This window comes from Lissotriton vulgaris, chromosome 11 (assembly GCF_964263255.1).
Source record: "Lissotriton vulgaris chromosome 11, aLisVul1.2, whole genome shotgun sequence".
Classification (NCBI taxonomy): Eukaryota; Metazoa; Chordata; class Amphibia; order Caudata; family Salamandridae; genus Lissotriton; species Lissotriton vulgaris.
In genome coordinates, this window is record NC_141699.1 from 1,075,575,543 (window position 1) to 1,075,719,721 (window position 144,179).

Below are 144,179 nucleotides of genomic sequence, written 5' to 3' on the forward strand. Positions count from 1 at the left end.
TCTACCCGAGTGTCCTGGCGCTGTAGACCGCTGGGGAACCCGTCCTGGTTTTCCCTGTGAGATGGTCCTTTTCTGGGTATCTCCAGGGTGAAACCAGGCATCCCCGGCGAATGTGGGGGGCAGTTGTAGAGATGAGGCAAGCTTAATGCCCAGAGTTGCCGAGTGTGTTCCCTGGTTAGAGTAGGCACTGAGGCGAGAATTATCGAGTCCGTTGACCCCTGGTCCAAGACCCTGCCGCGTCAGGAATTGAACCCTGGTCCCAGGCCATTCTCTGCTTACAGGTCTGCCGCCTCTAACCAGTGAGCCACACCTCTCAGCCTAAGTGCCTCGGCTCTAGAAGTGAGCCTCAGGGAAGAGATAGTGATCATTCATTCTTAGCAAAGAAATGGTACAGCAGCCTTGCCCCGCAAGAGCGGCTGGTGTCCTATAATTTTAGCCACCATACATTTGAGGAGTAGGTTTAGTAGTTTTGTATGTTAGTGCTAATGAATATCAAATCGAAGGAGGGGCCGTAATCACTCTCCAGTGGCGTGCGGGGGCCCGCAAGAGGCATACACCACCTATTCGGACTCTTACATCAACACCTAATTGAATAGACAATGTAAGTTAGAAGACTGATTAAAGTATGAAGCATTGAGTTTTAAATGAATGGTTATTGAAAGCTGCCAATGGGGTTGCCCAATCTAAATGACGTCTGAACCATACTTTAGTATGTAGAAACATTTAGACCAGGTTATGCAACAGCCCACCTCGAAATAATAACAGACTTGCCACTTATAAGGGCCAAGAGATCCCTCTGGATTTCGGAAGGTATAAAAATGGAGTCAACTAATAAGCAAAGACAACACAATACACCTACCCAGCCAAATAGTGAAGGGCCCAATTCACAGAACTAACTTAAGACAAAATCCTAAACTTGCTACCATTTTGGTATTCACAGAAGGCCCTTACTCAAGCCACTTACTCATTTTGGTATTCACAGAAGCCACTTACTCATTTTGGAATTCACAGAAGTTAGGAGTCCTAATGTTAGGCCTCCTAAATGCCTCTGTGATTACCGAAAGTCTTAAAGTTAGGATTTTTCTCAGTTTCTTTTTTTTAAATACAAGGAGCCTTATTTAGAAACCCCTTGTGCTGCCAGTATGCTATTTCTTCCCATTTAAAATACAAAAAATCTTAAAAGGGGCTTAGAGCCTGCCCATTACGTTTGCGCTGTGCAGGCAAAACCTAACAAGCCCTTGCAGTGCAATAGGCCTCGCATTTGAAAGAGTGAGAGCTATTGGCATTGTAAAGGTATACACCTGTTACAACGCATTTGTTACAACGCACTACTGTTACAACGCGACTTTTACAACGCATACCATTACAACGCATTGCGCTGGGGGGCGCTCTAGGATAGGGAATAAGTATAATTTACTATCCAACACCTTCCCTAGGGTCCACGGGGACTGGAGTTAGAATAGTAAATTATACTTACCACTATCCAGCACCTCAAAGCGCTATGCGTTGTAATGGTATGCGTTGTAATGGTCGCGTTGTAACAGTAGGTAGTTGTAATAGTATGCGTTGTAACATGGTACATCCGATCAATGGCTAAAGTGGAGGCAGGCAGTTAGAAAAAGAGCAAGTTCCCAATTACAACATCATATCATAGGGAGGTATGCAGTGACAGACAGATATGTGTAAGTAATATATGGTGGGTACGAAGTATGCAGGCATAACTGTTTGTTGGCAGACAGCAGGCAGAGTCTTTGAGGGGACAAGGAAAGCAGGTACTGTGTCATGCACTATTGCCATTTCTGAAATTAATAGAGGGGCCACAGGCAGGGCCGGCCTTAGGCATGTGTGAGCTGTGCACCTGCACAGGGCCACCAAATCCCAGGGGCCACCACGTCAATATATATCCTTAATATAATAATCCTTTGAGGATGGATACATATTTGTGTGGTGGCTCCGGCAGGGATTTGGTGGCCTCTGGCTCTGTTCCACTTCCAAACACCCTGACCCGCCCCCCCTCTTCGCCGGCCTCTGTGCTCCGCCCCGCCCGGACCCCCTCTTCCGGGGCCCCCTACCTACACTCCCTGCCCTAGAGCCGCCCCTGCCACAGGACTTCAACCGACTAGAGAACGAAACAGTGGAAGTTTGAACCTCTTGAGGGGGGACAGCTTTTTTAAAAAATATGGCCAAATAATGCATTATGTAAATATACTCTGAAATACTAACGAGCCCATTTTGGAAAATAAGTCATGGGGAAAATTAAAGGATCGATTATATTTCCAGAATAAATATCTTCCACGGTATGAAGCACTCATTCTGCTTTGCCCGGCAGGCCCCTGTTTAAGCAGACTAAGAATGAGTGTTTTAATAAGACTGACTCTGTGTAGCCAGCTGTACACCTGGGGAGGCAGGCCTGTCTCTCCGGGAAGATTATCATCAGACAGGAATGACTGCTTACATTGGGGGGGGGGGGGGGGGTGGAAGGAGGGGGCTCCAAAAGTGCGGAGGCAGAAACTGGTATGAAGAGGAGAGGTACGCAAAGAAGGCGAGCCCAGGAGCAGCCAGAAGTGAATCAGTTTGTGGTTTTTGCACTACTGAATCCCACACTATTGCACACATCTGAAAATCTATGGTGTATACATAAAAAGTACACAGGGCAATTATAAGTGAGATCCAATCTGGAGCCTTTCCCTTGGATGGGCCCTCGGACGGCCTTCAACAATGTTTTGGGGACTTTCCTTCTATCCATTATAGCAGGAGTCTCCAAATTACGGACCGTGGGCCACACCTGGCCCTCTGCAAGATTTCATCCGTCCCACAGCAACTTTAGCATCAATAGGCTAAAATGTAATTTCTCAGAGAAATATCAATGCAATTTCTTTGGCAGCCGGTAGGGGGCAGCAGAGCCTCTTGAATATTCTCTATTACTGGATTAAACAATGAATACCATGCTTTTCTTAGCTACAGTTAAGTAATTGGATATTTTGTCAGAGCATTTGCTAATGTTTGACATTTTTTACTCATTATATATCATTTCTCAGTGTAAGCACGGCACTGTTCCTTCTCTTACTCTCTGAGTCATATCATGCTGATTACAAACAAGACCCAAGTAAACATTATGCATTCATTTAAATTGTATTCATTAATTCATAAAACAGTTGTTTTTCGGGCCGCATTAAAACAAAATATCTGATGTGGCCCTTGTACTGAAAAGTTTAGCGTACCCTCCGTTGTAGCATTGGATGTTTGGCAAACGATGTCAATCCAACGTTGATGAAGATCCTTTAACCCCTCCTCTGCTGATGACGGAACCGCACCGTCATCAGCTACGGTTGGGCTCTGCTGATGACGGAGCGGTTCCGTCATGGCCGGCCGCTGCGCCTGCGCGGCGCTGATTTCGCGCCTGTGCGGCAGTTGTATTGAGCGGGGCGGGTCATGACGGAACCGCTCCGTCACCAGCACAGCTCAACCGCGGCTGGTGACGGAGCGGTTCTGTCACCAGCATGCGGCCGCCGCGCGGCCGCCCCGCCCCGTTAGCGCTGCGGCGGAATAGCCACCGCAGAGAAAGGGTTAACTGCTTGTCTGGTATGTTATTCAGGGTCCCACAAGACTTTAGAAGGCTAACACCATGTGCACCACATGCTGGCCAAAGAGATCAGGTAAGAGCCTACCAGATAGAATACCCTTTATTCAATCATTTTTTCCACCACCTCTTGAGAGCGGGTATATAAATCTGCCATGGATGTCCTCCAATTTTTCAGTAGTTTTAAATCAGAGCACCAGATCCATGACTTATGGCCATATGTATCAATGTTGGGATTTTGCGATTCTCAAATAGCGAATTTTTGAGAATCACTATTTGAGAATCGCAAAACGAGATGTATGTTGGATTTTTTTTTTTAAATGCGAATCCTACATATTCCTTAATTGCGAATCGCAAATTGCGATTCGCAATTAATTGAACCATCTCCATTCATTCCCATGGGCCAAGAGGCCCAAGGAATGAATGGGAAGGCATTCTCAATTTGCGATTAGCAATTAGAGAATCTCAAATTGACAATGCAATTTCAAGGGTGTTAGTGTGTCAAAAGGACACCCTGTTGCACCCCTGAAATAAGCATGGGTGCACATGAGGCGCACATACATGGCCTAAGGGCATGTATGTGCTCCACATTGCACTTTGAAAAATGCAAAAAGGTGCATTTTTCAAAGAAATCGCAAATTACCACCAACTTGATGTTGGTGGTAACTAGCGATTCCTTAAGGCCAAATTGCACTTTTTTGGTGCTTCTTACTAAGGAGTCACAATTTGAGATTCCTTGAATGCAATCGCAAAATAGGCAATCGCAAATTTTGCGATTCCTTATTTTGAAAGGCAGTTTTGCATTAATACATACCTCACTGCTGATGAATGCTAGACTCCAAGAAGCTCACAGTTAATTTAGGAGTAATGCTGACTTAAGGCTTCCATAAACCATAACATGGGCTTCCTTTTTTGTTGTTCAGTGACTTCTTTTAATGGATTAATACATAACAGGTAACAAAGAAATGCCCTGTGTGCCCCTTCTACTTAAATCAAACATTTTTTGGGAGCGAAAATATATCTGAAAGAGAGTCCCTTTGTCCTTGCTTCTACAGACAAAGTTCATTTATTCGATTGTCCAATAAGTGATAAGTGACACAATTCCACTTTTTTGATAATGTTCAAATGACCTTTGGAGAGAAATTGTGTAGGTAAATGAAGTAAGTCAAATTGTGTAACCATATTATGAATAAGCCCTGAAGAAGATATTGTGTATTACGAAACATGTCGGCAGGCTGTGATTTTTAATTTGAGATTTAAATATGACTGAAGGACTGGGCTATTCTAAGGCCCAGCGGTGCCAGGGGACAACACCTGAAACCTTCGTGGGTTACCTGTTCCGGCGTACAAATCACAGAGACACGGGACACTTCCTTCGGCGTCAAAGATCAGCGTTTATTTACTGCAGGGATACAGAAATCGCAAGAAGTACACAAAGTGTAGGTTCTGAGAGACTGCTTCAAATTGCAAAAGTGGATCGCTCCTTTTATACACATTTTCGTCATTGCACAACATGGCGAACAAAAGGTTACAACTCAGTTCCCGCAGTAAACTTCAAAAGGGTTGTATTCATGTTTTCAGGAGCCCGGAACATAATTACAGTAGCATCGCCGGTTCCCAACTGTAAAAGCACGTTATCCCACCATTAGGCACATTCCATTCTGACTGTAAACGAGATTAAAAAAAGAGACAGAAACAGGTGCAAGGAAGGAAAAGACAGACAACAGATTGGAAAAGAGTGTAGGGGGGCAATATCGGAAGCATGATTGCATGATTGCAGGATCAAAGGATTTGTGCCTATGCATGCACGACTGAAACAATAGACCGGCACGGCAAGATGAGCCTCGAGCGGAGCCATCTGCCTTTGCCGTGTCATCCCCCTAGTCATAAAGACACACTCAAAGGAACATGTGTCTTCCGCAAGAGCTTGGGAATCCCAGGGTCACGAAGCGGACATTGTCCGTTCGCCGGCTACGTGAGGGCAAGAAACAAAATGGATGTCGTATCTAAAATGGATCCCGTGGGTTCAGATGGAGAAACCCACGAATAGGACGAAAGGTGCAAAGTAGAGTAGCGAAAACGCGTACACCCACTAAACTCGTCATTTGTGGTTCATAGATACCAAACTCGTCCATATTCGAACAAGTCAAAAACGTCATTACGATTCTCACAGAACCTCAATACCATGGTATGAGAATTATCAAAAATGTTCAGGAAATCTGCGATTTAGGCTCTATTAATCGATATTCACCAATCTCATTTGATTGTAATGAGAGCCAAATCTCAGGGCTTTTGACTTGACATGCACCTCTGTATGCTCTCCTTTTACAATGTTATTGTTTTGTCTCCTCCTTGAGGCTGCAAATACCTTTTTGGCAACTTTTTTTCAGAATTGTGGCTGCTGCCAACATAGTGACTTATTGGCTGTGAAGTTTTCAGATGGAGAAGCATCGAAATGATGGGTGACTGCCAGCACTTTGAAATACTTGTTCAGGGTCAACCTCCTCCCGATTCAGTGCTTCTTCTTACTTGTCATCTAAAGCCTGAATCTAGTCCCACAACTGTCTATGTCTTCCAATCTAAGACGATATTGGGATATGTTCTAGGAGAGTTCGGGTGTTTTGTCTGATAAAACCTGCAGGACTACAATCATATTTTCTAATGATTCCAAGAATTCTATCAAGGCACAGAAATTTCTACTAAAATAGTGTTACAGTTCATGATATATATGTAGGTATGAAATCCTTACTGGCTTACCAGGGATTGTGTCCTAAACTACACTTTCTATATTTTGAGGACTGCCATTAGGATACCCCAGCTACTCTCCCAGACTGCTATCCCACTTTCCCAAAGCTTCCTTCACAGTTGAAAGACTAAATATAGATGGGGTCAGAGGCACTCCAAACTTGCTTAGCTCCTGAACCAGGCTGCTAGCACATCTGCTGGCTTTTTTGGCGGTAACTGTTTTATCTCCTTTCTCCATCCCACTTGATCTGTTCAGTAACATGGCGATACATTTCTGTAGTCATCCATTTGGGTGGCCATTTTTCCAATTTTGCGCATGACTGTATAAAATATATTCTGCTCTTGGTTAAAAAACTCTGAAAGGGCCCATATTTCTCGTATAAAGAACACAACGCAGAACCAGCTTTAGAGAACTACCAGGCCACATCTTGTACCATTGAAACAAGCCTAATGGCAGGTACATGAGCTCGGTACAGGGGAAGGAAGGATATGCCAAGCTGGGTTTGAGCAGAGAGGGGCAGTGTGGCATTATATGCACTAAAACACACAGGAAGTGCTGCACAGGTGGGTAGGCTCACCTCTGTAAACATTTACTCCATTGTTTAGGGAGTGGCCTGGAGTTTACCCACTCACAGGCTGGCACTGGGCATACATGTGGGACTCACAGTACCCTCCTCAGATCATTTGTGGACCTGTGGAAAAATAGAAGAGGACTGGACCTGCTGTGTGTGACCTGAGAATAGCCTTGAAGACTGGACTTGCCCTTCCTCTTGTACCTAGGAGAAAGAAGTAGACTCCAAGGGTAATAAGGTTGATCTATTTGGGCTACAGGGACACAAGAAGCTTCAATAGGCCTTTTTTCTGCATTTTGGGGTGACCATTTCCAACTGTATCGGACCTGGACGCTACTGCTGCTGGTGTCTGCTGGAGGGATTCTTGACCCCCATAGTGCTGTCCCCAAGGTCTCAAAGTGTACTCCTCTTAGCCAATCGTAAAACCTGGGACTTAGAAGCTTTTTGCCAATGTTTTATTTTGAGAAATGACGGGGGCTTCGGACCAGCCTGCCAAGTCTATCGGATGAAAGTGCTTTGTTGCTGGGTCAAACATTCAGGTTGCTCTCACTATGTTGTTTTCTACAGTAGCAAATCTGATTGTGTGGGACTTTACGCAGAAAATATCCAGCCTCTTGGATCCTTCTTTGGCTACGGCCTGTAGCCTTGCCACACTGGAGGAATCCAAACCACAAAAAAGTGACTATGTCTGAAGGTAGAAATCTTTGCTGTTGAAAGACACAAAAAGTATCTGGTCAGGGAGGGTCCTTTACAGGGTGTGAAATTTAAAATTCTCCTGCTCGGAGCTTTCCTGCCAAAAGTCAATGGATTCACCCAGACCTAAGCAGCTCTCCGATGACATGGAGCCCTTTTCAGGCACAGCCTGCCGCCTTTCCCAGCTAAGTCCAAAGGTAAAGCTTTTCACCGGGATGAACCTAGTTGATGTTTCCAAGCTCTGGTCCATCCCGGTCAGCCTTAAACTGTACCCTTCTCATACCAGGGGGTTGAGCTCAGACTCATTTAGTTACTTTAGGATTCACCCGGCCAAGGATTTCCATGTCCATTTCAAGCCGGGTATGAGTCGCAGATGGCCTTTAATGTATGCATATTTACAACAAGGGGTGGTGAGGGACAAAGTCTCTGAATTAAGCAGAAAACTCTCACCCAGTCAAGAGATCAGGGCTAGATCCAACACCGTTTTTTAGCTCACTGCACCATCCCAGTTTCAGAACCTGGCTGTATGCAAATTAGTCTGTTCCTGTCCCAGTGCATGATGGGAACAGGGCAAACCAAACTACAAAAGCCAATTCTTACACTGGGAAGGAAACAAGCTCCCGGGGACCGGTTTCTGGCATTACAGCCGTCTTCTGAGCTGGGATAGGGCAGTGAGATAAATAACAGTGATGGATCAAGCCCTGATCTTTGGACTGGGTGAGAGTGGTCTGCTCAATTCAGACACTCTGTTCATCACCACCCCCTTTTGTAAATCGATTTTGGCCACTATAGGTGTGGCAGGGTATACTCAGACATGAGTCCCTTTCTCACTGCTCCATCAGGATTCAAGCAAGCCGGGCCGAAGACGGCTGAAATGCCAGAAACCGGTCCCCGGTAGCTTGTCTCATTTCTGGTAAAGAATTGGCTTGGTAGTTTAGTCTGCCCTGTTCCCATGATGCACTGGGCCAGGGACAGACTGATTTGCATATAGCCAGGTTCTGAGCAGGGATGGGGCAGTGAGATAAATAACGGTGATGGATCAAGCCCTGATCTTTGGACTGGGTAAGAGTGGTCTGCTCAATTCAGACACTCTGTTCATCACCACCCCTTTTGTAAATCGATTTTGGCCACTATAGGTGTGGCAGGGTATACTCAGACATGAGTCTCTTTCTCACTGCTCCATCAGGATTCAAGCAAGCCTGGCCGAAGACGGCTGAAATGCCAGAAACCGGTCCCCGGTAGCTTGTCTCCTTTCTGGTAAAGAATTGGCTTGGTAGTTTAGTCTGCCCTGTTCCCATGATGCACTGGGCCAGGGACAGACTGATTTGCATATAGCCAGGTTCTGAGCTGGGATGGGGCAGTGAGATAAATAACGGTGATGGATCAAGCCCTGATCTTTGGACTGGGTAAGAGTGGTCTGCTCAATTCAGACACTCTGTTCATCACCACCCCCTTTTGTAAATCGATTTTGGCCACTATAGGTGTGGCAGGGTATACTCAGACATGAGTCCCTTTCTCACTGCTCCATCAGGATTCAAGCAAGCCGGGCCGAAGACGGCTGAAATGCCAGAAACCGGTCCCCGGTAGCTTGTCTCCTTTCTGGTAAAGAATTGGCTTGGTAGTTTAGTCTGCCCTGTTCCCATGATGCACTGGGCCAGGGACAGACTGATTTGCATATAGCCAGGTTCTGAGCTGGGATGGGGCAGTGAGATAAATAACGGTGATGGCTCAAGCCCTGATCTTTGGACTGGGTAAGAGTGGTCTGCTCAATTCAGACACTCTGTTCATCACCACCCCCTTTTGTAAATCGATTTTGGCCACTATAGGTGTGGCAGGGTATACTCAGACATGAGTCCCTTTCTCACTGCTCCATCAGGATTCAAGCAAGCCGGGCCGAAGACGGCTGAAATGCCAGAAACCGGTCCCCGGTAGCTTGTCTCCTTTCTGGTAAAGAATTGGCTTGGTAGTTTAGTCTGCCCTGTTCCCATGATGCACTGGGCCAGGGACAGACTGATTTGCATATAGCCAGGTTCTGAGCTGGGATGGGGCAGTGAGATAAATAACGGTGATGGATCAAGCCCTGATCTTTGGACTGGGTAAGAGTGGTATGCACAATTCAGACACTCTGTTCATCACCACCCCCTTTTGTAAATCTTTAATGTATGCAGCAGATCATTAAATTTTAAATGTAAATGTTTGTGGGAGGTCATCAGTGTCAGGGCCGTGCTGCAAGAGGTGTTCAGGATGCACAGTTCTGCTGTGGCAAGAGCGTAAGCTAGCAAACATCCTCAGCATTTTTTATGTGTGAGTGTATAATTTGCTGCTGTGGTGGACAAATCCAGCTTGGAGTAGAATGTAATGGGTAGGATGTTTGCCTTGGGGTTCAAGGTTCTAGGTTCAAGGTGTCTAGGGAAGGAGTCAAGATTAAACTGAGATGAGAGGTTGGGGAGATGACTGAAGACCTAAGATAATGTGTGGGGGAAAGAAGTTGGATTTTGTCGTGTCTCTGGGTTCCTCTGAGTGTTAAGAGTGGGCTTGTTAACTGCCTTTAAATAAAGGCTGCAGTGCCACACTGGTGTTGTTAGATCTCATCGCAGTTTTTCACACCCTCACCCACACATCTTGATACAGAGATTGCATTCTGCGGACGTTGAGGGGAAATCTTTAGTAAGACTTAGAGGGTCATTAGGTTAGCGGGCGGATCACCACAGCCCGTATGGCGGTGGCGATCTTCCCGCTAAAAACCACCACCTGCCCTGCATTTTCGCCCCGCCACATTCCCATGGCGGGGGGGGGCCCCGGCAGACGGAAAGACCATCCGCTGGTTTTCCGCCCAGTCGGTGGCAGTGTCTGGGAGACACCGCCATCCATATTAGCATTAGTGCAGGGTTGTGCCTTTGCCGTCATGGAAAGGCATGCAGTATTTGCCATTGGGGGCCAGTAACAGGCCCCCAGGGATTCTGGAGGGTGGGGAGTGCACATGGGGGGTACCTATGGTACCCCCCTGCAGTTCCATGCACACCATGGCAGGCACTGCGTGGTGCCTGCCACGTTGTGCATGGAAGTGCACGACATGCCTTCCTGGCATTGCGGCAGGCGGTGCTGAGAGCACCGCCCGCCGCAATGTCAGGAATGCAGGATGCGCTCGCCAGTGTGGCGAACGCAGCCTAATGCCTGCAACGGGACCCCGCACCAATGGCGGGCAGTCACAATCCCCGAAAGGATGGCGGGCGACTTTGTCCACCGCCATCCTAATGACCCCCTTATTTCCGTTCTCTCTAACAGGGCTCAAGCTGTCAATCCATCCTCCTCATTGAAAAGAAAGATGGTACCTTATTGGTCCCTCAGGGCTCGACCATGATCCCCACATTATGTTATATAAATATCCCGTTTGACCTTTAGTTAATATCGTATGTAAATTACACAAAAATGATGGTCACTGTGGTTGATGAACCCACAATAGTTTCCATCTGACATGCTTGGTTGATTTTAGTCGCTGATTGGATGCGTAGGAATACAGTAAATTTAATTGGGTATGAAATTAAACCTCCTACTTTTAGCCCTATGTCAATTACACATACACAGAAATGGTAGCCCATGGAGTGCATTTTAATGACAAATCTTTACAACACAAACCCGCAGACATATAAAGTAGCATTGTCAAAATGTTGTGCTTTCCCTATAGGTAAGGGTGGTATTTAGACCTTGACAGACAGGGTACACTGCTGCAAACATAACAGAGTACCCTGCCCACCAAACTCACAGTCCGCAAGCTGTAGTTAGAGTGTGATGAACACTCATGTTTCTGCTGGTAGTAGCCCTGCTAGCTCAGCCGCTGGAGGAAACCTTACACTGACGGCCGGACAGACTTAGGGCCATTGGTGTAAGTATCATGGACCGTCCACCCAAAATAGGATGGATGGTCTGAGGAACTTCTTTTCCAGTTTGAAACTGCCAGGAAAGGCCTGGTTGCTCTGGACTAAAAACAAATAATGACTCCCACATCCTGGGAAAAATGTGCAAGTAATCATGTTCATTATAAATACATATATTTATTATTTTCAGCGTGTGCCTTAATAATACAAACAATAAATATATTAAAATTAAAATAAAACACAGGTTCTAAATGTGAATACATTTACGTAGTGCAATTCAAAAACATTGTAAAGATACAATTGGTCTGTTCCACAACAGTAAACAGGCTACAGGCAGCATGACAGGTAAGTAACAGATCATGTACAAATCATCCAATTTGAAGAAATTAAATAGTTGAAAAAGGAAAATAATTACTTTTTGCCAAATCTATATGACTATAAAACTGCACATCATATTGTCTAACGTAATGCTCTGTAAATTAAAGTGCTGTTAGTATAAGCCAGGTCTGTAGCAATACCAACACATACATAAAAATTAGTTTGGCTTTTTAGTTATTCTAGATCTTGCCAGTTATTGTCCAATTAGTCCAGATATAATCGGAGGCTGCATTGTAGATCACAGAGTGGTTTGTCCTATACATTAGATTGAAGGTATCTGTATATTTCAATATATTATGTGCATCAAATAGGGAACTAGTCATTTCATGCTGGCAGCTGTCGTTTTAGGACAAAACAATATAGCCTGCATGATACTTCCACTGACTGTCATATTGTTCATTGCAGGTGATGTTATTTTTCCATTTGACAGTATAGGTTTTTCGATAAAGTCTGACAACACAAAACTTAATGTACAGCATATGTTGTGCTTCAATATGTATTTCATATAAATAGGTCTCCAAACCAATGTGATCTTTATATAAGCAAAATCTGTACACCAAGGAATTGCTCTTGGCATTGTTATAAACATCTGTAACTTTATATTGGGAATTTGTTTTTGAAAAACTGAAAAAATACACAGAAGTTGCATTAAATATGGCTGTCTCCCTGCACATTTTTGGTGCCTATAGAGGAGCCACGGTGGCTCCTCTGAGGACATCAGGAAAGCAGAGATCTTTAAATATGGTGGGCTGTGGGCTCCCAAGGCAGTGGAGTACATACCTTTCTTCATTACTTTCTTTATTGGTGAATTTTTATATAGTGCCTATATAAGGCTGTTTTGAAGTGCTTGTAATACGTGAATCTGTAATCAGCATTAGACAGTCCATCAAATCAGTCAGATAGTTTTACCTTTGTGATTTAAGTTTTTTTAATTCCTCACAAATAAACTTAACAAAATATTTATCTATGTCAATTCCTTTCAAAAACTCCAATAACAAAAGGGTAGGGATACATTATAGTCATAGTACGGAAGAGTTTCAAAAGATCACCCTTTTGTACGAATACATAGGGCCAGAATTTGACTTTGGTGGACAGAATGTACTCCATCTGGACCAGCTGACATCTTTTGCATTGGCAGGAGGGGTCATGGCGGTTCCTGTCAATGCATTGAAAGTTTGAAAGAATGCACAGTCAACACGACTGAGCCGTGCACCAAAAATGAAGATGGCTTTTTCATTTCCAAAAACAAAATTCCAAAGCAAGATTTAGTTTTTGAAAATAAAAAAAGAAATTACTCCTCACCATGGGGGTTTCTCAGACTTAAGGGTCGAGTTGTAGTTTTTACTGCTATTTACCATCAGGTTTTACCTGGCGGTGATAGGGAAAAGTTGCCATTTGGTTGTCCACTCTAAATAGGGCAGGCATACAAATGGCGAAACCTCCATTTGGTCCTTACTCCGTCAGCCCAGTTGATGTGTATGTCCCGTTCAGATCAGAAGCCACCGAAGTCATCTGCAGCGTTCCTCAAGGCTCCTCGCTCAGCCCAACCCTCTTCAACATCTACATGAGCCCCCTCGCAGCCATCGCACGCCAGCACAACCTCAACATCATCTCCTACGCCGACGGCACCCAGCTGATCCTCTCCCTCACCAACGACCCCGCCACCGCCAGAGCCAACCTACACGAAGGGATGAAAGAGGTAGCCGAATGGATGAAGAACAGCCGCCTGAAACTGAACTCGGACAAGACGGAAGTCCTCATCCTGGGATCTTCACCCTCCGCCTGGGACGACTCCTGGTGGCCCCCCACCCTAGGCAGCGCACCCAAACCAACAGACCACGCACGCAACCTGGGCGTCATCCTGGACTCCTCCCTCTCCATGACCAGACAAGTCAACGCCGTCTCCTCGTCGTGCTTCAACATCCTGCGCATGCTATGAAAGATCTTCCGGTGGATCCCCACCGAGACCAGGAAGACGGTCACCCAGGCCCTGGTCACCAGCCGTCTGGACTACGGCAACTCCCTCTACGCCGGAACCACCGCCAAACTCCAGAAGAGGCTCCAGCGGATCCAGAACGCCTCAGCACGACTCATCCGGGACATCCCCCGTCCCAACCACATCTCCGGACACCTGAGAGACCTGCACTGGCTCCGGGTCAACAAGAGAATCACCTTCCGTCTCCTCACCCACGCACACAAAGCCCTACACAACCAAGGTCCAGGATACCTCAACAGCCGCCTCAACTTCTACGCGCCCAAACGCCAGCTTCGATCGACCGGCCACGCCCTCGCCGCCGTCCCCCGCATCCAAAGAGCCACCACAGGGGGAAGGTCCTTCTCCTACCTCGCCGCCAAGACTTGGAACTCCCTCCCGACCCACCTCCGCCTGACCCAGGACCACCTCGCCTTCAGGAAGAAGCTCAAGACCTGGCTGTTCGAGCAGTAGTGGACCCCCCTCCCCTAGCGCCTTGAGACCCTCCGGGTGAGTAGTGCGCTATATAAATGCCTTGATTGATTGATTGATTGGTCGGTGGCAGAGATGGAGTAGTCTCCGTCATTGACATACTGAAGGTCCACCCGACTCGCTGTTGAGACGGAGTACCCTCGCCGCCTGACTCTGAAACTGGTCCATAGTCTTTCATTGGCAGATGAGAAGATCAACATTAGGCCAAAGGGAGAATGTAAATGAAAAATACATCAGCATAGAACATCAAAAGACCTCATTGTTATACATAATGTTTGCTTGGCGTAGTTTTGTTTCAATGGGAAGTTCCCAATAACAGTTAGAAAATGATCTGGGCGCATGTCTCGGAAGGGCATCACGTCCGCACTTCCTTTTGTATTGGGGACTTCTCTGCAGAGCGGTGCACAGCACAGATCTGATATGGGTGTGGATGCAGTGTGGGTGCATTAACGTAGTCCATGTTGACATTTTTCACCCCCTTTGGGAGCCGAAAGGTGAAGGCCCGGAGGAGGTTGGCGAAGAAGATAAAGAGCTCAATCCTGGCCAGCTGTTCCCCTAAACACACACGGTGTCCTGCAAGACAGAGAAGAAAAGAACTGGGAGTCACCTAATTTAAAAGTAATCTCTTCAAATATACAATCATCTAGATATGGTGGTAGTAATGATACCAATCATTAGAGGTAAGGGGGGCTTGTAATGTAAAGATTTTGTGTGATAAGGGCACGCCATCGATCTCAATGCAGCATGGCTACAGGCATTCAGCTTAGGAAAATGTTTGGCGTAATCAGTTATCGTTCTTTTCCAACATCTCTGAACATTTTGATAACAAGACTGTATTCAGAAAAATGCCCCCCTAAAGTATTTCTTTTGCTAGTTTGTTATTGGCTTTTTGAGACTTTTTAAAATCTAATCATGTAAGTTGTTGACATATAAGTTTTCTATTTTTTCTCCTATAAAACTGTGGCTTTTGGAATTTATTAAAAACGTACAAAAGCCAAAAAATGGATCATTAGAGCCTAATAGTTGTGCCTCTGGAATGTGGAGCACTGATAAAGAGACTAAACATACCCCCTCCATCTATGTCCTTTTGTGATGTAGGGGTAGTTTATTTAAGAATCCCTGTCCTTGGGCAAGACAATGTGTAGAGGTCTGGAATGCCCCCATTGGTATTTTTGCTAAACACCACATGACCTGGAATACTTTATATTTAATTATCTACGATGTCCTGAATATTGGGAGACACTTTAAAAAAATACAGCCCATCAATCAAAGGGCGACAATAATAAAATTGTTGTTCGTCATGGAACATAGTGTGTCTTTGCTCTGAACTTCTTGAGTGTGATTGGGTGAATTTAATTAAAGAGCATCAAGTTATTGTATTACAAGAAACCTGGGCTGTATCTGTCCTCATTTGTCAGGATACTCCACTTTTTTGGTTCTTACTACACCATCACTTTCACCAAGATCCAATGGACACAAAAGTCATATGGGTGTCCTTTGATTTTTGCTCACTGATTAGGATTTTTGTCTAACTTTGGTATTTCTAGTAGTCTTTCAGTGGTTTTCAACAGTTTTAGCCTGAAAGGCCAAAGCGGAAGATGGTGAAAACGTTGGTATCTTCGCCAATAATAATATGCACTTGGTAGAAGTTATTTTTAGTCATTAAATAGATTTCTAACCTACTGCAGGAATCATACATATGATCATAACTATGCATGTGGAAGACGGCCTACCTAAGAATACCTATACAAAGACAGTTCAAATAACTTCTTGTTTGAATGCAAGTTGCTAGCTTTTATTGAATTGGTCTAAGACAGGGATTTCAGGTATGCTTCGCCATCTCTCTTTTCCATACAAGAGAGCTTGGCTCTGATCCCACAACAGAGGAAAGGAGACAGAAAAGTATGCAATATTTTGGTCTGTGAGCTGTCATATGTGAACTAGATTGGTGTGTTGATTTTGTGCTATTAAACAGAGCAATAATGCAACTTTCTAAAATCAGGCCCTTTTGCAAGGTAGTATTGCCATGACAGTATTACTGTAAAAATATCCATTAGTAGACATTACTGACCACTTATTTGATTGTAATTAAATACACTTGAATTAAACCTCACCCATTCATTTAATGTAAGTACCTTGCTGTTTTATTAAATTATACAAATGTACCTAAATTGATATAGTAATAGTTTCTTTATTGCTGTCCCAATGAGATAGTGGAATTAAATAAAGGGGCTCACACTGAGTTTAATACATTTATATTCAAAGACTGCTGTTTTACATGTCATGATTCACTACCTCTTTTGTTAATGCCCCAACCACGTTAGCACAACAAGAGATCCCTCTCTTCATACCTTTAGCCATCCACATTGTATTCATTTTACATACACAACTCATAATAGTCCTCTATTTTTATATACACACTTATGGTCAAAAGGTTCAGAAAACTTATTAAGACTAATCTCTACTAAAAAGAAAAAAACATAATTATAAGAAGTTACGTGGACCTGTTCCTGGTACCAGATAAGATAATGTTTTATTTTGCTTGATTAATTAAAATCTTTGCAAATACCAGTCAAAAACAACCAAGCAAAAACTCCACTCCTTAGTGTGGTGATGTGCTCTTATTAGCGCTGCAGCTTGTCCCATGGTTTCAGATGTCACTCACACCTTTATGAGTTCAATAACTTATGAATTATGATTAGGTCAGAAGAGCTGTGTCATGACAAGAGCGAATGTCAAATACCACTGTTTATTTAACATTGGTGTCCGCCATAGGAACAGGAGAAATTGTTTGATTGCAATATTTTCAGGAAATACATGTGACATAATTTGACAGATCTTGAATTTGAAAGAAGCTTATTTAGATTATGGTTAAACTGAAAATTTGTCATGCATCTGACCCTACTGGATGTCCATTAGCATGAATGATTTAACTCAAAAAGACTTATTGTGTTCATAGACCAATGTACAATTTGGTATAACGTTTGTCACAGGTGTGCACCAACTATAAAACTTGAACAATTGACAAAGAAAAGGTAAGGAGAAAAGGAAATTTGTCACATTTCTATCTTAGTTTCCGTTCTAAACATTGCTTACCTGCAGAGAAGGGTAAAAAGGCATTGCTGGTCACAAAATTTCCATCCTTGTCCAAGAAATGGTCTGGATTGAATTGTCGGGGTGTCTTCCAGTGTGCAGGATCATACAGTGAAGAGGACAGATTAGCTATCAAATTGGTGCCCTGAAAGCAATAAACCTGCTATTAGTAAAATCATTATCAACGCATTTAAGTATGTGGTCTTACTGGGAATGAAAGAAAAATTCTGTTCTACTCTCAAATTGAGGCCGAACTACTGCCAATATATATGTCTGTATTTCAGTCAGAATACTTGATGGTACCAGACTCAGCATTATAAATAGGGCTCCAGGTTCTATGGTATACATTTTTCTGTATTTATCCATATTTATTTTGTGTTTTGGTATAAATGTAGTTGTAAAACTGTACATTTCGGTATTTATTTAAATAATAAACGTGCACTTGTACTTTGATGTCTGTCATGTTTTAGCTATTTAAGTTGCCAGATATTACATGACAGTACATCCACTGGCAAATATTAGCATTATGCTACAAATGTATATTGAGACATGCAGTTATTTACAGAAATGTTATCCTGTTTTTTAATTTCCTATGCTATCCATCTGATCAGCTGTTGGGCTATAATTCATTAAAGACAGCATGAAGAGTCACTTAAAAGAAGCACGTTTTCTGTATTTATCCACTTTAAAAAATATATCCAGACAAAAAACACATTGTCTGTCTGTCTCAAAACCCTGCACTTAGATTTGGGCTGAATATACACACGATTGACATGGTCTTTCACCAGCACACCGCACTATCTTCACAGAACACCGAGTATGCTTTAGAATTGTGAAACAATGTTGCCCAATATGCATGGTCTTTGAAAAGATGTCTTCATGACGGTTTCCATTTTGCCAATCACATATCTTAGTCTATTAGTGTTTCCCTTTATTCCGGGTGATGAAGAAGAACTATTATTGTACTTGCAGTGTCCCACCCATGTAAGACACAAAACATGCAAGTTTTTCTTTTTTGTAACGTATTATGACACAAGCCATCTTAGGTTCAATTCCAGCCCTGAAGAAGTCTAGGGTTATACACCCAATGATGAAACACGTGTTGGCTGGCATGTGAAGTTACACACCATTAAATCTACACTTGTAGACAGAAGACTTTGTCATCATTTGTTAACAATGCTCACCTTTATGTTTTAATTAAGTATATGCGTGTGCACTGGACTTGTTGTCATCAGGATCAGAGAGGAGTTTGGGAATTCCCCAAATTCCAAGGCAAACCAGGCCATGAAATGGCCACTTTGCATAACTTGAGAAAATAATGGTAGTAAATGCATTTAAACCCATCAGGTAGCCCTTTTTGGATTTAAGGAAGGTATCAAGATGATGATTTCAGCTTTAAATTTACATGTACAAAGGAATAGGGTACTGGATTTTCCCATGCTTTGCCCAATGTCCAAAGTAGGTCTTTAAAGCAAAGCTAGATTGACAACCAGTTTGACAGTGCCTACTATGGCAGTATAAGATACAATCAGATCCATTTTGCAGATGTTGCCCATCTGATGTTGGTATTGCTGTCTTTTTGCATAATTTGTTGTCATACTTGTTAGTCATCTTCACTTAAATCTCTCCACCAAACCTAAAGGCTATAGGTCCAATTCACAGAACTAACTTAAGACAAAATCCTAAACTTACTACTTTTGGTATTCACAGAAGTTAGGATTTTGTCTTAAGTTTGTCCTAAGACAAACTTAAGACAAACTTAAGACAGACTTAAGTTAGGATTTTGTCTTAAGTCTGTCTTAAGACAAAATCCTAACTTCTGTGAATACCAAAAGTAGTAAGTTTAGGATTTTGTCTTAAGTTAGTTCTGTGAATCGGCCCCTATTTTTTTATTTCTGTTTTCATAAAATCGAGATTAACATCAACATATGTCAATTAAATGTGATATTAAATATGATGTAGAGTGGAAGTGTGGAGATTGGATTGATGATTTAACACATCATAGTATATTATAAAGCTCTAAGTGTACATTTTCGGGAAGTCTTTCCATACATTTTCAAACTTGTTTATCTGGTCTTTGTACTTGTAAAGCATATTTTTCTTAGCAGCTTATTGCGTCATTTCTTGTGTTCACCCGGATATTTTCAGTCTAATTTTTCCGGTTTTGTGAAATGAATCTCTTGATCATCAATGCCTTAGTGATCCAAGACATTTGCCTTGATGGAAGTCCTCCACATCTAGGATATTGTTAAACAAGATAATCCCAATATTAATAGCAACATCAGATATGTGAGCCATATTTATTCTCTCAATTACATCCTTCCATAGGCAATTTGCAAAGGGGTAAGAAACTAAAATATGAATGAATCCTCATTCATCCAAGCCACATCTCAAGCAAATATCTTACTCTGTTTCTTATAACTTTTCAAAGTTTCTTAGGGATCCAATACAATCTCCTAAGGATATTTTGTTGGAGTAGCCTCAATTTGACTTATCTGAACAATATAGGGGACAATTCTAAATAATAGTACACTGTTTGTGACAAATAGCACTTCTAGTGATTGCCACTAATATCCTGAATAGTTGGCCCTATAAATGTGATGATGGAATCTGCCCAATGCATAAGCCAGATATAGAAATAGATACTACACCAATTGCTTGAAAGACATAAACAAGACTGAAATCAGGAGATTTATAATGAGATTTTACATGATTAATGGTCTAAAAACAGAACTTATCTTTGTGATGTAGGTTCAAAAGGCTAATACAAAAGCTATACTTTCATTTACATCTTCCTTACGGCATTTCAAATAAAGTTTTTAAACGTTTGTCCAATGTACACAAACAAAATACATATGTTCAGGCACATTTGACACATAAAACATTAATTAGACAAAAACAAACAATCATCTACTTCTAACCCATTTGTTGGCCCAAAAGCAGACCTTAGAAAGGGGAGCGGCAAAGAAAGGATCACAGTGTATAACAATAGAAAACAGCGGAAAATCATTAAAGAGAATGCAACATTACTACTGTATTTGTCAATAAGCTTGATGTTCACAAATGATGAAACATCTTTCATCATAGAATATCGACTACAGAATATCGGGAGGCTGAAACATTGTGACAAAAATATAGAGAACCAGAAAAACATGAAGGTAAATTTATATAGGTAAGCATAGGTTTCCTTTAGGTACCTCCAAATGTTGGTACCATAACAATATTTTTACATTCAAGTTATGTTGTAGACTTAAGAACAGTATAGCTATACTTACCTTTATGGCCTTACATTTTTATATTTTGGTTCTTGATTTTATGGTATTTTGGTCACGTACTATTTTTGACTTTGATATGTCATACAATCATGCAGCACATCACTAGAGCCATCACAACTAAGAGTACAAGAGTAACAATATTTCTTGCACTTTGTTTGTACTGCAATTATATCAAAGGACATACCTACAAAGAATGATTTACTAAAAGTGTTTCTAAAGTAAATTCACCCAATTCCAAATTTTTAACACACTGGCTCTTAATCGATATACACTGCTGTTGAAGTGACTCATCTGGCTCACTTTTCTCAGTAAGGTGTTCTCTGTACACTGAAATTTGCTGCAGCCATATTTCGTAAGGCATACTGTTGCCATAGAATATTTGGAGATGCCTTATCATTGCGGTCATGACATGCAAAAGTTTAACTGGAGCAACGCAGATGCTGCAGACTTTGTGTTAGGTCATGCTGACTAAGCAGAAAAGCTCGAGCAGTATGCCCAAGAGCTAATAGTTTATGCATGACCGTTGAAAATAGTGTGTGTACGAAGAGCCAATCACTTAATGCAATGCGTGGTACTTGGCAGGGCTTTATACTCAATTTTCGTAATAAACTTTTGTTTTAACATTTAATATTCAACTTTTCAGTTTAGTATTTTAAAGATTTTTGTCCTTTTACAATAAAAAATTTTTGTAGATGCAGTAGGGGTAATAGTATCCGGCATGGCCCTTGGACATTATACAGCCTTGGTTTTACCTCTTGTATTATATTGATTATTCATTTTAAACTACACCTGAAAAGTAAGTGGTGTGGGATATTCTGACCAGGCTTGAAACTCTGATACCTACGGTTGCCATTAACATAAAAAAGATTTGTTTATGAAGGATATATAGATTGATCATGGATATTTAATCCACATTTAGGCATTGATATTACTCTCTTGATTAGTAATTCTTAGTAATATCAGGAGATCTCGTTTGATTTAAAGCCAGGTATTACAAACATGGCTGTTTGCAAAGCATTGAACTGGATACTATTTGACACTATGAATTATGTTTCACAACTAAAATTGATTTTAAACTAAACATGTCAGGGTAAACTTTGCTAATTCGTGTTAATGCAGGTTGTGACAGAGTAGTGAGTAAAGTACATGGGAATTGGTAAGATACCCTTCTAGAAGCTATATTGGGTTAGTATCCTATAGAAGGCACAATAGAGATGTATGCTAAGGATGGTATTTCTGTAATGGATATACGGGTGACATTCTACAGTTTTAAAAAAAATGTATATGTGGTTACACAAAAAGATTGGAAAGTTTGATGGCATTCACAACTGGATATGCCAGTTAGCGTATGTGGGATGCAAACAACTGAAATACACACTGTGTTTTTTTGGCATGGTGTGAGTTTCGTATTGTAAAACTATTGATTGTATTCATGCTATTTATGTTATCAGCATGGTGCTCATTGAACTGTATTTGTAGATATCAAATAATATTCCTCTGAAGAAGGGAGTAATTAGATCCCGAAGTACGGTGGGTTGGAATATATCTATATTATGATTTATAACAAACTAGCAGCCCGTCCCGACCTTGTCCGGGAGCAACAGGCAGCTTCCCCGCCCCCCGCCCGCCCTACATTGTCAATTATGCCGGTCCCCCGCCATGCCCATCCCCCGCCTTCCCCACCCCGAACCACTTCTCAATGGACTTGGGGTCCCATTACCTCCGCCCCTCCATCTAAAACCCTTGTGGCTACACGTCACTTTTTCCTCTTTTTCCTCCTGTAATGCACCGTTTGTCTTTTCGCGGCCCGCCCGTCCCGTCCCCCGGCCCGCCTGCCCCGACCCCCGCCAGCCCCTGCATGAGTGCCCTTACCTCCGCCGGCGCTGCTCCCGCCTGTCCGCTCGCACCACCGCTCCTCCCATGCGCCATGTCCGCCGCTCGTCCTCCGCCGCCGGTCCTCCGCCGCCGGTCCTCTGCTCCTGACGTCACCGCTCCTCCCCCGCGCCATGTCCGCTGCTTCTCGGACGCCGCTCCTCCCCGTGCTCCTAACGCAGTGGTTCCCAAACTTTTTTGACCCGTGGCTCCCTTGACCTAATTGGCAGTTGGCCGTGGCTCCCCACTATTTCTTTTACCAGTGCGCGGGAGGGGGGGGGGGGGGGGGATTTAAGCACGACCTCGGGAGTACTTACCGTCGGCTTCCTAAAGTAATTGGGATGCAATGAAGGTATTATAATCATATTTGTAACAATGTTCACATCAATAATTGAGAACAAAGCCATTGAATCTGAAGAGAGGCACATGAAGTATCTATTGCAGTACTTTCACAGTGTGCCAAGCAAGAAAGATTTATCAATTTGATCTAATGTTGAGGATTCACTCTCGCCACAAACACAAACCATTGTGGCAAAATGATACAATTCACAGTTCCGTTTTCTGACAAATCAATAAAATGTCCATAGGAACTTCAGTCACTTCAGAAAATCTGGACCATGCACTTTAAAATGGACCATCTATCTAAAAAAAATCAATATAACATCCTGCTTCACTTCTACGGTCCTCTTGCTTTGACTGTCCCCCCTAATGTGTGCACGAGTTTCCCCACAGAAATAAGGGTCGTTTGGAACAAAAAAAGCTGAAACGTTAAAATACATGTAAATTTTACAGTAAAAATAATGCTGCTGTTACGGGTGTAAATAGGAGGTTGGGTCGAAGACCAGCATGGTATTTGATTAATAATTTTACTGTGCAAAGGTGGGCTCCACGGAGCAAGTATAAGTTTACTTTACACACAAAAAGCGCAAATCTTACTTTTGAAGAAGAGGGATAATTAGTAAACAATTTCTGCAAATGCCAGCATATATTTATTAAACCCAGTTACCTCCCCAGCAACTTGTGGCTGCGCACTCCGAATAATCCAGTTCTTCGTTCAGGCACACATGGGTTTGGACTGGGTTGGGGAGTTTAACTTGTGGCCACAGTGAACTACATTTATAAGGCACATTACAGAGGATCAGAAATAACTGAAGTTTAGTGAACAACTGCCCAGTACAGCCCTCAGTGGCATCCTCCCCGAAACAAATGGCAGTATTGGAAATCCCAACCAACACTAAATGTGCCCATATGTCCAGCGAGCACGAGTGAAAAGTTTAACTCACTCCGTGTTGTAGGCCGCCTTTGCACTGTAAAATTATTAATCAAGTACCATGCTGATTTTCGGCCCAACCTTCGTATTTACAAACTGAGAGCGACCGTGCATCCGGCCTCGTGCTGAAGACCAGAGCGCAGAGTGACAGGAAGAGAATAGGCTGGAGCTGGTTTTGCTGCAGTAGGTAGCCGCCGTAGTTAGCTTCATGTCATCCAAAAATAAAACGCAGTGACCAAAATTGCATGCGTGGCCTCCACCAATGTATGCAGGCACGGATTTCCAAAAATAAAATGCAGTGACCAAAATTGCATGCGTGGCCTCCACCAATGTATGCAGGCACGCATTTCCAAAAATAAAATGCAGTGACCAAAATTGCATGCGTGGCCTCCACCAATGTATGCAGGCACGCATTTCCAAAAATAAAACGCAGTGACCAAAATTGCATGCGTGGCCTCCACCAATGTATGCAGGCACGGACTTCCAAAAATAAAATGCAGTGACCAAAATTGCATGCGTGGCCTCCACCAATGTATGCAGGCACGCACTTCCAAAAATAAAATGCAGTGACCAAAATTGCATGCGTGGCCTCCACCAATGTATGCAGGCACGCATTTCCAAAAATAAAATGCAGTGACCAAAATTGCATGCGTGGCCTCCACCAATGTATGCAGGCATGGATTTCGCAATCTCTGAACGAGAGTGTCCCCTGCTCAGCAGCGCTGTATACATCTAAACGTGAACCTTTGATGGTCAGTGCGTGCCCCCGAAGCTGGAAACCAGTTAAAAGCATATGGCTGGGAGCAATTTTAACAGGATTCTTTCCCTGGAATCTAGTTGCCATAACCCTCGCCCTTTCCAGTCTGACCTGAAGTAAGAAGTTGGACATTCATAAATAAAAGGTAAGATCAAAGGCCGTTTCAAAATCCCTCTTAAGTCATAATGAAAGGTATATATATGCTGAGGAGTTGTAAAGACCAGAAAACAGACGCTGTGTCTGGGCCATAAAGACTCCCGTGCACTTCTTGCCTTTTCCACTTTCACAAACGGAATGCTGTTCGTTTTTTATCTGAAGCCCCGAGACTCATGGTGAGGAGTTGTAAAGACTTTACTAATTGTCCCAGTCTACTTCAAAAGTACGATTTGCGCTTTTTGTGTGCAAACTTCGACTCGGTCCGTGGAGCCCGCCTTTGCACAGTAAAATAATAACCATGCTGATTTTCGGCCAAACCTCCGTTTTACACTCGTATCACCAGCATTATTTTACAGTAAAAATAATGCTGGTGATACGAGTGTAAAACGGGCCGAAGATCAGCCTGGTACTTGATTAATAATTTTACTGTGCAAAGCGGGCTCCAGGGACCGAGTCAAAGTCACAGTCAAAAACAAAACGGAGCACAACTAACTGTAACTAACCTTATGAAGGAGAGGCTCCCACGAGGCACGGCGGACAGCAACAACGCACCTGAAACGATCAGAGCTGCGCACACTTTGGGAACCACGGTCCTAACGTGACCACGCACGACGCGGCCGGCGCTACTTTTGAGGGACTATTTTTTTTGTTTATCTAAAATTTTAAATAACGTTTATTTTTTTAATTTATATAGCCTACTAGCAGCCCGTCCCGACGTTGTCCGGGTATGAATTGCTGCCGGCCAGTAGTATATTGTTTTGTAGGATTTCGTTTTGATAGCATTTCTTATCTGTGACAGGCCTGTGAAACGCTCCGATTCACAGTGCACTGCTGATGCACTTAAGAGTGCGTGTTCAGTAGTGTGTGAACTCGAGTTTCCCTACTTCATTTTTCCTTGCAATATTATATAGCGCGAACTCGACAACATGGCATGAGCACAATTTACATTAATTTGTGGTAGGCACAGGGAGACAAAGCGATTTGCCTGGAATCACAGGATGTTGATCTGATGCCGAGATTCAAACGTAGATCCCCAGCTCTAAAGTTCGCAATTCTAGAACTTGTGGCGGGAGGTGTGTCTAAAAGTGTATGTTGGTACTGGCCATCAATGAGAGAGACCTGTGCATTTTTCAAATTGGTGGTGAAAAAATATGAGTATGTTGCTGGAGATGTGGGCCGCCATGCCACCAATGTACTTACCGGGGGAGGGTAAACACCCATTATTCCGCAACTTTCTTTCCGCAGACCATCACTCCACATACTTTCATTATGAAAGTACCATGAATCCGCAATGCCATTATAACGCATGGCATTACATTTAATATGCTTTTACCACGCATACATTTACAACGAAATTCGTTGTAAATGCATGAATGGTAAAAGCACGTTTTTTTTATAATGTTTGGATAAGGTAAGTATGGGTATAGGGGTATATGTTTTGGGGTACTGAGGTATATGTTTTGGGGTCAAAAAACACAATTGGGGGGAGGGTCAAAGGGAATATTTATAGACCTGTCAACTCATTCCCTTACTCAAGTACGAAACAACAACAAGAGCAGACCAGGTCTTGGGGTGTTTGGGTATTTTAAGGGTTCAGATATAGTTTTGGGTTATGGGGTACAAGGGTAGTTTTAGCGTTTAGGGATAGGTATGGGTTTTGGGGTACAGGCGTATTTGTAGGGTTCAGGGCTAGGTTTGGGTTTTAAGATACAGGGGTATTTTTAGGGTTCAGGGCTACGTTTGGGTTTTGGGGTACAGGGGTATTTTTAGGGTTCAGGGCTAGGTTTGGGTTTTGGGGTACAGGGGTATTTTTAGGGTTCAGGGCTAGGTTTGGGTTTTGGGGTACAGGGTTTTTTACGGTTCAGGGGTAGGTTTGGTTTTTGGGGTACAGGGGTATTTTTAGGATTTAGGTATAGGTTTGGGTTTTGAGGTACAGTGTATATTTATATGGTTAGGATGGGTTAGTGTTTAAGGGTGTTGGGGTATTTTAAGGAGTAAGGGTGGGTTTTGATTATGGGGTACAGGGGTATTTAAAGGGAGCAGGGTGGACACCCGGAGCTGGAATGTACAGAACCTGGGAAGAAATATCAATGAAATATTTGACACACCGCGCACACCCCCCAGCACACGATATGGAAGAGCGTAATGTAAAAACAACAGCTGATGGACAGAATGAAGAACAATGTCATACATTCACCCCAATACAGAGATCTGGGCCTATATCCATCTTTTTTTTTAGCACTCTACACCACATCAGCCTTGACCCTGTGCCTCATGAGAACATTCCAGGCCAAACTTCCAGGCCATGTCTTTGCTGGTCCTGACTCAAGCATCCTATGATCAATTTCTGGCTATCAGCTATCTTCAGACAGGATCGCTTGACTCCAGTGGTGTGGAGAACATGGGACTCACGTCTGAGCATACCCATCCCACTCGGGGTGACAAATGCAAAACAACAGTTGATGGACAGAATGCAGAACAATGTCATACATTTACCCCAGTACAGAGATCTGGGCCTAAATCCATTGTTATTTTGCACTCCACACCACCCCAGTTCAGACATGGTATTATGCAAATCAGCCTTGACCCTGTGCCTCATGGGAACAGTCCAGCCCGAAGGGCGGAACGTACCACACGCCCCCAGCATTTGTCACGCCCCCCCAGCACAAGCCCACAGCACAACGCAGACACGCCTACAAGGGACTACTTTGCTGGCACGGTTCTTTTACTTTTTCAAATGTATATGGTGGGCGTCTGTATAGCCTATGTCCTTCTGCTGCAACTGCCCTTTCCAACGCTGTATTGGGTGTTGTGATTGGTGCTGTGGTTCCTGAGATTACCCGCCTCAAAGGTTTGGGCTCTCTCTTTATTATATTAGTATGGATAACCATCTACACACCCTGCCGATTTCAACGGTGTATCAGGTGTGTAGATTGGCGCAGTGGTTCCCGAGTTTACCCGCCTCAAAGCCTGAAAGTTTCTGCTTTATTATAGTAGTATAGATTGATTTCAATGAAAAATGAAGAAGAAAACAAATTCGTTTTTGGGAAATGTATTAACGCTGGTATAGTAAATTAAATGAATTGTGTGATTGTGTGTGATCTAGTCAGGAAGACTCCTGTTTATGGTCACAATTTGTAGCGTAGAACATGATCTATGCACCCAAAAGATTATAAAATCAGGCAAAGTAGTCTGTGAGTACACAATAAATGCATTGAATTATCTCTTCCCCAGTCACACAAGCAAAATAATTAGCCTATCTACTAGAGTCAAAGCTATACTTGGGCAATCACATCAAAACCTGTGTAAATCAGCCCATGACCATCTCCTCTTTACCACTTAAAACACTGCAATATACATACCCTACGGTGGACTCTGCAATGTGTTTCAATGAGGACTGCAATTGATAGGCCAAGGTAATACCTTTATGATGATTCATCTTAAATATGCATTGGTCCTCTGAAGGGAGTGCCTTGAGCAGTCTATTGGATGACCAATGCATAGCCATTAGACAAATGTTTCCATAATCTTTGATACTGTACCTGGGCAGCAGGACATGATTGGTCATTGTTTCCCATTCCCTTAGGCTGTGGGCTAGAGGGAATGCTTACCATAACTAAACCATGCACGCCTAAACCCCGGTCTATTTGTCGATTTTTGCACGGTGGGGCTCATTTGACCTGTTTTTTGCCAGGGCTGATATTGATATCCAGCCTGGCACTGCCGCACTGTCCCTGAAAGCCACATCTGTTTGAAAGTAACCTCATGTGCAGCAGTATCATCTTCAGTAACCCTATAGATCTTGTTAAACCCTGACTCACTTTCTTAAGAAAAAATATCCTAGGTACATTGATAGACTCCACGCCTTAAGAAATCTAAAGTTCATTGGGTCTCTGGATGTGCCTTGAGTATTTGTAGTGACTATAATGGTAATGGTATGTATGCATCTTCAGAATTCTATAACGGAATAGACCTGAAGTGAGAAATGAAACACAACATCTCAAAACAGAAGTGTGCCTTTGTGTGCAAGAACACCACTCTGCCATAGGTAAACCACCACCACATTTATGTTAATACCTTGTGGATAATAATCCTTTCAGCATATGCTTGCTTTGCAAACAATTTGCAACACTCATGAGTGTAAGCATTGTTGAATAAAAAGCACTACAGTTCATGCCATTTTGTCTTTTAAAGTGATATTGTTGCTTCACCTTCCCACCTACCCCGTTACAAAGTTCTGGTGTTTCTGTACCTTCTCAATGTTGAATCCTTGCAGTGAGGTCTTCTTCACAACCTGCCTCACAAACCCAAAGGATGTGACATTGCTGTAGCGTTGAATCTCGTGAATCACAGCATTGGTGTATGGAAGTCTCAACCGATCCTCATACTGAATGATCTCAGAGTCTTCTAAGACAGTGTCCAACTCCTTCTGCACTTTCTCTGTGAAGAGACATTTAGAGCTTATGACAGGAAAAGTACAAACCCGTTTTTATGACAGTCCTATGAAATTCTAGATACACATACACTAAGCAAACAGACACTCTAGGCTGTTTGATGCCTCTAATACATGGAAATGATACTATTGTTCTTAGGTCCCATCCCAAAGTCACCTTTTTGTGGTACCCTGCACTAATCCAGCTGGCTCCGGTGTTCCTCTTTAAGAATTTAAATGTTGGTTTTCTAAAACACAAGCCACTTTGGGAGATGGAGGTTCATATTTGTTCTGCCTCTTATAAGACAGAGTTGCCCAGTAAAACCCCTTCCGCCTTTTGAGTGTGACATGATCTTTAGTCAACGTTCACCTTTTCAATAATACCTGAGAATTAACACAGGGATGAAGAGCTTTCTGTGCATCAACTGTGAGAGCAATTTAATCTCTATGAGGATCTTCAGTGTCACCTATGAGGCTCAAAGGAGCCTGTGCCTTTACAATGCCACCTTTCAAATGAGTGAGGTGGACAGATGCAGGACTTAGAGTTTACTAACTTACTCAGTTTTCCTGAAATACTTTCTTGGTATGCCACAGGAAAGATCCCATGGCAGGACACTCTACTTAGAGCTGCAGATGTCACCTCCGGCAATTTTGAGGGAGATTGGGATAATGAGTGGACAATAGAGCTCTACAGTTTTTATTATTGGTTCCAAGTGTAACATAGCTGCTACAAGCAAGGATAATGATGTGCCTCTGTTTTTGTTGGACATGAGGGGTACTCATTCTTCTTAGCCTTTGGATGTTTACCCTAGCAAGCGAAGAAAGTCAGCATGTCAGTGGTGTATGAGGGTAGAGGATGTTGAAGGAAATTTATGAAGGTAGCGGGTAGCTGGAGGACTTCCTATGGTCCGGCATGGGAGGAAAATTCATCATTAGGCAACAGTGGATCCACAGATTGATTGTCACTGACTAAACAAGGCGCGAGGGGTAGTGAACTCTGCTCAGAGGGGGGATCCCAAAATGTCTAAGGATTAAAAGGGGAGGTCATCTTCAAGTTGTGCTCTGAGAGGGATAACTAGGCTACTCAAAATGTGTGATACAAATGTAGACCTGATGTAATAAGTATAACATGCATGATGCTATGTTATGTTACGTTATGTCACTTCACATCATGTCACATGTTATACGTTGTACAGATTTGTAGAGTGCAATATTAACCAGGACAGTTTCCTGGCACATATTGGAAAATGAATAAACATGGTTAAATAAAAGAAAGTAAGGATTCATGGGAAGGAGCCACAGGGGGTCTCTATTTCCTTACATGGCAGTAGATCAAGTAAAATGTTTGGAAAGAATATGTCATTATGATATCTCTGATCTCTTACACTCTTCATTGCACAGGTAAAGAAGACATCAGCAAGAGATTTGGACATACACTTATACATTTTGGAACACGCCATCGAGAGGCTTTCTTAAATTGAAAATCTTTTGGTTAACACCAGTGGAAGTGCTTTTTGACATTGTAAAACTTGTTATCATAATACCAGCAGGCGGCACAGATTCCCTTCACCTTGCAAGAATGGGCTGAAGTTGATATGGAGATGATGTATAAGTGCAAACTCCATTCTGCCTGTGTCAGTTCGGGTGTACTGTTTACTAATGTGTTGGCCGTCAGTAATGTGTGGTGACATCAAATATCATTGAAGCAGATGCCATGAGCAAGAGGCCAACGCCGGGTTAAAGTTAATTTTGAGGTCCAATATGTGCATGTCAAGTACAGTACAGTCCCTGAACAGTGATTTCTAGGCTCACATGACTGCTGTCCAGGAGGTTTGGATTGTACAGCCCTTTATACTGTGATGGAGGAATTGGCTGAGCTATTAGGCATCTGCTACAGGTCATCAGCAGCTGTGGCTTCAAGACTGGGAAGCTGAAGCCGCAAGGAGGAATAATACGCTGAAGTCATCAACCAACCATCAGGAGCTGTTTAGGATATATCTGGAAAACTGTTGTATCTTGAATCTTCCTGCTGCTCAGCTAGAATGCGCTGTGATGTGAAATGTTGGATGAATGGAATGTTAGTGGTTTGTGAATGTCAGTTGGGTGAGGGCTGAGCAGCAGGACAGCTGCTCCTGATGGGTTTATCGTTTTTATCTTCTAACTTAACATCTTAACTTAATAAAGTAACTTGAATAATCTATCTTGAAGTACCGACATCTTTTTGATTACATCAAAAACCTGCAACATACTATTGAGGGTATGAAGCAAATGCTTTTTTTCTCAGTCTAAGCATAGATTGGTGACCAAGTATAAGCCTCTGCAGCAACACGTAAGGTCTCCTTTCCTACAAGAAAAGCTATCTGCTTCCAAGTGTCTTTGAATGTATGTCTTTAACCAGACACTGGCAGCTGTAGCAAAGCAGCTGATCTAATCCCACATTAGGTTAATTACTGATGTTGTGCGTCCTGGTGATGTTTCACCTGGACTTCATACCTAAGTACTCACCCTCTGCCAATCAGGTCCTTTGGTCATGATGGAACCTAACATTGAAATAAGAGAACTGTGTTGCAGCCACCAAGCTTCCAAGGGCTTCAGAAGACAGGCAGCGGCCCAATAGAGGAACAGGGTTTAAATTCTTCCCCCCTTAGCCTTATATGTGTCAAGATTGGAGCATGGTCTTGGACCTCAAACAGTTGACAGGTTCCTTGGTACTTCTTTGTTCAAGATAGAGACCTTGCAGAGGACACCCCTATACACTCTACTTGGCAATTTTCTTTATTGTGCAGATTGGCCTGATACCTACTTGCACATTTCAATATATTCATCCAACCTGATTTCTTGTTGTTTGCTATCCGTAGCATCATTATCAATTCAAAAGGCTTCCATTTGCACATAAGAAAAAATAACCCATCCTAGACATTCTTCGAGAGCAAAATGTGTCATTCACTTACTGGAAGATATAAAGGTGTCAGCATGCTTGTTGAATCAAATATCAAGTGGAATGTATCTGCTAGGCCCTTCAAAATCTATTCCAGGACTTTGTCAAGACTTATCTGAGAAGGGTCCAAGATCTTGTTTTGTTGGTGCCAGTTTAACAACACACAATGATCTAGTGTGTCAAAGTCAAAGTCAAATTCAGCTTTATTCGGTGCAAGTAAAAACCACCATAAAAGCAGATTATACAAGGAAAACACTCCTACAATGCATCATGGTTAAATTATTGAAAATGACAAAATGCAATTATAAAAACTAAGAAATAACAAAGACAAGGTAGTAACACATATAAAATACATATAAAATACATAAGATATGCAATGATGTTATAAAGCAGCCCTAGGGAGTTGAAGGCAAAAAGGATAATTTATTCTAATTTAAAGTGCTGGTGCTTATTTGAGCATAGAGAATACTTAAAGTGCATGGTGCCACATCTTATCTATAATCATCATTCATTTAAATAAGGGAAATTGAAAACTTGTCAGCGAGTTATACAGAGAATAAAACGTCCACGTATAAAGTGCTAATGGTTACAGGTTCATAAAGTTACACAAAGTGCAAAGTGTGTCTTCTTGAGGTGAAAGCTGTTGAGCTCATCACTAGGAGCTGCACCTCTGGGGATCCACAGCTGCATGCAGATGCTATCCTAGAGAAACCTGATGGCCTTCCAGGGAGTGGCTCTGAGGGCAAACCTTCATTTGTGGCTGATGGGGTTTTTGTTCTGTGACATTGGGTTCTCAACATGGGGCATTAACTAATGATGATGTGATTTTGGTTTCCTCTCCAGCAAGACAGTGAATTGAGGACGGGCGCTGAAAGAGCACTTGGCCCTTTCCTAATGTCCATATTGTTCTGGGGCTTCCTCAGCACAAATGTTGCTTTCATGTCCAACAAATAGTAATCTACCAATGGTTTCCTCCTGCAGCAATATTAGACGTTCCCTATCACATCACATATTGTTGGTATCAATAGGGATGCTATCCCAACTCACTCTCATGCGCGTCCTTAGCTATTTACTTGGGAATATACTATCCCCATTATTCACGATACCACTTTTCGGAAGCCTTGCTCATGCATGCTGTGTGTTTGTGGGCTATGTGATCACAGATATTTCTTCTGCAAATAAACATTAACTAGTCAAGTAAAGTCAAGTGTTTCCAATGACCTCCTGACTGAACACTCACTGGCCTATTTATGAGCCGGTTTGCATCTCTGTTGCACCACTCAACATGGTGCAAGAGCGACGCAAACTTCACATGTGATTTATAAAGCCACAAAAGGCCACTTTGCATGATCCTGAGTGGCTCTATTACCTAGTCAAGTAAAAGGTGCATCCAATGACCTCCTAATTGAACACCCAGGAGCCTCTTTATGAGCCGGTTTGCATTGCTATTGCACCACACAACATGGTGCAAGAGAGACCCAAACCTCACATGTGACATGTAAAGCCACAAATGGCCACTTTGCATGATCCTGAGTGGCTCCATAAATCTCTTCATTGCCTTACCCTGCCCTGGGAAGGCATTCCATGGGTGTTGCATGGGTGTTCCCAAGAAACTCCCATGGTTTTTGACTCATTCCCATGTTTACCAGAACTGGAAAACTTGGGACTGCTCCAAACAGATACGCCTTCTCAGGTGAGGCGTAGCGAGTAGAAATATCTTTATGGAGTGGTGTGGCTCACTGGTTAGAGGTGGCAGACCCGGAAGCAGAGAACGGCCCGGGACCAGGGTTCAACTCCCGACGTGGCAGGGTCGTGGACCAGGGTCAGCGGACTCGATAATTCTCGCCTCAGTGCCCACTCTAACCAGGGATCACACCCTGCAACTCTGGGCATTATCTTGCCTCATCTCTACAACGGCCCCCCACATTCGCCGGGGATGCCTGGTTTCACCTTGGAGATACCCAGTAGGGACCATCTCACAGGGATAGCCATGACGGGTTCCCCAGCGGTCTACAGCACCACGACGCCTCAGGGCAGCAGTGCGCTTTACAAGACACATACATTTACACATTTATTTCTCCTTGTTACTTCCTATTTCAATGTCTGCTGAATTCTACAGCACACATAGAAATAAAAATATGTCTCTCAGGATTGTTTTTGTGCAGGAAGTTATCCCTTCCTGCACATTTGTGCTGGAAGGTGTCCCTTCCTGCACAAAAAATTGTCATCACTATATTTTATTTGTTTTTCAACGCCAGAAATATTCCAAGAGCAGATTTTGAGAAAAGAGTTGGAGAGTGTAAAGTTCAAAATCACTACATCAGGAATCTACAGCAGAACATGAAGAAAAGGAGCTATTGATGGTGAATTAAAACCCATTGACTAATGTAGGATCATTATTTAAACGCACATGATTGGATGATTTGATTGATTGCCTTGTACATATTACCCACTATATGATCAGCACCATTTGAGAAATAAACAACTGAACAATTAAAGTTTATAGTTACCCCATTAACTTTTGCGTAGATATATTGTTCATGAGAGGAACTTGATAATGTTTGTTTATTAAGTTTTAATATTAAGAAATAGTTCATTTTCCCCACTCTTCAGGCTAGAATTCCCTTAGCTAGGAGAACTGAGCATTTCTTTTATACTTTGTTGACACAAAACTGAGACTGAAACTCCGGTTGTGTTGTAGTTGATGAGTGACTTGTTATAAAATGAATCCTCAATAGATCAGTTGATCTTACATTTAGAAAATCAGGATTAGAGGACAGCAGTTCAAAGCATTAGATCTATTTAAAACTGCATGTGATCCTTCAGAAGAGTGCAAAGGCGTGAAGTCAGTTTGAGAGCTGATCAATCTTCAGACTCACTCACAATGAAAAACAAGGCGTTAGGAATACAGGGACTGTGGTTGGTGTATCAGTCAAACAGGTACATACTAGAGTCAAGATTGGACTCGAGAACAGTTAATTTTGATTGCTTGCCGGGTCTTTCAGGTAGTTGATTGGTATTTAAGTCACCTGAAATTATAAAACAATCCGAAGACTTGTTGAGCTGCAACTGTTTTTTGAAAAGATCATTTATGCCTGATAGCATTTTTGTAATCAAGTTATCTTATTGGATATATTCATGCCAGCATGGAACACAGGTTTCAGAGCAATTACCATTAAAACTAGCAAACAAAATAAATGTAGGTTTATCATCAGTTTATTTCATTTCTGTTTGTTGGGGTGTTGAGATGGACCGAGATGGATACAATTATTGTTGGCAGGTTGTCATTAGGCAGAATTTTAGGTGATAAACTTGATGTCTCAGTCACTGAGGTGGCAGCAGATTACACATTATTCCACCTAATTGGTTGAAGATTGGATAAGGTTTAAGAATAGGGATGAATCTGAAATGTTCTGAGAAGGATCAACCATTGCTTTTGGTTTCATAATTTTCTTAGTTAATTTCCTCAGCCTTTTTGCTGTTAGACCTTTAGCAAGTCCTACTGCATGACTTTATCAGAACTATCCTGATCCGCAGTGGGATTTAAAAAATGTATTTGAGTCGGTACTTGAAGATCAGGTTCAGGATACAATTTATGTGTAAAGGTTAGATCAGTAACTTTGGACGATAAGTGTTGGTTAGAGGAATTGGTTGTCTCCATAGATTTTACATTAATTGATAACTCATTAGTTAAAGTGGGTTTTAAAGCTGAATAACTGGTCCTGGTTAAATAGTTGTCTGAGTTGTTTAGCACAAACTAATTGTATTTGCCAGGAGCTGTACTTGGTCAACCAAATGGTCAATATGAAAAATACCAATGTTTTCTCTGTGTAACTTATGGAAATTTACTTTCAGTGATTCTGCAGTGTTACTTGACTTGAGACTCTGTTAATTGTTTCTGTACTCGAGGCGTTGGCCTTTAACAAAATCACTTTGGGCAAGATGTAGGTAATCCAAATTTACCGATTCTAAAATACCGAATGTTACCGATTCAGTATTCTAGAATCGGTAAATGCTATGTAGAAAAAAAATCGGTAAGTATTACCGAATCGATACGATTCGGTATTTACCGAATCAGCATTTACCGATTCGGTAATTCCCATTCATTCCTATGGGCCCGGAGGCCCATAGGAATGATATGAATTACCGAACCGGTAAATACTGATTCAGTAAAATAGGGAAACATTCAAGGGTGGCAGGGTGTCACATTGACACCCTGTTGCACCCCTGAATAGTGCTTGTGTGCACATATGATCCGAATACCGAATCGGTAAATAATGATTCGGTAAATACAGAATCGTCCCCTACATCTGAAATGGCTCCATACCGGTCGGTAAGCCTGAAATTTACTGAATTTCGGGTTTACCAACCGGTAATGGGCCACCTACATCGGGCCCTTGGTCATTTGCCAGTTTGGTGTTGTGTAGTAGGGTGTCACCCATTGTCCTAAGAAAACAGAAATTGGAGGAGTATTGAGATGAGTATGATGATCCGACACAGGAGAAAGGTAAGGTTGGGTTCATTGGGGTGGTAACTCTTTCATTAAACAGCAATATTATGTTCAGTAACATTGTTGGGATTACTTGGCTAAGAAAGGGTTCATCTACATTTCCCAGAGTTGTTTAGTTTTCAAAACATTTATGTCAAAAGAGGGGTGTTGGAATTAATAAATGATGCTTCATTGGGCCCACCGTTTTAAAAATCATCCTGACCATAAATGAACTCAGTATAAAATAGTTGGGAGTGATGTGTCAAGGGACTGTTTGTGATTTTAAAGAGTTGATCTTTTCCCTAATCACTACTCAACAACTGAGCTATGTTCTGAAATCTGAGATATTATCTATCAATTATTCCCAAGTTGTTGCTCTCACTGCTATGTTTCCAAGAAAGACTCTTGACTATGAATATAAAAAAATATTTAAAATAATTACCATCCCCCAGGATGGATACAGCATAGTAATAAATGGTTGGCCATATCAGCCAGGGCAAAATGCTCAATTCTTTCAAGACTTTTTGACTCACATAACTAGTGTAGAGGTGGGTACATGTTTAATACAAATGAAAAATGACATTATATAGAGAAACCATTGCAGTGCTTGAGAACTAACAGGTAATAATTATTTCTCTAAGTGTAAATGTTAACATGCATAAATCAGTACTCAACTTCAGATATTGCTAAAATGCTGTACAGCAGTTTAATACAATCTTAGGGGCTGATTTATAAGTAAGAGGTAAGGATACCCCGCTGCAACTGTGATGGAGTATCTTTACAGCCAACATAATGATTTCCCTGTCTGATTTAAATGCGAGCAAATCCTAGGTGTAACCACTGCAGAGAAACTTGTCTCAACAAGGTTCTTGTGAAAGGGGCATGAGGAGTATCTCAGATTTCGTACTACACAAGCCCTCAGGGCAAATTAACAGTGATGGCTTCCCAATATTTGAGGTCATAAACCATACAGTGTTAGATAACTATTGTGATCTTTTGGAGATTATAGGGATATTTAGATTCATAAGAACTTGCCTGAAGAAAACCTAAAGTTGTGGTGTGTTTAGAGTTTTATATCCAAATTGCAGGTCTGACTTGGATCCTAGTCAAATATTCCTAAAAAGGGGGACAGGGGATTCTATTAGTGCATTTTCATTGGGATCCCATGTCCTATGTCCCCTTAAGGACGTGGTTTATTAAATAAGTGGTATATTCAAATGCAAATTTGTACCCCAGTTTTGGACCTTGAGCAGGGTGAGGTGCTTTGTTAATGAATGGGAAACACCAAAAAAGTTCCTCAGAGGATTCACGTAATCTTTTTTAGCAGATGTGTAATTAGAACCAACAGCATTAAGTAATAGGAAGTGATTTAACACCCAGGTGAACTAAGACTTTAAAGAGCTCTCTGATTATATTTAGCACTGAGATGAGAGTATTGAAGACCCAGCAAGATGGTTCCTTACAGTGCATGATGCGATGGTGGTTTTAGAAAAGTGGATACCGGGTCCACTAGTAATTAGCAGAAGAGCATCTGCCCTTTTTATAAAGACCACCAACATGCATCTAGACAGTATCAAGTTGAGGACTCAAATGTCCTTTGGGATGTCAAGATCGAGTTGTGCACGCCCATATTCAAGTTGTATTGAAGGTAGAAAACAGCAGTCAATTTCTGTAAAGTCCTCAGATTGCAAGATGTTTACCAATTACGTCCTATGCTAACAACGGAACATCAAATGTACTGTTGGCGTCACACAAACAACTGGATTTAGGATCCACCTTTAAAGAGGAAGTACATTGATTCTTGCTTAGGCTAATACTCAACTAATTTTTCAATACCTCTAAAAATATAGCTGTGGAAACTTTCACACTGCCCAGATACGACCAGTGGCGGCCACCAAGAATAAAAGGTGGTTGGTGGAGGGAGCACAGGGGCTGGGGTCACGTGGGGGAGGGTGTTAGAAATTTTAAAATGAATGATTTTAAAAAAACCTTACCTTTTGCAGCTAGCCACCTCCAGCATTGCGTCGCACCGACTCTTCTCTTCCTGGGTCCCAGCAGCCCCTGGGACAGACTCCCATCCAATCCCCACACATGGATTGGCCTGAGCGGGCTAGAAAGATGCTCTGCTTAGGCCAGGGAGTCTGTGGGGTTTCTCCAGCCTGGCTGCTCAATGCAGTGGGCTGCAGAAACCTAGGTGCGCATGTATGTTTTGGTCGGCCTGAGACGGCTGGCCAAACACACATGAGCATTTAGGGAGTGTAGTGCATATAGCACTCCTCCTCCTCCCTCCCATGCCTCGACCCTGCCACTCCCTACAGCACTGACTAAGAGCCAGAAAATGCAAAATTAAACGATGCTAGAACATCATTTTGTTTTACATTTGCTGGCTCTGAGCCAGGCAGTGGGTCGATGCTCCTCCGCCATTGCGGGGCAGCCACTACTGGATCCAACTCCTGGGTATCAAGCAAAGGTATGATAAGACTGAGCCATGCAAACTCAAGGGCTTTTAACATACACATTCCTTTTGTACCAGTTTAGTAGCCAGGACCATTTACCCATCTTTGAGACATTAGACCCATGTGCCATGCATTATGAAATGATTATAGCTCCCACCTGTAGACACTACAAAACCATCCTTAGGCAGAGGTCCTCGTGCCTTGAAAACCTCCAGAATACTTCTTGGCTTAAATGTAAGAATTTTCCCAAAACATTAATGTATAAACTAAAGAGGTATACTTTATCCTGTCCTCATTCAGAGTCTTACCTTGTATTTCAGGTTGATTCACCATGTGGAGGAGCGCCCAGAGTAATGTGTTGTTGGTTGTTTCCATACCAGCTACGAACAATTCAACCAAAAGGTGGACCAAGTTGTCTTCATCATATGGAGTAGTTGAATCATCAGAGGCCTGGGTAAAATAAGAGGCTGGGTGAGCAGTTTCAAGATATCCAAATCAGTATTGTAAACAGAGGTAAACTATATGTCTTTTTATGTGTGGAGACTCCACACTCATAAAGATACTACACATAATTCCTTTTGAGAATAGCAAACAATCGTAAACTTACTCAAAAGTGCCAGTTTCACTTTTGTGAATCAGGCCCTAAATGCTGAAAAAAAATCAACTTTACTGTTCATAATACCAGATGGGATATTACACAGGTTATTAGGGCCAATTATGTATTAGAGTTTGTTCAGTAACCAGTGAGTAGATCTTTTTTCATTGTTTATGGAAAAATCTTCAAGACAAGAGTTTCTTTCTTTTATTTATCTAATTTCAGTAATTCATCCAGAATGTTTTAGCTTAATTGTGTAGCTTAGTTTGTTTAGGTCATTTTCTGAGCTTTCCAAGGCATACACTTTCCGCAAAGTGCCTGATATGCACACTGAAGGAAAGCGGGCCTTTTTTACCCTTGTTCTGCAAGGTAATGAGAGAAGAGTAAACAGAATGGAACCAAGAAATGGTTCATTCATCCTGCCAACTTGGCTGGGTGCGCTGTCTAGTTGACTGTCCCCCAACAACCCCGAGCAACTGAGTCACACGTGCCAAACACTCGGGGCCCGATTCACAGAACTAATTTAAGACAAAATCCTAAACTTACTACTTTTGGTATTCACAGAAGTTAGGATTTTGTCTTAAGATTGTCTTAAGACAAACTTAAGACAGACTTAAGTTCAGATTTTATCTTAAGTCTGTCTTAAGTCTGTCTTAAGACAAACTTAAGACAAAATCCTAACTTCTGTGAATACCAAAAGTAGTAAGTTTAGGATTTTGTCTTAAGTTAGTTCTGTGAATCAGGCCCTCACAGTCTAACACAAGACAGATAAAAGCCTGATATGCGGGTTCCCACAGGTAATGTTCAGGCACCGCTGACCTGATCGCAGGCTACTAAACCAGACAAGACTTGATGCAGTGAATACAGCATTGCTGAAGTGATCCTTCAAAAAAGGATCACACGTCTTATTCACAACAACTGATTTACCTCTATTTTTACATGCAGGGTGTGACAAAAGGCTTCTCTTGCCACTGGAGGACATATGAAACAATAGTATTGCTTTATACAGGTATGTAATGTCATTTTTATTTATTGCGCTGTCTAGTATGTCTGTTTTACTTTGAGTGCTTGATCCCAGTGGTTTATCATTGATTATTATAGATGTGTCCACCAAAACACAGCATTAAGAATGCTTTCTTTCCAGATGCATTTCCAATACCCACATTAGGGTGTATTTTAATGCATGGTGATCTCTATTTGCTCTACTGTTGAGGAACGGATAGTTCCCCATAAAGTGCCAATCACCACGGCAAGCTAACTGTCTTTTTCTATGTGTCAGTCAAATAGAGAAAGTAACACCAAGTAGGCGTATGGTTTATTTGAATTGGCATGCAGAGTGTGTGAATGCATGCCACTTTGCGTTTTCATTGCTTTTTAACTAGGAGTGTTCTTAGGGAGAATAGTTCCTTGGGGCTGATGAAAGCCTTGGAAACAGTGGCTTGAAACGTGTAGACTGATCAGAAAGTAGGATCATTAAATCTGAGCATACTTTCTACTGTTCTTCCCTTTTAAATCATACCGCCTGGAAAACAGAATAAAATGCAGGTTTTCCTACCAGACAATTATTTTTAACTCTAAAAAAACCTCCAACTCCTTTTGCCCATCATTTTGTGTATGCCATACAGTGCTTGTGTGTAACACACAGGGAACAGCATGCCCCATTCTGCAGCAGACCGGGAAGAACCCAATAATGAAGCATGCCAAGTAGAGGTAATCGTAGAGGGTTAGGGTTATGCAACAAAATGCTTTTTTGCCTCACGCTCTTCTACATCTACATGGCCCCCCTCGCCGCCATCGTCAGACAGAATGGACTCAGCCTAGTAACCCATGCTGATGAAACCCAGCTCATCCTCTCCCTCACAAAGAATCCCGAAATCACCAGACTCAGCATCCAGGAAGGAATGAAAGACGTTGCAGCCTGGATGAGCAACAGCTGCCTGAAGCTCAACTCAGAGAAAACTGAGGTCCTCGTCCATTGACCCTCCCCCACCGCTTGGGACAACACCTGGTGGCCCCCCGCCCTTGGAAACACACCCATCCCGACAGACCACGCCCGTGACCTCAGCACCATTCTAGACTCCTCCCTCACCATGACTTGCCAGATCAACACCGTCGCCTCCGCCTCGTTCAACTCCCTCCGGATTCTCCACAAGACCTTCAAGTGGATCCCCCGCGAAGCCAGAAAGACCATCACCCACACACTTAAAACGAGCAGACTGGATTACGGCAACGCCCTCTACACTGGAATCAACAAATACCTGCTGCACAAACTCCAGAACACCGCAGCCAGACTCGTCTTCAGCACCCCCAGGACAGTTTAGGATGGATGGATATTGCGAGAAAAAGAGATTGATTGCCAGAAAATATTCCGAAAGGTCAGTGTGTATTTATTTTGATTCTAAGAAAGGGACCAGGGTAGGTGGAGAGATTCGTGGAAGGTGATTGGGTGAAGGTCAGGAAGGTGGGCAAGGTTCCAAAAGCTGAAAGTGTGTATTCAGAACCATTGAGAGTTGTGAAATGTTTGAATAACTCTGTGTTAAGTGATAACCTGGTGTGGCATGAGTCGATTGGCAAAATGCAGAGACAAAATATATGGAGAGGGGCAATGAGAAAAAGGGGTCTCTTGAGTACAACTGGTTCTGAGGAGAAGAAGTGATTATGGAACATGAAGGTTGGAGTGGAAGCCTCTGAAAAAAAAGAAGACGTACGGGGGAGATGGTGTTGATATGGAAAGAACTGGGAAATTGGGTAGGATTACTCAAACTCCACCTGGATTATGAGTCTAGCGGTCCGAGGACTGCCAGACTCATAGTGGCATGGTGGTCTAGCCTCTGCCGCACCGGAGGTCCCACCACCCCATTACGAGTTGAGTGGTCATACTGCCCTGGCATCGCAGCCACTGCCAGGGAACCGCCATTCCCTGGTGGTGAGGCAGCAGTCTTGAGGACACAATATGCTTGGCGGGACCGCTGCGGTTCTGCAAAGCATTTTAAGAGTTTCATCTTCACCCTGGTTTTCATGGCAGTTCCACCTTCATGAAAACCATGGTGAAGAGGAAACAAAGGGGTCCTACAGGGCCCCCCTAGTGCCTCATGCCATGGGTGCACAACATATGCCCTCCAGTATGCATGCACACCAGTTCCTGCATGGCATGGACTTTATAGTCCATGTTGTGGAGGAACTGTTTTTGGCTTTCCCATGCGGTGGCCATTTCTCAAGGCTCCGCTGTGGGAATGCCATGTGACAGCCTGCCAGACAGAAGGAAATGCCTGATCTGACGAGCGGCCCGACCACAGCTTTGGTGCAGTGGGAGCGTGGCTGTGGCATACCGCCTGATCTCGCTGCACCAAAGGTCATAATCAGGCCAATAGTGTCAAAATACTATGGCCGGCATTGTGATTTGTTTTTACTATCAATAAGTCTTAGAACTTATGCTTAGCATTTAGTATCGTTCTGCCATGGTATTTTGTTATCATTATTCCACACTTGTGGTTTCAAGAGGCTATTTTATATTTTACGTTGTGATACTTATCTATGTTGGTATTGATTTATTGTTATGCATTGATGTGTATAAAGAGGAAGGATGTCTGGTGTTGCTGCTTGAAAGCAGTTGAATGTGCGAGGTAAGCTTTCTGTGGGATAAGCCAAGGCTTTGTGGAGGGTGGCTGGGACTAGGATTTTGGATGAGAAAGGTGCCGCTTCCTTGCTGTTTCCAGCGACTGCAGAGTTGAGAATAAAGGATAATTTCTACACCAAGTTGAAACATTCATCTTTACTACAATGGGTTCTTGCAACGTTCCGCAACCATGATTTAAGGTACTTTCTTCAGGGGACGTAAGTTGGTCCATGTATCTGGTATGTGGTCCATTACAGTCAGCCTGAGCGTGTGCATTTGTCCCGGTTTGGCGTGACAAGATAACCATAGTTGGCGCTTTTTACTTTTAAGCACTATTTCTTCCTGAATCTTTAAAATTGCATAGCTCGCGGTGGACTGATTGGATTTGTGTCCTTTAGGTCTCAAATAATTTTCGAAATGTTACTCTATTTGTCTAAATTGGTGTGGGATGTTTTCACTTAATTACTGTTTGAAGTGCTGCATTAATACTTTACACATCGACTCTAGCTTAAGGCCCACTGCTTTGTGCCAAGCTGCAAGAGGGTTAAGCACAGGTTAAATTGTGGTTTGTTTGTTTTTCACCCTGACAAGCAATGTGGTTGCTGCTTGAGTAGAGTTCCCTCCCTCAACCAGTAATCCAAGTTCTTCAAGTAGAATAGATAACCCAATTTGAGAAGGGTAAGTTTTGAGAGCGATCATTAGAGGTACGAATGATGTAAGGAATGGAAGAGAAGGACTCATGTCTATTGGGATAAGGGTTAATTTAGAGACTTGGCCTACAGAGGAATGGATGAGCTCATGGTATCAATGAGAATGAAGGGTGAATGCTGGTAGTTACAAACAGAGATAGAGAAGTAAAGGAAGTATAAGACTGTGTTGATGGATGAGGTCATATAAGACAGAGATAGCAGATATCACATCCTCAAAAAATGGTGAGATGAAATTTGTGCAGTTTTAAGGACTTAGAAAACATTAGGATCTAGTAACCCTTTATTTATTCTGTTTCTTTTCACACATTCAGGGAAATACAGTAGGCCCTCATCACATTATATTATCAATTACTGCAAAGTTCTTCCTAATCTTCCACAATTGTTTGAAAATACCTGTTTGTTTTTCAAGTGTAACTAACACCTCCTTAAACCAGAATCAACCAAATTTAAGGGCTCATTATGATTGCGGATTTTCCGCATCCTCCGGGCCGGCGGAAGCCACCGCCGGCCCGGAGGATGCAGAAAATCCGCAGTGGACCCACCAAAGACCCAGCGCCACATTAGGATGGCTGGTGGGTCCTGGTTTCCGTCCGCAGCTTTTCCTCCGCGGTTGGCTTACAACGGCGGAGGAAAAGCACTAATCTGGTGACGGTGTCTCTCAGACACCATCCGCCAGATTAGTATGTGCCTGCAAACATGCTTTTCCGCAGCGGCTTTTCCGCCTTGGAAAAGCATGTGTAACTTCACTGCGGGGGCCCGTTGCGGGCCCCCTAGGTGAAGGGGGGGGTGGGGGGTGCACATGGGGGGTACCTATGGTACCCCCCTGCATTTGTATGCAGAAAGCGGCAGGCACCGCACGGTGCCTGCCTCTTTCTGCATGCAAATGCAATGCGTGCATTTTTAACATTGCCGCAGGTGCAGCTTGAAGCCGCACCCGCCGCAGTGTTAAAAATAGAGGATGTGACCGCCACCCTGGCGGTCACATCCTAATCGCACAGAAGGGGACTCCGCAGCCCATGCGGACGTCCCCTCCTCCTCAATGATCGCGGACGGACGCAAGTCCGTCCGCGATCATAATCGGCCCCTTAATACTTACTTTTGATATTTGTGCCAGGTAGTAGTCTACAAAGTCTTCAGGCTGCTCTGGCACTCCGTTCTCTTTATGCCTTGTAATTTCCTTCTTCACAAATGTCTCCATAAAGGTTTGACACTTAAAGATCTTCTGATGAGGTGCTGGAAGATGGCGCATCAGCCAAGGGAAAGCATCAAAGAGCTACAGAAGTAAACAGTAACAGGTTTGAAGAGTGTTTTGTGTTCTGCAACAAACACTAGTGCATCACAGTCAAATTATTACAAGTTTTCAGACTGCCCTCTGGTGTCCTCTTTCAGAATTTCATAACCTTGATTACTGGTGTACTTTAACCCAGTCTGTTCTAATAATTTTGGTGTCAAATGAAATAGAGGATTTGGGGGTCTGTAAGAAACTGTTCTGAGAGCCATGAAAAACATACATGGCCTCCATAAAACCCAGTGCAGAACTGTGGGACATAATTCTGGATGGGGACGTGAATTTTGGAACAGAGCAACTCAATCTCAGATCAATAAATTGGAAACCACTAACCTGCTGCTAGCATGGATTAGGGGAGAACACAAACTACAAGAATTCCTCAGGGTTGATGAAGATACAAAATGTTCATAGCTTATATTAATTACATCCATGTTGTCAACGAGATGGCACTTTTGCATTGGTAGGAAGGTAATCTGAATACATATCACTAATAGTTGTATTACTTGATTAGCACTCCAGGGGTGTAGCTTAGCAGGTGCAGTGGCATTGGAGCCCAGAACCCAAGGGGCCTAATGGATCATTATTACTGTATTTCCCAGTACAAACATTGGCCCGGGGAGGCATTTCTTTTCTTGCACTAGGGCCAATGACACACTGGTTATGTCACGGTTAACTTCATACAATGTTTTTATCACTCGTCTGTTCAACCTATCAGCTTTAACGGGTTGTCTTCCCCCAAAAGTGGGCCTACTTACCTCTATTTGTGGTGCTGAAATTAGTTTTTGCTGGCCATAGGACTCTGTGCCCTTTACCACTGCCAACCAGTGCTAAAGTGCTTTTGCTTACTCCCTTAAACATGGTTTAATTGGCTTACACTTGATTGATGTATTTAATTTACTTATAAGTCCCTTGCAGAGTGGTATACCATACATCCAGGATCTTGTAAATTAAATGCTACCAGTGGGCCAGCAGCACGTATTGTGTCACCCACTTAAGTGTCACCTTAACATGTCCCAGGCCTGCCACTGAAGCCTGAATGCAGTTTTAAACTGCCATGTCTAAACCCCCTTTCCAAGCCTTAATCTCTTTCTTTATTACATATGTCACCCCTAAGGTAGGCCCTAGGTGGCAGAAAGGACAGGGTGCTGTCTAATTAAAACGTTGGACATTTACTTTTAAGTTTTACCCGTCCTGGTAGTTAAAAACTCCTAAATTTGTTTTTCACTAAGTTGCATGTTGCACACACAGATGTCCTTTGGATATGTGTGTGCGCAACACCTGTTCCAATTTGCATTTAAGGGGTGCTACAGGGTGTCCTCTGGACACCCCTGGCACCCTTTAAATCGCTATTTTATTTGTGATTAGCTAATTGCTAATCGCAAATAAGGAATACTCCCCATTCATTCCTATGGCCCTTTTGGCCCATAGGAATGAATGGGGAGTTATTCCTTATTTGCGATTAGCAATTTGCTAATCGCAAATAAGGATTGCGTAGGAATCGCAAATCTTTTTGCGATTCCTACATGAATCCCGTTTTGCGAGTCTGTAATAGCGATTCCTTATGAATCGCTATTATAGTCTCGCAAAACGGGTCTATGATGAATCAGGCTGATAGCGTTTTATAACTAGATTGACCTACCTTTACATACTTCCCTAAATAGTCTCAAGTTTTCCTATGCTATTATTGCACAATAGTACAATATATATCAATTTAAAACCCACAACACAGACGTAGTGTGGGCTAAACACCATGGCTGCGTTTTTATTTTTGTAAAAGCAGTCATTACCTAATCATACACTGCCTTGTCATTTGGCATGTACCGTGGTATACTTTTTAATCACTGCGGCCCAATATATCACAAATTTTTAACGCCTTATACCTCTAAAACTACTTCACCAAATACATTCTAGTTCCAAAAAGGATCCTGTCTACCTGAAAATCTATACTTTTGACAATTTTTATCAAAATCTGACTGCCCATTTCGGCAGCACGGCTCAGTAAAAAGGCTATAAAAAAAGCATTGGTTAAAAAACGTGTTTTGAGACCTCCCTTTTTACTTTGCACCCGCTTAAGAAATCACTGCAAAACTTTACACCATCTGCAAATGCTGAAAAAACAGTAGGCCTGCAAAGTTTTGTAAGATTAGTCAGACAGTGACAATGTTATAAGCACACAAAATCCAACAAATTTCTATCTCTGGGAATCCTTAACTATAACTAGTGAGTGGATATCGCTACTCTGTAACATATGTGCCACATTCACTTACTGATTAAGAATCTCATTTCTTATTTTCATTTTTTTTTGCTGTATTTTTGTATGTATTTTGTATTGTTACATTTTTTTCTTCACAGTTTAAAAACCACAACAAAACTGATAAAAAAAGTTGACATGCATTAATGAAGAACTTTAACATGTTTCTTATGATTCATGAATTATGTTAAAACTCAAGACTGTTTTTACACTCACTCACCCAAGCCCAGAATATGTCTGTGAAGTTCGCAAAGAATTCAGAGGCTTCCATGAGCTGAAGGAAATCTTTATCCTCGCTGGAGAAGCGGTGACCAAACACCACAGCGGCAATGACATTTGTGACAGAATTTAGCAGGGCCGGCGAGGGGTTCACAGTATCCCCTGTGGGTAAAGTAGGCTGCAATTATTGGAGTAAAGAGACCATCAGGCTATAACTGGAAATAAGTAAGAGATTTCAAGTATGTGCTGCATCACCGAGCAGCTTTTTCCTGAACAATGAGCCAGTGGCGGCTCATGCAGATAAGTACTGTAGGGCGGAACCGGGTGGGGGTGAAAGTGAAAAACGACGCGAATGTAAAATAAATAAACTCACTGACCTTGCGCTCGCTGCATTGCTGACTCATGGTAAGTGGTTTTATTTATTTATTTTACATTCCATATCCTGTCGTTTTTCACTTTCACTCACCCCAACCCCGCCCGCCGCGCTTACATACACCAGCCGCCACTGCAATGCACTACCATCTTCTCACTTCTTCCAAATGTCCTATTGTCTTCTGATCAGCACCTTACCTCCCTACGGGACCAATTTTAAGGGTTTAGGGCCACATGTACAAAGCTTAGTGTTTGCGATGGTCAAATTCGCTATTTGGTAATCACAAACACAAATGTACAAAAGTGTGTGTCACACTTTCTACGATTCCAAGTGGGTCGCAAATAGACCTACCTCATGGATATTAAGGAGGTAGGTATCAGTTTGCATCCCATTGAGAATCGCAGAAATGACAGGGTTGGTGGCCTTCTAAGTCAGAAAATATGTCTGCAATTGTTTTTAAATAAAGCAATCTGTTCTTTCTTAAACGCAGTCCTTTGAAAAAAAAGATAAATGGAATGCATTTAAAAAAAAAAAACGAAACCTTTAAGTATCATTTTTTAAGAGTAGACAGTGGTCTCTGGGGCCACTGCATGCCCTAAAATATATATCTGTTTCCATCTGCAAAGGGGAAGGAGTCCCAAGGGACCTCATCCTTTTTGCGAATGGCTTACCAACTTTGTTGGTGGTAAAGTATGAATGTTTTGCAACCACATTTCAGACGCAAAACATTTGTGCATACCAATGCAAATTGGTTTTTCGAAGGGACTCTCTAAACACGCCCCTGCCAAATACCGATTCGCAAACCCAAATTGCTATTCAGTAATAGGTTACCGAATCACAATTAGGGCTTCGCACATTTGAAAATGCCTATTTGTGTTCGCAAACAGGACGATTCGGGTAATCGACCTGTTTGTACCACAACATTATTTGTACATATGGCACTACATTTCTAAGGAAAAGCAGTCTTTCCGCATTAAAGAATCCTGATCCCCCAAAAACTCAACTGTACACAAAGGGCCTGATGACCAAAGCCATTTTGCGTTCCCGTACCATGCACAACACAGAATTACAGTAATTGTGAACGCAAAAGGGATCTTTGTAAAGCACAAAAGCCATTTTTTGAGTTGTAAAATTATTTCTGATTTGTGAAAGGGCTTTTGCAATCCTTTAAACATCAGGCATAGGAGGGGTGTGAATGTTGCGCTCACTCCTATTTGCGATTTGGAGAGGAAAACATCAGTGACTATAGGGACAATTTCACTTGGAAACCATTGATAAGTTACTGACCCCTGAGTTGGGGTGGTACCTGGTTCACAAGGTATAAGGTGTCTTTGTGAGACACCTTTCCCCTAGAGTATGGAATTAATTCCTGGGGCCAGATGTAAGACCCTTTTTATTGGTCGCAAACGGAAAAAAGTCCCGTTTGAGACTGCTAAATAGGTCTCTGGCATGCACAAACCCTATTTTGCAAGTCAGTAATCTGTTACAGACTCACAAAATAGGGTTTGTGGCTCGCTATTAGGAAGGGACGTGACAAGAGTGTCCCTTGCTGATAGCGACTGGCAGTGCCATGTACAAATGTTTTGCGACCAAAAGGCAGTCACAAAACATTTGCATTTTACCGCCAATGGAAACTTGGTGGTAGAACAGTTGCAAATTGAATGTTGTCACCAAGGGACCCCTTCCCCTTTGTGAATGTGGGTGCAAATATTTTTAAGCGCTCTTAAAAAATGAAACTGAAATGTTTCATTTTTCTATTTGAAACTCATCTTCATTTCCTTTAAGGAATCCCTGTGATTTTAGCGATTTCCAATGGGTCGCAAACCGAGACCTACGTTATGAATATTAATGAGGTAGGTCTATTTGTGACCCACTGGGAATCGCAAAATGTGTCAAAGACACATCAGAACATGGGTGTTTTCGATTACCAAATAGCAAATCGCGAAAATCTTCTATTTGGTAATTGCAAAACCAAACCTATGTAAATTTGGCCCTAATCTGCTAACCTCAAATTACTGTTTTTCCAGCAGAGTTTTTAAGCAGTGGATTGTCACAGTGATATCCACACGGAGATACCAACAAAAAGCTGTAACATTATGCCGGCCGGAAATACTCAAAAGTTTTTCTCATTTCTCATCTGTACAACATGGATAGCACTAACTAATACTTTTCTTAAAAACTTTGCTGCAAAAACTACAAAGAGCATTGTCACTTTTCTAGTTTAGAGTGGAAAGCACTGTGCTAATCCAGTACTTCAAATTCTGCAAAGAGGATCTTTCTTCTTTAGCCTAATGTCCATTCCTGGCTCTCCATTTAAAGAACAACATGGGGATGTGCCCTGTCCCAATGCTTTCCCCGGCACACAAAACCTCTCCGAAGTTAATATGTGAATTCACATTCTGTGGTGGTTTGGGGTGTAGGGGACAGAGATGCTGCACCATACTAAAATGAGTGGAAACCGATCTAATGGGCAGAAGAACATATTGACTGTGCCAGAAACCATTTAATTGGGAACAGGATCACTGCTCTGGGGTCTTTTAGCCACATAATCACCAAAGACATTATTAGGCGACGACAATAAGGAAATAATTCTGAGCAAGGTCTGTCATTATCCCTTGATATAAATATTGTGCATATAAATGATTGAATTCAATTAGTTTACAGTTTTTCCAGAAGGGCTTTTAGCATTGACATACAGCAGAGTAGGCCAACTCCTTTAAAGCTGTGCAACACACGAAAAACCAACATGGAACTGCTCCAAATATGTCTCAAGGAATCCAAAAATGCTTTAACAGTTAGCACCAAGAAGTGGCACTACTGAGCTTCATCTACCACCCATCCCAACCAGAACACTCCACGATATGGTTAGGGTGAACTGTAGGTAACCATTGCATCAGGATTTCATGGTTGCTACCAGCCTATGTGTTGCAACATTTACCCGGTCAAAAGCGTATTGGAAACTTTTTCACTTCAGGTTCATCTTCAGTTCACCACAGGAAATCTAGGACTACACATGGGTGGTCGCTGAACACATCATCTGGGAGGGCATCCGCTATGAGGACAATATACACCTGTCGGAAGAACATCTCCTTTGGTAATGTCCAGCGCACCTAAATGCACTAACGTACTATTCTGTAGCGAAGCATCGCACAGCAACTGCAAATTGCTTTAATTATTTTGTTTTCTGATGATATTTTTAGGATTATATTGTGCAGTGTCTGTGCTTGTTGCCTGTAGCTTTTAAGAAGGTAAACACTCTTTTCTTCTTCTTAACAATGACTGTCATGGTGAGCAAACCATGTCAGCAGAGCCATTTAAAGAGGGAGCTTCATGGGGGAAAGGTTCATGGTCCTACTCAACTTATGAGTACTGTGTGTATTTTACTATATTAGAAATGGCACTTGGTCTTTACCTTTCTTCATTGCAAAAAATTCCACCAATTTCTGGGCCTCCTCTTGGATCCTCTGTTCTAGAATTTTCTTTCCAAGTCCCAGGTTCCGCAGGGTCATCAGTGCAAACCGTCTCTGCTGCTTCCATCTGTCTCCAGATATGAAGGCAACACCTGTAAAAATGATGAAACCTGTTACTGTTCTTTTAGAATCACTTCTGCTTAATAAAACTAGCTCTACTTCCACCCTAAACTGTTCTAACCTCAGCTTGTAGGTGTGATTGCATGGTGCAAAAATAGAAGGCCCGCGATACAATAAGGGAAGGAGATTGGCTAGGGATAAATCCACCAGATCGCTTGAAGACTCTTGACGGCCAAATACTGATGACAAAAATGAGGTGGCCGAGTCCGATAAACAGGCGTTTTTAGTGGTAGATCGATGTTCCACGCCATGTTCCAGAGGAAGATGGAGGGGCTAATGAAGAGGTACTCTGAGTCGAGAAATGTAATCTCATGTTCATGGTTAAATTAGTCTACTTGTCAACACACAATAGGTAAACCTCTCATGCTGGCTTTTCTACTGACAGGTTAACAATTTACAAACTGTGAAGTGTTAAACTTCTGCAATATTCTTATCTGACCTGCAAAGTCCTTTCACAGGGGATTTAAGTTCACTTTTCCTTTTCCAGAAAGATCTAAAACCTCATCACTGTAAGGACCACTTTGTATCTTCATAGCCCTTTGCTGCCACTCTCTCCCAAATACAGTCCTCAGTTTCCCACTCTACCATCCTATTCTATGAGAATTAAAGTAACTATCTACAGTACATTTCCAGTCATTAATAGATACAGGCTTCCTCCCAATGCATTGTTCTTCAAAGGGATGTGTCTTTAGCAATTTACTAAATTTAGGAGGGGTGGCAGACGGTCTTCTTTGAAACAGGCATGTGATCACAGTTCCTATTATGGATATGGAAAGCGTCGGCTGCCTAGTATTCTCTTTCACACACTTCTTCGTCTCCATTTAGATGGTATCCTGGCTGTTCGCGAACGTGTCAGCCAGACAGGCAGGTGTGTGATTGAGAAAAGATGTTTTTGTTGATTTCTTTTATTTAATTGGATTGATATCTTTGGGGATATGGTGACATCCTTGGAGGTAAGTCACTAAAGTGGAAATATATAATTTTAAATAATGCTACAACCTTTATAGAATGCCTGACATTTTAAGAATGTGGAATTACAGCGGAGGGAGATATGCAAGTGCAAACTTGCACTAATCCAGTCCCCATGAGGCCAGGGCACTAGCTACCAGGAAATAAATAAAATGAACAACAAGTTCGGTATTCTATTTGATGAATGCTGTTCATGGCCCACCTTCTCCATACAGTATAAGAACATTGATTGTATCATGAGGAATTTCAAATCTATTTCATATACAAAATGTGAAACATTCCTCCATCAATAAAAAGTTAGAAATATTGTGGTCCAAGAAGTAATAGGAGCACCTGCCACACAGAGGCGGTAATTAAATATTTAAAACAAACACAAAATGTTTCTCTTTTGCCATCAACTTAGACTTATTATGAGTTTGACAGTCTGTGAAACGCCGTACCTGTGGTCACTGGACTGCTGACATATTGGCGGTCCGACCACCGTATTACGAGATGGGCGGACTGCATTTGGAAAGACAGCAGCTAAACAGCCGGCACCGCCAGCACACAGCAGACTGCCTTGGTCGTAATATGGGAAAAGCTGTTGCCATAGGGTGGTACAGGTGAGTTTCTCCGCTGTCCGTATTATGAGTTGGCTTTTCGATGAGCTGACTGAGGCGATGGGACCACTGGCTTCAAGTCCGCGGAAACTAAGGAATTGGGGTGCGTACTTACCCCTTTCCTATTATTTCAGGCGGAGTTGGATGTGGACCCTTTTCTTCAGGCCCCCCCTTCACAGCAGCATCTTTACCCCAAAGATTACGACTCTGTTTCCGGCAATATACAGGTGAGTCCTTTTTGTACCATATGCCCATTGCCTGAACTATCCACATATGGGACAGACTCCGGCAATGTGTAGGTGGTATTTTGCCACATATATCATGAATATGTGTGCATCCGACACATATGCAGTTGAAATGCTCAGAAAGGCATTAATACATATGGAAAAGTAATCACCATCGCAAGATCCCCTCAGACGCACCGCTGGCACCGCGATAAACTCGTAATATGGCAGTTGGAAGACCGCTGGTGCAGTGGTCTTTTAAGAGACTGCAGCTGTGGTGTTTGGGCGGTCAAACCACCAAACTAGTTATCAAGCCCTCAGTATTATAGCACCTTGCATATTCTCTTGTTTAGATAAAATCAGACAATTAAATATTTGCCAGATTGAAATGAAATATCATATAAAGAAAAGCATCTTTCTTTCAAATGGATTACTGGACCAACGACTTGATATTACTTCTTCTATTACTACTGTTACCAGTAATACTAATGATAGTACTAATGAAATGAAATGAAATTTAATTTGTAAAGCGCATGGCTGCCCTTGAGCGTCCCAGCGCTAACCCAACAGAGAACAGAAACAGACTGAGAAGGGAACCATTACTTAGAGGATCTTGGGAAAAAGAAAAGTTTTAAGAGACTTTCGGAATTTAAGATAGCAGGGTTCTGTCCGAATCTGTCTAATGATGATGCTGATGATGTTTTTAAAGCACTTGATACCGGATTTGATATTGTTACTGTTATCCAGCGCATTTACTTCAGTAATCAGTCCAAGGTGCATCAAACTCTGCTCCAAAACGAAAGCAGAGTTAAACGATTCACAAAAGTGAAAAGAATAATACAAGTCCAACTCATTGCCATTGAAATTAAGCGTCAGAGTCTGGAAATATAAAAATAATTATTTTATTTGAAGTGCCAATAACGGACCCACTGGTGACAGCAAACACGTCCTTCTGACAGGAAGTCCAACTGATTAATCCGAAACTCAACTAACATTCCCTATGACATAGTGCACATTCTACAGGTGACGAGTAATTGTAATTGTAATTTATATTTATATAGCGCCTTATCACCAACGGTCTCTAAGCGCTTGAGCGAGTAGATGACATATAAACATTCTGAAACCATGGAAACAATAGCCATACCACAGTGGACTTCTGTGGGAAGGGTGGAGGTGTGGCCTAAATAGACCACCGCCTGGGGTCTAAGTAAATATCTGGGTTTTTCGCCAGACATTTCTATTTGAACATTTAACTGGAAATGCAGATTTGAATAAGAGTCAAGAAAAAACACTTTAAGTGAGAGCAGGTTTGAGGAAGAACACAATGCTGAGAATTCAAGTCCTGTCTAAACCTTGAAAACAATCAGGCAACACATTTATGGAAATAATCATATCTAAGATGTGCAGCTAAAGATTTAGATTAGTGTAGGTGTCAAGATAGGTTTGAAATTGTATTGTTGGTGGGCATAAACAGCTATGTTTTAAATGGACTGCTTTTTAAATTTGGTGTCCCCTGAAATCATGGCTTTCATAATTATATGAAATTGTTAGAATTTGATTTTTGAAGAGTAGGAGTTGTAAAATATCAGTAAAATATATTCTGAAATCCTATATATCAATATTTAGGAATAAATGGCGTTTGGAGAATTTTAAGTAAATTTATGTTTATAGTTAATTTACCTATATGTTAGCGTTTGGGAAAAAGGACAAAAAAATTGATATGAATGAAAATACGGTAATAGAAATCCTTTACCTAAAACTCCAAGTGTTGAAGAAAAACAGCATTATCAGAATGAAGGCAAAGACAAATCCAAACACATTACTTACCCTTGCCCTTTGAGATTTCCTCAAAAAGAGGAGTGATGGGGCGTCCAGAGAGCTCCTCTGAGTGGGAGAGTAGACCATCTCTTATAGTCTGGCATCCATTCAGCACAACCACTGGCTTTTGCCCCAGCCACACAGTGAAAATGTTCCCATAGGTCTCTGCAAGCTGGGGACAGAAGGTGAAAGTGCACATCAATAAAGAAGTCCACAATATACAGGCAATCTGATAACCCCAATAATGGAATATTCACTGTATCAACATCAGACAGTGTGCAGGCCTATGGTGATGCAGAAAGGTGTATTTACTTTGTATCTTCAGGCAGTTCTGTGTCTGGGGTGCTTTGTGCCTCCTATGCTATTCCCTTTCAGACATATTTGTCTCTGGAACGTCTGAGGCATAATGGTAGAAAAAAACATTCAGAGGTTGGGGGTGCCGGGACAGCACAAGTCAAGTATTGGAAAGGGCACACAACTGGAAAATTGATCACATGCTGTGTGATGTATGCAAGGCAAGGCCACCACTGCAGATTACATGATGTTTGCACTTAAGAGTGAGATATGATTCCATTCAAGTAGGACAAGGAAGCTGGTTGCCTCAGCATGCAGCATGCACAAGCATGAAGGATAGTTTGTCTGCCTTATTACAAGGGCATTATATTCTATGGCACTTGTTATAAGGGGGGCAGGGTATCTGTCACGTAGGTGACCAAGTACCTGAATGAATGTTGGATTTATAGAGTGCGTGGTTACCCGGAGGCGTCCCAGCGCTGTACCACTGGGGAACCCGTCCTGGCTTTCCGTGTGAGATGGTCCCTTTACTGGGCATCCCCGGCGGTGATGGGGCCGGAGTGGAGAGTAAGCATGCTATTGCCCAGAGATGCAGCGTGGGACCCCATGGTTAGAGTGGCACCAAGGTGAGATTTATCGGGCCCGCTGACATTGGTCCTGCACCCAGCTGCGTCTGAAATTGAACCCTGGTCCCTGGCCGACCTCTGCCTCTGTGTCTGCCGCCTCTAACCGTTGAGCCACACTTCTTTGGCAAACTCTGAATCCTGCCCATAGTGTTTATAATTGACTGCTAAAGAAGGCTCCACTGAAGCAAAATTTGTATATAAAAACTATAAACAATTATGCTCCACTTCTAAGGACATGCCCTTAAGCTCATTGTTTTCGCATGGGGCATCAGTCCTCCAATCTGGTCTTTTGACTGTATTTGATCCAAGTACAAACATTTTTCACCATGTAAGAAGAAAGTGAACAGAAAAATCTTGCCCTGGTTAGAATGGGCAGGTGGACCTTTGTCTACATCAACACTTTATCATGCAGTATGTGCAGCAGAGTTTGGCTGAGGTGAGTGTCATTCTCTTGATCAAGTCCCTCTACTAAAAAATATTGTTGCTTATTTTGAAACACAATAGCCTGTGCCCCGGTAAATCAGTGTGGGTGATTTGCGGTGGGAGATGGGTTAATGCATGTTGATAAACAAAGATTAAAGTGCAGGTATGGTTACAAAGTAAGACAGGAAAACCACAGAAATTCACAAGTTATGGTTAGGAGCTTAATATGTAATTTATACAACAGGCATGCAGATTATGATATATATATATATATATACATAGAAACATGTTTTTCATGACATTGCTGCTCCTTTAATGGAACCATAGAATATAGGCTAAATCACTCAATTATAGCCACTGTACTAATACTGATGTGTATATAGTACCACTAGTCAGGATGTAAATCAAACATTTCTCTTTAGAAACAGTGCCCTCGTGTGAATTGTTTAAACCATTTAAATAAAAAGGAAAAATGTACTAAAGTTGCAAAATTTAAATAGGCTAACATTGCTTTAACTCAGTAAATGCATTTTCAAGACGAAAAAGTAAAGCTGAAAAGAGGTTGGGTGCAATTAGAAATTCATGCTTCTGATACTGAAAAAGCAGATGGGTATGCATATAGGTTCATAAGAAACTTGGGGTCTGATTTACTATGAGAAAGGTTGCAAATACTTGTGGCAAGTTGAATGTCAACTTATTACTTATGCATTAGCAGGTTGTGTCTCAAAATCTCAATTTGTAGGTGTTGGACTTGGTGCAATCTGCAGGATCACTCTCAAACATTCTGTCCTGCACCATTCTGTTATTCTAAATTCATTTTTGTTGGCCTTAGGACTGTGTGCACTTTACCCATTGAATGTGGTAAATTGGTTTACACCTGATTGACATAATTAGTTAACTTACAAGTCCCTTGTAGAGTGGTATATCATATACACAGGGACTCTGGGACTGCCAAGGCCCTCGCTGTATTATCTCACTCGCCCATAGTCATCATAGTCGAAAAACTCAGTCTCTCACTTTGCTTCTTTCTTTCCTTTGTTTTTTTTCCTTTTTTCCTTCCCCTTTTCTTTTTATCTTCTTGCCTCTTTCTTTTCTTCTTTCTTAATGTTCTTAGTTCTTTCTTCCCTTCTTTCTTTCTTCCCTTTTGCTTCATTCCTTCTTTCTTCCCTTCTTTCTTTCTTCCCTTTTGCTTCATTCCTTCTTTCTTTCCTCTTTCTTTCTCCCCTTCTAACTTTGTTTCTTTCATTCTTTCTTTTTTCTTTAATCTTTCTATCTTTTACCCGTTCCTCTTTCTTTCTTCTGTCTTCCTTTTTGCCTTCTTCTTTCTTTCTTGCTTTTCTTTCTTTATTTCCTTCTTTCCCAAAGGCAAGAGGCTGGCAGCCAATACTAAGCCTACTGGTTTTTTAAAGTCTTGGTTAGCCAGGTCTTTGCTTTATTTTAATAAAAGTATACGTATAGCATAGTTACCTATAGGGGTTTCCACCAGACTTCGTCCATTAATATGTGGTTCTGTCATTCTCATCTTCTTCCACCCCCTCCAGCATGCATGAATGGGCAATATGGCATTCAGCTTCGACCATTGGCTGCCTTCATTATATGTATTACACCTTGCTGCCCTTTTCCAAGGAGCACATCAACACACAAACTAGCTCCATACAGTGACAGACAGTACTATGGCAATGTGTGCTTGTTTTAGACCAAAAGCAATATTTTTACATATAGCCAATGTTTTTGTCTAGATTGATGAGGGCCTGGCAGCTTCTGAACAATAACATCTTGCAAAAACCATTAGGAAACAAAAAAGTAATTGCCAACATGCTGGCGGCCAAAGTCTGACTTATTAGCTTTGCCAATGTTTGTTGTTCCTTGTGGTTTGGTTTAAAGTAGTATTGATGAGCTTTTTTCCTGATAAAACACTACTTTTTGTTCTGACCCATTCACACCTCCCACTCTGCTGACCCTGGATCTCAGCTGTATGGACCAACTGGCACTAAGCTGAGTGGGCAGCAAGGTGGGATTGGAGGAACCGCGTGCCACAAACCTCCTTCCACTGCTTTGAAACCACATCAGATGCGTAAACTGGAAATGTCCTTAAAATGAAATATAACTAAGCATAATTTTACATCCTAAAATAATGCTAGGTGTGTAAGGAAATTCCTCTTTTTGCATTATCACCCCCAAAGTTTTGGACTAATGCTGCTGTTTTTTCAACTGTGAGAGTTGAAAAACTCTCCCTTTGACCCTCCATCTTGTTGTGTGTTCCCTGGCCCGCCCCTCCCCCCTGCTACCGCCTCCCAGCTGCTGCCCCTCCCACGCTCCGCCCCATCCCCTCTCCATTTATGGACAGATGCACCCACGCGCAGCGTCCACGCGCTACGGCCACGCCGAAGGTGCGCCAAAGGTAAGCCCGTCTTCGCCCGTCCGCGCCTGGACCGCGCCCAGCGCCAGTCCCCCTGCCCCTCGCGCTGCCCAGCGCTCCCACATTACCTACGATGCCGCCACCCTCCTAGCCCTTAACCCCGGTCGCGCCCCCAACTGCGCCCAAGCCGCTCCTGGACACACCCATGGACCTTTCTCTTGCTACTCCTGCAGATTCATCGGCACCGACAACATCTCCGCTACGACCGCACCACAGATTCCCGACCCTAACCGCCTACAATGCATCCTTCTCAACACCCGATCGGCCCACAGGCACGCCATTGACCTATGGAATCTACTAGACACCATCTCTCCAGACGTCGCCTTCCTAACAGAAACATGGATGAACGCTTCCTCCGCCCCAGACATCACCATTGCCATCCCTGAAGATTATAAGATCACACGCAAGGACCGTACCGGCCACACAGGAGGAGGAATCGCTATCGTCCATAAAAAATCAATCCGCATCTCAACCAGCTCTGACGCCAACCTCGCCAACTCCGAACACCTTCACTTCCAGATCCACATCGACCCCAAGTCCACACTCAGAGGCACCCTCCTCTACAGACCACCAGGACCCCGCGCAAAATTCAGTGAAGACATCACGGACTTCATCACTCCACACGCGCTCCCCTCCAAAGACTACATCCTTCTGGGAGACCTCAACTTTCACCTTGAAAAGATCAACGACCGCAACACCACCACCCTCTTGGACAACCTCGCCAACCTCGGACTTAAACAACTGGTCACTGCCCCCACCCACATCGCAGGTCACACACTCGACCCCATCTTCACCTCCAGCAATCATGTCTCCTTCAGCCACACTACAGATCTCCTCTGGACTGACCACAGCTGCGTTCACTTCACCTACAACAAGCCGAAACCCACCAACCACCTCCAACCAACTCTGCAAAGAAACTGGAACAAAATCACCATCGACCAGATCTCCTCATCGCTCCTTCTAAACACCCCAGCCCAGTCTTCTAACCCAAACCAAGCCGCCGCCAACTTCACCCTATGGTTATCCAACACCGCCGACACCTTAGCACCACTGAAAAAACGTCAAAGCAAACCTGGCAGCAAGAAGGCCTCATGGTTCAACGATGATCTTAAGAAGTCCAAGAAACTCTGCCGCTCCCTTGAAAAGGCCTGGAAAAAAGACCCAACCACTAGCACCAAGGACGCCTTCAAAAACGCCACCCGCTCACACCACCAACTAATCCGAAAGGCCAAGAAAACAGCATTCAAGGATCGACTTGACAACAACGCCCACAACAGCAAGGAACTTTTCAACATCGTCAAGGAATTTACCAATCCCTCGGCCAACTCCAACGACATCACCCCCTCTCAAGCCCTCTGCGACTCCCTAGCCTCATTCTTCCACAACAAAATCGCAGACATCCACAACAGCTTCGACAACCAACCCGAAGACCAACCCACCCAACCATATGCTGAACATTCTCCCCCCTTGAACACCCTTAACGACTGGAACCCAATCTCCACTGAGGACACCATCCGCCTGATGAACTCCATCCACTCAGGATCCCCCACAGACCCATGTCCTCACCACATCTTCAACAAAGCAGACTCCGTCATAGCACCGCACCTCCGAGACGTCATCAACTGCTCCTTCAACTCCGCCACCTTCCCGGAAAGCTGGAAACACGCTGAACTCACCGCCCTTCTGAAAAAACCCACAGCGGACCCCACCGAACTCAAAAATTACCGCCCCATTTCGCTCCTTCCATTCCCGGCCAAAGTAATCGAAAAAGCTGTCAACAACCAGCTCGCCGCTTTCCTCGAAGCCAACAAATCCCTAGACTCCTCACAATCTGGCTTCCGAGCAAAACACAGCACTGAGACCGCCCTCATCGCAGCAACAGACGACATTCGAACTCTACTGGACAATGGAGACACAGTCGCCCTCATCCTCCTCGACCTCTCTGCAGCCTTCGACACAGTCTGCCACAGCACCCTTTTACAACGCCTCAGAAACATCGGAATACAAGGAAAAGCTCTTGAATGGATCACCTCGTTCCTCACCGGAAGAACCCAGAGAGTCCGCCTTCCACCATTCAAGTCCGAGGCCACTGAAGTCATCTGTGGCGTACCACAAGGATCCTCACTCAGTCCCACCCTCTTCAACGTATACATGAGCCCCCTCGCGACCATCGCCCGCCAACACAACCTCAACATCATCTCTTACGCGGATGACACTCAACTGATCCTTTCCCTCACCAATGACCCCAGCACCGCCAAAACTATCCTACACGAAGGAATGAAAGAAGTTGCCGAATGGATGAAACACAGCCGTCTGAAACTGAACTCAGATAAAACAGAAGTCCTCATCCTAGGTACTTCCCCCTCTGCATGAGACGACTCTTGGTGGCCGGAAGCCCTTGGAAAAGCACCCATCCCGATAGACCACGCACGGAACCTAGGCGTTATCCTGGATTCTTCACTCTCAATGAACAGACAAGTCAGCGCCGTATCCTCATCCTGCTTCAACATTCTTAGCATGCTCAAAAAAAATTTCGCTGGATCCCCACCGAAACCAGAAAAACAGTCACCCATGCTCTGGTCACGAGCCGACTGGACTACGGAAACACCCTCTACGCAGGCACTACCGCTAAACTCCAGAAGAAACTCCAACGAATCCAAAACGCCTCAGCCAGGATCGTATTAGACATCCCGCGCAACGAACACATCTCTGGTCACCTGAAAGACCTCCACTGGCTACCCGTCAATAAGAGGATCACTTTCCGACTGCTAACCCACGCACACAAATCACTCTACGACATCGGACCAGAATGCCTCAACTCACGACTGTCTTTCTACACCCCCTCCCGCCAACTACGTTCTTCCAGCCAAGCCCTCGCCACTGTACCTCGCATCAACAAGACCACCATGGGAGGCAGATCCTTCTCATACCTGGCTGCTAAAACATGGAACTCACTCCCCACTTACCTTCGCCTTACCCAGAACCACCTAGCATTCAGAAAGCAACTTAAAACGTGGATATTTGACAAGTAATCCTCCCCCCCTCCCTAAGCACCTTGAGACCCCCTGGGTATGTAGTGCGCTATATAAATTCTTTGACTTGACTTGACTTGACTGAGGCCTCCTAACCTGTCCCCCAATGCCAGTGCTCTGACCCTTAAAAGGGAATGCTTCATTGGTTTAGACCCAATTGGTATAACTTTACTTACTTATAAGTCCCTAGTTTAAGGTACCAGGGGTACACAGAGCCTGTAAATAAAAGTGTCCTACCAGGGCTACAGCACTTATTGTGTCACCCTGGATGTGACAATGTGAAAACCGGTCTTCCAGTCATCTGCCACTGCAGACTGGCAAACCAGTATTAAACTAATGGCAAAGCCAAAACCTCCTTTATAACATACTAGCAGCCCGTCCCGACCTTGTCCAGGAGCAATCAGGCTTCCCGGACCCCCGCCCGCCCTAACATTGTGCATCAGCAGCCCGGCCGCCCGCCCCGACATTGTCAAGCAGCCCGGGCCCCCGCCCGCCCCATCCCGTCCCCCGCCAGCCCTGTCCCCCGCCTGCCCCGACATTGTCAAGCAGCCTGGGCCCCCGCCCGCCCCCCGCCTGCCCCGACCCACGCCTGCCCCGACCCCCGCCTGCCCGGAGCCTTACCTCAGCCGCCGCTGCTCCCCCGCGCTCCTCATTTCACTGCTTCGCCGCTTACCGCTCCTCCTGCCTGTCCGCCGGTCCTCACCGCCATTCCGCCGTTCGTCACCGCTCCCCCCCCCGCGCCATGTCCGCCGCTCCTCCTCGCGTTCCTGGACGCCGCTCCTCCCCGCGCTCCTGATGTCAGCACGCAGGTCACGGCCGGTGCTACTTCGAAGGGACTACTTTTTTTTTTAATGTTAATTTTTTAAATAACACATATTTTTATACTTTATATAGCCTATGTCCATCTGCACACCCTGACAATTACAATGATGTATCGGGTGTGTGGCTTGGCGCTGTGGTTCCCGAGTTTACCCGCCTCAAAGGTGCAAAGTTCTTCCTTTATAATAGTAGTATAGATATAGATATAGAAATAGATTTTATACAATAAAGATGTATTCATTCAACACCTCCTGTGCTGTGTTGAGGCCGGGTGTGGTAGACGGTCAGGTTCTGTGCTATTTGATGGTGAGCCAGGATCCAGAGGGTAAAGTTGTCAGGCTGCACACTGCATCCCCACAAGGTCTGGCTGGTTTTATCCTCCCTGTAACTACCTCCTTATGTGCACACGCCGTGCATTACATCTTTTTACCACGACAGGGCGCACGAGTCCTGCAGACACCTTTCAATGTGGTTGTCTTCCAGGTTTGTCTCCTTGCTGTTCCTGTGTTACAAAGCACTTCACTTCACCCTCTTGTGTGGGAGTATAAAGTGCCGTGCCGTCCTGTACGTCTACACCATGGATTAAAACATTCCTCTGCGTTCCTCAGTCACCAGTGTGCTAAAGCATTATTTCTTGTTCTTCTACCTGTGGTATTTTAAAGCAGTGTCCGAAGGCAGGGCCGGGGGTGCGACTTCTTGAGAGACTGGGCGCCCGGGGAGCAGCAGCACCCCAAACTCGCTCAAGAGGAGTCCGGGAGGCGCTGTCTGCTGTGAGGGGTTGTGTGTGTGCAGGGGGCACTACACAACGGCACCCCCCAGCAGCCCCCGACCTCTCCTGTTCCTGGAATTAAGTTGGCATCATGCCCCTTACGACCCCTGGCCTGCCCTCTGCGGCCCCCAGACTCCGAGATTGCAAGGGCAGACGCAAGAACAGAAGGGAACAGAAGGGAGACGGGGCTCAGATGAACACTGTTTGCTTTGTTTTGCTTGGCCTGGACTGGAACATTGGTGCATGCATCACACACAAAGGGTTTATTTTGCAGGTAGATGCAGTGCATTCAAATGTCTCTTTCTGATGATGGATTACGAACAAACTGGGTTCATTTAGCAGCAGATTTTTTCACTCCCTCTTCTGCTGCTGAAAGTCCGATTCACCCATCCAGCGCCCGCTCTCTCCCCTCCGCCCGCTCTCTCCCCTGCGCCCGCTCTCTCCCCTCCGCCCGCCCTGGAAAGCAGAGACGAAACCAAACTCGGGCGAACAGCAGGCCGTGAACTGCTTGGCTTGCCTGGGACCGGGCACGGAGCGCAAACCTGCCAACAGTCTTTGGGCATTTCCCGTTTTAAAACCACTAATTCACAGAAAAGAAACCACATAACTTTAACCCAAGATGAACTTACTGAAAATCGGCCTATACGACATGAAGCCCTAATCAATAACCGCCCGGTCCGCTGCTCCTCACCGGCCGCTCGTCACCTCTCCTCCCCCGCACCATGTCCTGACGTGAGCACGCAGGTCACGGCCGGCACAACTTCTCAGGGACTATTTTTTTTTATGTAATTTTTTTTTAAATATAACGTATTTTTTGACTTTATATAGCCTATGTCCATCTGCACACCCTGAGGATTACAAAGATGTATCGGGTGTGTGGATTGGCGCTGTGGTTCCCGAGTTTACCCGCCTCAAAGGTGCAAAGTTCTTCCTTTATAATAGTAGTATAGATATAGGTCACCCAGGTTTCTGTATATTAAGAAGTTGGACATGTATTTTTATATGTCCTAACAGAAAAAAGTCACAATTTAAATTTTCACTGCAGAAGGGCTAGTAGTCCCATTGGCGAGTACAGGGTTACATGCTCACAACTCGCCTGTGCTAACTCCTGAGTGGGACTACTAAAGTTGGTACTTCAATGTAAAAAAATAATCGCTACATAATACCTTACTTGATGCCCAAGTTGAATTTGATGTACTTTTTAAAGAAATGCAACTTTTAGAAAGTTACCACTCTGTTGCTCAAGTTTCCTAGTGGCTAGCCGCAGATGTTGGCCACCAGACAGCCATCTGCCCACCTGGGGAGAGGTGTGAATGACTCCAGGTGTGGGATCAATAATGGCCTGCCAATGAAAGAGGTCTTACCTCTCCCTGTCAGGAAGCCCCTCAGGGTTGAGCCTAGCAGGCAAGCTTCAATTGGAAAGAGAGCTTTGAAGGGCAAATAGTGAACACAGAAAAGAGGGGCTGCTATTTTGTTCAGGTAGACAAATTGGCAACGTGGACAGAGAGGGGAAATCACTTGCTAAACCATTTTTTTCTTGGGCGTGTAGCTCTCAGGTAGCCACGCATATTGGGTGGGCAACCAAGCGCCACACTCTGAGAGAAGGATTAAGCCATTCGTGGGAGTGGGTAGAATAGTGCACTTTGGGATAACAAGATACCACACATTGCAAGAAGTCATCATTAGGTGTGATGGGACCTGGTAGACCATTGGCTAGTAACCAAAACATTCTCGGGGGGCACTTTTTGGGTAGGAAAATAGCACCACTGGCACCCAGACCTCAGATTACATCTGGACTGGAGCCAGGCTAAAGAATGACTACCCTGTTGTTCCCTGGCCCTGGAAAGAGAGGCTGCACCAACCGCTGGACGGCACCTGCTGATCCTTGGGCTAGCAAAGAGAGGACTGAGCCTGTGGGTGCCCTGCTCAAGAAAAGTTGTTCCTGATCCCCAGACAAAAGAGGTGAACTGCAAGAGTCAGTTGGCTGACTTCCAATCACAGTACCAGGGCCACAAAAGCTGAAGAATCCTGCCCTGGCAAGTCAGTAGCCACAATTGCTTGATCGCCACTGATGACCTAGTTGTGATGGTCAAAAGTTGCTTTGAAGTCTGCTGGAGCTGGGAGAGTCATCAGAGTGCAGTCACCCATGACGGACATTAGCCTTCCCTAAAGGGAACAACTGGTTTCACTGTGAATCGAGACCAGTATGGCAGTGGCAACAGGACTTTTGCTGGAGCCAGAGGACTTAAACGGACATCGACCCCTGTGGCCAAAGTCTCCCCACCAGATGGTGGACTGAGGAGTAGCCCCAAGAAGCCCCTCCCTATCGACCACACAGCTATACTAGCATCATACATTATATTCAGCAACCTGTATCCCTTGTATCATAACCCCTCCATTGAAATCAATGGTGGAACTGGACTCAAGACTATTTCAGTGATAAGGTAACTGTCCTAAAACCCCCTTGAACACCTCTCTGCCAGAATTGGTCATCCAAAGTGGGCTGGAATTTCAGAACAAAACTTTATAAAAGTTATACAAAGTTTCCGCTAACTGCAGTAGTATCAATGCTTGTTGGAAGTTTGAGTGAAAAGCGGTGATTTACATTTTACTTAAAAATGTATATTTCCCAAACCCTCTGTGGACGTATATTTGTTTTAATGTCTAAAAATTCATAAAAAATAAGACCTATTTTTGGAAATTGGTGTCAGTTGTGTGGCTTTCTTATTTCGTTTGTTTTGTACTTCTAAATGCTTCACACTTGCTCCTTCATTAAAGCATTGGTGCTCAAAGTCACAGCTACCCAGGGTTGAGCTAAAGGTTTTACAAACGAGCCTGATTGGACCCAAGACGTTAATGTGAGTGTATTGCACGGTAGGTCTCACAACCACACCATACAATGCACCACTTTCTTCACAAGGTGGTGGTAGTGTTGATTGTCCCCTATTAATCGCTACATATGGTATTTTCTGTAGAAACAAGGCAGCTTCAGAACTCTCACCAAGTGCCATTTGTTGTGAGAGACATCAATTTATGAGGTATTAATGATCTAGTTAAATGAATACACTGACAGGACACCCAGGCGGGCTGCAAAAAAATACAATTCAAAAGACCTTCATTGACATGAGACATTGTGTTCCCAAAGATATTGTGCAACAAGGTGTGAAGGTAGTGTAGCTACTTTTCTGTGTTTGTACTTGCTGTGGGGTTGGCAGTGTTTTGTGCTCACACCTGATGTCTAATCTGATGAAGGACGTAAAATGACAGCCACCTCTATGTGTTTCCAGGATGACGCCTAGTTGTATTCAGTTTTTCTTGTGAAATATGTTCTCTACAGCTGTAGGTTGCGAGAGAGGTGATGAGGTATTTAGTCAAGCTGGACGGGGTGGAGAACCAAACCGCTGGCAGCTGGGCGTGACGTGGTTGACTCATTTCGTAATGTGTGTCAGAACACTTTGCCGCAGGCTGTCCAGACACAAGTTTACACTTTAGGGCCCCATGCACTACTAGTGGATTAAGCAACTATCTGTGAACGCTCAGATAATGTTCACCTCGAGGTGCCCCGCGAGGCGACCAATGACAGCCACAGTGGAGGGGCGTCCTACCCTGTTGTAACAGCTGGAGTTCCTCTTACCACAGCAGCAGTTCAGTACCTTTCCCCCTCTCTCTACCCCACAACCTCTGATCTTACATGTCGCATGTCCTCACTCTTCCCACGGAGGGTTGGTGGAGACTTTTTTTAAAAGTTATTTTGTTTTGCAGATTTATATAGGGCCAACTTGACCCAAAGGTATTGGAGCGCTTTACATGAGCACCCGTCACCTTTAAGGATGCATTCATTTTTGGGGAGAATACGTGATTTGCTCAGAGTCACAGGATACTAAGCCACGCTGAGACTCGAACCTGGTTCCCCAGCTCCAAAGTCGGCAGTAGTGGTCATAAGGCACCCCCTTTAAGCGAATGCCAATAAAGCACATTGCTCAAGCCAGAAAAAATCAAGTATGAGTGCACTCCTCCCCTTAACAACAAACATTCTTTATTGTTAAGGGGAGAAGTGCACTCACACTTGATTTTTTCTTGCTTGAGCATTTGATCGCCTCAACGTGTCTGCACCCCATTGATGAAAGTTTGAGGAATTGGAATACTAATGAACGAGTTTATCACCTCAGAGACAGAAGAGACATGGATTTGAGTTTATGTAGCATCACTGGGCATTTCAAGTTGATTAATTAAATCGTTTCAAGCACAATTCATGTTTGTTTTTTATGAATATGCAATGTATTCAAATTATTTAAATGATGACATTTGTTGTCTAACAATTGAAATGGCTATGAAGTTTAGTATGTTATGGATATACTTTTCAAATTTTTTCGACTTTTATCATTTTGATCACTTTGTTTGCGATGTTCAGTTTGTGAGTAATGAATAGATTAGTAAAGCCGGAGACACGAGGGAATGGTTTTGGTTTAGTAGGGAGGGGCAGTTATGTTGATTGAGGGTTATGGATGCTTTTGGTTGAGTAGGGCGGGGTCAGTAAAGGTGCATCACGGTAGGTGTAGTTTTGGTTTGGGCTCAGTGGGCGCTTAATACACAGGTAGCGTGGGAGGTAGTCACAGGGTATTGGCGTGTCATAGGGTTAGAGCTGTGGTTCCCAAACTGTGCGCCGCGGCACCCCAGTGCGCCGTAGTGAGGTGCCAGGGGCGCCACGCACAGTAGGGTGACCAACCGTCCGTAAATTCCACGGACCGTCCCTGCCTTTTATCTGTAATTGTAGCCATCACAGGAAGCAGCGCTGCTCCCCTGTGAGAGGCCTCACCCCCGCTGATGGAGCCGCCTCGCACTCATCCTAGAGCCCAAGAGCAGCCCCTCCTGCCCATTGTCATTCTGTCTGCGGCTAATTGCCACACACAGAATAACAATGGGGCAGTCAGGGGTGTTCAAGTATGTGGTGGCGGCCTCCTGCCTCAGTGTACAGAAGAGCCTTCTGTTACATAAAAGGTAAAATGCCCATGCTGCAACGTTAGAAAACACTTCTTAAAGGCTTAAAGAAGCCTGTGAAATAAGTTTAAAAGAACAGGTTATCGTTTTTTCACTGTCTCATCATATTTGAACTGAAGTATTTTCAATATTAAAGCCATGGTTGCTGCTTTTTTATTTTAAGGAACTAGCAACCATTGACAAAGCCAATAGTTCTGGCTTATTGTTGGTGCAATGATGCTTGCTGTATTATATATCTGGATGCAATGACATAAACAACATAATACCAGTCGGGCGCAACACTATGCTAAGCGCAGATTTCTAGCCTAGGTGTTTTAAACTGCGCTCTTAATTACATCCAACACTCCCTTTGAAGAGATCCCCCAGTTTTGTTACACCGCTTAAAGCCCTGGAAACAACACCATGTTACAGTGACCTCAGATCCTGGCACTGTGTATCATGTGTGACTCATGTCTTCTACGTTTTCAGCCTGCCTATGTGCAGGGGCATAGTGAACTCTCCACCACCCCACCCTTTGCTATAGTTTGTTCTTGATAGGCCTCTCCTGCCTGCAACTCTGCAGACAAAGGCTCATCTCATAATGTGGAAAGGTGGGTGAGTAAATAAGTAAAGGAATGTCTGAATGGCTGGATGGAATACTGAAAGGATGATTACATGAATGAAAGGGGGAATGGATAGATAATGAAAGAAAGGATGGATGGATGAGTGAATGAGTGGAAGTATGGATGAGAGGAAAGGTAAATAGATGGATGTATGGGTGGAAAGGTAGATGGATGGGAAAAAGTGTGGATGGGTGTGTGAAAGGATGGATGGATGAGTGAAAGGGCAGCTGATGGGTGAGTGAATTGGTGGATGGGTGTGTGAAAGGATGGATGGATGGATGAATGAAAGGGTAGATGATGGGCAAGTGAATGGGTGGATGGATGAATTGATAAGTAAAATGGTGAATGGATGGATGAGTGAAAGGATGGATGTAAGGATTAATGAGTTAGTGAAAGGGGGTAGATGGACAAAAGCATGGATAGATTAGTGAAGTGAAAGAGTGGATGGATGAGAGAACGGATGGCTGGATGAGTGAACGGATGGTTGGATGAGTGAAATAATGTGTCCCAATTACTTTAAGGAAGATAACAGGAGGTACATACCACCCACCCACTGGTAAAAAAAATGGTGGGGAGCCACGGCCAACTGCCGATTAGGTCAAGGGAGCCACAGGTCAAAAAAGTTTGGGAACCACTGGGTTAGAGGAAAGACAAAACTGGAGGTATGGGTGGAGTTATAAAATGATAGTGAACAGCAGGAGCCACTCATGGCGGCATTCAGGAAGTAACGGTTATATTCACAGGTAAGAGACTTGGAGTGAAAGGGTGAATGAGGTAGTTGTTATGAACAGCAGAGTGTAATCTTGGGAGTTTAGGAATTGAAGGGATGATTAGTTATGGGCTTTTGGACGAGCGTTTGATATTAGAGGTGAGGTTGGATTGGAAGCTTTTTCTGTTTGGGTGCAAGAGGGTGAGGATTTGAATACAACATTCACATAGTAGTGTTTCTTGATCACGGTAAGGGCAGATGGGATACTGTTTTGTGTTAATAAGGGACACATTGCTGATTTTATATGTGTTAATTTAGATTATATTTGCATGGATTGGTCATTTGAACTGTCTTTTTATTTTGTCATAGAAACCCCTGACGAAGAGCCGCATGGCTCGAAATGCATTGGGTCTGTATACAGCGAACTGTCCATTGTATCGATTTCATAATTGATTCATCTGTATTAAATGCGCCGGTGTACAAAGCCGCTACAGGCATACAGCTGGAGGATGTAAAGTTTAATAAAATATACAGATACAATTACACCGTCTCCGTAGTGATGAAATGAACAAGTTTAAGTTAAAAAAAGAATTTGGTTAATGAACTGAGCAATTGGTTTATCAAAGAATACTGGATAAATTGGTGAAATTGAGGAATGAATTCCGCCTTTGCAGTGCGATAGAATGAGCACGAGAAGTGTGCCCTGCATTGTTGTATAATAAAGCACATTGCCACATGAGACCAACATTTTTGTTGCCCATACAATAAGATTACAAAAACAAAACATACAACCTAAAATATTGTAACTCTCTTCATAAGTAATCATTGTGTAAAATCAGGCAGACATTACCTTTATTATCCCTGAAACTATTGTAATTCGTGGTCCATATAGAGACGCTTCTCAAATGTTTTAATTTCAAAATCCAGATCGCTTCAGTTCTCCGTAGGGTCAAATCTTTGTTCGTAGACCTGGGGTAAATTGTAGTATGCTGTATGCTATGTAATTTATTTTGACATTCAGGGGCAAATGTACAAGGAGTCAAAGCCACCAGAATGCCACTCTTTCAGACGTTCTGGTAGCGTTAAGTCAGTCGTCTTATTTACAGGGTGGTATAAAACCAATTAACGTGGCTAAACGCTGCCTTGTAAATAAGGCCCCTATTCACCCAGCACTTAGCATGAAAGGGGCGTGCAACAGGTGTTGCAGTGGGTGTACCATTGCAACACCCATTGCTTTTTGAGGCTGCCCCATATTTACAAGGTGTGGGGTAGCACCAAAAATTTCACCAGGAAATACCTGCTCTTAAGCAGGTGATTCGCCTCGAAATGTTTCATTCCGCCTCGCAATTTGCCCTTTCCATTTGTGCTGCATTTTGCAGCACACAAAGAAACAGCCAATCACCTGCAAAGAGTGTTTATGTGCAGGAAGGTGTCCCTTCCTGCACATAAACAATCACCCCTGCAGCACAGGCACCCTAGCAACATGGCACAAGGGTGCCTGCACTGGCACTAGGCAGCTTCTTTAGCGCCATCGCTAGGGGAAACGCAGGGGTGCGCCACATTCCTGTAAATACGATGCATCCCTACGTTTTGAAACTGACAATGTGCAGCGTTACTGATTTTGGCATAACGCCCTGCTCCACCGGTTTCTTTCAAATATGCCCCTTACTCGGGTATAATAGACAGACAATATTCCAACAGGTATCAATGTATAGACAATTAGACATGTATGCCAAAAGCATTACTTTGAAGGAAAAAAGGAGACTTAATTAGTTTTAGAACGTGCTCATCGCATCGTATATTTTAGCATAGAAAATTAATACAGTTAAAGCAGCACTGTATTAAAGTAAATTAATAAAACAACCCGAATTGCACTTGGTGCTCGGTATGTGCATGTGACATAGATGGCGACACAAGTGACAACTGTGGACAGCGCAAGGTGTGCAAGTGAAGCAATATATATAGTGTGCTTGGTGAAAACAGCGGCTCCAAAATGTATTGTAACCCAATTTAGTACCGTTTTACAGGTAGTAATTCAGGTAAGCCACTGAGGGAGCTGCGCCATTTAATGTGCTGTGTTGTCGACGACGTTTAGATCCGCGTATCTCAGGATCGTCTTCAGGACCGGGTGTTGATGGAGGCCGAGCGGGGGAGGAGAGGAGCTGGCGTGGTCACAGTTCCGAAGGGGGTGCAGCGTACAGTTCTGAGCTGTCAGACTGGTAACGAGCGCCTCATTAGGGATTCGGAAGCCCTTAAATCCCGAGGGTAGTGAGTGTAAGGATTTGGCCACGGGATGTGTATCCGTGAACAGATCCAGGAGGGGACTTCAATTATAGCGCGTCGGACAGTCCGGCGCACGGAAGGGTCAATCGAGGGGTTCCGCTCTGAGTCAATCGGCGGTGGTTAATCCAGGCGTGGGTCCGCTGGCTGTGTTAGTTGGGTAGGCACCACAGTGTACAGCTGAATGTATGACTTATTTATTTATTTATTTATTGAGTTTGTAAGGTGCTCAGCTACCCAAAAAGGGTTTCCCGGCACCAGGACGGACATAGGCAGAGCTTGCGGATCCAGCAGCTAACGTTACTGATCAAACAGCCAGGTCTTCAGATTTCTGCGACAGCGGATGTAATCTGTTTCTTTGCGTATGAAGGTGGGAAGAGTATTCCAATTGGAGGGACCCAGATAGGAGAAGGATCTCCCTCCCATTCTGGAGAGCTTGATCCTGGGCACAAAAAAGTTGCCTAAGGTTTCAGATCTTAAGTGGCGGGAAGGTACATAAGAGCGTACTAATGCTTGTAGGTATTGAGGAGCTGTGCCTGCTTTAATTTTGAACATGTAGCTCAGGGCTTTGAACTTAATACGGTTCTCCACCCTGAGCCAATGTAAGTCACGTAGATAACCAGAAATGTTAGAGGTTTTAGGAATTCTGCAAAGCAACCTGGCAGCTGAATTCTGAATTAGCTGCAGTCTGCGGATCACGGCCTTATTTGACCCCAGGTAGAGAAAGTTGCAGTAGTCAAGTCTTGATGTAATGAGCGCGTGAACTACGGTCTTTTGGGTGGGGACTGGCAACATCCATAGGATTTTCCTGAGCCATTTCAGAATGGTGAAGCAGAGTGCAGTCACTTTGACGGTTTGTTGATGCATGGATAGTGTATCATCAACAATGACGCCCAGGTTCCGAACGTGGCTAGTTGGTTTGGGGAGGTTTTCCATTTGAATAGGCCAGTGAGAAAGCTTCCAAAGGTCTTTCTGTTTACCCAGGATCAAGACCTCGCTCTTCTCACCTTTTTTTTTCAGATGGTTTTTGGTCATCCAGTTGGAAATGTTACTGAGGCCTTGTTTAAGACATGATGGTGCCGAGGGGTTAGGATTAGAGAGGGAAAAGATAATTTGAGATTCGTCTGCATAGGTAAAAAGAGTTAGTCCCTCTTGGTCTGCTATGTCCGCCAAAGGTCTGACGTAAAGGTTAAATAGCAGTGGACTGAGGATCGAGCCCTGTGGTACTCCATGCGGCGCGGTGTAAGTTTTGGAGCAGGCTGTGGTTGACATGATTTGAAAAGTACGATTGTCCAATCTAGAGCCGGGCCGCAAATGCCCGAGTTTTTAAGCATGTGTATTAGCAGTTTGTGCGAAATGGTATCAAAGGCCGCACTAAGGTCTAATAGGATAAGTGCGACTGTCTGGCCTTCATCTAGAAGTTGACGGAGCTTTTCCGTAACTCCTAGTAATGCTGTCTCAGTGGAGTAGCCGGCTCGAAAGCTGGATTGAGAGGAATGGAGAGAGTTATTATCTTCTCTGAATTGTGAGAGTAGTGAGTGGACGTGTCTTTCCAGTATTTTAGAAAATGTTGGTAGGAGAGAAATGGGTCTGTAATTTGCAAGAACCTCAGGGTCAGCCATAGGTTTTTTCAAGAGGGGGGTCACAATTGCATGTTTCCAAGGAGCAGGAACAACAGATTGTACTAGTGAGGCATTGAGAGTGTTAAGAATCACCTGCAGATGAGGGGTATCTAGTTGTTTTATGATGGTAATCGGGAGGGGATCATTAGGTGATGCTTACATTTACAACACATGCTTTTACAATCAGTTTTTACATCGCAACATCCTTTATAACGCATACATTTACATCGCATACCACTACAACGAAGTTTTTAAAACTGCATTTACAACGCATTCCATTACATCGCATTATACCTTTACAACGCATACCATTACAACACATACCAGTACATTGCATTTAAGATAAGTGTTGCATAGTGTAGGCCTAAAAATTACTATTCTAACTCCTGGGGGTGCAACAGTAGGGTAAGTGTTGGATAGTGTGGGGGTACTATGCATTATAATGATATGCGTTGTAATGACATGCAATGTAATGCCTGCGTTGTAGTGACATGTATTGTAGTGTCATGCGTTGTAATGACATGCAATGTAATGGATGCGTTGTAGTGACATGCATTGTAAAGGATGTTGTGATGTAATGACTGCATTGTAAATGTAGTGCGATGTAATGACTGCGTCGTAAAGGTTGTTTCCCTGTACAGCTATATGATATCTAACAATAATTTATTTTATAGCTCTCAAGTGTTTAAATACTCGCTCTAGTGAGGGTCTAAAAGTACTACCTACATAGAGAACCCCACAACCACAAACAATCACATAAACCCCATACTTGGCAGAACATGTGATCCTGGTGTTTAGTTGATGTATAGTCCATGTGTTGTATTGGAAATATTGTTTCTTATCATCTGCAAGTCTCCAAGCACCGTAACACCCACATTGATAGAAACCCTATTTTATGTTGTGTCATCCAGCTGGCTGTTTTGATAGTGGAAAGGGGGACTCAGCTAACTATATTTCTCAGGATAATTCCCCATCTGAATGTAATACTAGCCTTCCTTGTGATACATTTTGCTGTCACTAAGTCATTGGTCAAGAGAATCCAGGGCCCGATTCACAGAACTAACTTAAGATAAAATCCTAAACGTACTACTTTTGGTAGTCACAGAAGGCATTTAGTAGTAGTAAAGTTAGGATTTTGTTTTAAGTCTGTCTTAAGTCTGTCTTAAGTATGTCCTAAGTTTGACTGAAGTCTGTCTTAAGTCAAGCTTAAGACAAATTCCTAATTTTACTACTACTAAATACCTTCCGTGAATACCAAAAGTAGTAGGACAGACTTAAGACAGACTTAAGACAGACTTAAGACAAACTTAGGACAGACTTAAGACAGACTTAAGACAAACTTAAGACAGACTTAAGACAGACTTAAGACAGACTTAAGACACACTTAAGACACACTTAAGACACACTTAAGACACACTTAAGACACACTTAAGACACACTTAGGGCAGACTTAAGACAGACTTAAGACAAACTTAGGACAGACTTAAGACAGACTTAAGACACGCTTAAGACAGACTTAAGACAGACTTAAGACACACTTAAGACACACTTAAGACACACTTAGGACAGATTTAAGACAGACTTAAGACAAAATCCTAACTTTACTACTACTAAATGCCTTCTGTGAATACCAAAAGTAGTAAGTTTAGGATTTTGTCTTAAGTTAGTTCTGTGAATCGGGTCCCCAGTGTCTATTTAAAACTACTATGAGTATCCATGCCTCAACCATTTCACGTTATGAGTTTAATTCTATCTTTTTTGTATGTTTTTCTGTTCTTATCTTGGAGAGTGTTCCCTCTCCTTAGCTACAGGCTCTATCTTTTGCTGTTTTCATAATCCCCTTTTCTTAGCCCATTTTAAAAACGTTAAAGAACAACTGTTCCTCTCTGCAGCTGTGCCTGGCTCTCACCATTTCCTCATATGGTATGGCACCTAATTGGGCTCTAGGGTGCCTAGAAGAGCAGAATACAAGAGGTCTCTTTTCTATGCAATTTGCTCCCAATCTTACTTCCTTGATAAAGATTTTCACATCTAAGATACAACTACTTTCAATACTGTGTTCTATATTAAGACGAAAATTGTATTGGTTGTCGTTTAAAGATGCCATGAAACATTCCAATTGCTCAACAGAACCCTTCCATAGCATCAATGTGTTGTCACTAAATCTCCCCCAATATAGTATATTATGACCAGACCAGTCTTCACTGCCAGGGCACCAGACATGCCTCCACTTGTACCATGCTATAGACAGATGTATGAGGGCACAAATCGAGAACCCATAGTAGTGCCACATTCCTGTTTGTATCAATCATTGTTAAATAAAAACACTTTCGAAGTCACTATCTACAGTAATATTCATATATTCATAATAATTACCCAACAGTTTTTCTAAGAAAATACTCCATTGCCTCCAACCTCCGCTCTGCCGACCTCGCCCTGGCAGAGGTCTCCCGCATCCGCAGAAATAGAACCGGCGGGAGAGCTTTCTCCTATATCGCAGCCAAGACCTGGAACGAGCTCCCTGTGAACGTCAGATGCTCCCCGACCCTGCACACGCTCAGGAAGGACCACAAGACCTGGCTCTATGACTGATCCGGAGCCGCTTCACCCCCCCCCCCCAGCGCCTTGATACCCTCACAGGTGAGTAGTGTGCTTTCAGACCCCTGATTGCTTGATTGATCTTCATTTGCGCTCAATGCTGGGGTGGTCAGAAATCACATCAAAGCTTACAAGCATCATCCCTGGTTCCAATCAGACACACTTAAAATTTTAAGACCATGTTTAGTGTCCCTAATATGAGATGGGAGAATCCGAACAGTGGGTCTCAAAAAGATATCTACGGGGGGAGGAGCCAAGCAGGCATTCGAAATGGCCGCATAGTCGCTCGGCTCCGTGAGCCCTTTCGCCCCACACGTCTATCCTGGCGTCTATCCTGAGCTGAGAAGGCATACTCTGATAGGAGAAGGAACACGAACACCTACCGTGTGTTCCCGGAGCCCCGGTGTGCAGCGGATCCTGTGAATTGTCCCCGTCTGCTCCGCGGCCTAAGCGGTGACCAGACCGGGGCGTTGACACGGCGGGGCCTCCGGCCGCAGCTGTAGCGTCAACGGCCGTTGATGGCGATGAGGAGCCTGCCGTTGGGTGCCGTTGACGTGAAAGACCGCTTCTGGTGGTGAAGACCCGGTCCGCTTGTTGGCGACCCTTGAGGAGCAGTGGGGAGACATTGGACCGGAGGGGGCGCTTGACTCGTGCCCCCCCCTCCCCAAATTTTGTTGCCCGGGCATAACCAAGGTCTGCCCCCGATATAGGCGGGCGGCTCCCGGCCGGTACTTTAGCCTTTTGGTGGCTCTCCTTTCTGGGGCCTGTCCCACAGTTTGTTTGCCCTGGAGACGCGTTCCGTGGCGCCCTCGTGGTGAGGCCTAGTCCCTGAGTGTGGTGAAGAGGGACGGGCCGGCTGGATCAAGATGGCGGCTGGTGCACTCTCCATGACCCGAGTCCAGATCGGATGGCGTTGTTGGTTGTGAGCTTTGGGAGTCTTCCGGGACCGGCGTTGATATTATCTGTTCTTGGCTGTTTACACTTTGATGGGCATGGATTATTGTACTCTTCCATGGTTGCGTCCCAGCCGGACCCACTTGTACTGTTTGGACCCTCAGGATTGTGCTCTAAATTGATCAACGAGAGGACTTCTGGCGGTGCCACTGCCAGACAGGGTCAGGGATGATGTGGGTCATGTCTATTGGTGCTATTATTGTTAGACGGTGCAGTGGGTATGTTCGATCGATATTATATCGTGTCTATACTCTGGGTTTGTTATTCTCCAGTACAGTATTGCTTCCATTCTGGGATTTCCGTGGTGTAGGGGTGAAGGGCGGGGCCGGGCGACACGATGAGGGCCCTCCTCCGCTTACTTTCTTCGCTTTCCTCTTCTATCTTTCTATTTTTCGGGTCTCTAGTAGGGCGACAGGCACGCTGCTGGGGGGGGGGGTAGGCCATGGCCTTCTGCGGGTGTGCAGGGTGGGGTTGTGGGATGGGTGTTTGCTTGATATTTGTTTCTATGGCCCTTTAGTCTTTGTTTCCTTTTTAGTGTCGTCGTCGCTCATGCTCTTTGCGGTATGTTTGGTATTGAGGGGCGGGGGTTAGGCTTGCTACCCGATGGGGCTGTGCCCACCTTTCTCCTGCTTTGTATATCTTGCCCCCCCCGATGACTCCTTCGTATCACTATTGTTTGCTGATATCCTGATTTGCACATTACTGCGGGACTGTGTACGATTGTGCGACACTTTCTTAGTTTCTTATTTGAAAAATGAACCTCTCGACTCCTGATTTTCAGCTGTTATCTTTTCCCCCGGGGGCCGAACTACTTTAACTACGCATAATGCTTGCTTTACTTCAATTCGGTTTAGCGGCCGGCCGGGATGGTTGTAGGCCCATACCTGTAACTACATGCACTATAAATAAAGGTTAAAAAAAAAAAAAAGATATCTACATACTCCGACAACCTCTCATTTGGAGAATCAATACCAGAAACTATAGCTCTGCTTGGTGCACATGGGCGCCACTTGTGTATTTTGTAATAAAGTGTATAGGCACAGGTACCTGAGCTTATTAACTTTCAGGTAAATATACTCATCCTCTTTGAGAAGTAGGCTCTCAATCTTCAATTTGGCAATAATTCTCCTCGTAATCTCTTGAATCAGATTGTTTGTTAATTTACTATATGTCTCCACTGCTTCCAGTTGTTTCTTGATTTCCTCAGAGTAATTGGACTGGTTCATGATAAGTACATTCCCTCCTTTATCTGCTTCCCTTGTAGTAATGCCTTGACTATTCTTCAACAGTGACAAGGCTGATTTTCAGAAGTTGTCAGATTGACATAACCATATGATCAAATTCTTCCTTCAAAACCCTCCCTACATTTATCAAGGTCATTTAATACCATCTGATGAAACAAATCAATATTATATCCACTGGGCAACTGTAGCAAAATCTTAGATTTGCTCTTAAGTCAACTGTCTTTAGTCAGTTTACATTGAATATCTAGTTCTTGTAAGAGATCTATAATCGAATTTGGGTTTCTATCAACCTCGCTAATACTCAAAATAGTATTTCTATCTTATATGTCCTGTACTTACCACAGGTTGGACAAGCTTAGGTTCATTCTTACACTTTTTCAATTTCGACTTCCTCACAAACTTGTAAGGATCAATTTTAATTGTATTGATATCGCAATCAAAACTATGGCAAAATCCTAAACCCTCCTTCAGGATTTACACCATATCTTCAGTCAACACCAAGTTAGACATGTTAAAGGGAAATGGCCTTTGCAACGCAGGCTGAGCCACGCATGCCGTTTCCCCGCAAGCGGAACCACACTTGCCTTAACCACACATATGCGGTGTTAAGGCAGTGCGCAGTGTAGATGTGCAGATAGGCGGGCACTGGAAAAGGAAGAATTGGGAAACATGGATGTCGTCTGGTAAGTTTATTTTTTAGGGTTATGGGGGTTGGGGTAGTTTTTACATGTGGGGTAGTTTTGAGGTCACAGGGGTTGGGGTTGTTTTTAGGGATCAGGGGATCAGGGTTGTTTTTATGGGTTCGGATTGTTTTTAGGGATAGGGGGTTGTTTTTAAAGCTTGGAGGGGGTCGGGTTGATTTTAGGACTGAGGGGTCAGGGGTTACTTTTAGGGCTCACAAGGGTTTTAAAGTTGTTTTTAGGTCGGGTCAGGGTTCTTTTTAGGACTCAGGGATGGTCGGAGTTGTGTTTAAGGATCGAGGGTGTCGGGTTGTTTATATGGCTTTGGGGTTGTTTTTAGGGCTCAGGGCGGGGGGCTGGGGTGTGATCTTTACCTCACATATCCCTTGACGAGTCATGCCTTTACGACAAAATTGAGTGGTAAAGGCATGCATGGTAAAGGAATGTGTTGTTAAGACGCATCTGTTGTTCAGGCAGCATTGTAGAGGCATACATGGTTTAGCCATGATTGCCTCTGTTATAGGGCCATGTTAATCACTGATATATCCTAAGATGTCTCATCTCTTGTTTGAACTTGCCATCACTCTGTACTCATTTCCTGTTGGTCCAAGATCTTGCTTGCACCTCCATTCTTTCCTTCGTTAATCTACCTCCCCGTGTTTCTCTCCTTCTTTTCTTGTGACCATAAAGCCTCCTTTTTCCGATTGTCCATTCTCTTTATTTCCCCTAAAAAAATTATAGTATTTGATGGACCCTCGCCAGGGTCTGATAATTCCTTCCTTTCGCATGCTAGAAACCGAGTCATTAGCTAATTCTAAGTCTTTGAGGTATTTCATGGGGTATCTTCCTTTCTCTGGATTAAATGTCTTGCCAAAGGTAAAAATCCCACCTGATTTGTTATCATTTTTGGCCCTAAGTAACTTAAGGGCAGTGGCGTAGCAAGGGGGGGCAGAGGGACTCCTCCCACTCTTACCTGCCATCTTGGGGGCGGCAATCGCCCCCCACTCCCTCTACAGTGCGGCCATCGCGGGCAGCATTCACCCCCAAATCTCGCCAGCACCCCCCCACACACACAGTTTTCAAGCGGCCGCCAAAGGGTGGCAAACGCAGGGACCCCCACGGGCAGCCATAGGGCTAGCTATGCCACTGCTTACGGCCTTCCACTGTCTCATGTGACCTGATATGTTGTCATGACATCTTTTAAAGTGCACTCTTTCTTAGTAGGTTCTCTCATATTTATAGCACTTATTTCTTTCTCCAAATTTAAAATCTCAGTTTTCAATTTAGCTGCCTTCCTGTCTGAATTCTCTATCAGGAACTGCATAATATTTCTAAATTAATTATGAAGGTATACAGCGCCAGGAAACCTATGGTGTCAGTGCGCTCTAGAAAATTCTCTTAAGATAAGATAAGATAAGGTCCTTCGGTGTGCATTTAAAGATAATGGACAACGTATATAATAATGTGCATTTGTTACGCAAAACGTTTGGGAGTTTCAGAGTGTACGAAACTGAAGTGTGTCTTTATATTTTAATGGATGTAAAGGTAATTATTGGTAATGAATAACAAGTACATTTAGGCAGCTATATACTCACAATAGGTGTATGGGTTGTTCTTGTTGTTAATCACTTTTTAAGGTGTAGGACTGGCACATCTATCTATCTAACTATCTGTCTATCTGTCTATCTATCTATCTATCTATCTATCTATCTATCTATCTATCTATCTATCTGTCTGTCTGTCTGTCTGTCTGTCTGTCTGTCTGTCTGTCTGTCTGTCTGTCTGTCTGTCTGTCTGTCTGTCTGTCTGTCTGTCTGTCTGTCTACCTACCTATCTATCTATCTATCTATCTATCTATCTATCTATCTATCTATCTATCTATCTATCTATCTATCTGTCTGTCTGTCTGTCTGTCTGTCTATATATCTATCTATCTATCTATCTATCTATCTATCTATCCATCCATCTAATTTATATAGTTATATATATATATATATTGTATTGTATTGTAATTGCATTCATATAGTGATTACTACCACTCACCAGGCTTCAAAGTGGTTTTTCAGCGAGTGGCATGCTACTTCAGAACCCATGGAGGATTAGTGGTTAATTAATATAGTGAAAAAAAGAAAGTAATTTGAGTGGTGGATGTGTTAGTCAGTTATTTGGATTGAGAAGGATAGTGGAGGGATAGAGAAGGGTAAAAGGTTTGCATTTATATAGTGCTTTCTACCCTTGATGGGGTGTTGAAGCGCTTTTTTGGCGAATAGCACGCTACTTTGGAACCCAGAAAGGATTAGTGGTGAATTAGTATAGCGAAAATATGGAAGTAATTTGAGTGGTGGATATGTTAGTCAGTTCCATCAATTTCTCTTTATTCGGATATTGAGCATAAATATCCATAAAAGCACAATTTAAAATTACAGTCAGTTATTTGGATTGAGAAGGATAGTGGAGGGATAGAAGAGGGAGGAAAAGTTTTGCATTTATATAGCGCTTGCTACCCTTGATGGGTGGTTGAAGCACTTATTCGGCATGTAGCACTCTTCATATACACGCCATGTGTTTTGGTAATTTCACACATTTATTTTAAAACTTTTGCGACATTTCTGAATTCCACTGTGCTGTAAAATGTTGGTGCATGAACATGGTAACAATGCAAACTGGCAGAACGCGAGGGGTTGGCGTTCACGGCACTTGTGATTTTGATGGCGGGGTTTTGGCATGAAATGCGATCAATGTATTTCACGCTAAATAGTTAATAGCAAAAACTGTTATTTACAGCACTTAAAAACAGCAGAAAAATGAAATGACTGAGGCAATACACAAAATCTACAATAAACATTACGTAGCAATGTCATGATGTGACATTTCTTTTGGCTCGGGTATCATCTAAATAATAGTGCATCTTGTTAACATCGGTCCGACAAGACCAGATTATTAAAAGAAAACACACAAAAAAAAAGAATTCACTCTATGTTTCTGCTGCCAGATCACCCTCTCTTGCTTATAGAGTGACGGGCGCTTGCATTTCGTTGGCGATGAAGGCCTTTCAGCCCAGAAGGCACTGCGCAGCTGGCATGGGGCTACCATACGAAGCAAAGGTTCCACGACTGTGATGATTTATAAAAATATTGTGTACCTGAAGATGACCTGAAATTATGCGCCCAAATTTATGGCCAATAAAAGGGCCGTCGCGAAAAGAGGAAAGTGCAGTTCTTTCTTTACCCTGTCTTGCGTCACCAACCACAGGCATTCTAGAATGTTCCATTGTTTGATGACGTCTGATTGGGTTTTGACACCTACTGTGACGTCATTCATTGAATGGACCATTTTAATCACAGAATGGCAACTACCTTTAGCTAAAAATGCAGCCAATCAGAGGCATCGGACACGGCAGCTATGACAAACTGCCACAATATTTCAGTGTGAATGGAGAGGGTGTAATGTCTATTTTAGTAGGTGGGGTGGGTGAAAACAAGTATGCATTTTGTATACGGCAGAAAACCTTTTGCAAGAGCTGCAGGCTCGCAAAATGTAAACATATTGAATTAACCCTTACATTTTTGCAATGGGGTTGTTTATTTGCTATGAAAAATGTGCCCAAGATCACACTAAATACTTAAGTGGGTATGTCGGGATTTAAACCCAGGTGTCTTGGTTTCTACTGCGACAATTTAGTTAAAATACTCTCCTGTGTCCATGGCTATAATTGCCATGCACATTGGAACATGATTTATTCACATATAACAATGTAATTAACTACTGTAAATCATTATTAAGCATGGAAATGAAGCGCTGTCACTAACGTGGCTACCGTACCTGCATGAGGGTCTCATGGCGAATCTCAAATTTCAGGGTCCACAGGTTGCCGATGATGGGGAGCGGGGTCGGTCCGGGGGGGTATCGCCTCCTCGACCACTGGAGCTTGAGGTACTGTGCTGTGAGGACAGTCACCAACAGAGACAGTAAGAGCTCAGTGAGAGCCAGCATGGTGCACGCCTGCCTCAAAACCCTGCAATTCTGTGCACCAAGAGAGCTGAGCTTAACCTTCTAATGTCCCGTGCTCTCTCGGAGTCTCTTCCTGCCCCATGTTCCGCATTTATTTAGTTCCATACGGAACAGGGCACGTGTGTGCAGGTGCGGCAAGCTCCTCTGATGATGCAGAAACAGTGGTGATTAAACACACTTTCCGGACCGGAGGCAGTTCCATCATTTCACTTCTGAGTCATGATGTGTCAGTCTGCTGACTGGACACACTCCAGCAGTCTCAGGTTTTACCACATCAGGCTTTTCTTACATTCCTGTCGTCCAGGCTCGGCTCCTCAATCTGGGCGAAGGAACGTCGCCCCACTGCATTCTCGGAGTGCGAAAAGCAAAAACATGAATTTATATTATAAACACCATTTTATGTTTCTGCCTATCGCACTGTGAGAAAGCAGAAGGGTTTGGTTGGGGGGGGGGGGGGCAGGTGGGAGGTCCTGTTCTAGGACAGGGGAGAGGCTCGCCCACTCTGAGGGTGCTGACTGTTTGGTCGGCCCCAGGGTCAACTAATCCAGTCATACGCACTCAGCCTTTTCTCCAGCCTATATGAGGAGGAGAGGGAGGCTGCCTGCTTCCTGTGAGGGGCAGAGAAGCAGAACAATGCGGGGCCGGACCAGGCCGGCAAAGGTAAGTGAACTTTTTCTTATCCGTTGCGTTTGTGACAGAGTAACCCGCCCACCGAACTCCAAATGAGGCTCTCAATTTTAAAATCTTGATCCAAGCCTGTGGTGAGGCCCCCACGTGTGTGTTTCACTCAGTACTGGACAGAAGACACCTCAACGATCGCCTGACCTTCTACACTCCCACTCGCCAACTTCGATCGACCAGCCACGCCCTCGCCGCCGTTCCCCGCATCCGACGAACCACAGCGGGAGGAAGATCCTTCTCCTACCAGGCTGCCAAGACGTGGAACTCCCTCCCCATCCACCTCCGCCTGACCCAAGACCACCTCTCCTTCAGGAAGCAACTCAAGACCTGGCTGTTCGAGCAGTAGAGGACCCCCCTCCCCCAAGCGCCTTGAGACCCTCCGGGTGAGTAGCGCGCCATATAAATGCTTTGATTGATTGATTGAAGTAATCTTGCCTAATGGCTAGGGCGGTCAACCTCGAATCTGGGGAACTGGGTTTGAGTCTCGGCAATGACGCTGAACACCCTGTGATTCTGGGGAAATCACTTAATCACCCTGTACCTAACAAAAATGAATGTGTCTTTGTGTAATGCAACTGGTGCTATGTAAAGCGCTCTGATACCTGATTCGGGCAAAGTTTGCGCTATATAAAACTCTGTAAAAAAAATCGAATCTTTCTATTTTCAAACCTTTCACTGCACTTAAGTGATGTTTTGCGCACATGTAGACATGCCAGTCCATAAATGAAGTAAGGGTCTGATTTAGAGTTTGCGGATGACTTACTCCGTCACAAACATGGCGGATATCCCGTCTGCTGTATTATGAGTTCCATTATATCCAAAGGAACATAATAGAACTCGTAATACGGAGGTGGGAATATCCATCACGTTTGTGATGGAGTAATCCATCTGTCGAACTCGTAAACAGGCCCTAAGGTAGCTATTAAGAGTCTGGCGTTCCACTCGTGGTGGCGGTCTTGCGACTGCCCCATTACAACCCTAGTAGTCGTGCAGCCTTGAGACCGCGACTCTGCTAGGGAACCGCCATTCCCTGGCAGTGGTGCGGCGCTCCAGAAGCAACTACATACTTGGCGGGACCGCCACAGTCCCACCAAGTTTGTTACAACTTTGAACAGAAGTTCCAGCATGGCATGGACTTTTCAGCATCTGTGCTAGTCACACCTCCGGCTGGACCAGGATTTCTGCCTTATTTAATTTCCACCGGATGGAGACACTGTTGGCTATTCATTATTCAACAATTTTTGCCCATTTAGAATAATCAGCTATCAATCAACGGTTGTATTCTGGTCCATAGTACTTTGTGGCTGTTTTTTATCAAGTATATATTTTGAGAAACAAGGGAACCCCAGTGTTACAACCAGGGGTTGAGACGTGTATAGGAAAACAACGGTCAGGGGAAGGCAACTCGGGTCCTCATAAAGCCGAGGCTACTGAACTGTTAAACAGCCTTTAGTCAGGTAAAGGAAAGTAATGTAGTCCAGGTGGGACCAGTTATGCAATGTATGCTGGGACACAAGGATTGGTATGACATCACATTTATTAACAGCATAAACGGAGTATCATAGTGTATTTTTTAGTAATAGTTCTGGTGCTCACACATACAGTGAAAATGCATGAAGTGCGGGGTGTTCGTGACATTAAAATTTACATCGCATTGACACATTATTCAAAACTCCAAGTGAATTAGTTTTAATAATTGAGTTTTGGTTGTGAAGGTCGACGGCGCTTCGATCTCATGAATCATCAGGGCGAGAGAAGTGTGAGCAGGTAGAATTTATGCAGATGTATCCACTGTGCCTGAGCTCGATGCATTGGTCACGAACCACGAAGACCCATCGCTTCTCGCCAGCAGGTCACCAAGATTTATTCCCCTGCTTACGACAGCCCAACTGCAAGCCCAAACATTTACCGGCTTCTCCATTAGCTGTGGCCCGCGCGGCCTTGAAAAGTGCACTACCCTGCTAGCTGCAATCCGACCTCACGCCCGAACTATCACGGGGTTTCCTTTGGCTGTGGACCTCACGGCCCTGAAACATTATCCCTCTGCTCGCAAATTCTCTGGCACAGTGGATACATCTGCATAAATTCTACCTGCTAACGGCACGGGGGTGGCTGGGTGCAGAGTTCAGTATCTACCCCGCGGTGGTCGATACCCGCAATTATGTTCTCTTCATTTCTGTCTGCACCAAAACACGCAGCCTGCAATGGCAAGGCGTGGGATCCCTGAGGATAGCACATTACATGCTGCAGCCCTCAGAGGCCCTCTCTGGTCACAAGGCCCTTGGTACTGGGGGAACCTTTAAAAGGGACCTAGAGGTGGCCCAGAGGCATGCGAATGGTGGAAACAAAGGTATAGTTTAGAAAAGAACACAGGTGCTGGGGCCTGGAAGCCGGGTAACAGCACACAGTAAAGTTTGCATCATGTATCTGGCAAAATGTTAGGGGGTAACCATGCAGAAAGAGGCACTTTCCTACACCGGATTATCAACAAAAGCACTAATCACTACAGAAAGACCCCATGACTCTGATTGTTTACTGCACTGCCACACAATGATAAACTGTTAGCGCCAACTAGGAGTGTGGATTAGCTTTAAAACGATCCAATTATTGTAATAATTATTAATAATAATATCTACACTATTCTCAGTCTTCCTTTAAACACTGGACAGTCTGCAATGTTGCAAAGGCAAAGCAGTGCTAGATGTGGGTAATGTAGATCAGAACACAACATTTATGAGGGTGGAGGTTACGAGGCTGGGATCCCATTCATCCAACATCTGGGTACATACCAGAGAGTGTGTATTGTGGGGCCAGTGAATGGTTAAATAGAAGATATATATTGTACGGTCACGCCTGTGGTGGGCAAGTACTGGACATTTTGCTAGATTTTGCACTGGTTGGCCTGTGTACTGTAGTATTCAGCTGGAGTTTGGGTTAAAATAAAAAATTCTGTTCTATTTCGCCTGCAGTTGGGTAAATAGATGGTGTTTGGGAAAATAACAGCGAACCAGTCCAATATAGCTAGTATTTGGTAAATATCAGAAATCCTGCACAATTTAGCTGGTGTTTCAGCAAATCACAGTGAATCTGTACTATGTAGCCAGTGTTTCAGTAAATAACAATACATATGTACTATTTAGCAGGGGTTTGGGAGTACCTATGATAAAGTACTAGTTTTACAAATGATGGACCTGATTCACAAAGGTAAACTTACCCTTCTACGATAGGAGAGTCTTATGTTTTTGTGTTTGGAGACTCAGCAGTCGTAAAGATTCTCATAGTAAAATAGCTTTGTAAATAGAAAACAATAGTAAAGATACACAGAAGTGTTAGTTTACCTTTGTGAATCCGTCCCATTGTATTTTACTCATGTGTCTCCCTCTAATGTTATTTCTAAAGTCATGCTTGACCCCTTAAGTGCTGCTGTCAGCCGTTGGACGTCGCGAGCACTACCTTCGTAGTGCTGCGCACGTCCAAAGGCCAACGCGGCCCCGCCCGTTTTTGAGGAAGTGCCGCACTGCTGCGAAATTGCGGCCGCGGCCAATGGGTTAATGTCCATTTTCTATGGATGTCTTCTAAAGTATCACTAGATTTTAGCGCACACTTTTATTTATTCATCCAAGACCAGAGGGAGAGATTCTGTTGTTCTTGGGAAAACTAACTTCAGAAGTCATAGTAACATTACTAGATGGTACCAGAATAATATAAGAATATTCTCTGATATAAATTTTGGGCCTGATTCACAACGGGCTCCGCACTCCTGGCGGAGGCCCCCGCAGCCATGGGGGAGTCTCCACACTGGTGGAAGAGGCCGCTTTGTCGTGCGGGAGTTTCCACGCTCTGGCGGAATCTCTGCAATGAGAATTCTCATTGTGGCGATTCCGCCCTGTGTGGCGGAAACTCCCCCATGACTGCGGGCCTCCGTTACGAGTGTGAAGGCCCTTTGTGAATCAGGACTTCTGTGTCCGAAATATCGTCCATGTGAATATTCCACCATATATTGAAATATACACCCAATGCAACAGTGGGCCTGAGATACAGTTTGGTGGAAGGGACACGCCATTGTAAACATGGCGGCTAGTCCATCCGCTGTATTACAAGTGTGTTATATTCTATGACACTTGTGATGCGGAGGATGGGCTATCCATCACGTTTATTATAAAGAATTCCTCCTGCCAAACTCTAAGTCAGGGCCAATACATTGGTCAACAATATGTAGGACAGATTGTTTATATGAGGCAATATTTTTCTGTAAGATTTTCTGACCTACAACCCATTGTGCAACTGTATTTGCAAAATGCATCATTGACAATTGGATGGGGTGCAAAGGCAATTTTAAACGTGGTTAGAGCGTTATAGCAAAGTTTATAAGCTATTCGTCATTACTTTTTGCAACCTGTCTTCCTTAACTGCCTCCTTTTCTCTGCCCTGCTTTTGCTTTCCAGGATTCCCATCAATCTGATATTGTTCCTTCTGGGTCGGCTTTGTGAATTCCCAACTTTTTCCTACACTAGTTTAGTGACCACACATGGGGCCTCTAATGCAAACTCACTTGTTACTTGCATCTTTCAATTTAAAGACACATTCGCCTACCGTCATAACTCTCAGTAGTGATTGAGAGATCTCAAAGTACAAGCAGGGATGTGGCCGACGCCCAGGACATATTGTTTGGGGTCAAGGGCAACAAGTTTTCATGTGCATTTTGTCCTTGGGACAAGTAGACCCCACTCCCCTGCAGACCAAACCCTTTGGCTGCCAGTTTGCAGCACCACATTATGGATCAGGGATGGGCACTGTCAGTTTGCAGCACCACATTATGGATCAGGGAAGGGCACTGTCAGCAGTTAAGGTAATATTTTTGCCCATATGTTAATGCTGTTCAAACTTGTATTTATGGTTCATTAATTGAAAGCCTTTATTATTAGGGTGCGCGCTCTAAGTAAATGTTGTAAGTTCAGACTGCACTACTGACAGTGGGCCCAGTATAAAAATGTATACACACGTTTTCAAAGTTTAGCAATATGAGGCTATGTATAATGCTCCCAGAATGCTCTCTGATTTAATGTAAATATTAGTAGCAGCTTGAAAGCAAGATTGATGATTCTTTGCTTTCAAAATAAAATGTTGATAAAAAAAGGAAAGCATGAAAATAAACATTTTGCTAAACTACTGTAAAATTGCAGGTACCATTTCTTTGCAGCATCATTTAGTAACAAGTGTTGATGCATGCTAGTATTTCCCAAAATATTCATAATAGACAATCAGTGTAACCAGTTTCAATAAGATTATGGGAAACAAAAATAAACAAGTATTGGCAAAGTCCGTAGGTCTGAAATTGGTGGTCAGCCTTTTAGTTTTGTCAATGTGCAATTTGTTTTGGCATGGTGTTTTTTAAAGCCTTACTTGTGAGGGAGCTGCAGGGCCCTAACCATTATAACAAACATTGGCAAAAGCAAAAATTGTTTCTGGTCTCCAAAAACCACACACTGCCACAATAGTTACTGGAACTGAACAAAACTACTTTGTGTGCCAATATGCTCCTTGTGAACGAGCAGAATGCTGTCTACTCACAATGAAGCCAGCCAATAGAGAGACAGAATTTTAATAAACGCAAAAAGTCATGGTCATCGCCAGACAAAATTAGGGGCCCAATTATTAAAGAAAGTCTCAAAAGTGCACCCATGGTATATGTCCTTGCATTTAAGTGCAGCTATATGGCTTTCGTGAATTCCCAAGAATTTACAGAAGTTGGACAAGAAATAGTACTCCTAGAAAATATTTGTGAACTGCATTTTAGCATGAGCAAACATGCATATGTAGATTTGCTCATGCAAAAATCTGAGTGTTTGCAAGTTCAATTTCCCTCCAACCACTGTTTTCCCCAACTCTGGAAGAAGGTTTTTGTTTTCCATTGTCAGGAGTAAATTTCCAACATCTCAGTATGGGAAAAGATTAGAGAAGAGTTGTTGAAAACCCTTAAAAAATGCAAGTTAATAGGTTTGCACAGACTCAAAGGGCATTCTAACCCTGGAACTATTGCTTACCACTACCTTCAGTCCCAGTATGTAGATCTGCGGAAACGTGGGAACATAACGTATGCTATGGTATGAGCCCCGGCATAATCAAAGAGGCTATATCAGAACTCTTATATAATGAGACTGCTGCCATAATTTGTTGCCGCACTACATGGCACCAAAGGGACAAGAGGATTCTGTTACAGGACAAGTAGATTTATGAAGCAACCTGCCCCATGGACAAGTAGATATTTTATTAAATTCCACACCCTTGACAAGTGCTGTGCCTACTTTTATTTTGCCAATTTTTCCTTTTAGATATGTTCCAGAGTTGCTGATGGGTTTCACCATGATATTATTAGAGTATGACATGTTGTTGTGTGATTAATCAATCTCAGAGTTTGTTTCTAGAGTCAGGCAAGGTCTAGAACACCCACTTTCTTCGGCTGTCTTATTATCTCTCCTGGGTACGTTATAGCATCCCTACTTTCCACCCATTTAGTTTCAAGAAACCAGTTTTACCATCTATCTCTCTAGGAGCACTGCTACATTAACATGACAGTCTGTTTTCAGCCTCCCATCCTTTTACATTGCACTAAGGGCCCGATTATGGGTCTGGCTCTCCTAGGGCCACCAGACTCATGGTGGAGCAGTGGTGGCGGTCTTGCGACATTCTGACCCTAGTGGTCGTGCCACCCTGGGACTGTTGTTCCCTTGCCGTGGCGTGATGGTCCAGAGGTATCTCTATGTTTTCCATGACCCCCGTGGTCCCCCCAAGCATATAACAACTTTTGTCTCCAACACTGATTTCATGGAGGTTTTCCTTTGACGTTCCCATTGCAGTGCCTATTTCATTGGCACCGCATTCAGAATGGTAAAGGAAATGCCCACCAAGTACTAAAAAAGGTAGTTTTGTTTTGTTTCCATAACTCTATTCGATCTAATTTGAAAGCATAGATCATCAAAGTATACATATTAAAAAGATAAAACAGCGTAATACTTCTCAGTGCGATACAGGTCAATGCATATGAGTTATTAAAAAATAACACTTTAAATAGCAAGAATCAATGTACAAGTTAAAACCCCAAAACAATGGGGATATAGGGTTGAGCTGTGCAAATTACTAAATTTAATGGCTATTATTTGTGCAGTGAACATAATAAAAAGAGTAGATGCTGAACTGCAGACTCCTGGTTACTACATAAATACATAGGTTTTAAAAACAGATACATTTAAATAAAAAAGATACCGCCATTCTAAGTTATAAAAACCCTTTAAAATTTTTACATGTGTTACGGAGATCTTTTACCTCTGCGAGACTGTTGTGAGGAGATTAAGTAGCATGTTCCAGGGGACAAATACGTTTAAGGCTAGGGGTTAGCATAGCTCTCCAATTCTAGTAAATGTCTCCTACGCTTACAAGCCCAATGGAATGAGGCTACACAGAGACATACAAAAGGACCATGAAGCTTCTTCAGACAGAATAGGGTGACGCAGCACTGCTTAAAATTGTGCCCCTTTAAAAGAGGTTTAATGTATCTGGCTTTCTGCTCCTTATAAAAATCACAAAAGAAGAACAAGTGGAGGTCAGACTGGGCTGATAAGTTATTGCATGGGCAAGGTCTCAAGTCACTATGAACGTGCTGTTTCGAAGGGAAACCCTGCATTACGGGAATTAAGATTAAGTGGAACCTTAAAAGAATAAACCTATGTTGCAGGTTCCATACCGTGTCCAGATAAAAGTATTCCCCAACTGTCACTGGTGGAATCGAGTGATAGATCTTTATATTTATTTTTAACTTCTGGGATTCCTCCCTTTCAAAGGCTAAAAAAGTCATTATAGGGCAGGCGGTCCTCACGCCCGCTTCGGCACAGCCGCGCCGGCGCCAAGTGCAACAAAGTTGTATTAAAGCCCTTAGTGAATGGCACATGGTGCCAGGAGTGATAGGGATGCTTCATAGCCTCAGAGCATCCACAATTGTTCTGCTTTTGCTTTCAAGACGCATAGTAGGCACAGCAAGACAAAGGGGCCGATTACGATGTGGGTTGGAAGTGTCTCTGCGGTCCTGTGGTGGCGGCCGGATCGGCCGATCTCGCTTCAGAGGCGGTCACTCAAACAGCAGTATTTTGATGCACAAAAACCCATTGCTTACCGGTCAATGTGGTTTCTCAGACTCCGACTGGAAATTTTGCTCAAATAGAGCCGATCAGAGCAAGTTCCGACCCCGGATCCGCCCAATTACGATGCGTATTTACGACACGCCATCTCTGTCAGTCCAACCACCCCGTCACAGCAGGCGGAAGGGGAGTCTTTTCAGTCAGAAAATCGGCACAACACACTTCCTACGAAATCTGCTGTGCAGCTATGGAGCACATCGCACATGTCATCCCTCTCCTATCCGTCATTGATGAATTTGAGAATCCAAACCAATGTGGATGTCACCGCCATTAAGTGATACACCTACCCCTACACATTAATGTAACTATCAAGTGAAAGTCAATAGAGTTTAAAGTGTCCTGTAGCATGTTGAGCATGGCAAATGAAGGAATGTCATGATCAGGTATCCACAGTCTGACCAGGAAATACTGGGATAAACACAAATTTAAGGTTTGATCAGAATTGGCTATAGCTACATATATGTATGTATACCTAAATGTATGGATGAGTACACCACAGCGCAAATAGCAACATTTCATGGCAACAGAACATCAATGCACACACTAAAGTATGTCCACTGAAACATATGTACTGGCACCAGGGTCACTCCTAGAATCATAAGTTCCCCGGGCAGAACCAGAATATATGAACCACCTATAAGTTTCATAAGATGTTGTGTTATAGGAAGTCACATCACAGGAAGTGACTTCAAGTTACCATAGTTTCCATGCCATTGTTGCACCAGCTTTGTAACAAGCACTTAATCTGGTGCGGATATCTGTAAATAGGCCAACAACACATATATAAACACCACATTTAATTATGATGTCAAAAGATAGGGCAGATCTGTCCAGTGCCCATACAAAACATCCACCTAATTGAATGGAAAAGCTAGGCCTAGGTTGTGTCTAATCTAAGAACGTTCTTAATCTAATGCACTAGTTGTTGACAGATCAATACATGAATCGAAACCCTACACTGACTAATATAGTCCAGCCTGGCCTGCCACTACCACATCAGCCTAACCGCACGGTCCCGCATCCTGTGTCCAGATGAGTTCAGCAGTGTGGGAGCAGGCGTCCACCAGAGCCTCCGCTCGCCATGATCCCAGCCTAACTGCAGGGCAGGTAGCCAGGTCACTTAGCTGGAATGTTGCTGGGATTGCGAGGAAGTTGGCTGTTCCGGAATGGAACATCTTAGTGGAGGGTTTCTCCATCTGTATCTTCCAAGAAACTTGGAGTACGGAACCATGCCACAAGGTAGGATACTCATCCTTCTTTCTGCCAGCAGTCCCTTCCCCCTCTGGGAAAGGCCGCCCCTCTGGAGGTCTTCTTATATGGGTCGCTATTTCGCTTGGTTGTCAGGTCACCCAGCGCGTGACTGACTCACTCGACCTTTTGAGTATATCGCTCACAGGACCCAAGAGAGGGCCAGCCCTAGACATTTTCAACATCTATGTTATGGGATCAAAGGGAGGCTTACTGTCCCCCATTGTGTCTGAGTTAGAATCCCGGTTAAGAGGGGGCCCGATAGTTCCCATGTTCTAGTCGCAGGCGACTTTAACTGTACGTTTGAGCCTCTTGGGCTGGAGGATTCCCTAGGGACTGTTGAGGATGATAATAGGAGAGGTATACCAGCTCTGACCTTACCTCCTATCAGAAGGTGGTCCCAAGTGGCAGTCCAAATCTATTCCCTAACCTTGGAATTCGACCTTAGGGCAGTGAATGGTAGGACGTCTCTGGATCCCTCTGGAGCGCATACCTATAATAGGGTGAATCATACGTCTAGAATAGACTATATCCTTCTTGATGTTAATTCCTGGGTCCACTTGTTGGATATGGAGGTACTCCCTTCAGTAGAGAGTGACCATAATCTGCTCTCCCTTGCTCTACGCCCCTTCTGGACGCAGTATTCGGGTGTAGATGCGTCCTCCTTAGCGCTAGCTCACCAGGAGCTTTACCCTTCTAATTGTGGTAGGCGTTTAAAATGGGGTAATATTGTCATGGACAAAGAGAAAATCCTATCCATTTCAACACTTTTGACCTCTGCCCAGTCCAGGTTAGCCGAATCCTCATTACATCCAGAGGAAGTAACGTCTCTCTTTTGTGCTACCACTAAGGCTCTGAGTGAACTCTTCTATCTTCCTAATACAGCTTCTTGTGCTGGAAAGCCCAAACCTAGGCACAATCCCTATGCCTGGTATACCAAAAAATGTAGGGAGATGAAAAGTTCCTTGATTTGCGCTGTGAAGAGCAAGTCATTGGACGACATACGTTTGGCAAGGAAAAACTACTCACTGACTGTGATCGCAGCAAAGAGGGAATGGGAGGACTGCTTCTGGGAGGATCTGAGGAAAGCAAGTCTGGATAGGGATGCTAGAGGCTTCTGGAACCTTTTAAGATCCAGGGACAGGCCAGACAGCACATTAATGATGTGCAACATCCCCCCCCAGAGCTGGTTTAACCCCTTTTCATCCCTCTATGTTGTAAGCGACCCACCTACCAATAACGCACCCCCCACAGGAAATTTCATAACGGGATTAGAGATTGTTCCTTTTACCGCTAGAGAGGTGATGGACGTAATTAAAACCCTGGTTCAGCTGAAAGCAGCGGGGCCCGATGGGTTACCAGGTGATATAATACGGGCAAGCCCTAAGTAGTGGGGGATTCTCATATCCTCACTGTTAAATGCCATCAATGAGGGCGCGCCCATACCTGAATCCTGGAAGGGGGCAGAGGTTGTCCCGATATTCAAGAAGGGGTGTCGGGATAACCCTGCCAACTACAGGCCAATAAGTCTAATTGATTCCACCCAAAAACTGGCGGGGAAGGTGATATTGCGAAGGATGCTCGAATGGATGGACGACAACAACATTCTGTCGGACCTCCAAGCTGGGTTCCGTTCTGGTACCGGGACCATCGAGCAGGCCTTCAGATTAACTCTTCTCCACTGGAAGGTGGTGGTGATGGGAGGGGGCAGTCTATACCTGGCCTTTATAGACTTAAAAACCGCTTTCGACCTGGTTCCCAGGGAGAAACTATGGAAGGTCCTGATGGACTTAGGGTTGCCCTCTTACATTCTCTCCCTGCTGTTAAAACTTCACAATGGCAACTTTGCACAGGTGCGTTGGGGCACGAAGGGCGAAAAAACAGAAAGAATTCCTGTAGGAAGGGGAGTCCGACAAGGATGTGTTTTAGCGCCCACTCTGTTTTCGCTCTATGTAAACGGAGTGGTTGAACATCTGCTTGTCACTCCCTCGGACGCTCCCTCCTTCGCGGGCAAACGGATCCCTACTCTGCTTTTTGCGGACGACACTCTCCTTATTTCAAAGTCCCCTATGGGTCTGCAGAGCCTTTTAAATAGCTTTCAGGAGTTTTGTCTATCGAGAGGCCTAGTAATCAACACAGACAAAACCAAATTTCTGGTCATGAACCCCCCCAGGAAACTTGGCAGACTTCCGACCCTGAACTCAGAGCCACTAGAGAGAGTTTCCGAATTCGACTATTTGGGTATCCGCCTCAACGACTCCCTTTCCTGGAATCCTCATATCTATAAAATGCTACTGGGCCACAAAAGGGTAGGAGGAGCACTTCTTAAGAAACAACGCTCCTCATCTTGCAAACCCATTGCCCCAGTAGTGGATATATATAAAGCGAGAGGGGTCAGTGCCGCTTTATATGGGGCAGAGTTGTGGGGTACCTGCAACCTGGATCCAATAGTCAAATCAGAGAACAAGTTCCTGAAAGACCTGATGGCTTTGCCACGAAGCACTCCAACTGTGCCAGTGCTATTGGATCTAGGCTGTAGACCTATTGGGGATCAAGCGCAACTTCGCCCACTGCTTCTTTGGGCAAGGTTGTGGCGGGTGCCCGAATTGGCCTCCTACGCGGAGGCTCTGTCTGAGGTTATGGACATGGCAGGGTGGTCTAGGATCAAATGGTTGAGGGACGTCAAAAGACTACTAATGGAGATAGGGTTACCTGATGCTTGGTCCACAAAATCTGCCCCACCTAAGGCTACTATTAAAAAGTTGTATTGGAACTGGGTCTCTGTGAAATTACACCTAGACTCACGCCATTGCAACACAACAGTAGCTTTCGTGAGAATCAAGGATGTGGTGGCATATGAACCCTATCTAGACACTATCACCATCCCGTTTGACCGCACTCTGTATTTCAAGTTTCGTGTAGGGACCTTACCAGTAGGGGAGGTAGTCGCCCGCTGGAAGGGGCCTCAGCAACTTTCACCCTTCTGCGCATCCTGTCCTACTCGTGTAGAGTCAGTCGTCCACATTTTCTTTGAATGCCCGGACTATCGTGTCCCGCAAATCCGTTGGCTTAAACCACTTTGTAGATTGCTGGGCATCTGTCAGTGTATAGTGGCAATGCGCATTTTAATGACTGACACATCCCCTGTGATAGTATGTGCTGTGTCAAAATTCTTGAAATGGGCTTGGTTGATTCGCAATAGAAGGCTTTCTGTGTAAATTTAATCCTTGTTTTAACTCGTTTAATCAATTATTGTATCTGCTTTTATCAACTGTGTATAAATAGATTGTATGACAATTTTATAAATTGTATTTTTGTACTGCTTTTACCGAAACTAGAAAAACGGTCACCCACGCTCTGGTCACGAGCCGACTGGACTACGGAAACACCCTTTACGCCGGTACCACCGCAAAACTCCAGAAAAAACTCCAACGCATCCAGAACGCTTCAGCCAGGCTCGTATTAGACATCCCGCGTAAAGAACACATCTCTGGTCACCTGAAAAACCTCCACTGGCTCCCCGTCAATAAGAGGATTACTTTCCGGCTCCTAACCCACGCACACAAAGCACTCTACGAAACTGGACCCGAATGCCTCAACTCACGACTGTCCTTCTACACCCCCCCCCCGCCAGCTACGATCCTCCAACCAAGCCCTTGCCACTGTACCCCGCATCAACAAAACCACCATGGGAGGTAGATCCTTCTCCTACCTGGCAGCTAAAACCTGGAATTCACTTCCCACTCACCTTCGCCTTACTCAGAACCACCTAGCATTCAGAAAACAACTTAAAACGTGGATATTCGACAAGTAATTCCCCACCCGTCTTCAAGCGCCTTGAGACCCTCTGGGTATGTAGCGCGCTATACAATTTTTTTGGGACTTTTGACTTTGACTTTGACTATTTGTATACCGAAATAAAGCCTACCAATCAATCAATCACTATAGGGAGTCACAACCAGCATGGTATGTGGCATGTGTCAGTAATAAAAACATTTGAAGGATCCAGCACATATCCAAAGCAGGTCTCAGACATATGAATCCCTTCCATACAATCCCAATCATGCACACAGGTCTGCTTGCACGCACACCTCACACCAATACATTGGGCCACAACTATCTGGGGCCTAGTATGCTTTGTCATGTCCCTGGAGCACCTGAGGCCATGCCCCACCACTGTTAACTGAGGCCAGCCAGCAGGGCATGAGCTAGGATCCCTAATTTTCCAGTCAGGACATGGTCTCAAAATATTCCACTTGGAGCTACATGTCTCAAAAATGTCTAGAGTAAGAAGAGTCCACACAGAGCACCCTCAAATTCTGCAGGCACTTAAAGGATGGTTCATGACCATAACCTTGGGGTAGAAAGACACACATCTCAAAAATCAGACAATTTCACACATACGAGATAAAGAGACAGAGAACAGTGTTTCTTGGCAAATGGGTCAATGTATGTAGCTGCACAAAAGTTACAAGACATTTCAGCATCAAAATCAATTTCGTACTCTCATCTCATGGTTGAGTTTTGTGAACAAATTGGCATGGATGTAAATCACCTTTCATTAAGCAGGCAATGCAGATCCGGTCGGCTGTACATAGCAAACATTAATCGCTGAGTCAAGCATACCACAACAGGAGCATATGGCTCTATATTGAAGTACTAAAACACGATAATCATAATAGGATAGTCAAGCACAGAGGGATCCTGGCCATTCAGAAGCTCAGCATCTCACATACCTCACAGTCCAGACATGTGGGTGAGATAGTGGCCTCTGGTACAGGCACCCAGTCTGTCTCACATGACAGAGCAGCTACCTCATCTAGCCATGTCAGGACCACCTCTGATCCATGTGTCCGTGAACCTGGCACTTCAAAGGTCTTCACCCACTCCTGTGTTTTCTGTAAGTCCTGTAACAAGTTGTCCTACAGGTTAGCTATTGAAATCCTGTGGAGGGACACAACTTCATCCCTGCGCAGCCCAGTTCACTCAGCCCTACTCCATTAGAGAGTGGTGCGCCCAAGTGTTACAGTGTTGGGAGTGCAGTGGCCTTCCAAGGCATGCAAATGGCTTGGCCTGCTATGAGCATTTACAAATCTAGCCTTTCATTGGATATCTTTTGAGCACTCATCTGCCTGAATATCCCTAGCAGCGTCCCCTCCAAATTGAAGGAGGTTGACCCAGCCTGTCACTGTGTCAAGTACATCTTTGACTATGGACCACAGATTCGCTGCATCCAGCCATGACCAGAACATATAAATCAAATCCTAAATAGGTGTATGACATTAGGGGCACAAAGGAGAGGACACTAACATTTGGGGTAGGACAGCTGGGGAGAGGCATGCCCTGTGCTGGATGATAAATTGAATGTACTAGAGCTTGGCATTACAAGATACTGTACATCGGTAGTGCCTAGTGCATTCAACCCCATTGCCATGAGAGCTTGTCCCATATCGGTGTACCATAGCATGAGAACGGTTAACAGAGGGTCAGTCATTGTGTGCCGGAGCCATTCACAAACAAGCTCACCAGTCTCCGACCTCCACCTAGACGTGCAGGGTGTGGGTTAGTGGGTGATGCTCTGGTTCAGTATCTGTGACTCTCCACATGTCCCATCTCAGCTATCAATGTGCCGTGTGCCAAGGAATCGCCCACCGGAATGTCATGATCTTCCTGCAACTGGCAAAAGGTAATGAGCTCCCGGACCCTGAATAGGTCCCCCACTGAGGTCAATCCTGTGCCTCTCCATGCCATCAGTCCTTCAGTGGTAGGAAGTGCAGACTAACGGACGGAGAGTACAGGATCATGTCCATCAGCAGCCTCAGGCACTTAGCATAGCTCCAATACACCACTTTCACCAGGCTATCAGCTCCACAGGGGAGCAGTGCTCCAGGGAGCTACATCGATCCTGCCATTTTCTGTGCCCTGCATGTTGGGAACCTGCCCACTTCGTACAACTGCCTCCCAGCCAAACATCATGCCGGCATTTGCAGTGGTATATACAAAAACAATGGTTCTGTTGGGAATACACAAATCTCTTTGTCAGAATCAATTATTCATATACAGCCCTTTGTATGTATATCATTCTTGGAAATATTTTTAAAAAAATTTTAGGAAGGGAAAAACCACATAACCTTTTTGGAAAAAAACATACACACCAAAGTTTTGATTTTCGCAAAAAAGTTTTCTTTTTCGAAAATCAGGTATGAAATAATCATAAACAAAACTAAACAAGGGTTGTCCAAAACATCAATGACATAGGAATCCCAATTACAATAAAGTGCTCAAGTGAGTGATAGTGACAAGTGATGACGGTGTAGTGAAACAGTAACATATGCAACTATACATATATATCAGTCCATAATTTGAAATCAATTGTTCCAACGGCCACGTGTATTATTGCTTATTGGTTGAAACTTAGTATGGACAGATAGGTTTAACACAACGTTGACGTTTCGACCCTAGTAAATGGTGCAGACTTTCTGGCAACCGTATCGGGTCTTCATCAGGACCGACAACAGGAGACAACCTGGGGACGAATAAAGGTTTGTTTTAGGTCTAGGTGTGTGGGAGGGATTCTAAAAACGTGAGCCAGTACCAAATCTGGCGTAGCTCACCTGAGAGTTTGAAGGTTTTCCTGCTTTTTGACAATTGTCTGGGCAGAGAGGGCGTCAGCCGACACCCTCAGCAGTGAATCCGTCAAGGCGGAATCTGTGGGTAATGTTGAGAATCAATACCCAGCTAATCATAGGTATTTTAAGAAGGTAAACGTTCCTATCCGTACATACCTTCTGCAGTAAATGCCGTGAATTTCTACACCAGCCGGTGAAGAAATTTGAAGGTAGAGGTTATATCAATCACCTGGGGGGGAAAATGGAGACCTGGGGTAAATATAGGTCTCATATAAACATTGGTGATAAACCACAATTGAAATAATGGTGGACCTGCCCAGGTTAGTGCTGTCTTCAGAAGCATTTATAAAGTGTCCCACCCTCATTCAGAACGCTGTAATTATCGCGTTTAAAACGATATGTGCATTCATTGACTAGCCAGTTTATTATTTTTTTTTTTTTAAACGCGGGTGGGTTATGCACCATCTCGCGGAAACAACATTAATCTCACATGGTCCTCAAGAGGTTAATGATAGGAGGCCCAAGGTGTGGTGCAATACATTCATGGTAGTGTTTAAAAAAGCGGGAGATTTTTAAAAAACAGGAACAAACCCTTCCCATATTCATGTCGGAAAATGAACAGGGGAGGAGAACTGCTCAATGCGTCCAAAATACATTTGACCCAGCTGTTTTTATAGTTGTAGTTGAATTTAGATGGTGTAATTCTACATTCATCAACAGGGGCACAGGCGAAGCGCACTTACTTAGGAAAAGAGCAGCATACGTCTGTCTTTTCTCTTCATGCAGTGAGTCGTGAGTATGAGGCAGCGGGTCACGTATTGTTTTAAATCATTATAGCGCGACGTGCGTGGTGTCAAACACGTGATCGCCTTTGTGATCGACGAAGGGTAAAAACCGGAGAGCCTCTCGTAGTCATCGCCTATGGAATAGGCGAAAAGTAAAGCCCGGGTATGGTTTAAAAGAATCTCCTCTCGTGGTACGATTAAAGTGCACTCGGATAATGTAATCTAAACAAAACAACTACCACGAGTCTCGTAATAATCGCCTATGTGATAGGTGAAAGGTAAAACCCAGGGAGGGGTAGGAGCAATCTCCTGTCATGGTTTAGTCAATGTGCACCTTGGCTAATATAATGTCAAAACAATTACCGCGGGTACCACGATTAATCAATTGATTATGGGCATGGTTACAAAAACAAAAGCAGATCATGAGAGTTTAGCAGCACATACATAATCCTGGTGTATTATGAATTGATTGCACGTCATATCAACATATATAATCCATTGCAACATGGCACATGATTTTTCTTGATCTGAACATGTTACATACAGATGAAACCTGTCCTGTCGTGGTATAGTTAATGTGCACTTTGGCTAATGTAATGTCAAAACAATTACCGCAGGTACCACGGCTAATCAATTGATTATGGGTATGGTTGCAAAAACAAAGCAGATCATGACAGTTTAGCAGCACATATATAATCCTGGAGCAATATGAATTGATTGTACGTCATATCAATATGGCACATGATTTTTCTTGATCTGAACATGTTACATACAGATGAAACAACATTAGATTTCTTAACACACAATAGGTAGTTATAAGCATATCTGAGAAGGAGATGCTTAGTCTATGTGTGGTTCTAATCTTATATCTATAGGTGAATAATTGCCCCATGGTTAGAACTGAAAGGTGTACACAGAGTCATTAGAGTACCATAGGGATCACAGTTTGCTCATTGGTAAGTATGTTTCTTCATGTTCGTTTAACCCATGTACTACTGAATCGAGGATATGGATCCAACGGCATTCCTTGTAATTGAGGACGGATGCCATATTACCTCCTCTTTGGTGCAACTCAGCTTTTTCAATCACCCACCATTCTAATTCCTCATGTGTGTGGCCATGGATGTTGTAATGTTCGACAAGGGGGGCCCCTTGTACTTTGCAACAGATTCTGCTTTGATGTTGCATAATCCTATTTTTGACGCGTTTAGTGGTCTGCCCTACGTACAGCTTTTGGCATGGGCATTTGATGGCATACACCACATTCTGGCTGTTACAGTTGGTAAATTTTGTAAGGGCATGTTGTTTTGTCCTATATACAAAAGAGTTTCCTGTTTTAGTGTATTTGCACACTTTACAATTACCACATCTTTGGTGGCCTATGATTGGCGGAAGGCCTAATTGAGTTCTTATATCATTGGTCTTAGGTGTTTCAAGGAAGGAAGATACTACATAGTCTTTGATGTTTTTTGCTCTTTTGAATGAACACATGGGGGGCTCTGGTAATCCGATTTCAGGTCCAACTAGGTTCCAGTATTTTTTCACAATTTTGTTGATTTCATGGCTCCTTGTATTAAATGTTGTGACGCAGATTAATTTATCGAATCCTTCAGGTTTTTCTTGTGCTTCAAGTAGTTTCTCTCGAGGTCGGTACCATGCTCGTTTACGTGCCCTGTTCAGAAGACCATTGGGGTAACCTCTTTCTCGTAGTTTCGTGATGAGAAGGTCCGTTTCTTTGAAGTAGCCCGGTCATCTGGTGAAATTTCTGTGTAGGCGCAAAAACTGCCCATAGGGCAGGTTGTCTCTCAGATTTCTGGGATGGTGTGAGTTATACTGGAGTAATGTGTTGCGATCAGTCGTTTTTTTGTATAGGTTCATTATTATTTTTTCCTCTTCCACTTCAAGGGTCAAATCCAAGAAGGGAAATGAATCCCTGCTATACGCCATGGTAAACTGGATGTCGGTTGAACAGTTGTTTAGCCAGGGCAAGAAGTTTTTCAAATTTTCTTCTGATCCCGTCCAGATCATCACGACATCATCTATATATCTGTTCCATTTCGTTATGCAGTCTTTATGGGGGTTTTGGTTAGAGTAGATGTATTTTACCTCAAAGTCGTCCATGAATAGATTCGCTAAACTGGGAGCAAACCCAGCTCCCATCGCCACTCCTTTGCATTGTAGGAAAAAGTCATTCTGGAACATAAAATAGTTTCTTGACATGGTCATTTCCAGCAGTTGCACCAGAAATTCCGTAGGTACCCAATGTGGTGACGGACGAGGCATTTGCAGTGGTGCTGCCACATAACATTTTCCAAAAACGGCACACCTAGGACACCATTTCCCACCGGCAGCTGCAGCCTCCACCGAGCCACACTTCTCCTGCTCCTATTCCAGATTAACCCTTTGCAGCATGGTGTCCTACTCCCTGGAGGTGCCACGAGGCACAGCCACCACTAGGTGACTGAAAAAATACAAGATGCGGGGGAGCATTACCTTCCTGGAAAGTGATATACATCCTTGGACTGTAATTGGGAGAGTGCTCCAAAAAAACATCTGTTAACGTAAGGAGGATGTGGTCCTGGTGAGATTTACACTATGATATTGTTAACATCATGACAGTTATAGATCCCTAAATACAAAAACACCCAAAGCTCCCACATCACCCTCTGCTCACCCTCCATTACCTCTCATGGAGGATAGTTTACATAGAGGGGAAAAAACACGATTTGGCTTAGGTAACCTCCAAACTCGACACTCCGTGGAAATCTGATAGTCTCTCAAAAACATCTGGAATTTCCCTGCAGACATACTGAATAAACAGCAGCATGTTGTCTGCATTAATGGATACTACATGTACCTCATTGCCTGGTGGAACTCACCATGCTTACCACCCCTGACAAAGCTGCTGGGCTAGCGGCTACATTGGCAGAGCAGAGAGCAGTGGGGAAAGGGGACACATCTGATGAGTCCCCTTGCCCAAAATAAAAGTGGGTGACAAGTCCTTTCAAAAGCTGACTTGGGCAGTCGGCTCAGTAGGAAATAGACATGTGTTGTGGAAGTTGCCATGCAATGCCCAGTTTTGACAGATTGGTAAACAGGTATTCCCAATCAACGTTATGGAATGCCTCAACTAAGTCCAGCATGAGGCAGGCTACATAGGGCCACTTCCCCCAGTCCAGCTCCAGCACTCTATTTATCTCCGAATATTAAGCTTCCTGGATCGATCAGAGATAAAAAAAACTTTTGGACCCTATGCACTAGATGCAGCATGTATACCAGCAGGTGGGGCGCCACTACTGTACTAAGGTATTTAAGGTATTTATAATCCATAGCTAACATGGACAATGGATGATAGGAAGTCAGATCTGTTGGGTTTAACCAGCGATCCCAACAAGGACTTCTGCATGGATTGCATTTGCCTCCAATCACTCAATAATAATAATAATAATAATAATAATAATAATAATAAAGGAATTTGTAAAGCGCATGGTTACGCCATCTCGGCGTGTCCCCGCGCTAGGTGAGAAAGGAGGAAGCAACCCGGGCTACGTTTACAAGGCAACTGTGGGATTAATTTAAAAACAGATAGGTTTTGAGCGCCTTTCTGAATTTAACTTCAGAGGTCTCCATCCGGAGATTAAGAGGGAGTTTATTCCAGTTCTGTGCTGCCAAGAACCGGAAGGATGTGCCTCCCATCCTGGCCTTCTTCACCTTCGGTATTATCAACAAACCAGTTCCGCTCGATCTCAGGGACCTTCCCGGGAAAACATAGCTGGTGACAGGATACCTCAGATAAGAGGGACCAGTTCCCTTGGTGAGTGATACAATGACACGTACAGAGTGCCTTAAACGTTACTCTTTTCCTTACTGGGAGCCAATGTAAAGTATCCAGGGCTCTTTTGGAGGCAGCGCTCCTCGGCTGCATAAGAACCAGCCGTGCGGCGGCATTCTGCATAACCTGCAATCTACCAAGACATTTAGCAGTGGCACCGAGATAGAGTATATTGCCATAGTCAAGGCGAGACGTTATAAGGGTGTGGACCAATGTCTTTCTTGCCTCTATCGGAAGGAGATCCATCATTTTGCGTAGGTTTTTTAGAACTCCAAAACATTTCCCCACTACACGTCTGGTGTGCACTTCATAGGAAAGAGTGGGGTCCAACCATACCCCAAGGTTTTTCGCCTGGGTGCATGGTATAGGAGTCGGGACCAGGCTCGGAGGCCACCAAGCCGACGTCCTGCCTGCCGGATCGCCCCCTACCACAAGCACCTCTGTCTTGTTGCCATTGAGTTTCAGGCAGTTCTTATCCATCCAGGAGGCAAGCTCCTGCATGCATGCCCTGAAATTAGAGGCTGCCACGTCCGGTGCCTGAGACAGGGAGATTACCAGCTGGGTATCGTCGGCAAAAGAGACAACCCCCACACCAAAGCCCTGCGCTATCTCCGCTAACGGAGTTACGTACAGGTTGAACAGGGCGGGGCTCAAGGCAGAGCCCTGAGGCACACCCTGCTCCAGTTTAAAGTCCCTGGAGTAGTGCGCTCCCTGTCTAACCTGAAAACTACGCTCGACCAGGAAGGACTTCAGCCATTTCAGGGCCGGGCCCGAGACACCGCCCAGGCACTGTAGCAAGGTGTAGTGAGCTACAGTGTCGAAGGCGGCACTCAGGTCCAGCATTATCAGGGCCATAGTTTGTCCAGCATCGGCCCCCTTCCTGGTGGATTCCGTGGCAAGCAGTAGTCCGGTCTCCGTAGAATGACAAGCCCGGAAGCCCGATTGAGACGGATGTAGGAGGCAGGAGTCTTCAATATAAGTCATGAGCTGTTGGTTTGCCACCTTCTCTGCTACCTTCGCCAGGTATGGCAAAAGCGAGATAGGTCTAAGGTTTTCCAACATGTTCTGACTAATATTTGGCTTCTTCTGGAGTGGTAGAACAACTGCTCTTTTCCAGCTCCCAGGCACCGTATGCGATTTAAACGAGACCTCCAACACATATCTAATGTAGGGTTCAAGAGTCTCCATACTCTCGGCCAGCAACTTAGGTGAGGTGGGGTCTCTCGGTGACCCAGATTTAATGCTGAGACAGATTTTACTGAGCAGCTCCGGGGGAGGAATAGTAAAATTGCTCAGTCTCCGACCTGCCTCAGCTTCGCCAGCTATTTCCTCAAATTCCATACCCCTCCTTACTATCCCAGGAAAGGAGGAGTAGATTTTCTACACCTTTTCCGAGAAATAGTTCGCAACCCGGTTGCATGACTCAGCCGTGCCAACTATTGGGGTAGCCATAGCTGCAAGGGAGGAGATCACCAAGCCGACGTCCTGCCTGCCGGATCGCCCCCTACCACAAGCACCTCTGTCTTGTTGCCATTGAGTTTCAGGCAGTTCTTATCCATCCAGGAGGCAAGCTCCTGCATGCATGCCCAGAAATTAGAGGCTGCCACGTCCGGTGCCTGAGACAGGGAGATTACCAGCTGGGTATCGTCGGCGAAAGAGACAACCCCCACACCAAAGCCCTGCGCTATCTCCGCTAACGGAGTTACGTACAGGTTGAACAGGGCGGGGCTCAAGGCAGAGCCCTGAGGCACACCCTGCTCCAGTTTAAAGTCCCTGGAGTAGTGCGCTCCCTGTCTAACCTGAAAACTACGCTCGACCAGGAAGGACTTCAGCCATTTCAGGGCCGGGCCCGAGACACCGCCCAGGCACTGTAGCAAGGTGTAGTGAGCTACAGTGTCGAAGGCGGCACTCAGGTCCAGCATTATCAGGGCCATAGTTTGTCCAGCATTGGCCCCCTTCCTGGTGGATTCCGTGGCAAGCAGTAGTCCGGTCTCCGTAGAATGACAAGCCCGGAAGCCCGATTGAGACGGATGTAGGAGGCAGGAGTCTTCAATATAAGTCATGAGCTGTTGGTTTGCCACCTTCTCTGCTACCTTCGCCAGGTATGGCAAAAGCGAGATAGGTCTAAGGTTTTCCAACATGTTCTGACTAATATTTGGCTTCTTCTGGAGTGGTAGAACAACTGCTCTTTTCCAGCTCCCAGGCACCGTATGCGATTTAAACGAGACCTCCAACACATATCTAATGTAGGGTTCAAGAGTCTCCATACTCTCGGCCAGCAACTTAGGTGAGGTGGGGTCTCTCGGTGACCCAGATTTAATGCTGAGACAGATTTTACTGAGCAGCTCCGGGGGAGGAATAGTAAAATTGCTCAGTCTCCGACCTGCCTCAGCTTCGCCAGCTATTTCCTCAAATTCCATACCCCTCCTTACTATCCCAGGAAAGGAGGAGTAGATTTTCTACACCTTTTCCGAGAAATAGTTCGCAACCCGGTTGCATGACTCAGCCGTGCCAACTATTGGGGTAGCCATAGCTGCAAGGGAGGAGATCTCCTTATAGACTTGGAAGAGCTCTTTAGTCTAGTTTTCCTCTGTCCCAATTCTCGCCTGATAGTAGGTGGTTTTAGCCCGCCTAATGAGACCGTAGTATTTTTTCTGTTCCACCTTATACTTTGATCTATCTTGGCATAACAATCCTTTCCTCCACTGCCTCTCCAAGCGTTTACATTCAGCTTTTGCATTATGCAAGGCTGTGGTAAACCAGGGTGCAGATTTATGTGCCCTCTCCCTCAGTTTATTGGGGAGCAGTGGGGCCACCTTATTAAGAGCTTTAACTATCCGCCTTTCCAGATTCAGGCAGGCAGTTTCGCTATCTGTGCCACCTGGGGGCCCCTCCTGAATAAGTGCCCTGTTGAAGTCATCCCGCACATAATTTTTCCATTTCCTGCGTAGATGCTTGCAGGTAACTTTTCCCTGCACTCCCGTCTCAGGTATCCTCACTACAAAGGGGACCAGAAAATGATCCGATCAGGGAACAGGGATGGGGGTAGTAACTTCTACATTCTCCCAGCTGGCAAACACAGGATCCAATAAGTGCCCATGCTGATGTGTAGGGGCAACTGATTTCAGGCTCAGTTGATGCGCCATAAGATCCTGGCGTAGATCAGAGGCCTCAAGGCGGCCTGATCGAGCTACAATCACCCGGGGGAAAGTAAAAGCTCACAGGCCTTGTCGAGCTTGGATGGGAGGCTGTCCACCCCCTGAGTTGTCAATGTGGCAGCGTGCTCAATCAATCTGCGTATCTCCGGTTCCAGCCAACGGGGTTTTAATCACCGCACATGCTGCAGGATCAAGTACGGGCAGATTCAATCCAGTCAGGATGATGGCAATATCTACCTGTCGTTCAGGATATGGGGGATTGTATAGGCCACAAAAATACACCCTGAAGGATTCATGGATGCCGCCTGACTAGTGCGCATCTGGTGCGTCATGTGCTGGGTTGGTGTTATGCCGCAGGGGAGGAAGGCCAGGAGTTGACCTGATTTATCTTTCTCTGCATGCATCTCAGCTTGTCATGTTTCAAAGTAAAAGCAATGCCGTTGCTCAATGAGATGGGTGTGGTGTGTTTGAGCATGTGTCAGCATGGCTAACATGCCAGGTTGCAACTGGAGTGCAATCTCCTGCTGACCTAGTTATGCCTCGTTTTTGCATCAGAGCCCTGTGAATATTTGCCCTAGCCACCACCAAAGCCACAAGCACCCAGTACTGCTTTCAGTGCTCCCCACTCCAACAACCTAGAAGTGGCTGTGTCCCAGTTGTCAGTGAAATAATTGTAAATGGATTCCCTCAGTAATACTCAAAATGCATCAGGAACAAAAAAGTAGGCTGCAGTTACCATGTGTGGACTGGGGGTCATTGGTCCTAGGTCGCCAGATGTAGGATCCACCAACAGGGTTGGAGGGACCAGTTCACAGCTCATTGTGTAAGGTACGCCGCCAACACTGGAGAGGATGGCAAGGAAGTGAGAACGGCCAAGCCCTGGCTCTTTGACACAATTGAAATTGCCATCCACAACCCAAGGGGTATTGGCCCACCTTGTGAGGATGAGTGATAGGTACAAAATGAAGTCCGCTTGAGCCACATTTGGTACAGAAACACTGCCCAATTATTTGGGCAATCATCAAGTTGCCCTCCTACAAATATATATTGCTCTTCAGGGTCTATGGCAGTCTAATGGGCTAAATGGGACACCTGTCCGGACCCACACAACGGCACACCTGGCCAAACAAGAGTAGACGGTACAAAAAGAATGACTCTGCAAGCCCTTCTGGAACAGGCTTTCTTGGGCCTGTGTCACGTGAGTCTCTTGTAACAGTGTTATGTCTTTTCCTTGCACGTCCTGATATATTGTTATAATCTGTGTCTGTTCCTTGTCGTCCCCTTCCCTGTGACATCCAAAGCCGTAATTCCAAGAGTACCCATGTGTGTGTAGTATACTGGGAAGTGTGGGGAGGGGTTTCAGGAGTTGTCTGCCCCAAAGTGGGCCTGCAACACACATCCTGGAGTCTTTCCTTGGGGGGCTAGGTACCCTAATGGATGGCCCACTGGTCAATGGATCTGTATCAGGAACGAAAACATGAACTCTCAATACCTTCATCCCAGGGAAGTATCCAAGAGAAAGACTGAGCAATCAGTAACAACATCAACCTACAAATTGATACGTAGCAGTTATTCCCACACACAACTCTGCCAAGGCATGCAGGGAGGGACTGGCCCTGTGATGCTAATAGGTATTGCATATGCTAGAGGTCTCATAGCGGACATTTCTACAATCTGAAATTAACAATTAGTGGCAGACATTAAGCAGCAGCGACCCCCAAACTACATCTCTTACCTTCATCTGGCAACAAATTTTGCATACTTAAATCTACCCATCCTCTTTGTGTGTACCTTTCCGCATTACCTCTTGGCCTGCCTATTCCCTACTTTTGCAGGTTTTACTCCTCTTACATCCACCTCAAAGTACATGCTCATCTCTCAACCTCTCCTTCACTTTCAAGGTCCTTACAATCACCCTCTGGTACTGCCATTCTCAAATCCATCTCTTGCCTCTGAGCTCTACACCTGAACTCCTACTTTTCCACCCAGACTCTCACCTTCTCATTCTGGTGCTGCCTCTCTCACATCCACACCTATATTCCCTGCACTAATTTTCACCTCTATGTACACAACCCTCCATGCGGTACTCACAATGTACTGTACATATCACCTCCTCAGCAGACGATAATTGTATCATGTCAAAGGTACCCCTCACATCCCCATCTCTCCTCTTTTCACCGGCTTTGGGACACTCATATTTGCCAGGCTGCACCATTATATCCACCTATTACATTCACTCGTAACACCTCACCACATCTCTCCTCCTGACCCTTACTTTGCTCACTGAATCTGGCCTTACTCATTAGCCTCACTCCATTCGCACTCACTCTACTCTGCTTCAGGCCTACTAAGAGTAAGTAGACAAACTAGAACATCCGTATACCTTAACACACCATCCATCTACTGGCCAACACCTCACATCTTTCCATCCAGCATCCTAACTTCCACAGCTGTTTTATCCCCTTGACATTCACCTATCCGCTTGGTTTCCCAAAAAACTGTCACCTTTTCTTACTGTGGCGCTCTCACATTCACATCTCAGTTCCATGCTCCATACTTCCATTATCTTTTGCATATTAACAGCTACCTTTCTCACTGAATCTTCCTCTATCACAGCCACCTTTCACTGTAGGGCTACATACTTCTGCTCTCATCTCTTGCTAGCCTCTAACCTTGTCTAGCTGCTTCTACCTCTTCCACATCTATTTCTAGCATGCCTCGCCCATGCTTTAATCCAAGGTCCTACACTCTCATATCCACACCCCAGCATTTCCTCAAATCCCCACTGTGATAATGAGGAGACTGTACGTATCCTATCCCAGCACTGCCTTTGACCTTAATTCCTTCCTTTTCACTCTCATCTAATTTTTTACTTGTTCTGCCCCTATTACGTCTGGGTCACCTCTCCATGCACAAACTTGTCATTACAACTCTCTCTCACCTCTATACTTGTTTAGCTAGTTCAGTCCCTCAAAATACTTCTCCAATAACATGTGCACACCCACATCTTCACTTGCCTGTCAATTGGGTGCATGGGTGTAACACAGGCCCCTGCATAGCAGATGGGCTCACACCACTTCTGGGGACTCACAGTCCACTAGGCTGACCATATGTAGCACAGGGCAATCCCCTAGCCTTAACAACCCTTCAAGTTAATCTATGTTTGATCAGGGCCAGCATCAAGCACTTATCAAACCTCCTTTATTATTTTCAATACACAAATAACTAGATACGCAGCTATCATATAATGAGCTCCAAATGATGTATGTGTAAAATAGTATAGTCCTAGCTACAAACGAAAGATTTGTCAGTGAAAAAGTTTAAACAAAACGCAAATCTCATCCATTCTTCACTTTTCTCCCTTTGCCGCCATACCTTGTGAGCAGTGCCCATTGTGACATGATGGTAGAATGGACGTCAGAATTACGTTTTTTCTGTGTCCCATAGGATTCCCTGATTTTCAATAAGGCAAGGAAATTGCGGGTCTCATCTATAGCACCCTCAAGTGCAGTGGCTAACAGCTGTCATTATGCCCATGCATTGTTTAATCAGAGTGAGGGCTGACAGCAAAGCAAGTCTGTCCGAAAAAGAAATTCAAATTAAACAAACTCATTACAATTTGTAGATTGAAAGGCTGTTTGTGACAAACAATTTACCAGTTCAGCCCATTCCTAAGGGACCCACGTGAGGGGGTGTTTTGCGTTAATTGTGCGTCACATTGCTGCACCGTGGCTGCAAAACCCAAAGGAGGGGGCTGACCACCTGTAGCTCGTAACACTGACGGCCTCCTAAAGGCAGTGCTCTGTTGCCTGGCCCTGAGGCCATGGGCAGCTGACCACGGGTAGCACCAGCCCAGACTGGCACACAGCATACACCCTGAACTAAATATACACTACAAAACTCCTGTTACCAACAACTGAGGTTCAATCTGCCTGCATAAACTGAGCCAAGAAGGAGTTTGTTGCCGTGCTTTGTCATGCTGAAAATGTATACCTTCAGCTGTATCACATGAGGGGGCTAGAAGGGGCATTGGATGACCAAGCACAGACAAATGTTGTTCACTTATAATATACTAAGAGGACTTGACATAGCCGAGCATTACCAACATGTCAATTTGATATACAAAAAATACCCTTTGAAATTAATAGAGTTCAGCTAAATGTCTGAAACATAAATAACACACTTAGCCCATGCAGCACCAACCAGTCACACCCCTAGACAAAACTAATGTTAACATTGACATCCAGTCAACGTAGGCACAAGAATATATACTACATTCTAACCGAGTGCTCATACTCCATGGACCATATGCAATCCCTGCCATACTGACATCATTGTATACTTACATTACTAATTACACATGAATGACAGTTAACAACAAATCCATTTTGGGGACACAGAAATATGAAAACGAAATGAAGTGATGCTATATTCAGCAAAGAATGTTTTTTTAAAGAGAAAAAGGCCAATGGCCAGTCCATAAGAGCTCCTCACATGGGCCACAAAGTTCCTGCCCATCATCGCTTGCCTACACTTGTCCTGCAAAGAGACACCTCCCCCAGGAGGGGCATCTAGGGGGCAGGCCAGACACCAAAGGGACAAGACTAGGGAGTGCTGGGTTAGTCTTTGAAAAGGCTGAGATCAGGAGGGGAGTGTGGGACAACGTCAGTGGTAGGCCAAGATGGAGGGTGGTGGGACAACATCAGTGGGAGTGCTAGATGGAAGGGGAATGGGCTGGGCTTCAGGAGTTTGGGAATTCTGTAGTGGTGAAGGGTTTGGTAGGAAATAGATCTTTCTGGTGCTTTTTTGGGCCAAGATGTTTTGGGGGTCGAGGAACAGGGGTTGGATGTGGATGGGGAAGTTAGGATGTCAGGAGGGGGTGGGGACTTTTTGGCACGAGGAGCTTTCCTTTTGCGGGAACCGGGGGTACTCTCTTTTTTGTGTGGGCTGTGTTGGGGGGTGTAGAAGGGTATGGCAGGGGCAGCAGGGTAATTTTCTGCTTTTTGGGAGGGGGCTGGTTGGTTTGGATAGGGGAGAGGTCAAGGGCAACGAGGTGGAGTTTCTGGGAAGAGTGGGTACGAGGAGAGGCAAGGATAGGGGCTCTGGAGGCAGAGGGTTGTGAGGTCTGCTATATGTCTGTGGGTGCTGGTGTGGTGTCTGTTGTGTATGGGTGTGATGGTGTGCTGTCTGCCTGTTTTGCTGTTTGTGACATGTAGTGCAGTGGGTGTTGTGTCTGTTGGCATGTCTGTGGTAGTGAGTGTTACATCTGTCTTGTGAGTGTGTGTGTGTTTGCCCTTATGTCTGTGTGTTTGTGTGCTGCGTGTGGATGTTGAGGTGGATGCATGTTTATGTTTGCGTGTGCCTTGGTCAGGCATGGGTACTCAGGACTGTGGATGGGGAGAGGCAGGAGGGGGTGGGACAGCGGAATTTGGGATAATGCTGTCATCAGTGTGGAGGCTAGAGCCTGATTGGATCTCTGTAGGGAAGACATGTCAGAGTGAATGCCCTCCAGGGAAGCTACCATCTGCGTAAGGTGATTGGTATGCACCTGGAGGACAGTCAGCACTGCCATCGGCCCCACAGAGTTCTGACACAGGAGGTCAATGGCCTCCAAACGTATGGCAGCTGGGTAGGCAGAGACAGGGAGTGAAGTGCCTGGTGAAAAGGAGACACATTCCCTTATAGGGGAGCGACCAAGGACAGGGAGCTGGTGAGAACATGGGAGAGGTGGAGATGGTAGGGGTGGTGGTGGACTCTGATGGAGTAGACACAGGTCCAGGGGTATCCACCACCACCTGGGAGTCATCACTGGAGCTGGAGTCTGATGTTGATGAGACTGATGTTATGTCCATTACCGATGGGGATCAGTTAAAGGAGTCACCCTACATCTTAGACAGTTTTTTGCCCTTCACCCTGGAGGAAATGTGTAGATCTCTGACCACAGCTAAGGCAGGCTCCCCTTTGGACATCTGCCCCCCAAGATAATGTCTCTGCTGGCCAACAACATTGCCCCGACAATCCTAGAGATCTTTAACTGCTGGGTAAAAACAAGCTCCATTCCGCCTGAGTAAAAGACATCATGTGTACGTCCTATCCTAAAAAAAAACACCTTGGACCAAAAACCCCTGGCCAATTACTGGCCTATATCTTTGCTACCTCTTCTGGGCAAACAGCTCGAAAGTCTAATCAACAAACAACAAGTTACCTACCTAGAAACCAACCAAATCTTAGAGTCCTCCCAATCTAGCTTTCGACCAGGCCATAGCACGGAAACCGCGCTCCTGGCTGTGACTGATTCCCTGCGCTGTGGGCTGGACGCAGGTAACCCAGTAATGCTCCTGCTGTTAGATATTTCAGTAGCCTTTGAAACAGTCTCCTGCATGAAGCTGCTGGAAAGGCTGCAAGAGATCGGCATACAAGGACTTGCACTAAAATGGCTCCATCATTTTTTGGAAGATAGATATCCAACCGTCATCCTGGGCCCATATTCTTCTTATAAGACAATCCTGGATGAGGGTGTTCCGCAGGGTTCCTGCTTGAGCCCTACTCTGTTTAACATCTACATGGCTCCCCTTGCCAGGATCGCAGAGCATTTTGGCATTGAAATAATCTCATATGCAGACGACACTCAGTTGATGTTTACATTTGACCCTGACCTGACAGCGGCAAAAAACGTTTCACCCTGGGCATGCCAGCTATCTCTGATTGGATGAACAGGAATTGTCTCCAATTAAATGCAGACAAGATGGAGATCATGCTGTTTGGTAAGCTTCCTCTATTTGGACAGGCGATTGGTGGCCTAACCAACTGGGCTCCATTCCTTTGCCCAAACAAGCAGTAAAAAATCTTAGCATGAAAATAGACCAAGCATTAACAATGAAAGAGCACATCTTAGCCATCTCAGGAGTATGCTATCATACACACCTTCTGCGCAGAATATTCCCCTTCCTTCAAACCTCTGCCCATAAGACTCTAGTCCAAGCCTTAGTAATAAGCAGGTTGGACTACGGCAACGCCTTCCTACCGGATATCAATGAGACCTTAGTTGCCAAACTCCAGGTAATTCAAAATACTGCAGCCAGACTTGTTCTCAATTGTTCTCCGAGCACGGCCTTGGCTCGTTTGCTGAGGGAACTGCACTGGCTGCCAGTAAAGAAAAGATCCTGTTTTAGGATCTGCTGCCTGACCTATAACGCCCTAAAAGGGAAAGGCCCATTATATCTGCAACAAAAAATCAAAACATACACTCAAGGCTGTTGCCTAAGATCTTGTGATAAAGCCTTATTGTGTCTTCCTCGCATTTGTTTGATGCACAGTGGAGGAAAGGCTTTTCCCTATCTTGCTCCCTACAACTGGAACAAGCTTCCACTCCATGTTCGCACATGTCCCACCTTTTCTGATCTCCTTTCCCCCTCTTTGATCCCTGTTTCCGCAACAGCGTCGAGATGCCCCTGGTGAGTTGTGGAGCTATATTAAATATAAATAACATAACATGTTGCTTGTGCCGTCAGTGATGCTCCTGTCACCCTCCGTGCCACTGGTTCCCTCTTGATCAGTCTCAGCACAGGAAACACTCTGGCTAGCTGCTTCTCCAACATCATTGGAGCTGTCTCCTTCGCTGGCAGGGTCTGATGCTGTGAACAATAAGAAAAATGAATCACATAAGTTGTCCATATGGACTTGCCAGAGAGGTCTCATCACAACTTTTTAAAGATTAAAGATTACACAACTACATTATTAAAACTTGTGGGTAACATATTTGATACTGTTCCGTAAATCCCACAGGTGTGAAAGCAAGATAACCTGTGCCCACGAACATTGTGTGCTGCAACTTCGACTTCCTTGTTCACAATATCTTCAACATAACTATGTATCAGCTGATGTACTGTCTCTCACAACTGATGGCCTTGTCATAACATACCTGTCTCATCTAATGCAAGGGAGTTTACACTTTATAATGAGAACAGGAGTCACACAATTCATTTTAGATATGGTAAACATTCTGCTATCCCTATTCATCAACTAGGGACCTAGCAGGTCTAGCGTTACAGCTTATATATCTTGATTGCTATACTGCATGCTGGTGTAATCATTGAATGGGCCATATCACACAGATCATATTGAATTTGCTCATGTGCCCAGTAGCAGAAGTAGTTGTTTGTTAGGTCAAATGTGTTTTTCTTATCATTGACACACATAGGATTTAGGGAGAGCTAGGGTGAAAGGTATTTGTTCCCCAGTCTTGTGTCATTTATGCACAGTGTTAGAAAGATTAATCTGACTTTCTTCCAATTGGAAACTTTATACCAGTTTGCCAAGTCCAACAACTACATCTTCCTTATGCTTCATGTGGATCACTATACTACTGGGCATCCGGATGGATTGGCTGTAGAAACTATTAGCTTACTTGAAAATGTGTATTCAACACTTCTTACCATTGTGTCAACCCTGCAGGTGTCACATTTGTAAAGGCCAAGTCGGGATGTCCCTCACTTATTTCTTGCATCGTGCACATGATCCAGCGCGACTCTCAAACAACCTTCATAACTCACCTCACTTAACCCAGGAGCTGCCTTATTTAGTCATCAGTGGGGCCCATAGCACCGCGAGTCACACATTCACCCACCACACTGCTCCTGAATCAGTGAAAACAGAAGGCGAGCTGCTGAATAGCGGGGTACCTTATTAACCTAGATTTAAAATGTTATACATTATATACATATATGTTCATATCCCTTTCCCTAAAAAGACATTTTAGGAAATAACATCAAGATACTCCGCTATTCGGTCGATGGACGAGCTAGTAGAAGTTAGTTGATGGCGATTAAGACCAGCTCAATCACAATATTCCCATTACTTTATTATTTACTTCGTCATGACTTTTATTCTAAATGAATACAGACTCAGATATTAATTTATAGAATCATTTATCTAAATTCAATCAGAAAGGAAAATAGCAGTTCAAGCTCAAAATTTAGCATTTATTAATACATTCAAGAAATGAACAATTTAGTAAACATATTACCAGTCTGCCATGGACGATGACAGAACTACAGCGAAACAGGTTCCCAAGCTGATTGTCTTTCTAACTTCCTCGATGTCTACCTCCCAACAGGGCTCCGCTTTCGATCTTTTGCCCCATCAAATTTTAAAGTCCAAAAATAATTCAAAGTCTTGTGGCACCAAAAATCGTTCAAACCGACAGCATGTCGTGGTGCACAATAAAATCCACGGAACCAACCTTTTCCCTCTTTCACGCAGGCTCTTTTATACCCTTTTTCCCTAACTCTCTAACTCAAAATTGAAACTTTTAGGGTTTGCACTCCATTCTCATTGGTCCATTAGAGGGGTGGTGATGATCACCTCATGTCTTCCTTGTCCAAACCAGTTCATAATTTGCTATGTCATCCTTACATATTTATCATGGTCAAAAAGTGTCCACTTGGCAATTGTCATTCTGTCCTTGTATCTTTCGTACATCATAAGGTTACAGTACGTTTGTTTCCCAGGCTTTCAAATCCAAACATCCTTTGGCATAACTCCCAGTCATAGGACATGTCAGCCTTGACATCTCTCTCTTCGAGCACAAGCCATTCAAGCATCTCTAGCATGTTCGCGCATGCGTGGGGACCATCTTTCTCGAAGTCTCACTGAAACAGCCATTTTCGAACTAGGCCACACGGGCCTCAATTGGGAACTAATATGAAAACAAACACAACAGACGTTAGATATAGAATTTTAGCCCTTCTGTTTACCTCTCACCATTCTAATTTTCCCTGTTAGAAGTTACCCAGCAAAAAGCGTACACATATGCATTATTTACTTAACAATTTCATTGTTTTTGGCACAGAAAACGTTTAGCATAAGCACAAATACACACTTTTACCCGATTAATTTTAAAATACCATAGCTCTATAGTATGACTCTTCAATTTAATAATAAATTAGTTTTTGCAAATCAGCAAATTAGTCTTCCCGCGTGTAATTTTATTCTATGTATACTTGGTTGATTAATTCTCATGCTTCACACGTTTAATGCATGTTATTGTTATGAGATACTGGCTTTACAAGGGGTACACAAAAATGTTTGTCTCTCCCCTGCTCCATCACACACAATGTACAGCTTTAATGCTATTGCTTCTCATCTCAATAATTTTCCAGAATTTCAGAATGATGCTCATGTGCCATCTCTGAATCTACCAGTAAGGCATCTAAGCCATGGTTTACAAAGCATCATGTATGACCAGTTAAGAGCATTTACACACCTAAGAACCATTGTGAATGTGTTTTTAACATCATCGCTTTCAATTAAAACCCTGTTTCACCAGAGTCCTTCTTTGTTAGCCACTTAATGGCATGTGTTATCACTATTACAGAGCCAGAAACATGGACTCAGCTTTGGAATAGAGAGGATGGAATCTTACACTCAATCATGTGAATGGGCAGTGTGACAGGTGTCATGAGTTACCAAATCTGAAATTTGCCCATAGGATACATTGGAGGACACTGGGCACCAATGCAGGGACCTAACATTGTCACACTGGCCAATCACTGCTCACCAAGCCGGCGGCGGCTGACATAAACAAAAGGAGGTAGGGCGGGTGGGGTCGTGCAGGGGGTTAGAAATACTTTTTTTTTTTACTTACCCTTTGCCGCCAGCCACTCCTTTTTCTAGGACCCAGACTCCCATCCAATACCCACACTGCAGAGCAGTGTGGGGACACCCAGCTCAGACCAGGGAGTCTGTTGGGTTTCTTCAGCCCAGCTGCTCAATGCAGCTGGGATGGAGAAAACCTAAGTGCAAATGTATGATTTTTTCGTCCTGAGACGGCCAGCCAAAACACATATGCGCACTTAGGGAGTGGAGTGCACATAGCACTCCTCCTCCCCCTCCCATGTCTAGGCCCCGCTCCTGCCAACACAGCTGGCCAAGAGCTGGCAAATGCCAAATAAAATGATGCAAGAACATTGTTTTATTTTACATTTGCTGGCTCTGAGCCAGGCAGTAGGGCGACGTTCCTCCGCCATTGGGGAGGAGCCGCCACTGCACCAAGCCCTCAACATAGACATTACCTGCTATCTGGATGTATAGCATAGGATTTCACTGTTAAGTGATCCAACATCAATATAGTTTAAAAGGTTGGTGTGGCCGCACAGAGAACAGCCCAGACAATTGTCAATGTGCTGACACATGTTGAGCACATACAAGGGTTCTGAAGGTTATCGCCATGCACATGTTGTTCTCATGCGTTTAGATTACAATAGCATAGCACTACTGTCAATACCCTGACTATTCTATCTTCTCATGTCCCAGATAAAAGGGACAAAGCCATACATCTACTAATTCTAGCGCATATGCGGCTTCTACCATTATTCAGAGGTTTGTTGCATCTCCCAACCTAAAAAGAGAAAACCAGGCTCAAATACTTGCACATGCATGGGTTAATATGTTGTGCAGTAAGGCACATACTCACCTCCTCCTTGCTGCTTTCTGGATCTGAACTGTCCATCCAGGTCGGGAAAGACCACCGCAAGGGCGCGTTGCATGAGGGGGGTCAGGGTGTGGTGTGTGCCGCTCCTGTCTAAGGGTGACGAGCCCAGTTGGACTCCTGCAATCATCTGGGTCCAGCCTCTGTAGTCCTGCCACCGTTTCCTGCAGTGGGCACTGAGCCGACGTGTGACCCCCATGGAGCGCACCTTCCAGGCGATGGTCCACCAGAGTTAGATCTTCCGACAGGAGTTGACCAGTAAGTATTACATTGTGACAGGCTCTTAGTTCACTTGCAACATGTCTATATACAAATACTTGTACACATAGGTCATGAACAGCTTGCCCAAACTGTCTAAAAATGTGTATAGTATTCTGTGCACTTCACCAATAAGAACAGTGATATGATGTTTACTCCAGTACATGCACATCTACAGCAGCGTACTTGTACGGAACAGTTACACACACACTTTACAAGTCCTAACATCAGGTTTAAATGGCTGTCTCTAGGATTCCCAATGTCAGTTCAGTTCAGTAGAAACTTTATTCGGTCTTTTACAACCATAAAAGTATACAAATAGGCATCCTAATGTCAGAAGTGCATGGTTCTTTTGACCCAGCTTCAAAATTGCGCATGACACCACTGTCTTTTCCATTTGAGGTTCCTGACTCTATATATATGCAATTCTTTTAATGTGCAATTGTGTTAGTGAGATAGAAGTGCGGATGTGAACACTGTATGTTTGACTGTTAAGATTGTGTTAGGATGCAATTGTCATGAGGATGTTTTAATTGGTTTTTTGCCGCAATCTATTCATTTTGGGGGTCACGCCATAAGCCACATTATTATATGTTTTCTTGTGGATACAATTGGACAGAATGCATTTATGTTATTATGTCAATTGTTTTGTTCCAGTAGATATGTATATCAAAAACAATTAAATAAAAACTGTATGAAACATTTAGAAACTGTTTCATTTTGAATAAAATATTTGTGTATCTTTGATTATGGATGTTTCTTCATATAGGGGCATTCTCAGATGCTCGCCTCACTATTGATTTTGCTCCCCGGTTGAGTGATTTGCCCGTAGTTATTTAGAGACGCTTTGCGCTCTGCTCTATCCAGAGGCAGGCAACACCTTTTCCCTTCTAGAGGAGGGTCCCATTTTCAGTTACTCCAGTACATACACATCTACAGCAGTGTACTTTCCCGGAACAGTTACATACACACTTTGCAAGTATTAAAATCAGGTTTAAATGGCTGTCTCTAGGATCCCTAATGTCAGAAGTGCATGGTTATTGCACATGTAAACTACCAATGCTGTCTGATCATCACTCGCCTGCCCCTCTGGTGTGCCATGATATAGCTGCCTATACAGTGGCAGGAGCGGGTCCATCAGCACCTTGAGTTCCTCAGCGGTGAAGGCTGGGGCCCTGTACAGCGAGACATAGTAGCTCCCAAAGGACGTGGACAGCAGCAGAGAGATGGGGAGATCCTGGAATAACGCAGCTAGTGCTGGCAAGTGAACTCTCTAGTGAACCACAAAACTATCTACACCACATAGGCGGTCTTCAGTCCAGGCAGCCAGAGTGATAGGTCCGAATCGGTTGCATTTTCCGAACCCGTACAATGCATTTCATTGCTTACTGACAACACGCCTACTGCGCGGTTCAAAAACTATCTGCGAGTAATTTTGATACATAACTATTGGGAGTTTACTGCATCGGTTTACACGTGATGCGGACACACTCGGAGATCCGCAAATGTCTCCATAACAACTAACAACCTATGGCTGTGTCCGAATAGGGTATGATCCGCCTACCACGACATTTAAAAAAAATCGGTCTGCGGTGCAATGACTATTGTAAATGTTGTGAGTTTGTGATATTCCATGCCTGGGTGCAACGTTTTTCTGGTAAAATAGGCATCAAACTGAAACGCTCACACTTCCATGAGGACTTAAACTTGAGGGGCACATGACAAACTGATTGGGAGGCTAATACCAACAGGAAAAAGACGATACCATTTTGGTACTTAGGGTTTATATCAGTCAATATGTGTCTCTGGTGCATTCCAAGTACAATTTAGTTGTTACTGCAATACAGTACAGTGTTACCCGGTGTGTGATCGATGTGATATGCAGGTAGAATGGGTGTGTATGTTTGAAGCCATGGATACCACATTCCCAGAGGAATGACTACACTCTAAAGTAAAGCAGCCTACATACGCTTTGCTTTGATATGTGGGTTTCTTTTGTGTGCTACACTTAAGTGTACAACAGCATTTTCTGACACTTCTACATTGTAAATGGTATGTGTATGTAATTGTTTGTTGTTCTATATGCTTGAAAGATAAATAGATATATTTATTTGCACAATTAATTAAAATCATTGCAATTCATACAAAAAAGAAGATAAAAAACACTTTCAGCTCTCAGTTTAAAAGAAAGAGATATGCAAGTTCATATCTGACACAGCAAAGGTTCATGGGTGGTATCCGGCGCTAGAATTAAATTGATCTTAGTCATACATTTTACAAAACGGGCGGCCATTTCGGCTGATTCCCCCTTCATACACTCCTCTAAGGCTTCATGGCAGGTCCGCACATTAAGAATTCTCCAGATGGGCGCAACCAATAAGTTCGAAGGGGGAGTACATTTCTGCAGGTACACAGAACGTGTGTTAAATGTTCTTCCCCGTTGTTGCAGTAGCGGCACTGGGAGGGCATGTCTGCCTTGTACCTCCTTCCATAATTATACCCCATTAGGGGGATTAACCCAAAACGTAGTCTCATTAACTGGTGTTTCACTAATGCGTTCATGGAAGATGACAGGTAGTGTGGTAGGGTTTTTAGAACATAGAGTTTTGATGCCCAGCTGCCATATGATAGCTTTTTCACGGATATTGCATCATGTTCCATTGATAGTATTTTTGCCTGTTTGGTCAGGGCTTTGGTGGCAAACCCTATGGGTAGCGAACTCGCCCATAGATCTTCTGTTCTATATGCTTGTTTTTCACTGGTCCTGAAGAAAGGCGAAATAAATAAATGGATTTGGCTGAAACATGTAGTTCACTTCACCCTTTTAGGATGTGGGAGACCATCACTTCTCTTCCAGACCCATCATTCATTTTTAATACTGCCCCAGGAACTCCATAAGAAATTTGATTCACACCAATTGTACTGGTATCCTGGAAGTAGTTTTAAGGTTTTCACTCACTCACCTCACCTCCTCACTTAAAAAACAAACCTACTCTGCTATAATTAGACGTCAAAGCACACCTAGGAGGCACTCGGCCCCCTAGGTGGGAACCCAATGATGAAGCATACCACCAACTCAGTTGGTGGGTGAGGGTTCTTTTAAAAACCAAATGGGTTTTTCCACAAGGGAGACTACCTCTGTGATCAAAAACGAATCAGTCTTACCACCACAAGCTCGTTCTCATTTGTTTATTTAGCTTACTCTGGGGATGCGAACGAGTGCCTTTTGATTACCTCCTCTCTCTCCCACTCTTGTTTGTTAGGGCCTGTGTACTGGACATAGTCCATGTATCAGCAGTCACATAGGTTTGGCTGCCTACATACTTACATTCTGTTTATTTCCCAGTAATGTTGTGATCATGGTAAGAGTGATGTGCTCATTGTTTTCGACTCATGAGCCTTGATTAAATCCCCCTAAGGAGGCAAATGTGTGACTGCTTAGCTTTGTGCATACACATCTCATGGTTTTTGAATTTTTACTCCATAGTTAAATGTGATCTCAATTTCTTTGCCTACTTTATAGATATTTCTGAGCTGGGGTTCGAAGGGCTACTGGGCTATTTGGGAACTTAACAAACTCCTACTCCCACCCATCCCAACCAGCTCCCCTGGAACTTTGCTTTCCTGACAGTGAGGGGAGGTGTACTAGCAAGATGGCTGACACTGATGCCTGGTATTTGGAGCACAGGGCCACAGGGCCACAGGGGTGTATTGAGATGGTAGATGTAGTTATTGCAAACACTCCTCCTTTTGATAGTTGTGGTAAAGTCAGTCACCAGTGTCATCCATCTCACTAGTCTTTTTTCACTCACTATCAGTTAAGCATAGTTAGTGGTGGGATGTTTAGGCTGGGTGGGAAGAGTGTGTATTGAGATGGTAGATGTAGTTATTGCAAACACTCCTCCTCCCACCCAGCACAAACAGCAACCCTTGAACTATGCTTATATGACAGTGAGTGGAAATGTACTATCAAGATGGCTAACACTGGTGTCTGAGTTGGCCCCAACTCCCATCAAGGCCTTGTGCGCCAAACACCAGTCCCCAGTATCAGCCATCTTGCCAGTACATTTCCACTCATTGTCAGTAAAGCACAGTTCCAGGTGGGTTGGTTGGGCTGGGTGGGAAGGTGTGTGTGGAACAGGAACTGATAGGAGATGTAGTTATTGCACACACTTCTCCTCCCACCCAGCACAAGCAGCCCACATGGAACTCTGCTTTCCTGACATTGAGTGGAAATGTACTAGCAAGATGGCTTGCACTAGGGACTGGTGTTTGGAGCACAAGGACTTGATGGAAGTTGACTTCAAGTAAGACACCATACACCAATGTTAGCAATTTTGCCAGTACATTTCCACTCACTGTCAGTAAAGCATAGTTCCAGGTGGGCCGGTTGGGAAGAGTGTGTGTGGAACACAGTCTGATAGGAGATGTAGTTATTTAAAACTCTTCTTCTCCCACCTGGTGTTCCTTTGCGGATAATTTTTTGACCCTCCTTCTGAGGTCATACCACCTCTTTTTGATATCATCCATTGTACGCAGGACAGATGCTACAGCGTTCACCTTGTTGACTTTCCTGTCCCACATCTTATATGTTTGGCTGATGGGGGTCTGTTGGATCAGGGTCCCAAATAAATGTGGCTCTACTCTAAGGATTTCATCAACAAGCCCTCTCAACTTATCATCAGCAAATCATGGTTGCTTCTTATTTTACATAGTGAGGATAAGGGTGAGTGTGGGTGTGAATTAGAACGACTGTCTAAGAAAGTAATCTGAAACAAAAAAGTGATATGTGCAAGTAGCGGTGGAATGCTGAGTGTGAGTGTGTGCAAGGCTGACAGCAATGATTGTAGAGAGTTCTCCCCAGTTCTTTCAGCAGTATTGTGGGGGCAAAGGATCATGTTTTTTTTGTCTTTATATAGGTGGATTAATAGGTGTGCCTACTACTTAAATTGACATTTCTTTTTAACCTCTTCCATGCTCGTGACAGCCGGGAGCCGTCACGCGTCACGGTGGGTGTGTGTGCAGGACGGCCCCCGGCCATCCAAATCCCCGTCCACTAATGAAAACTCCTGCACAGCCCAGAAATTTTGCGCGCACGGAAGGGGTTAGGGGGGCTGCCTATGCTTGTTGTTGTTGTTGGGCCTGAGTTTTTCAGTTTTGTACTTGTCATGTGGCACACAACCTGCCGTGGGTCCGCAACCACATCGGATTAATCATAATCTGCTCGGCGGGACAACCAATGCATATTCGAATCCCTATGGGACAGCCTTTCCGTCCAACATGGTCGGTTTGGACTCGTTTCCGACCAACGTGGTCGACTCGGAATAGTCTCCGACCGACGCGGTCGGAGTTTTCCCTGCTATACATCACAATACGCCGGTCAGAGACATCGCAGACTTCTCAGTCGGAATGTATCCGCGACCGTGTCGGTCGGACGGTCTTTCCGACTGACATCGTAATAAGGCCCTTAGTATTTAATTAATAATAATTATCTAATTTATAATTATTTATGTTAATTGTGGATTATTATTTATTATTAATAAACATTAGTTTATTGATAAATATTTATGTTAATAGTGTAAATAATTTGTGTTTTAAAGTTAAGTTTAAGGTGCAGGTTGTGTGTTGTGTACGGGTATAGGGTGGGATGTAACTAAAATAAAATTACTTAATACACATTTTTTTGTTAATCAACACTTTTTAAGTAATACAATTATTTATTTAAATTTAGTTTTTTTAAATTATACTAATATTTGTAGTCATTTATTCACCATGTGGTGCCTGGCACACGGTGCATGAATGTTTGGGGGGGCACCACATTTGCCCCCCTGTTCCTATAGCAGAGGCCCAGGGGGGCGGGTTCCTGCTAAAGGCCCTGAACTACCCTTTCCGACAGCCTTTCCAAGTTCATCTGTCCAACATAGAAAGGCTTTCAGAGAGATTCAATATAATCCATACGGCAGTGCCTCTGCAGGCACCAGCCCCATTGTAGGGATTCCATTTTGACCGCCTTCCTGATGGGCTCCTTGAGCCTGTCCGAGGGGGCGGTCCGTCCCTCTGACCAATGCGGTCTGACTGACCTCATCATAATGCAAATGTTTCCAAGGCAAGCATGTCAGAAAATGGAATTAGGTTAGTGACATTGCCTAAACACTAATGAAGCGGTACAAAAGGGGGTGGTGATGGACGGAGCATCTGAACCAATCAAACACTCACACCCAGTCCACAGATCTGGGTTTAATCCATCACCGTTCTTTAGCCCACTCTGCCACCCCAGTTCAGACATGGCCATATGCAAATCAGTCTGACCCTGTGCGTCATGGGAACAGTCCAGCCCGAACTGCCAAGCCATGCCTTCCCTGGACCGGAAACAAGCTTCCGAGGACCGGTTTCTGGCATTTCAGCCGTCTTCAGCCCGGCTTGCTTGAATCCAGTGGCAAAGTGAGCAAGGGACTCACGTCCGAGCATACCCTGCCAACTTATGGCGAACAAAGCGGTACAAAAGGGGGTGGTGATGGACGGAGCATCTAAACCAATCAAACACTCACACCCAGTCTACAGATCTGGGTTTAATCCATCACCGTTCTTTAGCCCACTCTGCCACCCCAGTTCAGTCATGGCCATATGCAAATCAGCCTGACCCTGTGCCTCATGGGAACAGTCCAGCCCGAACTGCCAAGCCATGCCTTCCCTGGACCGGAAACAAGCTTCCGAAGACCGGTTTCTGGCCTTTCAGCCGTCTTCAGCCCGGCTTGCTTGAATCCAGTGGCAAAGTGAGCAAGGGACTCACGTCTGAGCATACCCTGCCAACTTATGGCGAACAAAGCGGTACAAAAGGGGGTGGTGATGGAGGAAGCATATGAACCAATCAAACACTCACACCCAGTCAACAGATCTGGGTTTAATCCATCACCGTTCTTTAGCCCACTCTGCCACCCCAGTTCAGACATGGCCATATGCAAATCAGTCTGACCCTGTGCCTCATGGGAACAGTCCAGTCCGAACTGCCAAGCCATGCCTTCCCTGGACCGGAAACAAGCTTCCGAGGACCGGTTTCTGGCATTTCAGCCGTTTTCAGCCCGGCTTGCTTGAATCCAGTGGCAAAGTGAGCAAGGGACTCATGTCTGAGCATACCCTGCCAACTTATGGCGAACAAAGCGGTACAAAACACCACCTAACACTAATGAAGCCATATAACCGTTTTAAGTCTATTAAAGAATTGGGCTAATTTATTAAATGCATCAAATTACACAGAAATAACTGTTTGGTTCTTTTCACTCTAAAGTGTTACTCAAATGTCAGACATGAGGCACTGAAATCTCAAACATATATAGTTATATCTCAGTTATATAGTATGATGATTGAGGCTGCTGTTACTTTAGAGCCAACAATTCAGAGAATAAGTTAATGTCCAGCTAGAGAATCAATTGTTACTTCTATTCGTCTAAGAAACAGGGTAAGTATGGCAGGGAGGATTCCTGTCCTGTATGAGGGTAAACATGTGGTGAGTCCTGTGTCTATTGAAGGCGAGTGATCTTCGATAGAGGAGCGGATGGGGTAATTGAGGTTGGAAATGGGGAGGGCTTGTTTGAGATGGGTGTGTTCTCCATTGGGAGTCAAGGGTGTGTTCATGGGGGGCACAGTGGTGGAGGATCTCGGGTTAGGGCTGGCACTATTGTGACCAAAGTGTACATCAAGTTTTGGTGATGCCAAGAACCTATTCACCTCCAGGACTTAACTGGCACTTTCTTAAATAAAGTGTGTGTCTGGGTGACGATGTTGCAGTTAAGTCCTGGAGGTGAATAGGTTCTTGGTTAAAAGTCCAGGGTAGAAGGGAGGAGGCGGGTGCAGGACCATTGTGTGACAATAAGGCAAAATGTTTCAAGAAGTGTTGGTCAAAGATGGTGATCTGATGGTTATGGTATGTTAATAACTTTTATAAAGCGCAGCGATTACCCAAGGGTGTCCTGGCGCTAGATTATTTATCCTGAAGGCAAAGAGCAAGGGGGAAAGGATTTATCCAGTAAAAAGCCAGGTCTTCAAACCCTTCCTGAAGTTCAAGAGATCAGTGGCGACTCTAAGGTAAAACTGAAGGTCATAAATGCTTTGGCGTCCTGAAAATGCTGCGGAAGTTTCTTCCATTACTGTCTCTACAATATAAAAAATTTACGGTCCAGTCCCTGATTGGCTCGCGCCTTGACTACGCGAACGCCCTCTAGCTCGGTCTCCCCAAATACTTGATTGCACGTATGCAGGTCGTGCAGAATTCGGCTGCTTGAGCTATTTTTGGATTGAATCGAAGGGCAGGAGCTTCGGAGCTGTTGAAGAGACTGCACTGGTTGCCAGTCTCTAAAAGAATTACCTTTAAGGTCCTGACCCTGGCCTTTAAAGCCCTCCATTCTATCGGCCCAAATTATCTTGGTAAGCGTCTGGCCTTCTATGTCCCCAAAAGGACTTTAAGGTCTGCTACACTGGCGAAAGCTGCTGTTCCAACTATCAAACGTGCTCGTACTGGAGGTCGTTCCTTCCGGTATCTGGCACCGCGGTGTTGGAATGAGCTCCCCTTTTCTTTGAGAACAGCCAACAGTTTTCTTTCCTTTAGAAAGGAACTTAAGACCTGGCTTTTCTCCCAGTAATTCTTTGTTGACCTGCAGCTGGTGCTGTGTTGTGCCTGTTTCCTTTCAGTCCTCTTTGCCAAAGCGCCGGGACACTCCATGGAGTAGCCGTGCGCTATAGAAGAGACTTTTTATAACATAACATTCCAGGCTTTCACCATGCAGGCAGCAAAGCTTCTGCCCCCCACAAAGCTTTTTTTGTGTGCTGTACTATGACCAGCTTGGCCCCCAGCGAGCAAAGTGTTCTTTTCGGAATGTACCACTGGAACAGCCAATTTAAGAAATCTGGGCCTGTGCCATGAAGAGCTTTGAAAACCAAAGTGATTTGAAAATCACTCGACTCATTGTCTGTTGCTTGGATTAGTATGTCCCTCTCCTGAAGATGGATATGAAGATCTCTCCACTCTAGAATATGTGATCAGCTTGTGGCGGGGGCAATTCTATAGCTGTCTATGCAGTGCTGATGGGTCATTTGCTGGCTGCTCATTACATGTGCAATGTGTCACATACCATGTGGCTAGTTTCTCTAAACCAGGAGATCATTATAGAATCCTGTTGTATCATTGTTTCAAAATTCAAAGATGGCCTAATATGTTAGGTTTAAGTGTGGGGGCTGTGCTGGAACTTTGAAACTACAATAGACTATTTACAATACCTCTGCAAAACAGACACCAGCTGCTATGTTTATTTTCGTTCTTGCAAGCATATGCCTGCCTTGTTTAAACAGCAAAATATTTTCTCTTTGGCACAAAAAGGAGCAGACTATATTATATTATTTTCTTTTTTTCTGCATGAGATTGTGTGTATTTTATTGTGATTGCATCAGAGGGTGAATGTAAAAATTAGTCAATGGCTGAATGAATGGAGGCATGGGTGCAAATGCAAGAGACAGAGTGCACGTATGATGACAGATTGAGCACCTACACCCATCAGTGACACCAAAGGCCCTTTCATTGTTAACAACACGTACTGGCATTGCCAATGCTTGTTCTGTTTGCAGATGGGATTGGCAAGCCCAACATTTCATGTGTACAATTAATGCTTGTTCTTGGTACTCTTTCGCTTCTTGTTCTCATTTTGCCTCTGTCCTTTTGGTATCCCCTTTCCACCTCTTCAGCCACCCTCCTTTCCCACATTGCTAGACAGGCTAGCAAGTGGACACAGGAGGACTTCTCTGGTGTTACTTTTAGGGCCGGCCCTGGGAGCGCTATAATCCATCACTCTCTACTGGATCCTTCATGCGTGCACAGAAGAGCGTGTGCATTACAAAGTACAGGGGGCCCCCTATGACATCTCCTGCACGTCAGAAGACAGCCTGAGCATGCCGCGGCAGCCAATTGAGTCAGAAATAGGGGCACCTCCTTCACTAAGGCGGAGGAGCGTCACCCCACTGCTTTTTAGAAATGTAAATAAAGGAAAAATATAATGGTAATAACTCGAGGCTGAGGGAGCTTTGGGGGTGGGCGGGGCTGCACCGCTGACAGAGGAGTGGTGCGCATGAATGTTTGTCCAGCCGTCTTGGGCCGGCCAAACAGTCATGCACACTTTGTATGGGCACAGTCCCTGTCTGAGCGCCGAACCACTGCACTCTGACTAATCAAAACACTGCATTGCTTAGGAGAGAGCCTGGGTGCTTCCTATTCCGGCCGGAGCGGGGGGACGAGTGGGGGGACACGGCGTGGAGGTAAGTGTAACATTGTTTTTCTTTACCTCCGAATATCACTTTCTTCATCAATCAGGAGAACGGTGCACAGTAGGTGGGACAGGAAGCGTAAAAAGGTTAGTTTAATTGGTGTGTTGTCCCTTGTTACTCCTGAGCTCAAGCACAGAGTGAGGCTTTAACTAATGACCTGTCCCCTTGCTGGCTCACTGCACACCGTTGCATTAACCTACAGTCACATAGTTGGTTTGTTATTTGGATCTTGTTTTGGTCAATTACAAGACAGATTTATAGCCACGCTACTGAGATTACATCACACACACACACAACACACCAAAGCTCGGGGACACCCAGGGACCTCTTAAGGATTTTGGGGGGCCCTGGACCTTTAAACGCATTTTGGGGGCCCTTGTTTGGAACAGCTTTGATTTTGTGGTCCTGTTTCAGCTCTTTTTTAAGCCCTGTTTGTCCAGGTAACTGCCAGTGCTTAGTGCACACTCATCCAAATTCTAAATGTGTTTACATCCAAAAGTCAGGGCTTGTGGTTTGTTTTCAATACTGTAACACAGCAGCAGCTCACTAATATTACTACAAATAATCTATGTGACCTTCTCCCCACGTGAGGTTCTGTTTTGATCTAAAAGAAACTTTTTATGGATGTTGCAAAAAATATAAAGGCAACATTTCTCTGAAAAAAAGCCTGTAATAGACTCTCACACATCACCCACAATAAAAGTAAATTAAAGGAAAACAGTATTTAAAAAATCTGTTAAAGAATTATTTAAGGTCAACGAGCAGAACAGAGCTGACTCTATCTGGGGGACCCTGAATGACTGTCGCCAGAGCCCACTTGTGCCTGCTTTAAAGCGTCTCTGGAGACACCTCCTTTCCGCAGGACGATTTTATTGTCTTCTCTACTCCTTTTCTGGCAGAGACGCACCCAAGAAGGAGCGGGCCAGAGATTGCCAACCCTGCCAGATTTCTGCACATCTTTATATATGAACGGTAATCTTAGGCACTGAACAGAACATGCTGTGAGCAAAGAGGCACCGCCAAACACTCTCTGTATCATCAAAGGATAAATGGAACACACTCACCCTTAGAACAAAATAAAAGATGACTAATCATTATGGCACAGGAACAAGCAAAGTGCCATGAACTCAAATGTGCCAATTGCTGTGATTGTGCAAGAGAATAACATGTAATTATGACCCATTTTTCCAGATTAGTGTTTACAATTTGAATGTGTGTTTAATTGCAGAATTGTTGTTGCTTAAACCATCAGCATATATAGGAATTGGCCACTCACAAGTATTGAATGAACTTGGGCAAAGCAGTCTTGTCCTGGACACAGCTTGGGGAATATTAGAAATATCGGTGAGAAGAGGAGAGGCGCTGAAAAGCATCCTTCCTTCAAACCATTCTCTGTCACTGTTTTGTCAGCTAGCTCTCGGCCTCCTCCCAACAGCACCGTCAACCTTGCAACAGAATTGAGTCCTCTTAACACAGATAGCAAACCGACTGGAATGCCTCACTTTTTCAAAATGTCGATGATCTACTCTGTCAGTTGCAGAAGTATAATATATTAGTGCAAGAAAAGCGGATTGGCGTCTCTTGGAAATGTATTTGCTATTAAATCTGTTCGACCAGGCAGCCTTGGGGTGGTCTTCCCCCTATCTTTGGGCCCAATTCACAGAACTAACTTAAGACAAAATCCTAAACTTACTACTTTTGGTATTCACAGAAGTTCGGCTTTTGTCTTAAGTTTGTCTTAAAACAGACGTAAGACAAAATCCTAACTTAAATCTGTCTTAAGTCTTTCTTAAGTCTGTTAAGACAAAATCCTAACTTCTGTGAATACCAAAAGTAGTAAGTTTAGGATTTTGTCCCAAGTCAGGTCTGTGAATCGCCCCCTTTGTACCTGCCTGAGCCATTTTTCTGACCTTGTTCTCGCTTTATTAGGTTTCTACGCACTTTACCACTGCTAACCAGTTCTAAGGTGCTTGTGCTCTCCCCTAAACATGGTAACAATGGTTCACCTCTAATTGGCTTATTACAAACGGAATTACATAAAACCGGGAGCCCTACTTATAAGTCACTAGTAAAGAGGTACTACATGTACTCAATGGGAAACAGCCTTAACAACGCGGCCAGTATCAGGCCTTCCCTTTACCACTCATCTTTGCCATGCACGTCTTTATCTCGCAAATTATTACCAGACATATACCTTTGTTAGGTATACTTCTACAACGCAAATCTAAGTATTTTGCTGGTAAGTATATATTAGGGCAAAGGTGCTTTTAGGATTTTGGGGGTAAGGGTATTTGGATGGCATGGGTATTTTTAGAGTTTAGGGTTGGTTTAGGGCGAGTAAGGGTAAATGGGTGGTAAGGTAATTATGAGGGTTTAAGGTGGGTAGGGTATTTGAGTGACAGGGATATTTTTAGCGTTTACTGTTGTAGTGTAGTTCCTATATTCCCAGTAGGCGTTTAGAAGTAGGACTGAGGTCAACTAGGTCTCTTCCGAATGTATTAAACTTAATTGTGAGTGCCAGCTAGCTCAGAGGTCACTAGAAACTTTCTCGAATTCACAAGAAGGGATTAGTTTCTGACAACCGCATAAACATGACAACTTTGTTTCCCAAGAATAAGAAATCAATCTCTAGAATCACGGAAACAATAGATAGCTATTTTACTCAGTCAATCGTGCATGCTTTGTTTCACCAGAGGTGCTGAGAAAATAGAGAGATGGGCGTTTTCAATAAAAAGTATTTATTGAACAGTCTTCTTTCTCAAGCATAAGAAATGTACTGCTACAATCGTAATACTGGTTATAAAGTACAAGGCATATAATACGAAAAGTATTATAAAGCAGTACTGCGAGAAGCGCTGCGAGGCCCCAGGGCGGTTATGCGCTATACAAATGCAATTTTTCATTTCATTTCATTTCATTACTGTTAAAGCATGGTATGGTTTCTAAGCCATATAAAATAACATAGAATACATAAAATACATACAGTGATAAATAATGACTAAAAGTACTCAACTGGTGCTTCTAAAATTCGCCTACCCCGGTGTACCTACCTAACCTAGGTCTAGTAAGAGGGAAGAAGTAAGTGAGGTGTAGCTTAAGTTTAGTATTCTTTGCCAAGAATCTAATCCAAGAATTCTCTTAAGGGTTTAATCAGCTCCGTACCTTGGTTTTAGAACGACGGAAGTCTTGTATCTCTCTCTCATGACTCGATTTCCCAGCAACCCACAAGGGTAGCCTGGAAACACTGGAGCTGGATTTCTCGGCAGGAGAAAAGACAGAGTCTCTCAGTGCATCTGCTGGACGGTCAGCTTCCTTCGGCACTTGCTGCTGCAGGGCGTCGGGCAAGTAGTTAGTCGACCTGCTCCAAACCACCGTGTGTTTGTCTGGGCAAATGTATGCATATTTACACCTTGAAGGTGCAGAGATTGACATAAGATTGGACATAATAACGTCACTCAAAGACTCAGTTCTTTGAAAACTCCATGATTTCCTAGATAAATTAGTAGTCAGGCAAGGGGAAGTCCCAAGTTGCTGAAGGCGGGTTTTTCTAAGAAATCGTTGTTGATTCTTGGAACTTAGTGGAAGTAGCCATGCCGTATTTGGGCTGCATAGGCTCAGTCTAAATATGGTAAGGATTTCTATGCCTATATAAGGATCAGGTAAATCATACCTAAATATGGGCATGAATTGGGAAAATTACACTAGAGCCCTAGATTCGATTACAACACCGTTCAATAAGACTAAATGTATAAGCACTGAACATATCTAAAGCAAGTGTTTACAATCCCACCCAAAATACAAAAATTGTATTTGAAAGGTTTGTTCACATGGAATGAGTATAAACTGTATGGAACAATAGGTCTCAACTGATATGAAGCATAGTATGAGAGCATACATTCTAACATTTATGAAAGACGAAATTATATTCATGAAATGTCTCTTTAAGAAACCGAAAAAATGACGAGACTATCCCATAGCATAATATTTAAACTGTTTCATTTTTAGGACAAGGCCAAATATTTTCATTAGGAAGTTTTCAAAAGAAATCTTATTCTCTAAGAATAGTTCTAATTTAAGCAGATTACTCTGTGCCAAAAGTTCTATTTTAAAAAAAGTTAAAATTGTTAGACGGTTTGTTTTGAAAAATTGAAGGCCGAATTTCAGAGTTCAGGGAACGCTGTGTGCATGAATCAAAAGTTATTCTCGGTGTCAGGCGAAAACATCTGATTGTCTAGGCTGGCAAAGAAACCGTCTACCATAGTAGGCGAAAGTGGTACCACTTCAGTTAGCAGGTCAAATGTGCATAGATGAAGACCATCGCCGTCAGCGTTTGATGCATTAGCAATGTCCGCAGTAAGTGGTATCTGTGTGCTTGTAGTGTCACGTATCTCACCCTCAGTTAGACTTGCCGTTGAGACCTCAATGAATGCCGTCATCAGAATGGGTAGCCGTTGGGGGCAACACGATGCATGAGTCATTACCGGACCTAGCAAAGCGTCAACATCCGATAGCAGGACTGATGGAAGTGTAAGACAAATGTCCAACACGCATTCTTCTCCGCAAACCAGGCATCGCAGAACAGGTAAGATGCAATCTTGCCAGATTGGTCTGAACGAAGGAACCACGTTGTGTTCAGGTCCCTTAAACGAGCCAAGCCAAGAATCTGTGTAATTCTCTCACGATACCTCATGGCAAGGAGGGCTTGTTCCATGGTAGTCTGGGTATCGCTGGTGACTGGACTTGCCATATCGGAGCAGAAGGAACAAAAATAGATTTCCTGCTATGAGTCCCAAGATGAGAGGCAGGCCGCCGAACACAGAGTGCACGAAATTTGGAAAAATGCTGAGGACTGCTTCAAATGGTGCTAACAGTCCCGAAAAAATTATCTTAAATACATGTGCGATGACACTGGTATCAGACATATTTAAGATTTGACTTAACATTTCTGCGAAATGTACTGGGCAGTTTGTTGATAATAATGCATGTATCTCTGCAGAAGTCCTTGCAACTTGCAGATCATACGTTTCTCTAGACGAGGTCAGTGGCACAGTTTTTTGTAAAAGAATGACTTTCATTCTGCTTAAAGTATCAATTCGTATAGAAGAGATATTCAGTGAAGGCCATAACGCTGTCTCCCTGTCTGTCTTTCTTTTTGGCTACAATGCTTGCATACAACAAGTGACCCTGGATGACACACTAACTAGATACGCTTTTCTAGGCATCATGCCACAACAGCTGTGGTCATTGAGCATAATGTAGCTGCCATTGGATAGCTGCCTGAAAATTGGTTCTATTACTGTGGAGGGTGAACCGTGCAGGTGGCAAGAGAGGTTATTTGCAGAACCTTTGCAGGCTCCGTGTAAATTAATACCTTGGCACAAAAGTGTACCACATAGTGAGTTCTTACCATTTTTACCACTAAGGAATACCTCCTTCCCCCATTCCAACATTTGTGTGTGTAAAGTAAAGTCCAGGTTGACTTAATGTGTTCTTTACCCAACCTTTCATACAGGCCTGCTGGTATATGCTGTAGACAATACTGAAATTGGAAAATCGTCACTGGTATCGTGATGGTGCCATGTATTATCCATACAATGACAGGCTTCTCAGAAACTGTCAATGGTAATCTTTCCAGTTTTTCAATGCTCAGCACCGTGTAGTCTGCTCCTTTTTGTGCCAAAGAGATTTGTTTATCTGTAAGGTTAAATACAGAAAACAATGACGTGGTATTGATTAGACGCCATGGCACATAGCCTGAACAGAGATTTTGTAACGTCCAGCCTAGCAGCATTATAGAACGTAATTGAGACTGCCATGTTGTAACATTAGCAAGTCTTGCTGTATTATGTCAATTGCAGATGATACGATGCTGTCCATAGAATAAATTCTGGAGGACAGAGTCTTTAACCCATTGTCCACTACAGAGAGGCTTTTCTCTAAATTAATATGATCAATTTCTTGTATTCTTTCTGCAGTTTCCATTTGCGTTACTTTCAAAGCTTTGTTGTACGCAGCGTATATACCGGCGTATATGAAACGTTTTTGACGTGGTTTGCGAGGCCCCATTAAGAAATCTCGCAAATCATTGCCTTCTTGAAGTAAAGATAAGTGTTGTTTAATTTCTGGAATTGTAGATTTATGTACCCACTCAAGGCATAGCTTTCCTACACTGTAAGTAGTTACTATCCCTGCCCTGGATGTTGTATCTGTGAGTACCTTGGATCTGGCCTATTAACTGTGAACCCTTGTGTTTTGTTCAGGAATCTATCTTGACAGTTATTAGTTTCTGTGGGCCAGATTAACCATTTTTTCCAATCAGGATTAGTTCTGTTTTGTTTTAAAATATAGGGTACGTCTACCTCCCTTTCTGTAGTATTATTACTGTCAGATGTGGGCTTAGGTATAGACGGCTTATTTAATTCTTTTATCTTAGCCAGGCCAAGACAAAACGTTTGTTGAACAGTGTCATTTAAAAACATTATTTGTTCTGGTATAATGCAGGCTCTGAACAGGGCTTCTAAACCTTGCACCTGCCAGTCTTTTGTGCCCCAGACAGTTTTTGTCTCAATGTTGTCTTTCCAAAAGTCAAAACCTAATGTAGACAGCTGAGCATAAAAGTTTGCAGAATACATTTGTTTAGTATTGGTCAACATTGTTTTCATTCCTGTCTTATTTAATTTTTTTTAAATAAAACTGCAGCGTCGGTACCTCCCCGAGACGGCCCAGAGGGATGCCCAGGGTACCAATGGACAGGTGGGTCAGCGCTTTGCTTTTATTGTTGGATTGTTCGTTTAATTCAGAACAGCCTAGAGGATATGTGCGGGACCATCTCTAACGTACATATTGATGTGTTTAATAGCCTTTGGTCGGTTAATTACTTAGCAGAGTAAAGTCTCTGGTTTTTGACATGCCGTATAGTCGCTAACTTTGCTGCATTATGCGATGTGGCATTATGATAGAATACATCAAGGTGGTGTATTTATTTTCTAAGGGAGCACAAAGTTTCTGCAAGGCTAAAACGGGACAACAGGAAATTGTAACATAATAGATATAACATCGACTTGCGACTCGATTGGCTGCTGTTTCCGAGTTTGAGAATCAATCTGGCCTGTTGATCCACAATAGTCTCTACACATGCCATGTTAGATATCGGTAGTTACAACGTTTTCTCAGTGTGCTATGACCTATGTGTTGATGTGGTGTACTATGTTTGTTTGTTTTCATAGCGCGGTGCTCCCTTCTACCTGAGCCGTGGCCAGGTGAGGCGTAGTGCTTACCTCCTATTTACAAAGTAAGCAAATGGTGGGCCGTTATAACAAGCCCTAGATGAACTATAAGACATGTGTCTGGGGACATGTTAGATACATACCTACCAATGGTCAAAGTATATATATATTGACTATAATTATGTTTGTTTTGTCTGTTGTCCTTGTCTGTGTTTTTTCCCTCCTATTTCCATAGTTTAAGAGTACCTGTTAAAGGACTCCCTGGCTTACTACAAATATATTTAAAGTAAGGTTTTCATTCATTTTTACTCTCACTTTTCATTTTGAGATTAAGCAGTAGTGAAACTGGTCCTGAAGAAAGCAGCTGGACACCCTTCTGGGTCCCGAGTCTGCAGAAACATGTCGACCATTTAAATCATAGTAGTTATTTGTTATCACCTACTATATTTCCGCACTGGATTTTTAACTTTGGAAACATAGGAGATACTGAATAAAAAAATGTTCCTCTCCTAGTTCTCCAATTTTATATTTTCACATCACTCTTTTTAGTCTTGCACGCACTGCTTTATTCAGTCATCGTTCTCATGAGTATCTGCCACATACCTCCAAACACACTGAGGCATCTACTTTACAGATTTAAAGTAGTTATAGGATTGCTTCCCTCTGTGTGAGGAGGCCCAAATGATGTAAAGGGCGGAACAGACCGATGACTGATGGGTATTTTCACGAATGTGGAGCTATCCTGTGGTACTTTAGTTACCTTAGTTCACTTTTCCTTCTTGTAAGAGTTGAGTATGAGGCACAGTACAGCAGACTGGACCTGTAGACCCACAGTTACTCTTGGTATTATATATGGTTCTTATGGGGTATGTAACTGTATTGGTCTTTAAACTCACCCTCGGACCCTTCTTCTAACTGTAGTGCTGTGAATTTAGCTGACATTTCTAAATCTGTCATCATGGTGTTAACAGTTTCAAAGTCCCAATCATCAGAAAATGTGCTGGGTGATACAAAGTCACTCAAAGAAACCTTAAACTGGTGTGGAATCTTCAACAGTTCCACCGGGCCATAGATTTCATAATCAGTTCTATTCCATGCTATACCACCAGGTATAGGAACGGCTGTGATGTTTACTGATGAGAGTTCTCTTCGTTCACGATGAGATGATTTGTGAGGTTTGAGGAGCAAGTTGATTTTCTTACTTGCTGTGTCCATTGTACCGTATTTCCCATGTATTATCCTTCCCAAACTTAACACAAGTAGGAGCCAAAGCAGGAGGAAAAGTACACCTAATACAATACAAAATTCAACCCATAGTGAAACCAGATATGTTTTCTCAAGTTGATGAAAGAGTTCTGTTATTTATTCTTTGAAAGTTTTATTTGCTGGCGTATTTTCAGGTTCACTGGAATCCTCAGAAAATGTATCAAAGTTGATGAAATAGCCAGAGGCAGTTTTGTCAATTGTTGGAATAGCATCAGGATTGTTTGGAATCGCTGGTGCTGCTTCTTCCTTTGTCATATTTGTATAATCAGACGCTACATCATTGTAGACAGGCGTTTCTTGATGAACTGTTACTTTGGTCTCAAGATGCACAAGTTCCATGGATTTTTTGCATCGTCCTTCTTTTCTCACTGTAGGTTTATCAAAGGTGATAGGTCTTTCAGTTTCAACCTCTTGGATTGTAGCAAGATTTTGGTCCTCTGCTACATCTTGGGAGTCCACTGGGCCTACTACTTCTTATCGGCCACATGATGTGGTTTGACCAGGTCGATGGACACAACTCTGTTCTCCCTTTTAACAGCAAGGGGCGGTAGTAACACTGATCTTGTTCTGTGGATAGCTAAGACAGGTACTGCTTTTCTGTAAGAAGGCCCAAATTCCTTCTTCACCACGATCTTTTCCCTGACTAGATCCCCAATCTTTGGAATCCAGACAGGTCTTGCTGGGACAGGTGGTTTTTCTTCAGTGGCTGTTGGCTTTTGTGTTGTGTTACTCAGACTTCTTCTTGTTTAATTTAAGTCCTGTGAAACAGCCAAACGATCTTTGACATCAAAGGGTTTTTGTTCCCCCACTGAAGTTTGGCAATCGAGGTCTTCGATTATCATTCTAGTACCAAATAGTAATTCATATGGAGTAATTCCCCCCAGAGAATTTCTTGGCAGATTGTTAAGACTACTTTGGACACTTATTAGATGTTTGACCCACCCATCACCTGAATCAAATACCTTAGCTGTTATGGATTGCTTTATGTCACAAATTTTTTTTTCCACTACCACATTACCCTCAGGATGGAAGGGGCCAGAATACCGCAATGCAACGCCCAAGCTAGCAATGGCCTCCTTGTAAGCTCGAGAGCTAAATGCAGGACCCTGGTCAGAATGTAGCATGCCGATTGCGTATGTGCCGATAAAGACTCACAGATCCTTTATAACAGTTCTGGCGTCAGCCGAGCACTGGGGCCACATCCAAATAAATCCTGTCCTAGTAGTTGTGGGACCGCATCTGTCCATTGTGACGCCTGCGTGTAGATAGTCTAATGCTGTCTAACAGTGGTGTCTGAATTGGGCTGGCTACACTGTAGTCAGGTATCTGGAGATCTTGAAAGCTATGACATCTGTAACAGGTATCACAGTTTATTCCAAATTCGTAAACTTGGACGCTCATTCCTGGCCACCAGTACAACTCTTCTAATTCTATTAGAGATTTTAAGATCCTTTGATGTGTCAGACCCTCTCCCATATGTGCTTCTTGAACAAAAGCACCTCTCCGGTTCCTGTTTGGAATTACTCTGTCCTCCACTCTACAGATTCGAGCAAAAGGAACGTAGTTTGCATCAATTACGTATGTATACGTGAGTGGATAGTTTAGAGGTAACGCTGCATAGGTGCCTTGCATTGAGGCTTTTACTGCTAGTAACGTTTCACCGTCTATTACTCTTTTCGAGCGAGTGATTGTAGCTACGGAAGCCGTTTGCACAGCAGCCTTCGCGGCTTTATCAGCCAATGAATTCCCTGCAACACGAACGCCATCACGCTGATAACTCAGTGTATGAATCACATGAGTCTTTTGTAGTTCTTTTTGTAATAGAACTACTTGTTCCCAAAGCTTTTTATGCTTAATTGTGCCACCTTTTGTATTTTTGAAACCGTTTCGAACCCAGTTCTGCAAGTTCTTGTTGTAAGATTCAACGCAAAAATACGAATCGCACACTATGAGTGTGGGGAATTCGCGATCGGTATTTTCAAGAGCCGTCTTGAAAGCCCGTAGTTCAGCTCGCTGAGCTGTACAGTCTCCGAGTGATTGAGTTTTAGTGACCATAGGTCTGAATTTACCTTCATGCCAGTGACCTTTAAGAATCGCGCACGCAGCACTATAGGCTTGTTTACCCCCAATTGCGGGCTGTGCTGATCCGTCTGTATATATTATACATCTGTAATGTTCTAGAGGCAGAATCTCAGTCGGCAGAGGACATCTGTATTCGTATTGTAGAAATGCTTGTGTTTTCAAGTAGGGGTCAAAGACGTATTCAACGTCTGTTCCAGCAAGAGAGTTAACCCATTGTATCCATCTCGAATGTAAAGCCTTAGCATTGGGAATGCTTGCTTTCATCACTGCCTCTAAGGCCGGTACAGGTGTAACGATCATTATGAGTTTACCCTGCGCAAGAGCTCTCTCTTTTGCTACTGCAGTTTGAACCGCTGTCAGGATGTTTTCTGTAGAAGTGAATTTTATTTCGGCTTGTGTGTACAAGTGTAATTTGTATGCTATAGGTACCTTTTCACCATCCTTAAAGGTCAGGGTTGTGAATCCGCATCGCCCTGCGATGATTCGGATCACAAGGTTGCGCACATTGTCGCGTGTCTCTAACTGTGTTTTTGCTAACATGTCTGTTTGCATTGAACACAAAATTTCTGTATGGTTTTGAGTCCAATTTGTTGGTTTGAAATCAGGTTTGATTAGTTCGTAGAGAGGTTTAACCCTTTCTGCGTAATTTAGAATATAAGTTCTTCCAAAATTCAGGAAACCTAGAATTGACTGTAAGTTTTTCAGCGGTCTTGACAGTTGGAGCACCGCACATTTCTCTAGGAAGTTGGCTGCCAGGCTTTTGCCTTCACTTGAAAGTTCGTATCCCAAGAATAGGACGTTGAGGGGGGCAATTCGTGATTTCTTAAAATTGAATTTGTACCCTTCAGAAGCAAACCCAAGCATTATGGTGTTCACTCTTTTCAAGTGCACGTCCAAATCGTCGTCTGTAAGATAGATGTCATCGACATAAGATAATGCCTCATCCTCATACGTTTGTAGTAACTCTGTTACTCTGGCTGAAAATAACCCTGGACTATTCTTGAATCCTTGGGGGAGACGGAAAAATTGTCACTGTGTCCCCATTATTGAGAAAGCGGTCAAATGCCTGCTTTCCGGTGCTATGTTTTGACAGAAAAACCCATTCGAAATATCTAATGTGGTTTTATATTTTTTCCGCCCGATGTTATTCATCAGGGCTGCCCTGTGTGCTTTTTGTACTGAGTTTAAGTGTCTGTAGTCCAAAACTAGACGATATGAATTGTCTGGTTTGGAGACAGGAAACAAAGGATTGTTCATAGATGAGGTGCATGTTTCAATCAACCCTTGGTTTTCAAGTTGATTTAAAATATCCCTGACCTGTTTTTTAGCTTCTTGCTTAACTGGATACTGCCTCTGAGCAGTAGGTTGATTTATTAACTGGATTTTATGGTGAGGAGACTCCTCATCCCATCCTGCGTGATTTTTTTATAATGCTGGAGCCTGGGCTACTTCCTATTTCCTGGCATATGTGTATTTTTTATGAATTGGAATGTGATTTGAGAAGGCTGGCATAATTATCTCTTTGCGGTGTGGGCACTCCCTGACAAATTCAGGTAGCCAGTCTTGTTCAGCTAGAAGAATGTCATAACCCTTAGAAAGCTTCTCCCAAAAGAGTGCTTTTATTTTTCTAGTTATGTCCCCCACCATCCGGAGTGTTACTTCGTATAACTTGGGAGGTACACTAACCCTGGTGTCGGCTGTTTCAACTTGAATGCATTTATTTAAGTCCACTGTCTTCAGATGATCCTTCAAGATCTTGCGAGCTATGGTCACTTCTGCTGCATTGTAAAGCATTGTCTAGGCCCACTCCCCGTTCTTGAGTTGTGTCCTCAAGATCATCGGCATGTCTGATCTTTAGACTTGCTACCTTCTTCTTGGTGAATTGAATTTTCTTATTTTTTGGGACGTGCTGTTCGTCTTTGAACTTCACGCGCTCTTCTTTTTGTTCTGATAGTCCTCTCCTCTCGGATTTCTGCGAGGAAGTCTGAAAGGTACGAGAGGAACGTGTATCGGTATCCTGATATCTATCAGGTTTTCTCAAATTATCCCTATCTCTGAGGTTATACCTCTTTTCAGAGGACTCCTGTTGGGGAGACCTACCTCCTCGTTGGGGAGATCTCCCTCTGGACTGAGAATGTTTCTCTTTAGGAACTATTTGTTTAGTACTCTCTCACTTCTTTTTAGGAGTAGTAAGATTATTTTTAATAAAAACTTTTTCAGGATTTTCAGTTAGTTGGGGTTTTAGTGGTTCCCACTCAAACTATCTCTTCCTAGTTCTTTGTATGATTTTTCAATAACTCTGGCAAGCTCATACAGTTGCTCAGTAACATCTGTTTCTTTTAGCTTTTGGCGGATTGCCACTGATGCTGCTTCACCTTTAACCCCTTGGGGGCGGTCGCGATTCTGCACCTGTGCGGCCATTTTGAATAGTGGGTGGGTTCATGGCAGCCCCCAGCCGTCAACAGCACACGAGCACCGTGATGCATGACAGCTGGGGCCTTCATCAGCATGGAATCGGTATTTTCGGCTGTTTCCGACCGGTATTTGGCTACCTACATCTGGCCAAATCCAAGTGAAGTGGTATCAATCAAGGATCAGCCATGTACCAGCTCCTTCACCAGCCCCACCAGGAGCAGCCTGCCTAGCGGCTCAGCCTCTCTCCAACTGTCACCACTCATCCACACAGGCACCCAGGCATTCCACGCATCACAGTCACACCAACATTCCGTCACCATCTCTCACTCTGGCTGAGCAGCTAGGAGACCTAGGCTGATTTACATATGAATGTAAACCTTAGTATATAACACTAACCCAAAAGGCATTCTCTTAAATTGAAATGGCCCCAGTGGCGTATGAAAAGCAGTAAGGTAGCGGGAATCTTCAGTGAGCTCAATCTGATGATACGCCAATCCTTAGGTCTAAAGTGAAGAATATTTTTGCACCATCTGGCATACTGACTCCCTCATTAATATTGAGTAGGGGATGACAATCCACCACAATATTGGAATTAACAGCCCCTAGGTCCACACATAGTGGGCCAAAACAATGGGAGATACCCACTCAGATTACTCCAGCTCCTCTATAATATTATCCTTTATCATGTCCAACAACATCCCTTTAAGGTCCTCTCTAACATTGATGGGTACATTCCTTAGTTTCTGTACCGCTGGTTTGGACCTTTCTTCACTTTGATTTTATGGGAGTACCCTGCTAACTTCCCAAGTTTTCCAGAAAACACCTCTGGAAAACAAGACACAATCCACTCTTTCTCATTGCTATTTTCAACTACTAGCACTCGCTCCTGATTTCCGGGACTCAATATTATTCCCAGCTTTCACTGGTCCCTGCAGCCCAGCACATTTACACCCTTGGGTGCAATATACAGTTTTATCTATACGGACTGTCCTTTACACTTCATATCCACTTCAACAAACCCCACAATATCCATTGTAGTAACAACAAACCTTTGCCACAATATCAGACACCATCAAATATTTCACCTTCCATACCTTGTCAAACTTTTCTTGAAAATATTCACTGGTAATGATGGTCCATGGAGACACGAGTCAGCCATAAGTTCCAGTTCTTCACCCTTTATCTCCACTCTACACTTTGGAGAAGTCTTGACTTCACACTCTTCATCCACACT

The 144,179-nt window shown here is 43.9% G+C and overlaps 1 protein-coding gene across 1 annotated transcript; it reads right to left on the reverse strand.

The window, feature by feature from the left end:
• Nucleotides 1-11,622: 11,622 nt before the first annotated feature.
• LOC147684142 (cytochrome P450 2J4-like) lies at nt 11,623-83,427 on the reverse strand. The gene is made up of 9 exons (XM_086944533.1): nt 83,189-83,427; nt 55,307-55,469; nt 51,510-51,659; nt 47,726-47,886; nt 45,063-45,239; nt 39,354-39,495; nt 28,983-29,170; nt 17,404-17,545; nt 11,623-14,880 (listed from the first exon to the last, which is right to left on the reverse strand). Exons 1-9 carry the CDS (start codon nt 83,357-83,359, stop codon nt 14,663-14,665), a joined length of 1,512 nt encoding a protein of 503 aa, XP_086800659.1. The 5' UTR covers nt 83,360-83,427; the 3' UTR covers nt 11,623-14,662.
• Between the last annotated feature and the right edge of the window lie 60,752 nt (nt 83,428-144,179).

What these genes read in the sequence shown, in the direction of transcription:
- LOC147684142 (XM_086944533.1), bottom strand. Translation starts at nt 83,359, where the DNA reads ATGCTGGCTCTCACTGAGCTCTTACTGTCTCTGTTGGTGACTGTCCTC. An exon ending in GCCATGAGACCCTCATGCAG is followed by an intron (nt 55,470 to 83,188) that starts GTACGGTAGCCA and finishes TTCTGTCCCCAG; the next exon opens with CTTGCAGAGACCTATGGGAA. An exon ending in GGAAATCTCAAAGGGCAAGG is followed by an intron (nt 51,660 to 55,306) that starts GTAAGTAATGTG and finishes TCATTTTTACAG; the next exon opens with GTGTTGCCTTCATATCTGGA.